The sequence below is a fragment of the Oncorhynchus kisutch genome, linkage group LG12 (assembly GCF_002021735.2).
Source record: "Oncorhynchus kisutch isolate 150728-3 linkage group LG12, Okis_V2, whole genome shotgun sequence".
Taxonomy (NCBI): domain Eukaryota; kingdom Metazoa; phylum Chordata; class Actinopteri; order Salmoniformes; family Salmonidae; genus Oncorhynchus; species Oncorhynchus kisutch.
Genome location: NC_034185.2, coordinates 3,410,316 through 3,539,683, shown reverse-complemented (window position 1 = coordinate 3,539,683; position 129,368 = coordinate 3,410,316). Strand labels below are relative to the sequence as shown.

The 129,368-nt window shown below is 43.7% G+C and overlaps 2 protein-coding genes across 7 annotated transcripts in view; one reads left to right on the top strand and one right to left on the bottom strand.

Moving 5' to 3' along the window:
- Positions 1 to 9,445: 9,445 nt before the first annotated feature.
- Positions 9,446 to 86,249, bottom strand: LOC109883966 (HBS1-like protein). Of its 3 annotated transcripts, XM_031836734.1 has the most exons (18): positions 85,927 to 86,249; positions 82,295 to 82,360; positions 79,921 to 80,055; positions 79,212 to 79,475; positions 52,830 to 52,938; positions 44,064 to 44,320; positions 42,038 to 42,203; positions 41,750 to 41,867; positions 33,633 to 33,779; positions 33,371 to 33,445; positions 29,462 to 29,579; positions 26,546 to 26,614; positions 17,973 to 18,077; positions 17,026 to 17,116; positions 14,754 to 14,862; positions 14,561 to 14,661; positions 10,431 to 10,575; positions 9,446 to 9,713 (listed from the first exon to the last, which is right to left on the bottom strand). In XM_031836734.1, exons 1-18 carry the CDS (start codon positions 85,967 to 85,969, stop codon positions 9,702 to 9,704), a joined length of 2,130 nt encoding a protein of 709 aa, XP_031692594.1. In that variant the 5' UTR covers positions 85,970 to 86,249; the 3' UTR covers positions 9,446 to 9,701. The 3 variants fall into 3 exon arrangements, with proteins under 3 accessions (XP_031692594.1, XP_031692596.1, XP_031692595.1); XM_031836736.1 differs by lacking the exons at positions 79,921 to 80,055; positions 82,295 to 82,360; positions 85,927 to 86,249 and adding an exon at positions 79,866 to 79,874 and having other exon boundaries at positions 9,449 to 9,713; XM_031836735.1 differs by lacking the exons at positions 79,921 to 80,055; positions 82,295 to 82,360; positions 85,927 to 86,249 and adding an exon at positions 79,564 to 79,598 and having other exon boundaries at positions 9,449 to 9,713.
- A 37,523-nt stretch (positions 86,250 to 123,772) lies between these two features.
- myb (v-myb avian myeloblastosis viral oncogene homolog) overlaps positions 123,773 to 129,368 on the top strand; it is a 69,220-nt gene continuing 63,624 nt past the window's right edge. For 3 of the 4 annotated variants that reach the window (XM_031836733.1, XM_031836730.1, XM_031836732.1), the window contains exon 1: positions 126,377 to 126,534. In XM_031836733.1, coding sequence (XP_031692593.1) covers positions 126,392 to 126,534 — 143 coding nt within the window. In that variant the 5' untranslated portion in view covers positions 126,377 to 126,391. Of the gene's footprint in view, positions 123,946 to 126,376; positions 126,535 to 129,368 lie in introns of those variants that run through there. The other variant, XM_031836731.1, reaches the window with a different exon arrangement.

Sequence of the window (129,368 nt, the reverse complement as noted above, 5' to 3'; positions counted from 1 at the left end):
GTGTTACGGTACAGAGTCAATGTGGAGGCTATATACAGGGTATTACGGTACAGAGTCAATGTGGAGGCTATATACAGGGTGTTACGGTACAGAGTCAATGTGGAGGCTATATACAGGGTGTTACGGTACAGAGTCAATGTGGAGGCTATATACAGGGTGTTACGGTACAGAGTCAATGTGGAGGCTATATACAGGGTGTTACGGTACAGAGTCAATGTGGAGGCTATATACAGGGTATTACGGTACAGAGTCAATGTGGAGGCTATATACAGGGTATTACGGTACAGAGTCAATGTGGAGGCTATATACAGGGGGTACCGGTACAGAGTCAATGTGGAGGCTATATACAGGGTGTTACGGTACAGAGTCAATGTGGAGGCTATATACAGGGTATTACGGTACAGAGTCAATGTGGAGGCTATATACAGGGTGTTACGGTACAGAGTCAATGTGGAGGCTATATACATGGTGTTACGGTACAGAGTCAATGTGGAGGCTATATACAGGGTGTTACGGTACAGAGTCAATGTGGAGGCTATATACAGGGCGTTACGGTACAGAGTCAATGTGGAGGCTATATACAGGGTGTTACGGTACAGAGTCAATGTGGAGGCTATATACAGGGTGTTACGGTACAGAGTCAATGTGGAGGCTATATACAGGGTGTTACGGTACAGAGTCAATGTGGAGGCTATACACAGGGTGTTACGGTACAGAGTCAATGTGGAGGCTATATACAGGGAGTACCGATACAGAGTCAATGTGGAGGCTATATACAGGGGGTACCGGTACAGAGTCAATGTGGAGACTATATACAGGGTGTTACGGTACAGAGTCAATGTGGAGGCTATATACAGGGTGTTACGGTACAGAGTCAATGTGGAGGCTATATACAGGGTGTTACGGTACAGAGTCAATGTGGAGGCTATACACAGGGTGTTACGGTACAGAGTCAATGTGGAGGCTATATACAGGGAGTACCGATACAGAGTCAATGTGGAGGCTATATACAGGGTGTTACGGTACAGAGTCAATGTGGAGGCTATACACAGGGTGTTACGGTACAGAGTCAATGTGGAGGCTATATACAGGGTGTTACGGTACAGAGTCAATGTGGAGGCTATATACAGGGTGTTACGGTACAGAGTCAATGTGGAGGCTATATACAGGGTGTTACGGTACAGAGTCAATGTGGAGGCTATATACAGGGTGTTACGGTACAGAGTCAATGTGGAGGCTATATACAGGGTGTTACGGTACAGAGTTAATGTGGAGGCTATATACAGGGTATTACGGTACAGAGTCAATGTGGAGGCTATATACAGGGTGTTACGGTACAGAGTCAATGTGGAGGCTATATACAGGGTGTTACGGTACAGAGTCAATGTGGAGGCTATATACAGGGTGTTACGGTACAGAGTCAATGTGGAGGCTATATACAGGGTATTACGGTACAGAGTCAATGTGGAGGCTATATACAGGGTGTTACGGTACAGAGTTAATGTGGAGGCTATATACAGGGTATTACGGTACAGAGTCAATGTGGAGGCTATATACAGGGTGTTACGGTACAGAGTCAATGTGGAGGCTATATACAGGGTGTTACGGTACAGAGTCAATGTGGAGGCTATATACAGGGTATTACGGTACAGAGTCAATGTGGAGGCTATATACAGGGTGTTACGGTACAGAGTCAATGTGGAGGCTATATACAGGGTGTTACGGTACAGAGTCAATGTGGAGGCTATATACAGGGTGTTACGGTACAGAGTCAATGTGGAGGCTATATACATGGTGTTACGGTACAGAGTCAATGTGGAGGCTATATACAGGGTATTACGGTACAGAGTCAATGTGGAGGCTATATACAGGGTATTACGGTACAGAGTCAATGTGGAGGCTATATACAGGGTGTTACGGTACAGAGTCAATGTGGAGGCTATATACAGGGTATTACGGTACAGAGTCAATGTGGAGGCTATATACAGGGTATTACGGTACAGAGTCAATGTGGAGGCTATATACAGGGTATTACGGTACAGAGTCAGTGTGGAGGCTATATACAGGGGGTACCGGTACAGAGTCAATGTGGAGGCTATATACAGGGTATTACGGTACAGAGTCAATGTGGAGGCTATATACAGGGGGTACTGGTACAGAGTCAATGTGGAGGCTATATACAGGGGGTACCGGTACAGAGTCAATGTGGAGGCTATATACAGGGGGTACTGGTACAGAGTCAATGTGGAGGCTATATACAGGGGGTACCGGTACAGAGTCAATGTGGAGGCTATATGCAGGGGGTACCGGTACAGAGTCAATGTGGAGGCTATATGCAGGGGGTACCGGTACAGAGTCAATGTGGAGGCTATATACAGGGGGTACCGGTACAGAGTCAATGTGGAGGCTATATAGAGGGGGTACCGGTACAGAGTCAATGTGGAGGCTATATGCAGGGGGTACCGGTGTCTAGATAATCGAGGTAATATGTACATGTAGGTAGAGTTATTAAAGTGACTATGCACAGATAATAACAGAGTAGCAGCAGTGTAAGGGGGGGGCTGTTGAAATAGTCTGGGTAGCCATTTGATTAGATGTTCAGGAGTCAGGAGTATAGAAACCTCTTGAACCTAGATTTGGCGGAGAGGAGAGGGAGAGGAGACAGGTGACGACAGGGGGTAGGTGAGAGGTGAGGAGAGAGGACAGGTGAGAGGTGAGGAGAGAGGACAGGTGCGAGGTGAGGAGAGAGGACAGGTGAGAGGTGAGGAGAGAGGACAGGTGAGGTCAACATTGTGAACAGAGTGCCCCGTGGTGGTGGTGGGGTTATGGTATGGGCAGGCATAAACTATGGACAACGAACACAATTGCATTTTATCGATGGCAATTTGAATGCACAGAAATGCCGTGATGAGATCCTGAGGCCCGTTGTCGTGCCATTCATCCTCCGCCACCTCATGGTTCAGCATGATAATGCACAGCTCCAAGTCGCAAGGATCTGAACACAATTCCTGGAAGCTGAAAATGTCCCAGTTCTTCCCTGGCCTACATACTCACCAGACATGCCAACCATTGAGCATGTTTGGGATGCTCTGGATCGACATGTACGACAGCGTGTTCCAGTTCCCGCCAATATCCAGCAACTTCTCACAGCCATTGAAGAGGAGTGGGACAACATTCCACAGGCCACCATCAACAGCCTGATCAACTCCAGGTGAAGGAGATGTGTCGCGCTGCACGAGGCAAATGTTGTTGACACCAGATACTGACTGCCATGTACCTACTTCTACCTACTGCAATGTACCTACTTCTACCTACTGCCATGTACCTACTTCCACCTACTGCCATGTACCTACTTCTACCTACTGCCATGTACCTACTTCTACCTACTGCCATGTACCTACTTCTACCTACTGCCATGTACCTACTTCTACCTACTGCCATGTACCTACTTCTACCTACTGCCATGTACCTACTTCTACCTACTTCCATGTACCTACTTCTACCATGTACCTACTTCTACCTATTGCCATGTACCCACTTCTACCTACTGCCATGTACCTACTTCTACCTACTGCCATGTACCTACTTCTACCTACTGCCATGTACCTACTTCCATGTACCTACTTCTACCTACTGCCATGTACCTACTTCTACCTACTGCCATGTACCTACTTCTACCTACTGCCATGTACCTACTGTCATGTACCTAGTTCTACCTACTGCCATGTACCTACTGCCATGCACCTACTTCTACCATGTACCTAATTGTACGTACTGCCATGTACCTAGTTCTACCTACTGCCATGTACCTAATTGTACCTACTGCCATGTGCACATTGCTGCGCTAATGTGACAAAATAACCTAATAGTTTATCAACATTTAAGCTAAAAGTTCTGATCTGTTGCATCAGCCTCATTGCTTTTAAAATGTGTTTTGATGCTAGTGGTTGTATATATTTGGGATCTATCACATCCCACCATTGTCCCAGACTATGTTTGGAATATTTATTTATCGCACAGAATAGGTCAACTTTTGTAGTAGATTGACATAGGCTAGTGTTTTTGCTGTTCATTAGGCCTACTCATCTTGTTGGCTGATGAAAAGTATGTGTTATTCCAACATATTCAATATGCACCTCGGAATTGGATAAGGATGTGGGCAGTGGCGTCCCCGATGTGTCCGTCTTCACTTGTAGCCTTTGAGAAGGAAACAATCACGTGACGGGCATTGGCTAATAAGAATTGAGATATCTGAGAGAACAATGTGAGTGAGAGGTGCTTCGGAGCACGGCAGCCCAAGAGAAAGGAATTATAATTATTATATTCAGCCCAAGGGCACAACGACCACTGGCTGCAAAACACATGGATTATTACCGCCACACAAAGGGGATTCCGCCGGGAAATTAAGAGGCATTATCAACCGCTTGTCAAATTGTGAATGAGAGACTGATGAAGTGTGTTCAGACTGAGCAACAAAACAAAGCAGAGCTCAGGCCTTTCAAGCGACTTTTTTCAAATCATCATTAGAGTCTCATCATTCAGCCTTACAATGTATTAAACACCAAAACATACAGGCCAACGTTTGTAGAACAACTAAAGTTACATTAATAATTAATAATAGGAGTACCGATGTCTTTGTTAACCGCTCAACACAGAATATCTGCATGTGCAACACTTCCTCCAATCGTTTGGAGAAAATGTCCTCTCTATTTCATTCAGATTTGTTCAATTATATTGTAAAATAATAATTAAATAATTCCATGGAATTCTAAGCAAATCTTGTCTGCTAAATTAACTAGTGTAGCCCACAGCCATTTGCCATATGGTATAGCCAGATCAGGGCCTAACATCAGGACAACTCAGTGGATGCTATTCTGTTCTTCTGAAATAGACTACATTTTCTTCATATCATGTTTCTTTAGACCTGTCTAAAATAAAAAATGATTTATTGTGATGGTGTAGGCTATATTACATGGATTTATTGTGATGGTGTAGGTAGACTATATTACATGGATTTATTGGGATGGTGTAGGTAGACTATATTACATGGATTTATTGTGATGGTGTAGGTTGACTATATTACATGGATTTATTGTGATGGTGTCAACTATATTACATGGATTTATTGTGATGGTGTAGGTAGACTATATTACATGGATTTATTGTGATGGTGTAGGTAGACTATATTACATGGATTTATAGTGATGGTGTAGGTAGACTATATTACATGGATTTATTGTGATGGTGTAGGTAGACTATATTACATGGATTTATTGTGATGGTGTAGGCTATATTACATGGATTTATTGTGATGGTGTAGGCTATATTACATGGATTTATTGTGATGGTGTAGACTATATTACATGGATTTATTGTGAAGGTGTAGGTAGACTATATTACATTGATTTATTGTGATGGTGTAGACTATATTACATGGATTTATTGTGATGGTGTAGGTAGACTATATTACATGGATTTATTGTGATGGTGTAGGTAGACTATATTACATGGATTTATTGTGAGGGTGTAGGTAGACTATATTACATGGATTTATTGTGAAGGTGTAGGTAGACTATAGTACATGGATTTATTGTGATGGTGTAGACTATATTACATGGATTTATTGTGACGGTGTAGGTAGACTATATTACATGGATTTATTGTGATGGTGTAGACTATATTACATGGATTTATTGTGATGGTGTAGGTAGACTATATTACATGGATTTATAGTGATGGTGTAGGTAGACTATATTACATGAATTTATTGTGATGGTGTAGGTAGACTATATTACATGGATTTATTGTGATGGTGTAGGCTATATTACATGGATTTATTGTAATGGTGTAGGCTATATTACATGGATTTATTGTGATGGTGTAGACTATATTACATGGATTTATTGTGAAGGTGTAGGTAGACTATATTACATTGATTTATTGTGATGGTGTAGACTATATTACATGGATTTATTGTGATGGTGTAGGTAGACTATATTACATGGATTTATTGTGATGGTGTAGGTAGACTATATTACATGGATTTATTGTGAGGGTGTAGGTAGACTATATTACATGGATTTATTGTGAAGGTGTAGGTAGACTATATTACATGGATTTATTGTGATGGTGTAGACTATATTACATGGATTTATTGTGAAGGTGTAGGTAGACTATAGTACATGGATTTATTGTGATGGTGTAGACTATATTACATGGATTTATTGTGACGGTGTAGGTAGACTATATTACAATGATTTATTGTGATGGTGTAGACTATATTACATGGATTTATTGTGATGGTGTAAACTATATTACATGGATTTATTGTGATGGTGTGTCACGCCTTGGTCTTAGTGTTTTGTGTTTTCGTTATATATTTGGTCAGGCCAGGGTGTGACAGGGGTTTATGTTATTGTATTTCGTATTGGGGTTTGTAGTATTTGGGATCGCGGCTGATTAGGGGTGTTGTATAGGCTTGGCTGCCTGAGGCAGTTCTCAATCATCAGTCAGGTGATTCTCATTGCCTCTGATTGGGAACCGTATTTAGGTAGCCTGAGTTTCGCTTTGTATTTCGTGGGTGATTGTTCCTGTCTCTGTGTTGTGTCACCAGATAGGCTGTAATAAGTTTCACGTTCCGTTTGTTGTTTTTGTATTTATTCGTTATTTCATGTACCGTCACTTTTTTCATTAAAAACATGAGTAACCACCACGCTGCATTTCGGTCTGACTCTCTTTCAACGAACGAAGAACGCCGTTACATGGTGTAGGTAGACTATATTACAATGATTTATTGTGATGGTGTAAACTATATTACATGGATTTATTGTGATGGTGTAGGTAGACTATATTACATGGATTTATTGTGATGGTGTAGGTAGGCAATATTACATGGATTTATTGTGATGGTGTAGGTAGACTATATTACATGGATTTATTGTGATGGTGTAGACTATATTACATGGATTTATTGTGATGGTGTAAACTATATTACATGGATTTATTGTGATGGTGTAGGTAGACTATATTACATGGATTTATTGTGATGGTGTAGACTATATTACATGGATTTATTGTGATGGTGTAGGTAGACTATATTACATGGATTTATTGTGATGGTGTAGACTATATTACATGGATTTATTGTGATGGTGTAGACTATATTACATGGATTTATTGTGATGGTGTAGGTAGACTATATTACATGGATTTATTGTGATGGTGTAGGTAGACTATATTACATGGATTTATTGTGATGGTGTAAACTATATTACATGGATTTATTGTGATGGTGTAGGTAGACTATATTACATGGATTTATTGTGATGGTGTAGGTAGACTATATTACATGGATTTATTGTGATGGTGTAAGTAGACTATATTACATGGATTTATTGTGATGGTGTAAGTAGACTATATTACATGGATTTATTGTGATGGTGTAGGTAGACTATATTACATGGATTTATTGTGATGGTGTAAGTAGACTATATTACATGGATTTATTGTGATGGTGTAAGTAGACTATATTACATGGATTTATTGTGATGGTGTAGGTAGACTATATTACATGGATTTATTGTGATGGTGTAAGTAGACTATATTACATGGATTTATTGTGATGGTGTAGGTAGACTATATTACATGGATTTATTGTGATGGTGTAGACTATATTACATGGATTTATTGTGATGGTGTAGACTATATTACATGGATTTATTGTGATGGTGTAAACTATATTACATGGATTTATTGTGATGGTGTAGGTAGACTATATTACATGGATTTATTGTGATGGTGTAGACTATATTACATGGATTTATTGTGATGGTGTAAGTAGACTATATTACATGGATTTATTGTGATGGTGTAGACTATATTACATGGATTTATTGTGATGGTGTAGACTATATTACATGGATTTATTGTGATGGTGTAGGTAGACTATATTACATGGATTTATTGTGATGGTGTAGGTAGACTATATTACATGGATTTATTGTGATGGTGTAAACTATATTACATGGATTTATTGTGATGGTGTAGGTAGACTATATTACATGGATTTATTGTGATGGTGTAGGTAGACTATATTACATGGATTTATTGTGATGGTGTAAGTAGACTATATTACATGGATTTATTGTGATGGTGTAAGTAGACTATATTACATGGATTTATTGTGATGGTGTAGGTAGACTATATTACATGGATTTATTGTGATGGTGTAGGTAGACTATATTACATGGATTTATTGTGATGGTGTAGGTAGACTATATTACATGGATTTATTGTGATGGTGTAGGTAGACTATATTACATGGATTTATTGTGATGGTGTAAACTATATTACATGGATTTATTGTGATGGTGTAGGTAGACTATATTACATGGATTTATTGTGAGGGTGTAGGTAGACTATATTACATGGATTTATTGTGATGGTGTAAGTAGACTATATTACATGGATTTATTGTGATGGTGTAGGTAGACTATATTACATGGATTTATTGTGATGGTGTAGGTAGACTATATTACATGGATTTATTGTGATGGTGTAGACTATATTACATGGATGTATTGTGATGGTGTAGACTATATTACATGGATTTATTGTGATGGTGTAGACTATATTACATCGATTTATTAGACTTTTTAAAATGTAGATGTACCAAAGGTCTGCATCAGTGGCTTGTAGGCTGTGTGTGGAAGCCAGGTGATGCTAAATGTGTTTATGTTAATTAACGGTCAATTACCGTGAGACCGACAGTTATTTACTGGTCAATAACCGACAACATTTCATGACCATCACAGCCCTAGGCCCAATGCAGTCAAAAACACGATTTTCCTGTGTTTAATATATACAGTATTTATCTATATATATATATATATATATATATATACACAACGCTCTAACCAATAGGCTACCCTGCCTCCCCAGGTTAGAGCGTTGGACTAGTAAACGGAAGGTTGCAAGTTCTAATCCCCGAGCTGACAAGGTACAAATCTGTCGTTCTGCCCCTGAACAGGCAGTTAAACCCACTGTTCCTAGGCTGTCATTGAAAATAAGAATTTGTTCTTAACTGACTTGCCTGGTTAAATAAAGGTTAAAAAAATGCAATAATAATAATATCATGAGGTTAGATGAAAAGAGCAGTTTCAAAAGACTGCCTGAAAATTCTGACCATTTTGGTAGGACAGAGTTCTGGGTAAATTAGTTAATAGACCAATAAGAAAGAGTTCCAAACCTCTCTGCCAATAACAGCTATTTTTCAGTTTCCCCCTCCGCACTCAGACGACTTCCAGACAGTTCTTGCTTGAGAAATTACTATTTGCTATGAAGCAAATTTTAGTTTTTGTTGTTGTTGACCATTTTAATTGAAAAACAATCCAAGTAAGATACTTAATTGTTACCCAGAAATGATTTGATATCGAGATGAAAAAAATTGCTGGAATTGACCTTTTATTGGTTCATCGTTTACTTCATCTTGTTCGGTAACTTCTGCACTGGATGGATGGATAGATAGAGGGATGGATAGATAGATAGAGGGATGGATGTGAACACTCAGTCTGTGAATGACACTTCTGTCAATCTCTGAAGGAATTGCACATTGTCTGTCTGTCTGTCAGTCTGCAGCTAGCCGCCTGTCATGCAGTCTCTGGGTCCAGTTCTGACTTGATCCAGCTGGATCAGACTGCTCGTCATTCTTTGATCTGCAGAGAAAATACACAAAACCAAGACTAGGTTAAAATCTTGATCTCTAAAGTTTACGGAAACCATATCCTTCACAACAGGCAGGTGAACTGCCTAACTCCAGCAGGTTTGGTCTGTTCTGTCTGCTCAGATAGAACATTAGGGTTCTATCCCAAATGGGGCCCTATTCCCTATATAGTGCACTACTTCAGACCAGAGCCCTATTCCCTATATAGTGCACTACTTTAGATCAGAGCCCTATTCCCTATGTAGTGCACTACTTTAGACCAGAGCCCTATTCCCTATATAGTGCACTACTTTAGACCAGAGCCCTATTCCCTATATAGTACACTACTATAAACCAGAGCCCTATTCCCTATATAGTGCACTACTTTAGACCAGAGCCCTATTCCCTATATAGTACACTACTATAGACCAGAGCCCTATTCCCTATATAGTACACTACTTTAGACCAGAGCCCTATTCCCTATATAGTACACTACTATAGACCAGAGCCCTATTCCCTATATAGTACACTACTATAGACCAGAGCCCTATTCCCTATATAGTACACTACTTTAGACCAGGGCCCTATTCCCTATATAGTACACTACTATAGACCAGGGCCCATAGGTCTCTGACACTATATAGGGAATAGGTTGCCGTTTGGGACAAAAGCCTACAATGTAGATATATTTTCCTCAGGTAGGAAGAGGAGAAGGCCGGAGCCTGGTTACCTCGGTGACGACCCCGGCAGCGATGGTTGACCCTACGTATCTCAGCATGAAGCGTCCCAGCTCCTTGAAGTCCTTATAGAGCTCCAACGCCACGGGCCTCTGGGTCTGGATCTCCACCATCGCATTCATACCCTTACCCAGACACCTACACAACATTAAACAAACATTTATACAACATTCACATTCTTACCAAACACTAAGGGTGTGACGGTTCACCAAACCCATGATTCGGTACGTAGTGACGTTTTGGGGGTCACGGATCGGCTTTGGTACATCGGGAAAATGAAATGTTCCTGCTCTATTGTCTGTGACAGTTAAGTTGAGTTTCCACTCGGATGCTGCGTTCGTGAACCATGTGGGAATTTACCCGTTTTGAAGTCGTAAATACCAGCATTCATGTGATTTGAACTCTTTGAGAAACGCAGGTTGACTAACGGCCAACCGTAAACTAAAAGTACGGCGATCGTAAACAAATTATTACGTAAAAAAAAAGAGGATTGCTTTTTATAAATGTTTTCAACTGCTGTTATAGAGGTCATTACCTTAGTAGGTGACAGAGGTCACCATGTAGAAGAAGTGGGAGCTCAAGGATGATGGGAGCTCATGTTTTCCCCACTAGTACTACCAGTTAGAGGGCCATTGAAATAGATTGAATTCATCTCTCAGTGTCTGTTGGAAAGCAGACTGAACCAGGTTTTCCTCTAGGATTTTGCCTGTGCTTAGCGCCATTCTGTTTATTTTTTATCCTGAAAAACTCCCGTCCTTAACAATCACACACATACCCATAACATGATGCAGCCATCACTATGCTTGAAGATATGAAGATATGAAGAGTTGTACTCAGTAATGTGTTCTATTGAATTTGTCCCAAACATACTTTGTATTCCGGACAAAAAGTGAATTGCTTTGCCACATTTTTTTCAGTATTAATTTAGTGTTTCCTGTTGCAAACAGGATGCATGTTTTGGAATATTTTTTTATTCTGTACAGGCTTCCTCCTTTTCACTCTTTCACCAATAGCTGCCCTGCTTTGTGAGGCACTGGAAAACCTCCCTGGTCTTTGAGGTTGAATTTGTGTTTGAAATCCACTGCTCAACTGAGGGACCTTAGTATGTGTGGTGTACAGAGACGAGGTAGTCATTCAGAAATCATGTTAATTAAACACTATTATTGTGTCCATGCAACTTATGTGACTTGATAAGCATCATTCTTAGATGCTGAACTTATTTAGGCTTGTCATAACAAAGGGGTTGAATACTTATTGACTCAGCTTTTCATTTAAATTCATTTGGAAAAACAACATTTCACTGATATTATAGGGTATTGTGTGTAGAGGCCAGTGACACAAACCATCTCCATTTTAAATACAGTAACACAACAACATGTAGAAGAGGTCAAGGGGACTACTTTCTGAAGGAACAGTAAGGGCAACACAGGGTGGCTAACTCATTGTGGGTGGCTAACTCATTGTGGGTGGCTAACTCATTGTGGGTGGCTAACTCTTTGTGGGTGGCTAACTCTTTGTGGGTGGCTAACTCTTTGTGGGTGGCTAACTCTTTGTGGGTGGCTAACTCTTTGTGGGTGGCTAACTCTTTGTGGGTGGCTAACTCTTTGTGGGTGGCTAACTCTTTGTGGGTGGCTAACTCTTTGTGGGTGGCTAACTCATTGAATACCTAGGCTTTGGATACTGTGCATTCAGAAAGTATTCAGACCCCTTGACTTTTTACAAATTGTTTTAAGGTACAGCCTTTTCTGAAATGGATTCCATTAATTTTTTTCTTCATTAACTGTTTTTTTTATACATTTTTGCAAATGTACACAAAAAAAACAAATGAAATATCACATTTAAATAAGTATTCAGACCCTTTACTCAGTACTTTGTTGAAGCACCTTTGGCAACGATTACAGCCTCGAGTCTTCTTGGGTATGACGTTACAAGCTTGGCACACCTGTATTTGGGGAGTTTCTACCATTCTTCTCTGCAGATCCTCTCAAGCTCTGTCAGATTCGATGGGGAGCGTCGCTGCACAGCTATTTTCAGGTCTCTCCAGAGTTGTAAGATCGGGTTCAAGCCCGGGCTCTGGCTGAGCCACTCAAGGACATTCAGAGACTTGTCCTGAAGCCACTCCTGCGTTGTCTTGGCTGTGTGCTTAGGGTCGTTGTCCTTTTGGAAGGTGAACCTTCACCCCAGTCTGAGGTCCTGAGTGCTCTGGAGCAGGTTTTCATCAAGGATCTCTCTGTACTTTGTTCTGTTCATCTTTCTCTCGATCATGACTAGTCTCCCAGTCCCTGAAAAACATCCCCACAGCATGATGCTGCCACCACCATGCTTCACCGTAGGGATGGTGCCAGGTTTCTTCCAGACATGACACTTGGCATTCAGGCCAAATAGTTAAATCTTGGTTTCATCAGAAAAGATAATCTTGTTTCTCATGGTCTGAGAGTCCTTTAGGTGCCTTTTGGCAAACTCCAAGAGGGCTGTCGTGTGCCTTTTACTGAGGAGTGGCTTCTTTTTGGCCACTCTACCATAAAGGCCTGATTGGTGGAGTGCTGCAGAGATGGTTGTCCATCTGGAAGGTTCTCCCAGCTCCAATGAGGAACTCCGGAGCTCTGTCAGAGTGACCATCGGTCACCTCCCTGACAAAGGCCCTTCTCCCCCGATTGTTCAGTTTGGCTCTCGGAAGAGTCTTTGTGGTTCCAAACTTCTTCCATTTAATAATGATGGAGGCCACTGTGTTCTTTGGGACCTTCAATGATAAAAGACATTTTTTGGTACCCTTCCCCAGATATGTGCCTCCACACAATCATGTCTTGGAGCTCTACAGACAATTCCTTTGACATCATAGCTTGGTTTTTGCTCTGACATGCACTGTCAACTGTGGGACCTTATAGTGACAGATGTGTGCTTTTCAAAATCATATCCAATCAATTGAATTTACCTCAGGTGGACTCCAATCAAGTTGTAGAAACATCTCAAGGATGATCAACGGAAACAGGATGCGCCTGAGTTAAATTTTGAGTCTCATAGCAAAGGGTCTGAATACTAAGCTTCTGATTTTTATTTTTTATAAATTTGCTAAATTTGGTAAAAACCTGTTTTTGATTAATCATTATGAGGCATTGTGTGTAGATTGATGAGAGGAAAAAATAATTTAACCCATTTTAGATTTGTGCAACAAAATGTGTTAAATGGGAAGGGGTCTGAATACTTTCCGAATGCACTGATCGGGTACTACCCGTTTACTGAAATGGGTTCAAGAGTTCGCAACGTGGCTCGAGAAATTGGACGAGGTGCTGAAACCTAAACTATTCTCAACCACTGAGAATGGGAGCAGCTATAAACAAGACAGTAAAAAATAAAAAACAAAGCCTCTCTCCTTCTTTGGTCAGAATCAGCTGCCAAGGGACGGTTGTGTTGTTTCGGTGTGTTTCCGTCGACTGGGGTGATGAAGTGATGGCAGCTGCTATTCTCGTTGAGCGTGGCGACGACATTACCGCTCACGTCTTATCCACCACTCTTGTCCATCTCTACTGTGAACCCAACATGTTCCCAAACTACAGATTATAACGATGGATCCTCAGATTCTGGTTTAATCGACCCCACCATTGTACAGAACTAGTTCCTGCCTGTACCTCACAAAAGGACAGTTTGAAATGTGCCAATTAAGATTAGAATCTCTATAACGTGTACGTAGGCTCTGGTTGTAGAACAGAACAGTCTGAAACATCTTCAGCTCAGTATGTAGCTTCGGCTGTAGCCTGTAGGCATTGTGTTTTCATTTGATAAATATCTATTTAAGGAATTCATTCGGGTTCCACATTGAGGACAGAACCGAGGTCCCTGTGCCGAACAGTTTGGTACGAATACATGTTCCCGTTTACAACCCAACCAAAACACAATGTTAATGCAATGTTTACTGCATCACAACATTGAAGACATATTTCGGGAGAGTTGATCCTTGATCCTGAGACTACAGAACTGCATTGACATAAAAAGGTAGAATCAGACGTAGGGCCGACTTCCTCAGCAACAAAACCGCGTGATAAGCGAGGCCAAAACTTCTCTTCTTCTATGGTCCCTCAGCATGAAGCAGCTTCATCATCTATGAAGACTTCACCTTGATACTCACTTGGGTTTCTTCTTGAGCACCTCCCCGCTGCTCTTGTGCAGAACGCTGACCAGCTTCCTAATGGTGGCCGGTTCACTGATCGTCTGGTAGTGCAACACAACCTACGCACAGAACACACACTTAGAACCACACAGACAATATTCTTAAATCTACTTAGAACCCCGGAACACAGATGGTTTGTGTGTGTACTCACGGGGAAGCCCTGTGTGATGGGGACCTCTATGTTGAAGAGCAGGACTCTGGCCCTGAAGCGGGAACACGCTCTGATTGGCTCCTTAATATCACAGAACACACAGCCCACACTGGAGGAGAGATTATAGACAGAGTGGACAAAACATTAAGAACAGCTGCTCTTTCCATGACATTACCAGACCAGGTGAATCCAGGTGAAAGATATGATCCCTTATTGATGTCACTTGTTAAATCCACTTCAATCAGTGTAGATGAAGGGGAGGAGACAGGTTAAATCATTATTTTTAAGCCTTGAGACATGGATTGTGTCTGTGCCATTCAGAGGGTGAATGGACAAGACTAAATATTTAAGTGTCTTTGAACTGGGTATGGTAGTAGGTGCCAGGCACACAGGTTTGTGTCAAGAACTGCAACGCTGCAGGGTTTTTCACACTCAACAGTTTCTCTGTGTGTATCAATAATGATCCATCACCCAAAGGACATTCAGCCAACTTGACACAACTGTGGGAAGCATTAGAGTCAACATGGGCCAGTATCCCTGTGAAACACTTTCAACACCTTGTAGAGTTCATACAGCCACGCAGATCAAACATTACAGGGATAGAAACACACAGTAAAGAATTACACACTCACCTGATCTGATTTGAGGTCAGGGGTTAGAGGTTAGGGCTGTATACTCACTTGATCTTGATGATGATCAGTGGGGCAGGGTTAGAGGTTAAGGTTAGGGTTTAGGTTCTATACCTAATCTAGATGCTGCCCATGCCAGTGGGTTTGGGTTAGAGGTCACGTGTTAAGAATAGAGGTCACGTGTTAAGAATAGAGGGCACGTGTTAAGGTTAGAGGTCACGTGTTAAGGTTAGAGGTCAGAGCATGGAGGCGCTACCAGGAGACAGGCCAGTACATCAGGAAACGTGGAGGAGGCCGTAGGAGGGAAACAACCCAGCAGCAGGACCGCTACCTCCGCCTTTGTGCAAGGAGGAGCAGGAGGAACACTGCCAGAGCCCTGTAAAATGACCTCCAGCAGGCCACAAATGTGCATGTGTCTGCTCAAACGGTCAGAAACAGACTCCATGAGGGTGGTATGAGGGCCCGACGTCCACAGGTGGGGGTTGTGCTTACAGCCCAACACCGTGCAGGACGTTTGGCATTTGCCAGAGAACACCAAGATTGGCAAATTCGCCACTGGTGCCCTGTGCTCTTCACAGATGAAAGCAGGTTCACACTGGCCACATGTGACAGACGTGACAGTCTGGAAACACCGTGGAGAACATTCTGCTGCCTGCAACATCCTCCAGCATGACTGGTTTGGCGGTGGGTCAGTCATGGTGTGGGGTGGCATTTCTTTGGGGGGCCGCACAGCCCTCCATGTGCTCGCCAGAGGTAGCCTGACTGCCATTAGGTACCGAGATGAGATCCTCAGACCCCTTGTGAGACCATATGCTGGTGCGGTTGGTCCTGGGTTCCTCCCAATGCTAGACCTCATGTGGCTGGAGTGTGTCAGCAGTTCCTGCAAGAGGGAGGCATTGATGCTATGGACTGGCCCGCCCGTTCCCCAGACCTGAATCCAATTGAGCACATCTGGGACATCATGTCTCGCTCCATCCACCAACGCCACGTTGCACCACAGACTGTCCAGGAGTTGGCGGATGCTTTAGTTCCGGTCTGGGAGGAGATCCCTCAGGAGACCATCCGCCACCTCATCAGGAGCATGCCCAGGCGTTGTAGGGAGGTCATACAGGCACGTGGAGGCCACACACACTACTGAGCCTCATTTCGACTTGTTTTAAGGACATTACATCAAAGTTGGATCAGCCTGTAGTGTGGTTTTCCACTTTAATTTTGAGTGTGACTCCAAATCCAGACCTCCATGGGTTGATACATTTGATTTCCATTGATAATTTGTGTGATTTTGTTGTCAGCACATTCAACTATGTAAAGAAAAAAGTATTTAATAAGAATATTTCATTCATTTAGATCTAGGATGTGTTATTTTAGTGTTCCCTTTATTATTTTGAGCAGTGTATATATATATATATATGTTAGGGGTTATATACTAACTTAATCTAGATGCTGCCCATGCCAGTGGCTTTGGGCTTTGGGTTAGGGGTTAGAGGTTAGGGGTTAGGTTATATACTAACTTAATCTAGATGTTGTCCATGCCAGTGGGTTTGGGTTAGAGGTTAGATTATATACTAACTTAATCTAGATGCTGTCCATGCCAGTGGGTTTGGGTTAGAGGTTAGGGGTTAGAGGTTAGGTTATATACTAACTTAATCTTGATGATGTCCATGCCAGTGACGGTCAGACTAACATGATCTCCTGCTGCTGCCCAGTCCAGAGGATCATCGTGGAGAGAGATACCTACACAGAGACAATACAGAGACAGACAGATAGGGAGAGAGACAGAGAGAGACACATAGAGCGAGAGACACACAGAGAGGGGGAGAGAGAGAGACACAGAGAGGGAGAAAGAGAGCCAGAGACACATAGAGCGAGAGAGGGAGAGAGAGACACATAGAGGGAGAAAGAGAGCCAGAGACACAGAGAGAGCGAGAGATAGAGGGAGAGAGAGGGGGAGAAAGAGAGCCAGAGACACAGAGAGAGAGAGAGAGAGAGAGAGCGAGAGAGAGAGACACAAAGAGAGAGAGAGAGACAGAGACACAGAGCGAGAGAGAGAGAGACAGAGCGAGAGAGAAAAACACACAGAGAAAGAGACGAGAGAGACACACAGAGAGAGAGAGCGACACACAGAGAGAAAGAGACGAGACAGACACACAGAGAGAGACAGAGTGAGAGAGACAGAGATGTGTTGTATGTCCACAAGGTGGCACTGGTGTATTAGACATTGAGAAACACACACACAGAGAGAGAGAGCGACACACAGAGAGACACAGACACAGAGAGACAGAGACACAGAGAAACAAAGACACAGAGAGACAGAGACATAGAGCGACAGATACATAGAGAGACAGAGAGACAGAGAGACAGACACAGAGAGACATAGACACAGAGACATAGAAAGACAGAGAGACATAGACACAGAGTAGAGACAGAGACACAGAGAGACATAGACACAGAGACATAGAGAGACAGAGACATAGAGAGACAGAGACATAGAGAGACATAGACACAGAGTAGAGACACAGAGAGACATAGACACAAAGAGACACAGAGAGATACAGACACAGAGAGACAGACACACAGAAACAGACAGTACCTTTAACAGTGCATGTCTCATTGGGGGGCATGGCCAGTACTCGGTCTCCTGTCTGAATGTAGCCCGCCTCGATCTTCCCTGTTACACAGAACCCTGAGCCCTGATCTAGAACCACAGAGAAGAGGGTTAGAACACAGAACCATGAGCCCTGACCTAGAACCACAGAGAACAGGGTTAGAAAACATATCTTTAAAAAGAATATCAACAGCTGATCGAACACATAAAGCGTATTTCTCTCCAATGTTGTGCCCAAATGTGTTTACATCCCTGTTAGTGAGCATTTCTCCTTTACCAAGGTAATCCACCTGCCACCTGACAGGTGTAGCATATCATGAAGCTGATTAAGTTTTTCCTAGCCACCGTGCTTCTACACCTGCATTGCTTGATGTTTGGGGTTTTAGGCTGGGTTTCTGTACAGCACTTTGAGATATCAGCTGATGTACGAAGGGCTATATAAATTTTGAATTTGTTTTAATTTATGAATTTGTTTTAATTAAACAGCATGCTTATTACACAGGTGCACCTTCAGCTGGGGACAAAAAAAACTCTGTTGCCAGAGAATGTAATGTTCAGTTCTCTACCATAAGCCACCTTCAATATCATTTTAGAGAATTTGACAGTACGTCCAACCAGCCTCCCAACCGCAGACCCACGTGTAACCACGCCAGCTTCTTCACCTGCGGGATCGTCTGAGGGGAACCCTTTTGTGAGGAAAAACTCATTCTGATTGGCTGGGCCTGGCTCCCAAGTAGGTGGGCCTATGCCCTCCCAGGCCCACCCATGGCTGTGCCCCTGCTCAGTCATCTAAAATCCATAGATTATGGCCTAATTAAATTATTTCAATTGACTGATTTCCTTATATGAACTGTAACTCAGTAAAATCGTTGAAATTGTTGCCTTGATATTTTTACATTGATTTATTTAATATTTTAGTTCAGTATAGATAAATGGCAGGTAGCCTAGTGGTTAGAGTGGAGGGGCGGCAGGTAGCCTAGTGGTTAGAGTGGAGGGGCGGCAGGTAGCCTAGTGGTTAGAGTGGAGGGGCGGCAGGGTAGCCTAGTGGTTAGAGTGGAGGGGCGGCAGGTAGCCTAGTGGTTAGAGTGGAGGGGCGGCAGGTAGCCTAGTGGTTAGAGTGGAGGGGCGGCAGGTAGCCTAGTGGTTAGAGTGGAGGGGCGGCAGGGTAGCCTAGTGGTTAGAGTGGAGGGGCGGCAGGTAGCCTAGTGGTTAGAGTGGAGGGGCGGCAGGTAGCCTAGTGGTTAGAGTGGAGGGGCGGCAGGTAGCCTAGTGGTTAGAGTGGAGGGGCGGCAGGTAGCCTAGTGGTTAGAGTGGAGGGGCGGCAGGTAGCCTAGTGGTTAGAGTGGAGGGGCGGCAGGTAGCCTAGTGGTTAGAGTGGAGGGGCGGCAGGGTAGCCTAGTGGTTAGAGTGGAGGGGCGGCAGGTAGCCTAGTGGTTAGAGTGGAGGGGCGGCAGGGTAGCCTAGTGGTTAGAGTGGAGGGGCGGCAGGTAGCCTAGTGGTTAGAGTGGAGGGGCGGCAGGTAGCCTAGTGGTTAGAGTGGAGGGGCGGCAGGTAGCCTAGTGGTTAGAGTGGAGGGGCGGCAGGGTAGCCTAGTGGTTAGAGTGGAGGGGCGGCAGGTAGCCTAGTGGTTAGAGTGGAGGGGCGGCAGGTAGCCTAGTGGTTAGAGTGGAGGGGCGGCAGGGTAGCCTAGTGGTTAGAGTGGAGGGGCGGCAGGTAGCCTAGTGGTTAGAGTGGAGGGGCGGCAGGTAGCCTAGTGGTTAGAGTGGAGGGGCGGCAGGTAGCCTAGTGGTTAGAGTGGAGGGGCGGCAGGTAGCCTAGTGGTTAGAGTGGAGGGGCGGCAGGTAGCCTAGTGGTTAGAGTGGAGGGGCGGCAGGTAGCCTAGTGGTTAGAGTGGAGGGGCGGCAGGTAGCCTAGTGGTTAGAGTGGAGGGGCGGCAGGTAGCCTAGTGGTTAGAGTGGAGGGGCGGCAGGTAGCCTAGTGGTTAGAGTGGAGGGGCGGCAGGTAGCCTAGTGGTTAGAGTGGAGGGGCGGCGGTAGCCTAGTGGTTAGAGTGGAGGGGCGGCAGGTAGCCTAGTGGTTAGAGTGGAGGGGCGGCAGGTAGCCTAGTGGTTAGAGTGGAGGGGCGGCAGGTAGCCTAGTGGTTAGAGTGGAGGGGCGGCAGGTAGCCTAGTGGTTAGAGTGTAGGGGCGGCAGGGTAGCCTAGTGGTTAGAGTGGAGGGGCGGCAGGTAGCCTAGTGGTTAGAGTGGAGGGGCGGCAGGTAGCCTAGTGGTTAGAGTGGAGGGGCGGCAGGTAGCCTAGTGGTTAGAGTGGAGGGGCGGCAGGTAGCCTAGTGGTTAGAGTGGAGGGGCGGCAGGTAGCCTAGTGGTTAGAGTGGAGGGGCGGCAGGTAGCCTAGTGGTTAGAGTGGAGGGGCGGCAGGGTAGCCTAGTGGTTAGAGTGGAGGGGCGGCAGGTTAGCCTAGTGGTTAGAGTGGAGGGGCGGCAGGGTAGCCTAGTGGTTAGAGTGGAGGGGCGGCAGGTAGCCTAGTGGTTAGAGTGGAGGGGCGGCAGGTAGCCTAGTGGTTAGAGTGGAGGGGCGGCAGGTAGCCTAGTGGTTAGAGTGGAGGGGCGGCAGGTAGCCTAGTGGTTAGAGTGGAGGGGCGGCAGGTAGCCTAGTGGTTAGAGTGGAGGGGCGGCAGGTAGCCTAGTGGTTAGAGTGGAGGGGCGGCAGGTAGCCTAGTGGTTAGAGTGGAGGGGCGGCAGGTAGCCTAGTGGTTAGAGTGGAGGGGCGGCAGGTAGCCTAGTGGTTAGAGTGGAGGGGCGGCAGGTAGCCTAGTGGTTAGAGTGGAGGGGCGGCAGGTAGCCTAGTGGTTAGAGTGGAGGGGCGGCAGGTAGCCTAGTGGTTAGAGTGGAGGGGCGGCAGGTAGCCTAGTGGTTAGAGTGGAGGGGCGGCAGGTAGCCTAGTGGTTAGAGTGGAGGGGCGGCAGGTAGCCTAGTGGTTAGAGTGGAGGGGCGGCAGGTAGCCTAGTGGTTAGAGTGGAGGGGCGGCAGGTAGCCTAGTGGTTAGAGTGGAGGGGCGGCAGGTAGCCTAGTGGTTAGAGTGGAGGGGCGGCAGGTAGCCTAGTGGTTAGAGTGGAGGGCGGCAGGTAGCCTAGTGGTTAGAGTGGAGGGGCGGCAGGTAGCCTAGTGGTTTAGAGCGTTGGACTAGTAACCGAAAGGTTGCTAGATTGAATCCCCGAGCTGACAAGGTACAAAATCTGTCGTTCTGCCCCTGAACAAGGCAGTTAACCCCACTGTTCCTAGACCAGTTAACCCACTGTTCCTAGACCAGTTAACCCACTGTTCCTAGGCCGTCACTGTAAATAAGAATTTGTTCTTAACGGACTTGACTAGTTAAATAAAGGATAAATAAAATAAAAATAATAAAATAAAGGTTCAATTTAAAAAAGAAAATATACATGTAAAAATGGGTGACCAACATGTCGATGTGCCCTTGAGCAAGGCACTTAATCCTAATTGCTCCTGTAAATCGCTCTGGATAAAACATATGCTAAATGACTAAAGTGTAAATGAGATATTTCAGTATTTAATTTCCAATAGATTATTATTTTAATTTTTTTATTATTTCATTTTTTATTTTAATTTGTCCTTATGGATTATTTTATATATTTGTGTGTAGATGGTTGAGAGTTAAATCAATGCCATCCATGTTGAAATCAGGCTGTAACACATAAAATCAAGGGGTATGAATACTTTCTGAAAGCCCTGTATGTTCTCAATTTAAAATGATACCTGCAGACAATGTATACGAGGCAAACCATACACCACATTCTGTACATACATGCCTTTTTTTAAGAATGACATTTAACAAAGATTCGTACAAATCCAACCCTTGTAATTTGGGTCCAGTATGAAAATAAGGAAGTGATAATTAGGCGATTTACATTACAGGTTCGATATATCATTTTGTACATTTGACTTCAGTTCATTCATTTTTGTAGCAATGTCACTTCAAAAGTAATTGCGGTTGTTCCCATAGCAACCATGTAACGTCTATGGATAAGCTAGCGACCTGTTAGATCAATAATATGCTATTTTTTTTTATAAACAAAAAATTGTTGGCTTTATAATCGTGAGAGAAATGTAACTAGCTAGGTAGCTTACAAGGTCGGCTGACTTTTCTCAAAATAAATCTCACTGTGGCTAGCTACTTCCTGTCCCTCATGCTAGCCTTTACAGCCAAATATCACTTTAGAAACGTATAAATAAAAAATATTGATAGGGCCAACATTGTAGAACATGTCTCCTATCTAACGGCAGCTTTAGTTCATATGGAAATAGCAAAGAAATGCTCAAAAGCAGCATGCTGTAATAGAATGAAAATGTTTAGCCAACAGTTTAGTTAACATCTTCAGTCTGTAGCTCCGACAACACTAAGACGGTGACCACCCATGGAGCTCTGACCAAGCAAGACATTTCATTGGTTTGACGTGATGTGAGGAGTCACAGACTGACAACCGGTTCTGACCCTCTTTAGGGGATTAATGCAATGAAACTTCCCCAAGCGCCCATTATAGGGAATCCCTTGTTCAGCACAAGGCTAGTTTCTATGTAATGTATCTATATCTATGTAATGTATCTATATCTATGTAATGTATCTGTATCTATGTAATGTATCTATATCTATGTAATGTATCTATGTAATGTATCTATGTATCTATATCTATGTAATGTATCTATGTATCTATATCTATGTAATGTATCTATGTAATGTATCTATGTATTATATCTATGTAATGTATCTATATCTATGTAATGTATCTATGTATCTATATCTATGTAATGTATCTATGTAATGTATCTATGGATCTATATCTATGTAATGTATCTATGTAATGTATCTATATCTATGTAATGTATCTATATCTATGTAATGTATCTGTATCTATGTAATGTATCTATGTAATGTATCTATATCTATGTAATGTATATATCTATGTAATGTATCTATATCTATGGAATGTATCTATATCTATGTAATGTATCTATGTAATGTATCTATATCTATGTAATGTATCTGTATCTATGTAATGTATCTATGTAATGTATCTGTATCTATGTAATGTATCTATATCTATGTAATGTATCTATATCTATGTAATGTATCTGTATCTATGTATCTATATCTATGTAATGTATCTGTATCTATGTAATGTATCTATGTAATGTATCTATGTAATGTATCTATATCTATGTAATGTATCTGTATCTATGTAATGTATCTATATCTATGGAATGTATCTATATCTATGTAATGTATCTGTATCTATGTAATGTATCTATATCTATGGAATGTATCTATATCTATGTAATGTATCTGTATCTATGTAATGTATCTGTATCTATGGAATGTATCTATATCTATGTAATGTATCTATGTAATGTATCTATATCTATGGAATGTATCTATGTAATGTATCTATGTATCTATATCTATGTAATGTATCTATATCTATGTAATGTATCTATGTATCTATATCTATGTGATGTATCTATGTATATATATCTATGTAATGTATCTATATCTATGTAATGTATCTATATCTATGTAATGTATCTATGTAATGTATCTATGTATCTATATCTATGTAATGTATCTATATCTATGTAATGTATCTATGTATCTATATCTATGTAATGTATCTATATCTATGCAATGTATCTATGTATCTATATCTATGTAATGTATCTATATCTATGTAATGTATCTATGTATCTATATCTATGTAATGTATCTATATCTATGCAATGTATCTATGTATCTATATCTATGTAATGTATCTATGTAATGTATCTATGTATCTATATCTATGTAATGTATCTATATCTATGTAATGTATCTATATAATGTATCTGTATCTATGTAATGTATCTGTATCTATGTAATGTATCTATCTATGTAATGTATCTATATCTATGTAATGTATCTATGTATCTATGTAATGTATCTGTATCTATGTAATGTATCTATGTATCTATATCTATGTAATGTATCTATGTAATGTATCTATGTAATGTATCTATGTAATGTATCTATATCTATGTAATGTATCTATATCTATGTAATGTATCTATATCTATGTAATGTATCTATGTAATGTATCTATATCTATGTAATGTATCTATGTAATGTATCTGTATCTATGCAATGTATCTATATCTATGTAATGTATCTATATCTATGTAATGTATCTATATCTATGTAATGTATCTATGTATCTATGTAATGTATATGTATCTATGTAATGTATCTATATCTATGTAATGTATCTATGTAATGTATCTATATCTATGCAATGTATCTATGTAATGTATCTATGTAATGTATCTATGTATCTATATCTATGTAATGTATCTATATCTATGTAATGTATCTATGTATCTATATCTATGTATCTATATCTATATCTATGTAATGTATCTATGTATCTATATCTATGTAATGTATCTATATCTATGTAATGTATCTATGTATCTATATCTATGTAATGTATCTATGTAATGTATCTATGTATCTATATCTATGTAATGTATCTATATCTATGTAATGTATCTATGTATCTATATCTATGTAATGTATCTATGTAATGTATCTATGTAAGGTATCTATATCTATGTAATGTATCTATGTAATGTATCTATATCTATGTAATGTATCTATATCTATGTAATATATCTATATCTATGTAATGTATCTATGTAATGTATCTATATCTATGTAATGTATCTATATCTATGTAATGTATCTGTATCTATGTATCTATATCTATGTAATGTATCTGTATCTATGTAATGTATCTATGTAATGTATCTATGTAATGTATCTATATCTATCTATATCTATGTAATGTATCTGTATCTATGTAATGTATCTATATCTATGTAATGTATCTATATCTATGTAATTATCTGTATCTATGTAATGTATCTATATCTATGGAATGTATCTATATCTATGTAATGTATCTGTATCTATGTAATGTATCTGTATCTATGGAATGTATCTATATCTATGTAATGTATCTATGTAATGTATCTATATCTATGGAATGTATCTATGTAATGTATCTATGTATCTATATCTATGTAATGTATCTATATCTATGTAATGTATCTATGTATCTATATCTATGTGATGTATCTATGTATCTATATCTATGTAATGTATCTATATCTATGTAATGTATCTATATCTATGTAATGTATCTATGTAATGTATCTATGTATCTATATCTATGTAATGTATCTATATCTATGTAATGTATCTATGTATCTATATCTATGTAATGTATCTATATCTATGCAATGTATCTATGTATCTATATCTATGTAATGTATCTATATCTATGTAATGTATCTATGTATCTATATCTATGTAATGTATCTATATCTATGCAATGTATCTATGTATCTATATCTATGTAATGTATCTATGTAATGTATCTATGTATCTATATCTATGTAATGTATCTATGTAATGTATCTGTATCTATGTATCTGTATCTATATCTATGTAATGTATCTATATCTATGTAATGTATCTATGTAATGTATCTATGTAATGTATCTGTATCTATGTAATGTACCTATATCTATGTAATGTATCTATATCTATGTAATGTATCTATGTAATGTATCTGTATCTATGTATCTGTATCTATATCTATGTAATGTATCTATATCTATGTAATGTATCTATGTAATGTATCTATGTAATGTATCTGTATCTATGTAATGTATCTATATCTATGTAATGTATCTGTATCTATGTAATGTATCTATATCTATGTAATGTATCTGTATCTATGTAATGTATCTATGTAATGTATCTGTATCTATGTAATGTATCTATGTAATGTATCTGTATCTGTATCTATATCTATGTAATGTATCTGTATCTATGTAATGTATCTGTATCTATGTAATGTATCTGTATCTATGTAATGTATCTGTATCTATGTAATGTATCTATGTAATGTATCTATATCTATGTAATGTATCTGTATCTATGTAATGTATCTATATCTATGTAATGTATCTATATCTATGTAATGTATCTATGTAATGTATCTATGTAATGTATCTATGTAATGTATCTATGTAATGTATCTATGTAATGTATCTATATCTATGTATGTATCTGTATCTATGTAATGTATCTATATCTATGTAATGTATCTATATCTATGTAATGTATCTATATCTATGTAATGTATCTATGTAATGTATCTGTATCTATGTAATGTATCTATATCTATGTAATGTATCTGTATCTATGTAATGTATCTATGTAATGTATCTGTATCTATGTAATGTATCTATATCTATGTAATGTATCTGTATCTATGTATCTATATCTATGTAATGTATCTATATCTATGTAATGTATCTATATCTATGTAATGTATCTGTATCTATGTAATGTATCTATGTAATGTATCTATGTAGACCCACACAGAACATGGTTAGAACACACAGAACTCTGATCTAGAACCACAGATAAAACAAGGTGTGATGTCACCTTTGAAGACGTCCGAGACACACAGTCGGAAGGGCTTTTCTATCGACCTCTGGGGTGGTTTGAAATAATCTATGGAGAGGAGGGGGAGAGAGGAGGAGGGGGGAGAGAGAGGAGGAGGGAGAGGAGGTGGGAGAGAGAGAGGGGGAGAGAGGAGGAGAGAGAGATAGAGGGGAGGAGGGGGAGAGGGATAGAGAGAGGGGGGAGGAGAGAGGAGGAGGGGGGAGAGAGAGGAGGAGGGAGAGGAGGAGGGAGAGAGAGAGGGGGAGAGAGGAGGAGGGGTGAGAGAGAGGAGGAGGGAGAGGAGGAGGGGGGAGAGAGAGGGGGAGAGAGAGGAGGAGGGAGAGAGAGGAGGAGGGAGAGAGAGGAGGAGGGAGAGATAGAGGGGGAGAGAGGAGGAGGAGGGGGAGAGAGAGGGGGAGAGAGGAGGAGGGGGAGAGAGAGGAGGAGGGAGAGATAGAGCGGGAGAGAGGGGGAGAGAGGAGGGGGAGAGATAGAGGGGGAGAGAGGAAGAGAGGGGGAGAGGAGGAGGAGAGAGGAGGAGGGAGAGGAGGAGGGAGAGAGAGAGGGGGAGAGAGGAGGAGGGTGAGAGAGAGGGGGAGAGAGGAGGAGGGTGAGAGAGAGGAGGAGGGAGAGATAGAGGGGGAGAGAGAGGAGGAGGGAGAGATAGAGGGGGAGAGAGGAGGAGGGGGAGAGAGAGGAGGGAGAGATAGAGGGGAAGAGAGAGGAGGGAGAGATAGAGGGGAAGAGAGGAGGAGGGGGAGAGAGGGGAGGAGGGAGAGAGAGGGGGAGAGGAGGGAGAGAGAGAGGGGGAGAGAGGAGGAGGGGGGAGAGAGAGGAGGAGGGAGAGGAGGAGGGAGAGAGAGGGGAGAGAGAGGAGGAGGGGGAGATAGAGGAAGGAGAGAGAGGGGAGAGAGAGGAGGAGGGGGAGATAGAGGGGGAGAGAGAGAGAGAGCAGAGAGAATAGATATGGAGGGAGAGAGCAGAGAGAATAGATATGGAGGGAGAGAGAGAGCGGAGAGAGCAGAGAGAATAGATATGGAGGGAGAGAGAGAGCGGAGAGAGCAGAGAGAATAGATATGGAGGGAGAGAGAGAGCAGAGAGAATAGATATGGAGGGAGAGAGCAGAGATAATAGATATGGAGGGAGAGAGAGAGCAGAGAGAATAGATATGGAGGGAGAGAGAGAGCAGAGAGAATAGATATGGAGGGAGAGAGAGAGCAGAGAGAATAGATATGGAGGGAGAGAGAGAGCAGAGAGAATAGATATGGAGGGAGAGAGAGAGCAGAGAGAATAGATATGGAGGGAGAGAGAGAGCAGAGAGAATAGATATGGAGGGAGAGAGAGAGCAGAGAGAATAGATATGGAGGGAGAGAGAGAGCAGAGAGAATAGATATGGAGGGAGAGAGAGAGCAGAGAGAATAGATATGGAGGGAGAGAGAGAGCAGAGAGAATAGATATGGAGGGAGAGAGAGAGCAGAGAGAATAGATATGGAGGGAGAGAGAGAGCAGAGAGAATAGATATGGAGGGAGAGAGAGAGCAGAGAGAATAGATATGGAGGGGAGAGAGAGAGCAGAGAGAATAGATATGGAGGGAGAGAGAGAGCAGAGAGAATAGATATGGAGGGAGAGAGAGAGCAGAGAGAATAGATATGGAGGGAGAGAGAGAGAGCAGAGAGAGAATAGATATGGAGGGAGAGAGAGAGAGCAGAGAGAATAGATATGGAGGGAGAGAGAGAGCAGAGAGAATAGATATGGAGGGAGAGAGAGAGCAGAGAGAATAGATATGGAGGGAGAGAGAGAGAGCAGAGAGAATAGATATGGAGGGAGAGAGAGAGCAGAGAGAATAGATATGGAGGGAGAGAGAGAGCAGAGAGAATAGATAGGAGGAGAGAGAGAGCAGAGAGAATAGATATGGAGGAGAGAGAGAGCAGAGAGAATAGATATGGAGGGAGAGAGCAGAGAGAATAGATATGGAGGAGGAGCAGAGAGAATAGATATGAGGAGCAGAGAGAATAGATATGGAGGGAGAGAGCAGAGAGAATAGATATGGAGGGAGAGAGCAGAGAGAATAGATTTGGAGGGAGAGAGAGAGAGAATAGATTTGGAGGGAGAGAGAGAGAGAGAGCAGAGAGAATAGATTTGGAGGGAGAGAGAGAGAGAGAGCAGAGAGAATAGATATGGAGGGAGAGAGCAGAGAGAGCAGAGAGAATAGATATGGAGGGAGAGAGCAGAGAGAATAGATATGGAGGGAGAGAGCAGATAGAATAGATATGGAGGGAGAGAGCAGAGAGAATAGATATGGAGGGAGAGAGCAGATAGAATAGATATGGAGGAGAGAGCAGAGAGAATAGATATGGAGGGAGAGAGCAGAGAGAATAGATATGGAGGGAGAGAGCAGAGAGAATAGATATGGAGGGAGAGAGAGAGAGAGCAGAGAGAATAGATATGGAGGGAGAGAGCAGAGAGAGGAGGAGAGAGAGAGAGAGCAGAGAGAATAGATATGGAGGGAGAGAGCAGAGAGAATAGATATGGAGGGAGGGAGGGAGAAAAAAAGCATGAGGAAAATAGTGAGATGTTATCTTCAAATTAGACTGTTGACTGATACCACCGAGTTACTCTGTTACCATGCTGACTAATACCATAGCAACATCACAATGACTTCCACTTTTACTATTGTCACAGTCATAACACTACTTAGACACAAACACACTTTCAGATCATTAAAGAAGATAGGCTTAAATAAAAGAGTCAATATGTGTCAGCTACTCTGCTCTCTCTGAGATCATTCTTTCTTCGTTAAATATACTTGTCCAACAGCCATGTACATAATGGGTGTTTTAATGTTAACATTGTTGAGTTGTCACATGTTATTTTATAAACCTTTGTGGACTTGAATAAGAGTGTGTGTGTGTGTACCGATCTGTTCCAGCAGACAGGGTCCAGAGTACCAGGATGTTAGCGCCAGAGCAGAACTCCTAGTGGTCAGGTTCTCTCCTGATAGACCACTGGTCGGCACGTAGAACACATCAGAGTCCTGGGAGAGAACACAGAACACATCAGAGTCCTGGGAGAGAACACACCCTACCCAGAACTACCTGCTCTTACCTCTCAGAATGACATCACCCTACCCAGAACCACCTGCTCTCACCTCTCAGAATGACATCACCCTACCCAGAACCACCTGCTCTCACCTCTCAGAATGACATCACCCTACCCAGAACCACCTGCTCTCACCTCTCAGAATGACATCACCCTACCCAGAACCACCTGCTCTCACCTCTCAGAATGACATCACCCTACCCAGAACCACCTGCTCTCACCTCTCAGAATGACATCACCCTACCCAGAACCACCGGCTCTCACCTCTCTCAGAATGACATCCCCCTACCCAGAACCACCTGCTCTCACCTCTCTCTCAGAATGACATCCCCCTACCCAGAACCACCTGCTCTCACCTCTCTCAGCATGACATCACCCTACCCAGAACCACCTGCTCTCACCTCTCTCTCAGAATGACATCCCCCTACCCAGAACCACCTGCTCTCACCTCTATCTCAGAATGACATCCCCCTACCCAGAACCACCTGCTCTCACCTCTCTCATCATGACATCACCCTACCCAGAACCACCTGCTCTCACCTCTCTCAGAATGACATCACCCTACCCAGAACCACCTGCTCTCACCTCTCTCTCAGAATGACATCCCCTACCCAGAACCACCTGCTCTCACCTCTCTCAGAATGACATCCCCCTACCCAGAACCACCTGCTCTCACCTTTATCTCAGAATGACATCACCCTACCCAGAACCACCTGCTCTCACCTCTCTCAGAATGACATCCCCCTACCCAGAACCACCTGCTCTCACCTTTATCTCAGAATGACATCACCCCCTACCCAGAACCACCAGCTCTCACCTCTATCTCAGAATGACATCCCCCTACCCAGAACCACCTGCTCTCACCTCAATCTCCAGTGCCTGCACTGCTCTCCGTCACATCTCAAATCGCACAATTTTGTTCCTGTCCGTCTCCCTTTCAATATTTAGATAATTAAGCATATTCTTTTTCTATTGGCATAACAATAGAGGATTGGTTGATTTCAGGTTTCAAGTATATGTGTATATATAATATAATATATATGTGTATATATAATATAATATATATGTGTATATATAATATAATATATATGTGTATATATAATATAATATATATGTATATATATAATATAATATATATGTGTTTTGGTTCCAACAGTACTCCAAGAAGAGTTACGGTCTACCACCCCCAGACTCAGGAAGGTCAAAACCACCCCCAGACTCAGGAAGGTCAAAACCACCCCCAGACTGTTGGGGAATAATCAGAATTAGTTGGTAACATATGTAGGATGTTTTATATTCATTATATGTGTGTAAGTTACTTCTCATCAGGATGTTTATTTTTGTATAATACTGTGGCAGGGTTGCAGTCATCTGTTCTCTGTCAGGACTAAGTTACTTGGGCCGCAGAGAGGGGAGAGGTCACCGACAACGACGAGACAGCCTATAGGGAGGAGGTCAGAGACCTGGCCGGGTGATGCCAGGACAACAACTTCCTCCTCAACGTGATCAAGACAAAGGAGATGATGGTGGACAACAGGAAAAGGAGGACCGAGCACGCCCCCATTCTCATCGACGGGGCTGTAATGGAGCAGGTTGAGGGCTTCAAGTTCCTTGGTGTCCACATCACCAACAAACTAACATGGTCCAAACACACCAAGACAGTCGTGAAGAGGACACCACAAAGCCTATTCCCCCTCAGGAGTCTGAATATATTTGGCATGGGTCCTCAGATCCTCAAAATGTTTTACAGCTGCACCATCGAGAGCATCCTGCCTGACTGGTTGCATCACAGCCTGGTATGGCCACTGCTCGGCTTCCGACCGCAAAAAACTACAGAGGGTAGTGCGTACGGCCCAGTACATCACTGGGGCCAAGCTTCCTACCATCCAGGACCTCTATACTAGGCGGAGTCAGAGGAAAGCCCTAAATATTGTCATAGACTCCAGTCACCCTAGTCATAGACTGTTCTATCTGCTACCACACGGCAAGCGGTACCGGAGCGCCAAGTCTAGGTCCAAGAGGCTTCTAAACAGCTTCTACCCACAAGCCATCAGACTCCTGAACACATAATCAAATAGCTACCCAGACTATTTGTATTGCCCCCCCCCCCTCCCCCCCTTCCACGCCGCTGAAGTTCTCTGTTTATTATCTATGAATAATCACTTTAATAACTCTACCAACATGTAGATATTACCTCAATTACCTCCACTAACTGGTGCCTCCGCACATTGACTCTATATAGTCTCGCTATTGTTATTATATTACTTGTTATTTTTATTTCTTTAGGAATTTGACTTAAAACTGAATTGTTGGTTCAGAGCTTGTAAGTAAGCATTTCACAAGGTGTTGTATTCGGCGCATGTGACAAATAAAATCTGATTTGAACTCAACTCTCCTAATCTGTCCACTGCATAACCCTGTTATAGAAGTCTAAGTGGTCAGGTTCTCTCCTGACAGCCTACGGGTCGGGACAGACAACACACTTATAACATAACACTGCAATAACTAATGTAGAACAGAGTCCTGGGAACAACCATAGAATTAGGCTATAAATTAGATATAGGATCTCTATAAACATAACACTGCTATAACTAATGTAGAACCGAGTCCTGGGAACAACCATTATTAGGCTATAAATTAGATATAGGATCTCTATAAACATAACACTGCTATAACTAATGTAGAACAGAGTCCTGGGAACAACCATTATTAGGCTATAAATTAGATATAGGATCTCTATAAACATAACACTGCAATAACTAATGTAGAACAGAGTCCTGGGAACAACCATTATTAGGCTATAAATTAGATATAGGATCTCTATAAACATAACACTGCTATAACTAATGTAGAACAGAGTCCTGGGAACAACCATTATTAGGCTATAAATTAGATATAGGATCTCTATAAACATAACACTGCTATAACTAATGTAGAACAGAGTCCTGGGAACAACCATTATTAGGCTATAAATTAAATATAGGATCTCTATAAACATAACACTGCTATAACTAATGTAGAACAGAGTCCTGGGAACAACCATTATTAGGCTATAAATTAGATATAGGATCTCTATAAACATAACACTGCTATAACTAATGTAGAACAGAGTCCTGGGAACAACCATTATTAGGCTATAAATTTGATATAGGATCTCTATAAACATAACACTGCTATAACTAATGTAGAACAGAGTCCTGGGAACAACCATTATTAGGCTATAAATTAGATATAGGATCTCTATAAACATAACACTGCTATAACTAATGTAGAACAGAGTCCTGGGAACAACCATTATTAGGCTATAAATTAGATATAGGATCTCTATAAACATAACACTGCTATAACTAATGTAGAACAGAGTCCTGGGAACAACCATTATTAGGCTATAAATTAGATATAGGATCTCTATAAACATAACACTGCTATAAAAGCATTAGAAATATAACACTATTAGAAACACAATGAATCTGTAGTTTAGCTTGATTGTCTTTATTCAGTGTCCACTAACCCTAGCTCCAGGTCAAAGGTCCTAACCCTAGCTCCAGGTCAAAGGTCCTAACCCTAGCTCCAGGTCAAAGGTCCTAACCCTAGCTCCAGGTCAAAGGTCCTAACCCTAGCTCCAGGTCAAAGGTCCTAACCCTAGCTCCAGGTCAAAGGTCCTAACCCTAGCTCCAGGTCAAAGGTCCTAACCCTAGCTCCAGGGTCCTAAACCTAGCCACCCACCTTAAATCCAGCCTGTTTCAGGAAATGTCCAAGTTTGGAGATGATCTCTTTGAATCGCTCCTGTTGCCAGTTTACCTGTTACACACACACACACACACACACACACACACACACACACACACACACACACACACACACACACACTTCCTTTTTAAACATTGCCATATCTGTTACAATACGCTTGTATCATAAATTACACTGTTGTCAGAGTAACAGGCGTTGACGTGGCTACATCTAGTAGTAGTGGGAACGTTGTTCTCACCTGGTCCATCTTGTTGACGGCAACCGCGAGCTGCGTGACGCCCAACGAACGGACCAGAAGGCCGTGCTCTCGCGTCTGACCACCTGCCTCGAACCCTGCCTCAAACTCACCTCTGCTGGCATCTACCACTAACACCGCCACGTCCGCCTGTGAGGAGACACACAGGTTACAAACACCTGTTGAATTACAGACCACCATGAGGACATTCTGATTTGTATTAAAGACCCTAATGAGGACATTCTGATCTGTATTACAGGCCATAATGAGGACATTCTGATCTGTATTACAGACCCTAATGAGGACATTCTGATCTGTATTACAGGCCATAATGAGGACATTCTGATCTGTATTACAGACCCTAATGAGGACATTCTGATCTGTATTACAGGCCATAATGAGGACATTCTGATCTGTATTACAGACCCTAATGAGGACATTCTGATCTGTATTACAGGCCATAATGAGGACATTCTGATCTGTATTAAAGACCCTAATGAGGACATTCTGATCTGTATTACAGACCCTAATGAGGACATTCTGATCCGTATTACAGGCCACAATGAGGACATTCTGATCCGTATTACAGGCCACAATGAGGACATTCTGATCCGTATTACAGGCCATCATGAGGACATTCTGATCTGTATTAAAGACCCGAATGAGGACATTCTGATCTGTATTACAGGCCATGATGAGGACATTCTGATCTGTATTAAAGACCCTAATGAGGACATTCTGATCTGTATTACAGGCCATAATGAGGACATTCTGATCTGTATTACAGACCCTAATGAGGACATTCTGATCTGTATTACAGGCCACCATGAGGACATTCTGATCCGTATTACAGGCCACAATAAGGACATTCTGATCCGTATTACAGGCCATCATGAAGACATTCTGATCTGTATTACAGGCCATCATGAGGACATTCTGATCTGTATTACAGACCATAATGAGGACATTCTGATCTGTATTAAAGACCCGGTACCGGTACAGAGTCAATGTGGAGGCTATATACAGGGGGTACCGGTACAGAGTCAATGTGGAGACTATATACAGCGGGTACCGGTACAGAGTCAATGTGGAGGCTATATACAGGGGGTACCGGTACAGAGTCAATGTGGAGGCTATATACAGGGGGTACCGGTACAGAGTCAATGTGGAGGCTATATACAGGGGGTACCGGTACAGAGTCAATGTGGAGGCTATATACAGGGGGTACCGGTACAGAGTCAATGTGGAGGCTATAGACAGGGGGTACTGGTACAGAGTCAATGTGGAGGCTATATACAGGGTATTACGGTACAGAGTCAATGTGGAAGCTATAGACAGGGAGTACCGGTACAGAGTCAATGTGGAGGTTATATACAGGGGGGTACCGGTACAGAGTCAATGTGGAGGTTATATACAGGGTATTACGGTACAGAGTCAATGTGGAGGCTATATACAGGGGGTACCAGTACAGAGTCAATGTGGAAGCTATAGACAGGGAGTACCGGTACAGAGTCAATGTGGAGGTTATATACAGGGGGTACCTGTACAGAGTCAGTGTGGAGGCTATATACAGGGAGTACCGGTACAGAGTCAATGTGGAGGCTATATACAGGGGGTACCGGTACAGAGTCAATGTGGGGGCTATAGACAGGGAGTACCGGTACAGAGTTAATGTGGAGGCTATAGACAGGGGGTACCGGTACAGAGTCAATGTGGGGGCTATAGACAGGGAGTACCGGTACAGAGTTAATGTGGAGGCTATAGACAGGGAGTACCGGTACAGAGTCAATGTGGAGGTTATATACAGGGGGGTACCAGTACAGAGTCAATGTGGAGGCTATATACAGGGGGTACCGGTACAGAGTCAATGTGGAGGCTATAGACAGGGGGTACTGGTACAGAGTCAATGTGGAGGCTATATACAGGGTATTACGGTACAGAGTCAATGTGGAGGCTATAGACAGGGGGTACCGGTACAGAGTCAATGTGGAGGCTATATACAGGGGGTAACGGTACAGAGTCAATGTGGAGGCTATATACAGGGGGTACCGGTACAGAGTCAGTGTGGAGGCTATATACAGGGGGTAACGGTACAGAGTCAATGTGGAGGCTATATACAGGGGGTACCGGTACAGAGTTAATGTGGAGGCTATAGACAGGGAGTACCGGTACAGAGTCAATGTGGAGGCTATATACAGGGGGTACCGGTACAGAGTCAATGTGGGGTCTATAGACAGGGAGTACCGGTACAGAGTTAATGTGGAGGCTATAGACAGGGGGTACCGGTACAGAGTCAATGTGGGGGCTATAGACAGGGAGTACCGGTACAGAGTCAATGTGGAGGTTATATACAGGGGGTACCAGTACAGAGTCAATGTGGAGGCTATATACAGGGGGTACCGGTACAGAGTCAATGTGGAGGCTATAGACAGGGGGTACTGGTACAGAGTCAATGTGGAGGCTATATACAGGGTATTACGGTACAGAGTCAATGTGGAGGCTATAGACAGGGGGTACCGGTACAGAGTCAATGTGGAGGCTATATACAGGGGGTACCGGTACAGAGTCAATGTGGGGGCTATAGACAGGGAGTACCGGTACAGAGTTAATGTGGAGGCTATAGACAGGGAGTACCGGTACAGAGTCAATGTGGAGGTTATATACAGGGGGTACCAGTACAGAGTCAATGTGGAGGCTATATACAGGGGGTACCGGTACAGAGTCAATGTGGAGGCTATATACAGGGGGTACCGGTACAGAGTCAATGTGGAGGCTATATACAGGAGGTACTGGTACAGAGTCAATGTGGAGGCTATATACAGGGTGTTACGGTACAAAGTCAATGTGGAGGCAATATACAGGGGGTACCGGTACAGAGTCAATGTGGAGGCTATATACAGGGGGTACCGGTACAGAGTCAATGTGGAGGCTATATACAGGGAGTACCAGTACAGAGTCAATGTGGAGGCTATATACAGGGGGTACCGGTCAAGGTCATTTGTATATGTAGGTAAAGTGACTGTGCATAGATAATAAACAGCGAGTAGCAGCAGTCAAATGTAAGTAGTCCAGATGGCCATCTGATTAATTGTTCAGCAGTCTGATGGCTTGGGGGTAGAAGCTGTTCAGCAGTCTGATGGCTTGGGGGTAGAAGCTGTTCAGCAGTCTGATGGCTTGGGGGGTAGAAGCTGTTCAGCAGTCTTATGGCTTGGGGGTAGAAGCTGTTCAGCAGTCTTATGGCTTGGGGGTAGAAGCTGTTCAGCAGTCTGATGGCTTGGGGGTAGAAACTGTTCAGCAGTCTGATGGCTTGGGGGTAGAAGCTGTTCAGCAGTCTGATGGCTTGGGGGTAGAAGCTGTTCAGCAGTCTGATGGCTTGGGGGTAGAAGCTGTTCAGCAGTCTGATGGCTTGGGGGTAGAAGCTGTTCAGCAGTCTGATGGCTTGGGGGTAGAAGCTGTTCAGCAGTCTGATGGCTTGGGGGTAGAAGCTGTTCAGCAGTCTGATGGCTTGGGGGTAGAAGCTGTTCAGCAGTCTGATGGCTTGGGGGTAGAAGCTGTTCAGCAGTCTGATGGCTTGGGGGTAGAAGCTGTTCAGCAGTCTGATGGCTTGGGGGTAGAAGCTGTTCAGCAGTCTGATGGCTTGGGGGTAGAAGCTGTTCAGCAGTCTGATGGCTTGGGGTAGAAGCTGTTCAGCAGTCTGATGGCTTGGGGGTAGAAGCTGTTAAGGAGCCTTGGGGGTAAGCTGTTAAGGAGCCTTTTGGACCTAGACTTGGCGCTCCGATACCGCTCGTTGTGCCAATGACTGATGTGGGTTACTCCTCAATGCCATCGGATGAGTCCCGGAACATATTCCAGTCTGTGCTAGCTAAACAGTCCTGTAGCGTAGCATCCACGTCATCTGACCAAATCCGTATTGAGCGAGTCACTGGTACTTCCTGCTTTAGTTTTTGCTTGTAAGCAGGAATCCGGAGGATATAATTATGGTCAGATTTGCCAAATGGAGGACGAGGAAGACCTTTGTACTCGTCTCTGTGTGTGGAGTTAAGGTGGTATAAAGTTTGTTTCCCTCTGGTTGCACATGTGACATGCTGGTAGAAATGAGGTAAAACTGATTTCAGTTTGTCTACATTAAAGTCCCCGGCCACTAGGAGCTCTGCTTCTGGATCAGCATTTTCTTGTTTGCTTGTGACCTTATACAACTGGTTGAGTGTGTCTTATTGCCAGCGTAGGTTTGTGGTGGTCAATAGACGGCTATGAATAATATAGATGAGAACTCTCTTGGTAGATAGTGTGGTCTACAGCTTATCATGGGGCGGCAGGGTAGCCTAGTGGTTAGAGCGTTGGACTAGTAACCGGAAGGTTGCAAGTTCAAACCCCCGAGCTGACAAGGTACAAATCTGTTGTTCTGCCCCTGAACAGGCAGTTAACCCACTGTTCCCAGGCCGTCATTGAAAATAAGAATTTGTTCTTAACTGACTTGCCTAGTTAAAGAAAGGTAAAATAAAATAAAAAAATCATGAGGTATTCTACCTCAGGCAAGCAATACCTGGAGACTTCTTGAATATTAGACATCGCGCACCAGCTGTTATTGACAAATAGTCTTAACAGGCATAGCTTCTCTGTTCTGCCGATGTATGGAAAATCCCGGAAGCTCTATATTATCCGTGTTGTTCAGCCACAACTCAGTGAAACATAAGTATTGTATGACAAAACTGCAGATTTTAAAGTGGCCTTTTATTGTCTCCAGCACAAGGTGCACCTGTGTAATGATCATACTGTTCACCTTCTCTGATCACCTTCTTGATATGCCTGTCAGGGGGGTGGATTATCTTGGCAAATGAGAAATACTCACTAACAGGGATGTAAACCCTGTTTGAACATTTCTAGGATCTTATATTTATGTAAATGCTATATTTATGTTTTCACTGTCATTACGGAGTAATCTATTTAATCCATTTTGAATTCAAACTAACAACAACATGTGGAATAAATCAAGAGGTATGAATACTTTATGAAAGCATGTTTTTGGGGAACTGAAATCGGGATCTGAACTTACTGTTGAGAGTTAGAATAGTACAATACACAATGTGCAATTTAGACATAGTACCAGTAGCACCAGTAGTACCAGTAGCACCAGTAGCACCAGTAGCACCAGTAGTACCAGTAGCACCAGTAGCACAAGTAGTACCAGTAGCACCAGTAGCACCAGTAGCACCAGTAGTACCAGTAGCACCAGTAGCACCAGTAGTACCAGTAGTACCAGTAGCACCAGTAGCACCAGTAGTACCAGTAGCACCAGTAGTACCAGAAGCACCAGTAGTACCAGAAGCACCAGTAGTACCAGTAGCACCAGTAGTACCAGAAGCACCAGTAGTACCAGTAGCAATACACAATGTGCAATTTAGACATAGCACCAGTAGTACCAGTAGCACCAGTAGTACCAGTAGCACCAGTAGTACCAGTAGCAATACACAATGTGCAATTTAGACATAGCACCAGTAGTACCAGTAGCACCAGAAGTACCAGTAGTACGAGTAGCACCAGTAGTACCAGTAGCAATACACAATACACAATGTGCAATTTAGAAGTAGCACCAGTAGTACCAGTAGCACCAGTAGTACCAGTAGTACCAGTAGCAATACACAATGTGCAATTTAGAAGTAGCACCAGTAGTACCAGTAGCAATACACAATACACAATGTGCAATTTAGAAGTAGCACCAGTAGCACCAGTAGTACCACAATACACAATGTGCAATTTAGAAGTAGCACCAGTAGTACCAGTAGCACCAGTAGTTCCAGTAGTACCAGAAGCACCAGTAGTACCAGTAGCACCAGTAGTACCAGTAGCACCAGTAGCACCAGTAGTACCAGTAGTACCAGTAGCACCAGTAGTACCAGTAGCACCAGTAGTACCAGTAGTACCAGAAGCACCAGTAGCACCAGTAGCACCAGTAGTACCAGAAGCACCAGTAGTACCAGTAGCACCAGTAGTACCAGTAGCAATACACAATGTGCAATTTAGACATAGCACCAGTAGTACCAGTAGCACCAGTAGCAATACATAATGTGCAATTTAGACATAGCACCAGTAGTACCAGTAGCACCAGAAGTACCAGTAGTACGAGTAGCACCAGTGGTACCAGTAGCAATACACAATACACAATGTGCAATTTAGAAGTAGCACCAGTAGTACCAGTAGCACCAGTAGTACCAGTAGTACCAGTAGTACCAGTAGCAATACACAATGTGCAATTTAGAAGTAGCACCAGTAGTACCAGTAGCACCAGTAGTACCAGTAGCAATACACAATACACAATGTGCAATTTAGAAGTAGCACCAGTAGTACCACAATACACAATGTGCAATTTAGAAGTAGCACCAGTAGTACCAGTAGCACCAGTAGTACCAGTAGTACAAGAAGCACCAGTAGTACCAGTAGCACCAGTAGTACCAGAAGCACCAGTAGTACCAGTAGTACCAGTAGTACCAGTAGCACCAGTAGTACCAGAAGCACCAGTAGTACCAGTAGCACCAGTAGTACCAGTAGCAATACACAATGTGCAATTTAGACATAGCACCAGTAGTACCAGTAGCAATACACAATGTGCAATTTAGACATAGCACCAGTAGTACCAGTAGCACCAGAAGTACCAGTAGTACGAGTAGCACCAGTAGTAGCAGTAGCAATACACAATGTGCAATTTAGAAGTAGCACCAGTAGTACCAGTAGCAATACACAATGTGCAATTTAGAAGTAGCACCAGTAGTACCAGTAGCACCAGTAGTACCAGTAGCAATACACAATACACAATGTGCAATTTAGAAGTAGCACCAGTAGCACCAGTAGTACCACAATACACAATGTGCAATTTAGAAGTAGCACCAGTAGTACCAGTAGGACCAGTATTACCAGTATTACCAGTAGCACCAGTAGTACCAGTAGTACCAGTAGCAATACACAATACACAATGTGCAATTTAGAAGTAGCACCAGTAGTACCAGTAGCACCAGTAGTACCAGTAGCACCAGTAGCACCAGTAGTACCAGTAGCAATACACAATGTGCAATTTAGAAGTAGCACCAGTAGCACCAGTAGTACCACAATACACAATGTGCAATTTAGAAGTAGCACCAGTAGTACCAGTAGCACCAGTAGTACCAGTAGCACCAGTAGAACCAGTAGCACCAGTATTACCAGTAGCACCAGTAGTACCAGTAGCACCAGTAGTACCAGTAGCAATACACAATACACAATGTGCAATGTGCAATTTAGACATAGCACCAGTATTACCAGTAGCACCAGTAGTACCAGTAGCACCAGTAGTACCAGTAGCACCAGAAGTACCAGTAGTACGAGTAGCACCAGTAGTACCAGTAGCAATACACAATGTGCAATTTAGAAGTAGCACCAGTAGTACCAGTAGCACCAGTAGTACCAGTAGTACCAGTAGCAATACACAATGTGCAATTTAGAAGTAGCACCAGTAGTACCAGTAGCACCAGTAGTAATACACAATACACAATGTGCAATTTAGAAGTAGCACCAGTAGCACCAGTAGTACCACAATACAATGTGCAATTTAGAAGTAGCACCAGTAGTACCAGTAGCACCAGTAGTACCAGTAGCACCAGTAGCAATACACAATACACAATGTGCAATTTAGAAGTAGCACCAGTAGTACCAGTAGCACCAGTAGCACCAGTAGTACCAGTAGCAATACACAATGTGCAATTTAGAAGTAGCACCAGTAGCACCAGTAGTACCACAATACACAATGTGCAATTTAGAAGTAGCACCAGTAGTACCAGTAGCACCAGTAGTACCAGTAGCACCAGTAGAACCAGTAGCACCAGTAGTACCAGTAGCAATACACAATACAATGTGCAATGTGCAATTTAGACATAGCACCAGTATTACCAGTAGCACCAGTAGTACCAGTAGTACCAGTAGTACCAGTAGCACCAGTAGCAATACACAATGTGCAATTTAGACATAGCACCAGTAGTACCAGTAGCACCAGTAGTACCAGTAGCAATACACAATACGCAATTTAGACATAGCACCAGTAGTACCAGTAGCACCAGTAGTACCAGTAGTACCAGTATGAGGTCTGGACGTACCTGGGCCGCTCCAGTGATCATGTTAGGGATGAAGTCTTTGTGTCCAGGAGCGTCCATCAGAGTCACCACCTTAGAGGCCGTCTCAAACTTAGTCATCCCCACGTCCATGGTTACACCCCTGGAAAACACACACACACACACACACACACACACACACACACACACACACACACACACACACACACACACACACACACACACACACACACACACACACACACACACGGATTCAGTGGGTGTTTTGCAGAGTAGGTAGGTATGTGTGTGTGTGGAACCGTCTCTCTGTACCTGTTCCTCTCCTCCCCGGTCTCATCCAGGACCCATGCGTAGGCGAACGAGGCCTTGCCAGCCTTTTTGGACTCCTGTTCGTACTTGTGCATGGTGCGTTTATTGACGTTTCCCAACAGGTACAGCAGGTGACCCATCAGAGTGCTCTTCCCAGCATCCACATGACCTGGAGAGGAGGGGGGGTGAAGAGAAAACAGGAATCGTACTGAACATGTTCTGATCGATCTCTGTGACCGCTCAGACTACGGCCTCTGTGACGTACGGCCTCTGTGACCGCTCAGAGTACGGCCTCTGTGACGTACGGCCTCTGTGACGTACGGCCTCTGTGACGTACGGCCTCTGTGACGTACGGCCTCTGTGACGTACGGCCTCTGTGACGTACGGCCTCTGTGACGTACGGCCTCTGTGACGTACGGCCTCTGTGACGTACGGCCTCTGTGACGTACGGCCTCTGTGACGTACGGCCTCTGTGACGTACGGCCTCTGTGACGTACGGCCTCTGTTCTGTGACGTACGGCCTCTGTGACGTACGGCCTCTGTGACGTACGGCCTCTGTGACGTACGGCCTCTGTGACCGCTCAGAGTACGGCCTCTGTGACCGCTCAGAGTACAGGGCTCTGTGACCGCTCAGAGTACAGGGCTCTGTGACCGCTCAGACTACGGCCTCTGTGACGTACGGCCTCTGTGACCGCTCAGACTACGGCCTCTGTGACGTACGGCCTCTGTGACCGCTCAGAGTACAGGGCTCTGTGACTGCTCAGAGTACAGGGCTCTGTGACCGCTCAGACTACGGTCTCTGTGACGTACGGCCTCTGTGACGTACGGCCTCTGTGACGTACGGCCTCTGTGACCGCTCAGACTACGGCCTCTGTGACGTACGGCCTCAGTGACCGCTCAGAGTACAGGGCTCTGTGACCGCTCAGAGTACAGGGCTCTGTGACCGCTCAGACTACGGCCTCTGTGACGTACGGCCTCTGTGACCGCTCAGAGTACGGCCTCTGTGACCGCTCAGAGTACGGCCTCTGTGACGTACGGCCTCTGTGACCGCTCAGAGTACGGCCTCTGTGACGTACGGCCTCTGGGACCGCTCAGAGTACAGGGCTCTGTGACCGCTCAGAGTACAGGGCTCTGTGACCGCTCAGACTACGGCCTCTGTGACGTACGGCCTCTGTGACCGCTCAGAGTACGGCCTCTGTGACCGCTCAGAGTACGGCCTCTGTGACGTACGGCCTCTGTGACCGCTCAGAGTACGGCCTCTGTGACGTACGGCCTCTGGGACCGCTCAGAGTACGGCCTCTGTGACGTACGGCCTCTGGGACCGCTCAGAGTACGGCCTCTGTGACGTACGGCCTCTGTGACCTCTCAGAGTACGGCCTCTGTGACGTACGGCCTCTGTGACCTCTCAGAGTACGGCCTCTGTGACGTACGGCCTCTGTGACCTCTCAGAGTACGGCCTCTGTGACGTACGGCCTCTGGGACCGCTCAGACTACGGCCTCTGGGACCGCTCAGACTACGGCCTCTGGGACCGCTCAGACTACGGCCTCTGGGACCGCTCAGACTACGGCCTCTGGGACCGCTCAGACTACGGCCTCTGTAACCACGCCGACAGTGCAGCCTCTGTAACCACGCCGACAGTGCAGCCTCTGTAACCACGCCGACAGTGCAGCCTCTGTAACCACGCCGACAGTGCAGCCTCTGTAACCACGCCGACAGTGCAGCCTCTGTAACCACGCCGACAGTGCAGCCTCTGTAACCACGCCGACAGTGCAGCCTCTGTAACCACGCCGACAGTGCAGCCTCTGTAACCACGCCGACAGTGCAGCCTCTGTAACCACGCCGACAGTGCAGCCTCTGTAACCACGCCGACAGTGCAGCCTCTGTAACCACGCCGACAGTGCAGCCTCTGTAACCACGCCGACAGTGCAGCCTCTGTAACCACGCCGACAGTGTAGTTTATGTGATTCAGTCCATGCATGAGTGTGTGAGAGGAATGTGGCGTTCCAGGAGACACGTGCGTTTATGTACCTATAACCACCAGGTTGAGTAGAGACTTGCCCCCTTGTCTCTTCTCCAGCTCGGCCCTGACATTCAGCTGTTGCTTGGCCTTCCCCGGGGTACGTCCTGGGGTGGGGACGGAAGGAGGCTCCTCTGCCCCCCCGAACCCTTTAGAGGGTGTCTCCGGACGCTTGGAGGGGGTTTCGGGGCTGGTTTTCATGGTCATGTCATCAGGGCTACCCCCACGATGGACGGAGGGGCTGGGGACAACCCCGTTCTCCTCTGTACTGGATGGACAGGACCACAAGAAGAGAAGAATCATTTATTTAACTTCTTCAGTATAACCCTGGTAAGACATGCTATAATCACATTAGTTTGTTTTGATAGGACAGGGAAGAGGGGACCGGGAAGCGTGGACCGGGAAGAGGGGACCGGGAAGAGGGGACCGGGAAGAGGGGACCGGGAAGAGGGGACCGGGAAGAGGGGACAGGGAAGAGGGGACAGGGAAGAGGGGACAGGGAAGAGGGGCCCGGGAAGAGGGGCCCGGGAAGAGGGGACCGGGAAGAGGGGACAGGGAAGAGGGGACCGGGAAGAGGGGACCGGGAAGAGGGGACAGGGAAGAGGGGACAGGGAAGAGGGGACCGGGAAGAGGGGGACAGGGAAGAGGGGACCGGGAAGAGGGGACAGGGAAGAGGGGACAGGGAAGAGGGGACAGGGAAGAGGGGACTGAGAAGAGGACAACAAGTGTCACAGAACTCACCTGAAGGTAACCAATACAAAAGAAAGGAAACATGAAGGTAGTTTTGTGCCCCAAAAAAATTAGGGGTTAAAATGTGTCCAAAAATGATATATATACACAGTACCAGTCAAATGTTTTAGAACACCTACTCATTCAGGGGTTTGTCTTTATTTTTACTATTTTCTACATTGTGTGAAACATCAAACAAAAAAAGGCTTAAACAAAATCAAAACACAGTTGAAGTTGGAATTGTAAAACTCCTTCGTTTACATACCCCTTAACCAATCGTTTAGGAGTTTAAATATATTTGGTTAAGGGGTATGTAAATGAAGGAGTTTAAATGTATTTGGCTAAGGGGTATGTAAACGAAGGAGTTTAAATGTATTTGGCTAAGGGGTATGTAAACGAAGGAGTTTAAATGTATTTGGCTAAGGGGTATGTAAACGAAGGAGTTTAAATGTATTTGGCTAAGGGGTATGTAAACTAAGGAGTTTAAATATATTTGGTTAAGGGGTATGTAAACGAAGGAGTTTAAATGTATTTGGCTAAATACATTTAAACTCCGTTTTTCACAATTCTTGACATTTAATCAGAATAAAAATTCCCTGTCTTGGGTCAGTTAGGATCACCACTTTATTTTAAGAATGTGAAATGTCAGAATAATAGTAGAGAGAATGATTTATTTCAGCTTTTATTTCTTTCATCACATTCCCAGTGGGTCAGAAGTTTACATACACTCAATTAGTATTTGGTAGCATTGCCATTCAATTGTTTAACTTGGGTCAAACGTTTCAGGTAGCCTTCCACAAGCTTCCCACAATAAATTGGGTGAGTCTATTTTTGTTCCATCAGACCAGAGGACATTTCTCCAAAAAGTACAATCTTTGTCCCCATGTGCAGTTGCAAACCGTAGTCTGGCTTTTTCATGGCGGTTTTGGAGCAGTGGCTTCTTCCTTGCTGAGCAGCCTTTCAGGTTATGTCGATATAGGACTTGTTTTTACTGTGGATATACATACTTTTGTACCTGTTTCCTCCAGCATCTTCACACGGTCCTTTGTTGTTGTTCTGGGATTGATTTGCACTTTGTTGATTCTGGGACGTTTGACCCAAGTTTCTGGGATTGATTTGCACTTTTTGCACTAAAGTACATTCATCTCTAGGAGACAGAACGCGTCTCCTTCCTGAGCGGTATGACGGCTGCGTGGTCCCATGGTGTTTATACTGCGTACTATTGTTTGTACAGATAAACGTGGTACCTTCAGCCGTTTTGAAACTGCTCCCAAGGATGAACCAGAGGTCTTCAATCTTTTTTTCTGAGGTCTTGGCTGATGTCAAGCAAAGAGGCACTGAGTTTGAAGGTAAGCCTTGAAGTACATCCACAGTAGAGGTCGACCGATTTTTCAACGCCGATACCGATACTGATTATTGGAGGAACAAAAGACCCGATAAAAAAACATCCAATTAATTAATTTATTTGTTTATTTGTAATAATGACAATTACAACAATACTGAATGAACACTTATTTTAACTTAATATAATACATTAATACATTTATTAATTTAGCCTCAAATAAATAATGGTTTAATAATTTGGTTTAAATAATGCAAAAACAAAGTGTTGGAGAAGAAAGTAAAAGTGCAATATGTGCCATGTAAGAAAGCTAACGTTTCAGTTCCTCGCTCAGAACATGAGAACATATGAAAGCTGGTGGTTCCTTTTAACATGAGTCTTCAATATTCCCAGGTAAGAAGTTTTAGGTTGTAGTTATTATAGGAATTATAGGACTCTCTCTCTATACCATTTGTATATCATTAACCTTTGACTATTGGATGTTCTTATAGGCACTTTAGTATTGCCAGTGTAACAGTATAGCTTCCGTCTCTCTCCTCGCTCCTCCCTGGGCTCGAACCAGCAACACAACGACAACAGCCACCATCGAAGCAGCGTTACCCGGCCTTACGTTACATGCAGAGCAAGGGGAACAACTACTAGAAGGCTCAGAGCGAGTGACGTTTGAAACGCTATTAGAGCGCGCTAACTAGCTAGCCATTTCACTTCGGTTACACCAGCCTCATCTCGGGAGTTGAACATAAACAGCGCAATGCTTGACGCACAACGAAGAGCTGCTGGCAAAACGCACGAAAGTGCTGTTTGAATTAATGTTTACGCGCCTGCTTCTGCCTACCACCGCTCAGTCAGATACTTAGATACTTGTATGCTCAGTCAGATTATATGCAATGCAGGACACGCTAGATAATATCTAGTAATATCATCAACCATGTGTAGTTAACTAGTGATTATGGTTGATTGTTTTTTATAAGATAAGTTTAATGCTAGCTAGCAACTTACCTTGGCTTACTGCATTCGCGTAACAGGCAGTCTCCTTGTGGAGTGCAACGAGAGAGAGGCAGGTCGTTAATGCCGTTGGACTAGTTAACTGTAAAGGTTGCGAGATTGGATCCCCCGAGCTGACAAGGTGAATATCTGTCGTTCTGCCCCTGAACGAGGAACCCACCGTTCCTGTAGGCCGTCATTGAAAATAAGAATTTGTTCTTAACCTCTTACTTCGACCCGAGACGCAACTGTCTCATCTAGCCATCAGCAAATGCAAATGCGCTACGCCAAATGCTAATAGCACTCGTTAAAACTCAAACGTTCATTAAAACACACATGCAGGGTACTGAATTAAAGCTACACTCGTTGTGAATCTAGCCAACAAGTCAGATTATTAAAATGCTTTTCGGGAAAGCATGAGAAGCTATTATCTGATGTAACACCCCGAAATACCTGAATGCTACGTAAACAAAAGATTTCGCGTAGCCGGCGCTACACAAATAGCAGAAATAAAATATAAAACTTTCATTACCTTTGAAGATCTTCTTATGTCCCATAAACATCACTATTGTGTATTTTTTTCGATTAAATCGATCCATATATACCCAAAATAGCCATCTATGGAAACTGTGTGATTCAGAAAAAAAAACAGTTTGAAAACGCTACGTAATTTTTTTTAAATTAAAAAAGTTGACGATAAACTTTCACAAAACACTTCAAAATACTTTTGTAATCCAACTTTAGGTATCAGTAAACGTTAATAATCTATCAAATTGATCACGGGGCGATGTGTATTCAATAGCTCCACGATTTCAAATCATCTTCCAAAATCTGTCTTCCAAACCTTCCTGTCAGAGACCGGATGGAAAGTGATCTCTCTCGTATGTTTGACCAAGAAACAAAAGCACCGGAAATGACGAGACTGGCGACATCGTGCGGAAGCTGTAGGAATTGCAATCTCGGCCGCATGTAATTTAGTTTCCATTCAACAATACATGCAAGTGGCGCATTGATACTTTTTCCAGTTTTCAGTGATCAGTTTTTCTTGCGCTTTTCAATGAAACACACGCTCTGTTATAGTCACAGCCGTGATTTAACCAGTTTTAGAAACGTCAGAGTGTTTTCTATCCACACATACTAATCATATGCATATACTATATTCCTGGCATGAGTAGCAGGACGCCGAAATGTTGCGCGATTTTTAACAGAATGTTCGAAAAAGTAGGGGGTCGACTTAAGAGGTTCTGACTTGCCTAGTTAAATAAAGGTATAAAAAAATAAAAAAATAAATCAGAGCACAAAAAAAAACTGATTTCCGATTGTTATGAAAACTTGAAATTGGCCCTGATTAATCGACCTCTAATCCACAGGTACACCTCCAATTGACTCAAATGGTGTCAATTTAAAAAAAAAAATATTTAACCAGTAATATTTAACCAGGTAGGCTAGTTGAGAACAAGTTCTCATTTGCAACTGCGACCTGGCCAAGATAAAGCATAGCAGTGTAAGCATACAACAAAGAGTTACACATGGAGTAAACAATTAACAAGTCAATAACACAGTAGAAAACAAAGGGGGGGTCTATATACAATGTGTGCAAAAGGCATGAGGAGGTAGGCAAATAATTACAATTTTGCAGATTAACACTGGAGTGATAATTGATCAGATGGTCATGTACAGGTAGAGATATTGGTGTGCAGAAGAGCAGAAAAGTAAATAAATAAAAACAGTATGGGGATGAGGTAAGTGAAAAGGGTGGGCTATTTACCAATAGACTATGTACAGCTGCAGCGATCGGTTAGCTGCTCAGATAGCTGATGTTTGAAGTTGGTGAGGGAGATAAGAGTCTCCAACTTCAGCGGTTTTTGCAATTCGTTCCAGTCACAGGCAGCAGAGTACTGGAACGAAAGGTGGCCAAATGAGGTGTTGGCTTTAGGGATGATCAGTGAGATACACCTGCTGGAGCGCGTGCTACGGATGGGTGTTGCCATCGTGACCAGTGAGCTGAGATAAGGCGGAGCTTTACCTAGCATGGACTTGTAGATGACCTGGAGCCAGTGGGTCTGGCGACGAATATGTAGCGAGGGCCAGCCGACTAGAGCATACAAGTCGCAGTGGTGGGTGGTATAAGGTGCTTTAGTGACAAAACGGATGGCACTGTGATAGACTGCATCCAGTTTGCTGAGTAGAGTGTTGGAAGCCATTTTGTAGATGACATCGCCGAAGTCGAGGATCTGTAGGATAGTCAGTTTTACTAGGGTAAGCTTGGCAGCGTGAATGAAGGAGGCTTTGTTGCAGAATAGAAAGCCGACTCTTGATTTGATTTTCGATTGGAGATGTTTGATATGAGTCTGGAAGGAGAGTTTGCAGTCTAGCCAGACACCTAGGTACTTATAGACGTCCACATATTCTAGGTCGGAACCATCCAGGGTGGTGATGCTAGTCGGGCATGCGGGTGCAGGCAGCGACCGGTTGAAAAGCATGCATTTGGTTTTACTAGCGTTTAAGAGCAGTTGGAGGCCACGGAAGGAGTGTTGTATGGCATTGAAGCTTGTTTGGAGGTTAGATAGCACAGTGTCCAAAGACGGGCCGAAAGTATATAGAATGGTGTCGTCTGCGTAGAGGTGGATCAGGGAATCGCACACAGCAAGAGCAACATCATTGATATACACAGAGAAAAGAGTCGGTCCGAGAATTGAACCCTGTGGCACCCCCATAGAGACTTAGCCTATCAGAAGCTTCTAAAGCCATAACATAATTTTCTGGAATTTTCCAAGCTCTTTAAAGTCACAGTCAACTTACAGTCAACTTAGTGTATGTAAACTTCTGACCCACTGGAATTGTGATACAGTGAAATAATCTGTCTGAAAACAATTGTTGGAAAAATGACTTGTGTCATGCACACAGTAGATGTCCTAACCAACTTGCCAAAACTATAGTTTGTTAACAAGAAATGTGTGGAGTGGTTGAAAAACGAGTTTTAATGACTCCAACCTAAGTGTATGTGAACTTCCGACTTGAACTGTAAACATAGAAAACATATATATTGAAGAGGTTGGGGCTTAAGCAGCATCCCTGTCTCACCCCACGGCCCTGTGGAAAGAAATGTGTATTTTTTGCCAATTTTAACCACACACTTGTTTGTGTACATGGATTTTATAATGTTGTATGTTTTTCCCCCAACACCACTTTCCATCAATTTGTAAAGCAGACGCAAATTGAGTCAAAAGCTTTTTTGGAAATCAACAAAGCATGAGAAGACTTTGCCTTTGTTTTGGTTTGTTTGTTTGTCAATTAGAATTGTGCAGGGTGATTAAGGTGTCTGTCGTACGGTAATTTGGTAAAAAGCCAATTTGACATTTTCTCTGTACATTGTTTTCATTGAGGAAATGTATGAGTCTGCTGTTAATGATTTAACTTCAACTGTATATTTTACATTTGAAATTCTTCAAAAGTAGCCACCCTTTGCCTTGATGACAGCTTTGCACACTCTTGGCATTCTCTCAACCAGTGTCATGATGAATGCTTTTCCAACAGTCTTGAAGGAGTTCCCACATATGCTGAGCACTTGTTGGCTGCTTTTCCTTCACTCTGCGGTCCAACTCATCCCAAACCATCCCTATTGGGTTGAGGTCGGGTGATTGTGGAGGCCAGGTCATCTGATGCAGCACTCCATCACTCTCCTTCTTGGTCAAATAGCCTTTCCACAGCCTGAAGGTGTATTTGGGGTCATTGTCCTGTTGAAAAACAAATGACAGTGGGACTAAGCCCAAACCAGATGGGATGTCGTATCGTTGCAGAATGATGTGGTAGCCATGCTGGTTAAGTGTGCCTTGAATTCTAAATAAAATCACTGACAGTGCCACCAGTAAAGCACCTCCACACAATAACACATCCTCCTCCTCCTCCATGCTTTATGGTGGGAAAAAGACACATATCACGTCTCACAAAGACAGGGTGGTTGGAACAAAAAAACTCACATTTGGACTCATCAGATCAAAGGACAAATTTCCTCTGGTCTAATGTTCATTGCTCATGTTTCTTGGCCCAAGCAAGTCTCTTCTTCTTATTGGTGTCCTTTAGTAGTCGTTTCTTTGCAGCAACTTGACCATGAAGGTCTGATTCACACAGTCTCCTCTGAACAGTTGATGTTGAGATGTGCCTGTTACTTGAACTCTGAGAAGCATTTATCTGGGTTGCATTTTCTGAGGCTGGTAACTCCAATGAACTTATCCTCTGCAGCAGAGGTAACTCTGGGTCTTCCTTTCCTGTGGCGGTCCTCATGAGAGACAGTTAACTCTAATGAACTTATCCTCTGCAGCAGAGGTACCTCTGGGTCTTCCTTTCCTGTGGCGGTCCTCATGAGAGCCAGTTTCATCATAGCGCTGAATGGTTTTTGCGACGGCACTTGAAGACACTAAAATGTATTGAAATTTTCCAGATGGACTGTCATTTCTCTTTGCTTATTTGAACTGTTCTTTAAATAATATGGACCTGGTCTTGACATAATCTTCTGTAAACCTACCATGTCAAAACACAACTGATGGGCTCAAATGCATAAAGATGGAAAGAAATTCCACAAATGACCTTTTAAGAAGGCACACCTGTTAATTGAAATGCATTCCAGGTGACATACTCATGAAGTTGGTTGAGAGAATGCCAAGAATGCCAAATGTTGAAAGCTGTCATCAAGGTGGCTATTTGAAGAACCAAAAATATAGAATATATTTTTGTTTGTTGAATACTTTTTTGGTTACTACTTGATTCCATTTGTGTTAATTCATAGGTTTAACGTCTTCAATACTATTCTACAATGTAGAAAATAGTAAAAATAAAGAAAACCCCTTGAATGAGTCGGTCTATAGTAGTAAAGACAAAATGTAATATTTGATCAAATCATTATTTTTGTTATTTTTGGGGGGGGGATACCAAAAGGGGTCCTAAAATTCCAAATCAAAGAGCTAAATGATCTTAAAACAATTCTGTTAGCTTGGTACTAACCCCAACTGCTTAAACCTTTAGAGGTTTTAAAGGTTTTAGATGCACAGTAGTGGCAAAGGAAGGAGATCAGGGTGTGTTGTCTGTCCCTGTCCCCTAATGTCTCTGTTCCTGTCTCAAACTGACCCTGTCCCCAAAATCCTGTCCCAAAATGTCCCTGTCCCCTAATATCCCTGTCCCCTAATGTCTCTGTCCCTGTCCCCAACTGTCCCTGTCCCCTAATGTCTCTGTCCCCTAATGTCTCTGTCCCCTAATGTCTCTGTCCCTGTCCCCTAATGTCCCTGTCCCCTAATGTCCCTGTCCCCTAATGTCCCTGTCCCCTAATGTCTCTGTGCCCTATTGGCCCTGTCCCCTAATGCCCCTGTCCCCTATTGTCCCTGTCCCCTAATGTCTCTGCCCCTGTCCCCTAATGCCCCTGTCCCCTAATGTCCCTGTCCCCTAATGTCTCTGTGCCCAACTGTCCCTGCTCCTGTGGTGGTTTGTGTTTTGTCATTCCTCTCTGGGAATGAACCCTTTACCCAACTGTTCCCTTCCCCAACTGTTCCTGTTCCCTTCCCCAACTGTTCCTGTTCCCTTCCCCAACTGTTCCTGTTCCCTTCCCCAACTGTTCCTGTTCACATCCCCAACTGTTCCCGTCCCCAACTACTATAGTCGTTATCTCTCCAGTCTGCCCCAGAGAAAAGCTGATGAACATAGTGTGTGTGTGTGTGTGTGTGTGTTATACCTCGGCACGTCAAAGCCCATGGTCTGTTTCTTCCCTGAGACGGTCATGCGGGCCACTTTAGGCAGAACTTCTGAGTCCAGTTGACACTGCCCCGCCTCACGGTCCTTAGCTGGGGGAGAGAGAGACACACACTCAGTAATACACACAAACACACACTCAGTAATACACACACTCAGTAATACACATAAACACACACTCAGTAATACACACACTCAGTAATACACACACTCAGTAATACACACACTCAGTAATACACACAAACACACTTCATGCAACTCCAAACAAACACACAATAATATTCTCTCACACACAGGAATACAACAAAACACAGTATACACAGTTTCATTATGCAATTGTTATGCATTACTTCCCAAATTAATTTGAGTGAACTAGTAAAGCACTACATGTGCAGAACCATCAGCAAATATACAAGGTGTGTGTCAGATGGATTTGAATACCCAACAGATACAGCTGGCTTCATCAACAGATACAGCTAGCTTCATCAACAGATACAACTAGCTTCATCAACAGATACAGGTAGCTTCATCAACAGATACAGCTAGCTTCATCAACAGATACAGGTAGCGTCATCAACAGATACAGGTAGCTTCATCAACTGATACAGGTAGCTTCATCAACTGATACAACTAGCTTCATCAACAGATACAGGTAGCTTCATCAACTGATACAACTAGCTTCATCAACTGATACAACTAGCTTCATCAACAGATACAGCTAGCTTCATCAACAGATACAACTAGCTTCATCAACAGATACAGGTAGCTTCATCAACTGATACAACTAGCATCATCAACAGATACAGCTAGCTTCATCAACAGATACAGCTAGCTTCATCAACTGATACAACTAGCATCAACAGATACAGCTAGCTTCATCAACTGATACAACTAGCATCATCAACAGATACAACTAGCATCATCAACAGATACAGCTAGCATCATCAACTGATACAACTAGCATCATCAACAGATACAACTAGCATCAACAACAGATACAACTAGCATCAACAGATACAGCTAGCTTCATCAACTGATACAACTAGCATCATCAACAGATACAACTAGCTTCATCAACAGATACAGCTTGCTTCATCAACAGATACAGCTAGCTTCATCAACTGATACAACAGATGCTACAGGGCCTGGGTCTAGCTAGATGAGTCTGCTACAGGGCCTGGGTCTAGCTAGATGAGTCTGCTACAGGGCCTGGGTCTAGCTAGATGAGTCTGCTACAGGGCCTGGGTCTAGCTAGATGAGTCTGCTACAGGGCCTGGGTCTAGCTAGACGAGTCTGCTACACGGCCTGGGTCTAGCTAGATGAGTCTGCTACAGGGCCTGGGTCTAGCTAGATGAGTCAGGGATGTGCTGGTATGACTGGTGTTTGACGGGGAACAGGTAGCCGGGTCGGTAAAGGGTTAATTTCAGAACTGGCAGTTACTATGGAAATAGAGCAGTGATATATTTCGCAGAATGATTCTTGGGGCGCCAACTAAACAAACGCAAGACCCTGTCATGAACACAAATGTACACACACCACACGGTCTCACACACACAAACAACAATGTCTCTCTCTCACACACACACACACACACACACACACAACACGGTCTCACACACACAAACACAACAATGTTTCTCTCTCTCACACACACACACACACTGTCTCTCTCACACACACAAACAACAATGTCTCTCTCTCACACACAACACGGTCTCACACACACAAACAACAATGTCTCTCTCTCACACACACACACAACACGGTCTCACACACACACACAAACAACAATGTCTCTCTCTCACACACACACACACACACACACACACGGTCTCACACACACACACACAAACAACAATGTCTCTCTCACACACACTGTCTCTCTCACACACACAAACAACAATGTCTCTCTCTCTCTCTCACACACACACACACACACACACACACACACACACACACACACACACACACACACACACACACAACACGGTCTCACACACACAGGGAGAGATGTTTCAGAGAGAGGAGAGATGGTATGATCCAGATATTTGTCACACCTAGTCCACAGACTGCTGTCACACCTAGTCCACAGACTGCTGTCACACCTAGTCCACAGACTGCTGTTACACCTAGTCCACAGACTGCTGTCACACCTAGTCCACAGACTGCTGTCACACCTAGTCCACAGACGGCTGTCACACCTAGTCCACAGACGGCTGTCACACCTAGTCCACAGACGGCTGTCACACCTAGTCCACAGACGGCTGTCACACCTAGTCCACAGACTGCTGTCACACCTAGTCCACAGACTGCTGTTACACCTAGTCCACAGACTGCTGTCACACCTAGTCCACAGACTGCTGTCACACCTAGTCCACAGACTGCTGTTACACCTAGTCCACAGACTGCTGTCACACCTAGTCCACAGACTGCTGTCACACCTAGTCCACAGACGGCTGTCACACCTAGTCCACAGACGGCTGTCACACCTAGTCCACAGACAACAACAATTCTTGACAACAACTCTGCCCCACTCTGCGAAGTGCAAGAAGTATAAATGTCCTGACTACTGCAGAGACAGTATCAGTGTAAATGCTGCAAGGCCACTACAGAGAGCAGGATGACCATGCAGAGCACTGAAGGAAAACAATGTGTCATTTTGGCATTTGGCTGAGCTTTCTCTTTCAGGATCACTTTGTTAGTCCATACGAGGGGAAATGTATCTTCGTTTTTTACCCGACCACACACAGCTGACTTTGTGGGGACACAGATCATTTTATAACCGAGGTTTCTCTGAATGAGTCTTTCTGGAGGACAGGAAAAACCCTCCGATGCAAGAAGACTGATTCACAAAAAACACCTAGTAGCCACCTCTGTGTGTGTGTGTGTGTGTGTGTGTGTGTGTGTGTGTGTGTGTGTGTGTGTGTGTGTGTGTGTGTGTGTGTAATAAATACAAAAATACATGTATTTTTTGGACCAACTGGGGAAATTATGTTGGTCCCCCATGAGGTCAAATGCTATTTCTAGAGTTAGGAGCTAGGGTTAGGAGGAGCTAGGGCTAGGAGCTAGGGTTAGGAGCTAGGGTTAGGAGCTAGGGCTAGGAGCTAGGGCTAGGAGCTAGGGCTAGGAGCTAGGGTTAGGGGCTAGAGTTAGGAGCTAGAGTTAGGAGCTAGGGTTAGGAGCTAGGGTTAGGAGCTAGGGTTAGGGGCTAGAGTTAGGAGCTAGAGTTAGGAGCTAGGGTTAGGAGCTAGGGTTAGGAGCTAGGGTTAGGAGCTAGAGCTAGGAGCTAGAGCTAGGAGCTAGGGCTAGGAGCTAGGGTTAGGAGCTAGGGTTAGGAGCTAGGGTTAGGAGCTAGGGTTAGGGGATAGGGTTAAGGGATAGAATTAGAACCCTGATCGCTGAAGCTGGAGACTTATTTCCCTCACTAACTTTAAACATCTGCTATCTAAGCAGCTAACTGATCCCTGCAGCTGTACATAGCCCATCTGTAAATAGCCCACCCAATCTACCTACCTCATCCCCATTATTTACATTGCAGTATCACTACTTACACACCATCATCTGCTCATCTATCACTCCAGTGTTAATCTGCTAAATTATAATTACTCTGCTACTATGGTCTATTTATTGCCTTACCTCCTCACGCCATTTGCAAACACTGTATATAGACTTTATTTTTTCTATTGTGTTATTGACTGCGCTTGTTTATTCCATGTGTAACTCTGTGTTGTTGTTTCTGTCGAACTGCTTTGCTTTATCTTGGCCAGGTCGCAGTTGTAAATGAGAACTTGTTCTCAACTGGCCTCCCTGGTTAAATAAAGGGTTATATATATAAATACCTGGTTAAATAAAGGGTTATATATATAAATACCTGGTTAAATAAAGGGTTATATATATAAATACCTGGTTAAATAAAGGGTTATATATATAAATACCTGGTTAAATAAAGGGTTAGGGTTATATATATAAATACCTGGTTAAATAAAGGGTTAGGGTTATATATATAAATACCTGGTTAAATAAAGGGTATATATATAAATACCTGGTTAAATAAAGGGTTATATATATAAATACCTGGTTAAATAAAGGGTTAGGGTTATATATATAAATACCTGGTTAAATAAAGGGTTATATATATAAATACCTGGTTAAATAAAGGGTTATATATATAAATACCTGGTTAAATAAAGGGTTATATATATAAATACCTGGTTAAATAAAGGGTTATATATATAAATACCTGGTTAAATAAAGGGTTATATATATAAATACCTGGTTAAATAAAGGGTTATATATATAAATACCTGGTTAAATAAAGGGTTATATATATAAATACCTGGTTAAATAAAGGGTTATATATATAAATACCTGGTTAAATAAAGGGTTATATATATAATACCTGGTTAAATAAAGGGTTATATATATAAATACCTGGTTAAATAAAGGGTTATATATATAAATACCTGGTTAAATAAAGGGTTATATATATAAATACCTGGTTAAATAAAGGGTTATATATATAAATACCTGGTTAAATAAAGGGTTATATATATAAATACCTGGTTAAATAAAGGGTTATATATATAATACCTGGTTAAATAAAGGGTTATATATATAAATACCTGGTTAAATAAAGGGTTATATATATAAATACCTGGTTAAATAAAGGGTTATATATATAAATACCTGGTTAAATAAAGGGTTATATATATAAATACCTGGTTAAATAAAGGGGTTATATATATAAATACCTGGTTAAATAAAGGGTTATATATATAAATACCTGGTTAAATAAAGGGTTATATATATAAATACCTGGTTAAATAAAGGGTTATATATATAAATACCTGGTTAAATACAGGGTTTATATATATAAATACCTGGTTAAATAAAGGGTTATAATATAAATACCTGGTTAAATAAAGGGTTATATATATAAATACCTGGTTAAATAAAGGGTTAGTATATATAAATACCTGGTTAAATACAGGGTTAGGGGTTATATATATAAATACCTGGTTAAATAAGGGGTTAAGGTTTAGGGGTTAGGTTTAGGGGTTAAGGTTTAGGGGTTAAGGTTTAGGGGTTAAGGTTTAGGGGTTAAGGTTTAGGGGTTAAGGTTTAGGGGTTAAGGTTTAGGGGTTAAGGTTTAGGGGTTAAGGTTTAGGGGTTAAGGTGTAGGGTTAAGGTTTAGGGTTAAGGTTTAGGGTTAAGGTTTAGGGTTAAGGTTTAGGGGGTTAAGGTTTAGGGGTTAAGGTTTAGGGGTTAAGGTTTAGGGGTTAAGGTTTAGGGGTTAAGGTTTAGGGGTTAAGGTTTAGGGGTTAAGGTTTAGGGGTTAAGGTTTAGGGGTTAAGGTTTAGGGGTTAAGGTTTAGGGGTTAAGGTTAGGGGTTAAGGTTTAGGGTTAAGGTTTAGGGGTTAAGGGTTTAGGGGTTAAGGTTTAGGGTTAAGGTTTAGGGGTTAGGTTTAGGGTTAAGGTTTAGGGGTTAAGGTTTAGGGGTTAAGGTTAGGGGTAAGGTTTAGGGTTAAGGTTAGGGGTAAGGTGTAGGGGTTAGGGTTAGGGGTTAAGGTTAGGGGGTTAAGGTTTAGGGTTAAGGTTTAGGGGTTAAGGTTTAGGGGTTAAGGTTAGGGGTAAGGTTTAGGGGTTAAGGTTTAGGGGTTAAGGTTTAGGGGTTAAGGTTTAGGGGTTAAGGTTTAGGGGTTAAGGTTTAGGGGTTAAGGTTTAGGGGTTAAGGTTTAGGGTTAAGGTTTAGGGGTTAAGGTTTAGGGGTTAAGGTTTAGGGGTTAAGGTTTAGGGGTTAAGGTTTAGGGGTTAAGGTTTAGGGGTTAAGGTTTAGGGGTTAAGGTTAGGGTTAAGGTTTAGGGGTTAAGGTTTAGGGGTTAAGGTTTAGGGGTTAAGGTTTAGGGGTTAAGGTTTAGGGGTTAAGGTTTAGGGGTTAAGGTTTAGGGTTAAGGTTTAGGGTTAAGGTTTAGGGGTAAGGTTTAGGGGTTAAGGTTAGGGGGTTAAGGTTTAGGGGTTAAGGTTTAGGGGTTAAGGTTTAGGGTTAAGGTTAGGGGTTAAGGTTTAGGGGTTAAGGTTTAGGGGTTAAGGGGTTAAGGGTTAAGGTTTAGGGTTAAGGTTTAGGGTTAAGGTTTAGGGTTTAAGGTTTAGGGTTAAGGTTTAGGGGTTAAGGTTTAGGGTTAAGGGGTTAAGGTTTAGGGGTTAAAGTTTAGGGGTTAAGCGTCTCCTGTTTAGGGTCTCCTGTTGTCATTCAGCTAAATCCTGAAGAATACAGTGTTACTACTGTAGAGAGCAGGGAGGGAGAGAGCAGGGAGGGAGGGAGGGAGAGAGCAGGGAGGGAGGGAGAGAGGGAGAGAGCAGGGAGGGAGGGAGAGAGCAGGGAGGGAGAGAGAGAGGGAGAGAGCAGGGAGGGAGAGAGAGAGCAGGGAGGGAGGGAGGGAGCAGGGAGGGAGGGAGAGAGCAGGGAGGGAGGGAGAGAGCAGGGAGGGAGGGAGAGAGCAGGGAGGGAGGGAGAGAGCAGGGAGGGAGGGAGAGAGCAGGGAGGGAGGGAGAGAGCAGGGAGGGAGGGAGAGAGCAGTGAGGGAGGGAGGGAGCAGTGAGGGAGGGAGAGAGAGAGAGAGCAGGGAGGGAGAGAGAGAGCAGGCAGGGAGAGAGAGAGCAGGGAGGGAGAGAGAGAGCAGGCAGGGAGAGAGAGAGCAGGGAGGGAGGGAGCAGGGAGGGAGGGAGGGAGAGAGCAGGGAGGGAGGGAGAGAGCAGGGAGGGAGGGAGAGAGCAGGGAGGGAGGGAGAGAGCAGGGAGGGAGGGAGAGAGCAGGGAGGGAGGAGGGAGCAGGGAGGGAGAGAGAGAGCGAGCAGTGAGGGAGGGAGGGAGCAGTGAGGGAGGGAGGGAGAGAGAGAGAGCAGGGAGGGAGGGAGGGAGAGAGAGAGAGAGCAGGGAGGGAGAGAGAGAGAGAGAGAGCAGAGAGGGAGAGAGAGAGCAGGGAGGGAGGAGGGAGGGAGGGAGCAGGGAGGGAGGGAGGGAGAGAGAGAGAGAGCGGGGAGGGAGGGAGGAAGGGAGAGAGAGAGAGAGCAGGGAGGAAGAGAGCAGGGAGGGAGGGAGGGAGGGAGGGAGGGAGGGAGGGAGGGAGGGAGGGAGGGAGGGAGGGAGGGAGGGAGGGAGCAGCAGGGTATGCAAACCCTCTCCTTCTAGGATTACAGAAAGCCCCATCTGATCAGGATGGTAGTCGCAGGCTTCATCTACCCTCCTACCACACCTGTTCTGTCCTCCGTTTGACAACACACACACACACGGCCTGGAGGAAGGTTTTGGACAAACGGATGCCAGAAGTTGCCAGTTTTTATTCAGAACCCTTTAACATGTTCCAACCCTGAGGGTTATAGTTAATGACCAGACTCCATCAGTCAGTCAGCTGTGTTTTCTAACACACTGAGCAAATAACAGGAAGTCAAGCATGTACCGTTCTGGGCATTGAAAATGTAACCTAATACTAGAACATATTTACTGTACCGAGGGAATGACTGAAATATGGAGAATGGAGAGGTATGAGAGAGAGAGACAGAGGAGAGAGAGAGAGAGGAGACAGAGAGGAGAGACAGAGAGGAGAGAGAGAGGAGAGACAGAGAGAGGAGAGAGGGAGAGAGAGACAGAGAGGAGAGACAGAGAGGAGAGACAGAGAGGAGAGAGAGAGGAGAGACAGAGGAGAGAGAGAGGAGAGACAGAGAGGAGAGACAGAGAGGAGAGACAGAGAGGAGAGACAGAGAGGAGAGACAGAGAGGAGAGACAGAGAGGAGAGACAGAGAGGAGAGACAGAAACAGAGAGGAGAAACAGAAACAGAGAGGAGAGACAGAGAGGAGAGACAGAAACAGAAAGGAGAGACAGAGAGGAGAGACAGAGAGGAGAGACAGAACATGTTTATCTATAATAATCCTGACTGTAATCTCCCTCCCTGCCACTAGGGTGCAGTAGAGGCTGTGGCAGAGTAAGGTATAGTAATTAACTGCTGCAACACTAACAAACCCATCATGTCATCAACAACAGCCCTCGTAGTAATTTAGTATATGCTTATCTATTTGAATACAACATTTACATGTGTTGAATGCAGGGAAGAAGTGGGTTGGGGAGTTCAGGAGGCTACCATCTGTTCAATCACAAATGAGAATACCCTGCACCCTGGGCCCTGCACCCTGGGCCCTGCACCCTGGGACCTGCACCCTGGGACCTGCACCCTGGGACCTGCACCCTGGGACCTGCACCCTGGGACCTGCACCCTGGGACCTGCACCCTGGGACCTGCACCCTGCACCCTGGGACCTGCACGCTGGGCCCTGCACCCTGGGCCCTGCACCCTGGGACCTGCACGCTGGGACCTGCACGCTGGGCCCTGCACCCTGGGCCCTGCACCCTGGGACCTGCACCCTGGGACCTGCACCCTGGGACCTGCACCCTAGGCCCCTCTATATTTCAGTAGGGACACAGCGTAAAAGGCCAGAAACAGACCCTATTAGACACTATTTTACAAAATATTCAGACCCCTTTTTATTTTTATTTTTATTTTACCTTTATGAACAGCAATGACGGCCTGGGAACAGTGGGTTAACTGGTCTAGGAACAGTGGAACAGTGGGTTAACTGGTCTAGGAACAGTGGGTTAACTGGTCTAGGGACAGAGGGTTAACTGGTCTAGGAACAGTGGAACAGTGGGTTAACTGGTCTAGGAACAGTGGGTTAACTGGCCTAGGAACAGTGGGTTAACTGGTCTAAGAACAGTGGGTTAACTGGTCTAGGAACAGTGGAACAGTGGGTTAACTGGTCTAGGAACAGTGGGTTAACTGGTCTAGGAACAGTGGAACAGTGGGTTAACTGGTCTAGGAACAGTGGGTTAACTGGTCTAGGAACAGTGGAACAGTGGGTTAACTGGTCTAGGAACAGTGGGTTAACTGGTCTAGGAACAGTGGGTTAACTGGTCTAGGAACAGTGGGGTTAACTGGTCTAGGAACAGTGGGTTAACTGGTCTAGGAACAGTGGGTTAACTGGTCTAGGAACAGTGGGTTAACTGGTCTAGGAACAGTGGAACAGTGGGTTAACTGGTCTAGGAACAGTGGGTTAACTGGTCTAGGAACAGTGGGTTAACTGGTCTAGGAACAGTGGAACAGTGGGTTAACTGGTCTAGGAACAGTGGGTTAACTGGTCTAGGAACGGTGGAACAGTGGGTTAACTGGTCTAGGAACAGTGGGTTAACTGGTCTAGGAACAGTGGAACAGTGGGTTAACTGGTCTAGGAACGGTGGGTTAACTGGTCTAGGAACAGTGGGTTAACTGGTCTAGGAACAGTGGGTTAACTGGTCTAGGAACAGTGGGTTAACTGGTCTAGGAACAATGGGTTAACTGGTCTAGGAACAGTGGGTTAACTGGTCTAGGAACAGTGGGTGAACTGCCTGTTCAGGGGCAGAACGACAGATTTGTACCTTGTCAGCTCGGGGGTTTGAACTTGCAACCTTTCAGTTACTAGTCCACCGCTCTAACCACTAGGCTACCCTGCCGCCCCCTTGACTTGTGGGGATATTTTTCAGGGACTGTGAGACTAGTCGGGATGAAGGGAAAGATGAACGGAGTAAAGTAGAGAGAGAACGTACATATGCTCCAGAACGTACACATAGAACTTACGCATAGAACGTACATATGTAAACGTAGAACATAGAACGTAGAACATTTACATAGAACGTACATATGTAAACGTAGAACATAGAACGTAGAACATTTACATAGAACGTACATATCTAAACGTGATATTTCTTTATTTCTTATTTTTTGGACGGGACATTTCTTTAAACCTGTTTTTGCTTTGTCATTACGTTGGTATTGTGATGTAGTTTAATGAGAAAAAGAAGAGAAACAACAATTGAATCCATTTTAGAAGAAGTCTGTAACGTAACAACATGTGGAAAAAGAGTCAAGGGGTCTGAATACACTTTAGATGAGAAGGGATTTTTAAGCTGTAAATATTTCACTCTGCTACTAGCGAGGGGGATCTGTCTGACTGACACATATAACCTCTCCTAGGATGAGTCACACACAGAGGCAATGCTATAGACATCACAATACGCTTTCAGTACTTATTATAGGACCTGAATGTAAAAGACATCGCCAGACAGTCAAAGCCCCGTAGTCACAGGGTGAACGGAGAGAATATTAAAGAACGGCTTTTCTCCAAGCTGCATATCCTTTAACTCATAATCAAATTAGGATTTGGGGGCTCTGGTCTATAGTAGTGCACTATATAGGGAATAGGGTCTATAGTAGTGCACTATATAGGGAATAGGGCCCTGGTCTATAGTAGTGCACTATATAGGGAATAGGGCTCTGGTCTATAGTAGTGCACTATATAGGGAATAGGGCTCTGGTCTATAGTAGTGTACTATATAGGGAATAGGGCTCTGGTCTATAGTAGTGCACTATATAGGGAATAGGGCTCTGGTCTATAGTAGTGCACTATATAGGGAATAGGGCTCTGGTCTATAGTAGTGCACTATATAGGGAATAGGGCTCTGGTCTATAGTAGTGCACTATATAGGGAATAGGGCTCTGGTCTATAGTAGTGCACTATATAGGGAATAGGGCTCTGGTCTATAGTAGTGCACTATATAGGGAATAGGGTCTATAGTAGTGCACTATATAGGGAATAGGGTCTATAGTAGTGCACTATATAGGGAATAGGGTCTATAGTAGTGCACTATATAGGGAATAGGGCCCTGGTCTATAGTAGTGCACTATATAGGGAATAGGGTCTATAGTAGTGTACTATATAGGGAATAGGGTCTATAGTAGTGCACTATATAGGGCCCTGGTCTATAGTAGTGTACTATATAGGGAATAGGGTCTATAGTAGTGCACTATATAGGGCCCTGGTCTATAGTAGTGCACTATATAGGGAATAGGGTCTATAGTAGTGCACTATATAGGGAATAGGGCTCTGGTCTATAGTAGTGCACTATATAGGGAATAGGGTCTATAGTAGTGCACTATATAGGACTCTGGTCTATAGTAGTGCACTATATAGGGAATAGGGCTCTGGTCTATAGTAGTGCACTATATAGGGAATAGGGTCTATAGTAGTGCACTATATAGGACTCTGGTCTATAGTAGTGCACTATATAGGGAATAGGGCTCTGGTCTATAGTAGTGCACTATATAGGGAATAGGGCTCTGGTCTATAGTAGTGTACTATATAGGGAATAGGGCCATGGTCTATAGTAGTGTACTATATAGGGAATAGGGCTCTGGTCTATAGTAGTGTACTATATAGGGAATAGGGCTCTGGTCTATAGTAGTGCACTATATAGGGAATAGGGCTCTGGTCTATAGTAGTGCACTATATAGGGAATAGGGCTCTGGTCTATAGTAGTGCACTATATAGGGAATAGGGCTCTGGTCTATAGTAGTGCACTATATAGGGAATAGGGCTCTGGTCTATAGTAGTGCACTATATAGGGAATAGGGCTCTGGTCTATAGTAGTGCACTATATAGGGAATAGGGCCATGGTCTATAGTAGTGTACTATATAGGGAATAGGGCTCTGGTCTATAGTAGTGCACTATATAGGGAATAGGGCCCTGGTCTATAGTAGTGTACTATATAGGGAATAGGGCCCTGGTCTATAGTAGTGCACTATATAGGGAATAGGGCTCTGGTCTATAGTAGTGCACTATATAGGGAATAGGGCTCTGGTCTATAGTAGTGCACTATATAGGGAATAGGGCTCTGGTCTATAGTAGTGCACTATATAGGGAATAGGGCTCTGGTCTATAGTAGTGCACTATATAGGGAATAGGGCCCTGGTCTATAGTAGTGCACTATATAGGAATAGGGCTCTGGTCTATAGTAGTGCACTATATAGGGAATAGGGCCCTGGTCTATAGTAGTGCACTATATAGGGAATAGGGCCATGGTCTATCGTAGTGTACTATATAGGGAATAGTGCTCTGGTCTATAGTAGTGCACTATATAGGGAATAGGGCCCTGGTCTATAGTAGTGCACTATATAGGGAATAGGGCCCTGGTCTATAGTAGTGCACTATATAGGGAATAGGGCTCTGGTCTATAGTAGTGTACTATATAGGGAATAGGGCCCTGGTCTATAGTAGTGTACTATATAGGGAATAGGGCTCTGGTCTATAGTAGTGTACTATATAGGGAATAGGGCCCTGGTCTATAGTAGTGTACTATATAGGGAATAGGGCCCTGGTCTATAGTAGTGCACTATATAGGGAATAGGGCCCTGGTCTATAGTAGTGCACTATATAGGGAATAGGGCCCTGGTCTATAGTAGTGCACTATATAGGGAATAGGGCCCTGGTCTATAGTAGTGTACTATATAGGGAATAGGGCTCTGGTCTAAAGTAGTGCACTATATAGGGAATAGGGCTCTGGTCTATAGTAGTGCACTATATAGGGAATAGTGCTCTGGTCTAAAGTAGTGTACTATATAGGGAATAGGGCCCTGGTCTATAGTAGTGCACTATATAGGGAATAGGGCTCTGGTCTATAGTAGTGCACTATATAGGGAATAGGGCCCTGGTCTATAGTAGTGCACTATATAGGGAATAGGGCTCTGGTCTATAGTAGTGCACTATATAGGGAATAGGGCCCTGGTCTATAGTAGTGCACTATATAGGGAATAGGGCTCTGGTCTATAGTAGTGCACTATATAGGGAATAGGGCCATGGTCTATAGTAGTGTACTATATAGGGAATAGGGCTCTGGTCTATAGTAGTGCACTATATAGGGAATAGGGCCCTGGTCTATAGTAGTGTACTATATAGGGAATAGGGCCCTGGTCTATAGTAGTGCACTATATAGGGAATAGGGCCCTGGTCTATAGTAGTGTACTATATAGGGAATAGGGCCCTGGTCTATAGTAGTGCACTATATAGGGAATAGGGCCCTGGTCTATAGTAGTGTACTATATAGGGAATAGGGCCCTGGTCTATAGTAGTGTACTATATAGGGAATAGGGCTCTGGTCTATAGTAGTGTACTATATAGGGAATAGGGCCCTGGTCTATAGTAGTGTACTATATAGGGAATAGGGCTCTGGTCTATAGTAGTGCACTATATAGGGAATAGGGCCCTGGTCTATAGTAGTGCACTATATAGGGAATAGGGCCCTGGTCTATAGTAGTGTACTATATAGGGAATAGGGCTCTGGTCTATAGTAGTGCACTATATAGGGAATAGGGCCCTGGTCTATAGTAGTGTACTATATAGGGAATAGGGCCCTGGTCTATAGTAGTGCACTATATAGGGAATAGGGCCCTGGTCTATAGTAGTGTACTATATAGGGAATAGGGCCCTGGTCTATAGTAGTGCACTATATAGGGAATAGGGCCCTGGTCTATAGTAGTGTACTATATAGGGAATAGGGCCCTGGTCTATAGTAGTGTACTATATAGGGAATAGGGCTCTGGTCTATAGTAGTGTACTATATAGGGAATAGGGCCCTGGTCTATAGTAGTGCACTATATAGGGAATAGGGCCCTGGTCTATAGTAGTGCACTATATAGGGAATAGTGCTCTGGTCTAAAGTAGTGTACTATATAGGGAATAGGGCCCTGGTCTAAAGTAGTGCACTATATAGGGAATAGGGCTCTGGTCTAAAGTAGTGCACTATATAGGGAATAGGGCTCTGGTCTAAAGTAGTGCACTATATAGGGAATAGGGCTCTGGTCTAAAGTAGTGCACTATATAGGGAATAGGGCTCTGGTCTAAAGTAGTGCACTATATAGGGAATAGGGCTCTGGTCTAAAGTAGTGCACTATATAGGGAATAGGGCTCTGGTCTAAAGTAGTGCACTATATAGGGAATAGGGCTCTGGTCTAAAGTAGTGCACTATATAGGGAATAGGGTTCCATAGGGCTCTGGTCTAAAGTAGTGCACTATATAGGGAATAGGGCATATATAGTGCACTACTTTAGACCAGAGCCCTATGGCACCCTATTTGAGATTTGAGATTCAGACTGATGCGTCTTCCAATCTCCTGACCTCCTGACCTCTAGCTGGAGTGATGCTACTTTTCCTACCCATCTGCAGGAATGCAACACCAGCATCTTTCTGCAAAACCAAGACTGCAGAACAGAGACCAATGAGGATGCCTTGATCTTCATCGACGCACAATCACTTTTTCCTACGTAGGTGGTGAAGAGAGAAAAGAGAGAGGGGGAGCAAAGTGATCAGGAATTGTATGTGTGTGTGTGTGTGTGTGTGTGTGTGTGCTGTGACATTTGCATTCCTGCAGCAGCCCACGCTAGCACTGTCTGAAGAGCACAGACTACATCTGGACATAGACTACAGATAGACAGCTGGACAGAGACTACAGATAGACATCTGGACATAGACTACAGATAGACATCTGGACATAGACTACAGATAGACAGCTGGACAGAGACTACAGATAGACAGCTGGACATAGACATCTGGACATAGACTACAGATAGACAGCTGGACATAGACTGCAGATAGACAGCTGGACATAGACTGCAGATAGACAGCTGGACATAGACTGCAGATAGACATCTGGACATAGACTGCAGAGACAGCTGGACAGAGACTACAGACAGCTGGACAGAGACTACAGATAGACAGCTGGACAGACTACAGCTGGACAGAGACTACAGAGACAGCTGGACAGACTACAGCTGGACAGAGACTACAGAGACAGCTGGACATAGACTACAGATAGACAGCTGGACAGACTACAGCTGGACAGAGACTACAGAGACAGCTGGACAGACTACATCTGGACATAGACTACAGATAGACATCTGGACAGACTACAGATAGACATCTGGACATAGACAGAAAACAGATAGACAGCTGGACATAAGACTACAGATAGACATCTGGACAGACTACAGATAGACATCTGGACATAGACAGAAAACAGATAGACAGCTGGACATAAGACTACAACACACACACACTTGAATGCAGATATCGTCGCCCTCGCACACAAAACTTCCACAGAATAGTCAGGTTCTTCACCTGGTAGTCAGGTTCTTCACCTGGTAGTCAGGTTCTCCACCTGGTAGTCAGGTTCTCCACCTGGTAGTCAGGTTCTCCACCTGGTAGTCAGGTTCTTCACCTGGTAGTCAGGTTCTCCACCTGGTAGTCAGGTTCTCCACCTGGTAGTCAGGTTCTCCACCTGGTAGTCTGGTTCTTCACCTGGTAGTCTGGTTCTTCACCTGGTAGTCAGGTTCTTCACCTGGTAGTCAGGTTCTCCACCTGGTAGTCAGGTTCTCCACCTGGTAGTCAGGTTCTCCACCTGGTAGTCAGGTTCTTCACCTGGTAGTCAGGTTCTCCACCATTCACCTGGTAGTCAGGTTCTTCACCTGGTAGCATGTAGGTTTAAGCTGGTTTTAGTGGTGAATAATGTAGAGTGAATTAAAGGATGTAAACCATGGTTGCACAGCTGTCACACCTTGTTGTGGTCCATTAGAAAACATCACCGTCGAGACACAAACACAGTAGGGATCGACATTCTTTAACCAAAGATGTTTCTTTTTTTCTAAATACTGTAAAACTATTTGGTGGAATGTTCTTTGCGGCTGAACGGTGAAATGTTGTGCCTAAATGTTCTGTTGTCTTGACGACAAATGTTATTTTGCTATGACTCTAGCGCTTCATTTGTAGACGTGCATTTGCAGGGCAAAAAACGAATGAAGAAGCCAAAGCACAACAGTTGTTCTTCCTAAATTCCCACTCGCTCGATCGCGTTCGGACGGCTCCCGTAAGCCTACAGACATAAACACCTATAAAAACGTATCTGATGTGAGACACACAAGCTACAAAATGTGTTTAACTTCGCCCAATTGAGACCTGTTTCAAAATGTTCACTCCGATAATAACTCTGAATAAGATGTGTTATCTGTCATGGTTATGATAAATGAGGTTGGCATATAGATCATACGTGTTGAAAAACTCATTCCAGTGTGGGGCTTTGTGTTCTAAAAATATATATTTGTTCCATTCCAGTACTGTAGTAGTCTGGAAATAAATGATGTGAGTTCTTAAACAGTGAAAACATTTCAAATACACACACACACAACCCAGAGAGAAAGAGAGAGGACTGATCACAAAGAGAGAGAGAGGCCTGATCACAAAGAGAGAGAGAGAGGCCTGATCACAAAGAGAGAGAGAGAGGCCTGATCACAAAGAGAGAGAGAGAGAGGCCTGATCACAAAGAGAGAGAGAGGCCTGATCACAAAGAGAGAGAGAGGCCTGATCACAAAGAGAGAGAGAGGACTGATCACAAAGAGAGAGAGAGAGGCCTGATCACAAAGAGAGAGAGAGGCCTGATCACAAAGAGAGAGAGAGAGGACTGATCACAAAGAGAGAGAGAGGACTGATCACAAAGAGAGAGAGAGAGGCCTGATCACAAAGAGAGAGAGAGAGGCCTGATCACAAAGAGAGAGAGAGGCCTGATCACAAAGAGAGAGAGAGGACTGATCACAAAGAGAGAGAGAGGCCTGATCACAAAGAGAGAGAGGCCTGATCACAAAGAGAGAGAGATCATGCAAACCATTAAAGCGGTTCAAGTGTGTGTGTGTGTGTGTGTGTGTGTGTGTGTGTGTGTGTGTGTGTGTGTGTGTGTGTGTGTGTGTGTGTGTGTGTGTGTGTGACTCATACTTGAGTAAAAGTAAAGATAAAAGTAAAGATGCCTTAATAGAAAATGACTCGAGAAAAAGTGAAAGTCACCCAGTAAAATACTACTTGAGTAAAGTCTAAAAGTTGGTTGGTTTTAAATATACTGAAGTATCAAAAGTAAATGTAAAAATAGAAAATCACTTCAAATGACTTATATTACGCAAACCAGACATTATCCAGATCAGAGGCAGTAGGGAGGACCAGAGATGTTCTCTGTTTAGTGAGTCCTCCAGATCAGAGGCAGTAGGGATGACCAGGGATGTTCTCTGTTTAGTGAGTCCACCAGATCAGAGGCAGTAGGGATGACCAGGGATGTTCTCTGTTTAGTGAGTCCTCCAGATCAGAGGCAGTAGGGATGACCAGGGATGTTCTCTGTTTAGTGAGTCCTCCAGATCAGAGGCAGTAGGGAGGACCAGGGATGTTCTCTATTTAGTGAGTCCTCCAGATCAGAGGCAGTAGGGATGACCAGGGATGTTCTCTGTTTAGTGAGTCCTCCAGATCAGAGACAGTAGGGATGACCAGGGATGTTCTCTGTTTAGTGAGTCCTCCAGATCAGAGGCAGTAGGGAGGACCAGGGATGTTCTCTGTTTAGTGAGTCCTCCAGATCAGAGGCAGTAGGGATGACCAGGGATGTTCTCTGTTTAGTGAGTCCTCCAGATCAGAGGCAGTAGGGATGACCAGGGATGTTCTCTTTAAATGCGTGAATTGGACCATTTTCCTGTGCTGTTAATTATTCACAATGTAACAAATACTTTTGGGTGTCAGGGAAAAATGTACGGAGTAAAAAGTACATTCTTTTCTTTAGGAATGTATAGTGAAGTAAAAGTAAAAGTTGTCAAAAAATATACAAAGTAAAGATACCTCAAAAAACTAATAAAATAGTAAATAGTACTTTAAAGTATTTTTAAACCACTAATGAGTTTATAACTATATAGTTTATATTAGTAGGGAACTATATAGTATATATTAGTAGAGACCGGAAGTAGAATATATATCATAGTACTAGAATAGTAAATTAACAAACAACTGGGGATGTTGTTAGTCCCCACAAGGTCAAATCCTATTTCAAGGTGGTTTTGGGGTTAAGGTTAGAATCAGTGTTAAAATTAGGTTTAGAATTAGTATCAGAGTTAGAATTAGGTTATGGTTAGGGAGAATAGGACTTTGAATGGCTATAAATTGTGTGTCCCGACAAGGTTCGTGAAACAATTTTGAAACAAAAAGTAAATGGGGAAAAACTCCAGGTGTCCTCTAAACGCAAACGTCTCCCCACCCTACAAACACACACACACACACACACAGGTGCTGAGCCAGAACAATGGTTAACTGACACATATTTCCAATAGCAGCTGCACAACCCCCTCAAGTCTATATCATTATTCTTTCCGTCTAAACATGAAGGGATTTATCTTATATTTCTTGAAGAGCTACTGTAAAAAAAAAAATTGATTCACACTCAAAAAAGATGATAAGAATATACAAAATCCAACAAAAATCAAATGTTTCTGATTTACAAAAAATTTTACTCCAATCTTTTTTTTCTCTCTCAATAAAATTCTCAGAATACTTTCAAAAAGCAGTTTTGGGAAATCGACTCCAGATCTAGGATCAGCTTCCCCTCCCTCAAGCCTAACCTTAACCATTAGTGGGGAACATGCACAACTGACCCGAGATCAGCATGTAGGGGTCTTTACCCTACTCTCTAGAACATGTGAGGTAGCCCAGCAACAGGCAGTCCACTTCCTTAACCTCCAGGGTGAAGTTCCCCGTCCAGATCTAGGATCAGCTTCCCCTCCCTCAAGCCTAACCTTAACCATTAGTGGGGAACATGCACAACTGACCCGAGATCAGCATGTAGGGGTCTTTACCCTACTCTCTAGAACATGTGAGGTAGCCCAGCAACAGGCAGTCCACTTCCTTAGCAACCTATACTCGGGGTGAAGGCCTTCTTCTCATTGGCTCGTACGATGTCGTAAGGGGAGGGGTAAGGAATATCCTACCACCTGTCAGGCAGCACCACAGGAGCTCCAGGGCCTAGTTTGAAGAGAGGAATATCCTACCAAATCAAATTTTATTGGTCACATATACACATGTTTAGCAGATGTTATGGCAGGTGTTTCTTGCTCCAACAGTGCAGTAATATCGAACAATTTCACAACTACGCACAATATCCACAAATATAAAGTAAAGGAATTAAGAATACATCAATATATGGCCGAGCAATGTCAGAGCCGCATAGACTACGATACAATAGAATACAGTATATACATATGAAATGAGTAAAGCAGTATGTAAACATTATTAAAGTGACCAGTGATTCCGTTATTAAAGTGACCAGTGACATCTATGTATACAGGACAGCAGCCTCTAAGTTGCAGGGTTGAGTAACTTGGTGGTAGCTGGCTAGTGAACAGTCTGATGGCCTTGAGATAGAAGCTGTTGTTCAGTCTCTCGGTCCCAGCTTTGGTGCACCTGTACTGACCTTGCCTTCTGGATGATAGCAGGGTGAACAGGCAGTGGCTCGGGTGGTTGTTGTCCTTGATTATCTTTTTGGCCTTCCTGTGACATTGAGTGTTGTAGGTGTCCTGGAGGGCAGGTAGTTTGAAACCGGTGATGTGTTGGAGAGCCCTGCGGTTGCAGGAAGTACAGTTGCCGTACCAGGTGGGGATGCAGCCCGACAAGATGCTCTCAATTGTGAATTTGTAAAGGTTTGTGAGGGTTTTATGAGCCAAGGCAAATTTCTTCAGCCTCCTGAAATTTCTTCACCACACGATCTGTGTGGTTGGACCATTTCAGTGGTGTGTACGCAAAGGTCCCGTCAATGTGGATAAGGGGGTACTCTGCTATTTCCTGAAGTCCACGATCAGCTCCAGGTTATTTTCCTGGCACCACACTCCCAGGGCCCTCACCTCCTCCCTGTAGGCTGTCACGTCATTGTTGGTAATCAGGCCTACTACTGTTATGTCGTCTGCAAATTTGATGTTTGAGTTGGAGGTGCATGTGGACATCCAGTCATGGGTTAACAGGGAGTACAGGAGGGGGCTGAGAACGCACCCTTGTGGGGCCCCAGTGTTGAGGATCAGCGGAGTGGAGGTGTTGTTTCCTACCTTCACCATCTGGGGGCGATGGCGTTTCAGTGCGATGGCGTTTGCATCGTCTGTGGATCTATTTGTGCGGTAAGCAAATTGGAGTGGGTCTAGTGTGTCAGGTAGGGTGGAGGTGATATGATCCTTGATTAGCCTCTCAAAGCACTTCATGATGACAGAAGTGAGTGCTACGGGACGATAGTAATTTAGTTCAGTTACCTTTGCTTTCTTGGGTACAATGGTGGACATCTTGAAGCAAGTGGGGACAGTAGACTGGGATAGAGATTGAATATGTCCGTAAACACTCCAGCCAGCTGATCTGCGCATGTTCTGAGGATGCGACTGGGGATGCCGTCTGGGCCGGCAGCCTTGCGAGGGTTAACACACTTAAATGTCGTACTCACATCGCCCACGGAGAAGGAGAGTCCACAATTCTTGGTAGCTGGCTGCGTCGATGACACTGTGTTATCCTCAAAGCGGGCGAAGAAGGTGTTTAGCTTGTCCGGGAGCAAGACGTTGGTGTCCGTGACGTGGCTGGTTTTCCCTTTATAATCCGTGATCGTCTATAGACCCTGCCACATGTCTGAGTCAGTGAATTGAGACTCAACTTCGTCTCTGTACTGACGGTTTGTCTGTTTGATTGCCTTACGGAGGGAAGAACTGCACTGTTGGTATTCGGCCATGTTCCCAGTCACCTTGCTGTGGTTAAATAGGGTGGTTTTGAACGAATGCTGCCATCTTTCCACGTTGTCTGCTTTGTCACTTCTCAGACAGCACCAAAGTGGCTCCTCACTGGACTGAAGCCTGCTTTTATAAGCCCAGTCAGTACGCAACAAATGACAATTCTAAATGTAATCCCGTGTTTAAAAAAAATTGGTGGCTACGATTTAAAATAAATGTATTTCTCTTATCTCAACTCGAAAAGTGCGCCTCCCATTCAGATGCAAAGGCAAAAGCCTCCCTACCGTCACCCTCAAGTTTACAATGTGAGCTGGAGGCAGTATAACGGAACATGAGCTAGAGGCAGTATAATGGAATGTGAACTAGAGGCAGTATAATGTCATGTGAACTAGAGGCAGTATAATGTCATGTGAACTAGAGGCAGTATAATGTCATGTGAACTAGAGGCAGTATAATGTCATGTGAACTAGAGGCAGTATAATGTCATGTGAACTAGAGGCAGTATAATGTCATGTGAACTAGAGGCAGTATAATGTCATGTGAACTAGAGGCAGTATAATGTCATGTGGACTAGAGGCAGTATAATGTCATGTGAACTAGAGGCAGTATAATGTCATGTGAACTAGAGGCAGTATAATGTATAATGAGAGGAAGATACAAAGCGAGAGGTTTCACTCTCTCCAAAATAAGTCCAAAGTGTTTCTATGGGTTTATTTTGGGCCTAAGCCCCATTGTTAGGGCTGAAACACAAGCATCTCCTCATTATGTACAGATCTCTGATAGTATTTTCTGTTGGTCATCTTACTGTTTGAATTTATTTTGTTATCGTTTACTGAACGGTTAATGAGGGTCAGTTAGTCGGAACCAAATTTGACCGAAATTGGCATCCCTGGTTTCTTTAACAAGCACTTTTAATTTCAAACTGAACCTCTCTGCTGCTTCTGAACCAGACCTTTGAATACTATTTCAAATCATTTCAAATACTTTATCTGAGCTTGATTGAGCTTGCCTGGTGCAATGGAACCAATAAAGCTGTCAAAAAACCGAACCATTGGCATGAAAACGAAATAGGCAGAGTTGAGTCATAGCCTCCACGGCTACAGAGACAAATAAGTCTGAATTCATATCTCAATCTCAAACATGAACAACAACACACATACAAGCACCAGTCAAAAGTTGACACCTAGTCATTCCAGGATTTGTCTTTATTTGTACTGTTCTACATTGTAAGAATAATAATGAAGACATCAAAACTATGAAATAACACAATATGGAATCATGTAGTAACCAGAAAAGTGTTAAACACATCAAAATATATTTTTATATTTGAGATTCTTCAAAAGTAGCCACCCTTTGCCTTGATGACACCTTTGCACACTCTTGGCCTTCTCTTTCCTAGTTTTGATGTCTTCACTATTATTCTACAACCCTTGAATGAGTAGGTGTGTCCAAACATTTGACGGGTAAGTCAAATAACATTCTACTGGTAGCAAGAATTTTGTAAACAAAACGAGGTTTTGAGTCCAGCGTCGTTTCGTGTATCAGTTGTGGAAAATCTCTTCCCTCCTATTTTGCAATCCATATGTCACAGCTGTACATTTTTTTTTTACCTTAAATGAAACTTTTCTACTTATCACAGATGTCTTTAACCAATGATGGTCTTTGCTGCAGGGCCGACCAACAAGATCCTTACTTTGTCCCCTTTCTACTTTCCTGCTCCATTTTAGTTGTGATGCTGCAAGTCGTTGGTTGTAATTTTGGGTAAGAGCAGACATTTCCATATATATGTTTGTTAGCTGCATGTGTAACATAACTATACCAGTCCCTGTTATGATATAATTTACAAAGATTACATTTTTTATTATCAATTAGTATATTTGAGTTGAACCATATTATTTGTTCTGTCTTCTCTGGTGGACTAAAATGAAATTGCAACTAACTTTCTATGGCTTGTTTTAAAAAAAAGGTGATATTTTGGAGATGATTTCATTTTCAAATAAACCAAAAGTGAGAGGTTGTAATCTGGTTGTAATCTGGTTGTAATCTGAAAAAAGGGAACAAGGCCATTCTTACTAACCTGCGAGAGAACCAGTTCTGATTTAAGTCTAACTTCTGTATGACGAAGCCTTTAGTGTAGGTCATAATGGTCGAGTGCTTTAGTATATAAAATGTCTGGCCTCACAATTCATACTCATGATACAAATAATAAGAAGTAGTCCTGTTTAAATTGTTTCTGGTTCCCTTCCCTGTTTCTTCTGTTCCTCAACACAATCCTGTCTCGGCGATCTATGGACAATTATTATTAGTGTTATTGGGGACCTTTAATGATGCAGAATTGTTTTGGTTCCCTTCACCAGATCTGTGCCTCGACACAATCCTGTCACGGAGCTCCACAGACACTTCCTTCGACCTCATGACTTGGTTTTTGCTCTGACATGGACTGTTAACTGTGGGACCTTATATAGACAGGGGTGTGCCTTTCCAAATCATGTCCAATCAATTGAATTTACCGCAGGAAATCTATCAAGTTGTAGAAACATCTCAAGGATAATCAATGGAAACAGGATGAACCTGAGTTCAATTTCAAGTCTCATAGCAAAGGGTCTGAATACTGATGTAAATGAGGGATTTCCGTTTTTTATTTGTAATACATTTGCAACAAAAACTGTTTTCACTTTGTCTATTGTAATGTCATTACGGGGTATTGTGATGTCATTATGAGGTATTGTGATGTCATTACGGGGTATTGTGACGTCATTACGGGGTATTGTGATGTCATTACGGGGTATTGTGATGTCATTATGGGGTATTGTAATGTCATTACGGGGTATTGTAATGTCATTACGGGGTATTGTGATGTCATTATGGGGTATTGTAATGTCATTACGGGGTATTGTGATGTCATTATGGGGTATTGTAATGTCATTACGGGGTATTGTGATGTCATTATGGGGTATTGTAATGTCATTACGGGGTATTGTGATGTCATTACGGGGTATTGTGATGTCATTACGGGGTAGTATTGTGATGTCGTTACGGGGTAGTATCGTGGTGTCATTACGGGGTAGTATCGTGATGTCATTACGGGGTAGTATCGTGATGTCATTACGGGGTAGTATTGTGGTGTCATTACGGGGTAGTATTGTGATGTCATTACGGGGTAGTATTGTGATGTCATTACGGGGTAGTATTGTGATGTCATTACGGGGTAGTATTGTGATGTCGTTACGGGGTAGTATTGTGATGTCGTTACGGGGTAGTATTGTGATGTCATTACGGGGTAGTATTGTGATGTCATTACGGGGTAGTATTGTGATGTCATTACGGGGTAGTATTGTGATGTCATTACGGGGTATCGTGGTGTCATTACGGGGTAGTATCGTGATGTCATTACGGGGTAGTATCGTGATGTCATTACGGGGTAGTATCGTGGTGTCATTACGGGGTAGTATCGTGGCGTCATTACGGGGTATTATCGTGGCGTCATTACGGGGTATTATCGTGATGTCATTACGGGGTAGTATTGTGGTGTCATTACGGGGTAGTATTGTGATGTCATTACGGGGTAGTATCGTGATGTCATTACGGGGTAGTATCGTGGTGTCATTACGGGGTAGTATTGTGGTGTCATTACGGGGTATTATTGTGGTGTCATTACGGGGTAGTATTGTGATGTCATTACGGGGTAGTATTGTGATGTCATTACGGGGTAGTATTGTGATGTCATTACGGGGTAGTATTGTGATGTCATTACGGGGTATCGTGGTGTCATTACGGGGTAGTATCGTGATGTCATTACGGGGTAGTATCGTGATGTCATTACGGGGTAGTATCGTGGTGTCATTACGGGGTAGTATCGTGGTGTCATTACGGGGTATTATCATGGCGTCATTACGGAGTATTATCGTGATGTCATTACGGGGTAGTATTGTGGTGTCATTACGGGGTAGTATTGTGATGTCATTATGGGGTAGTATCGTGATGTCATTACGGGGTAGTATCGTGGTGTCATTACGGGGTAGTATTGTGGTGTCATTACGGGGTAGTATTGTGGTGTCATTACGGGGTAGTATTGTGGTGTCATTACGGGGTAGTATTGTGGTGTCATTACGGGGTAGTATCGTGATGTCATTACGGGGTAGTATCGTGATGTCATTACGGGGTAGTATTGTGGTGTCATTACGGGGTAGTATTGTGATGTCATTACGGGGTAGTATTGTGGTGTCATTACGGGGTAGTATTGTGGTGTCATTACGGGGTATTATTGTGGTGTCATTACGGGGTAGTATTGTGATGTCATTACGGGGTAGTATTGTGATGTGTGTAGATTGGAGCAGATTTGTATTTATTTAATCCATGTTAGAATAACTAAAAAGTGGAAAAAGTCAAGAGGTCTGAAAACTTTCTGAAGGCAACGTACTAAAAACATGTTGCATATATTAATTTATTTCTACAATGAACAAAATAATATGAGTGTTAATGTTGGCAGTTCATACGAAGGACCGTCACCGTTAACCAGGATCGGCATTACGAAAATTACATTTTAGAAAACAATTGTGATTCATCCTATTTTGTCCGTAACATCATTACCCCTTAGCAACAGATGTGGGATACACACACACACACTCTCTCTCTCTCCACAAACAACCACAAGCTCAGATGTTTAACACTTGGTCCATCCCAGAGCCCAACTCAAGACAAGACTTGATGTGTGAATGCATATAGAGTTGTAGCTGTTTGAGACGGCATGCAACATGGAGCACGAATGGAGAGATTTAATTAACCAATGTCAAGTCCTTCCCCTCAACACACACACACGCTGGTCCCCCGTTGTCAACCCATCTCCCCAAACACCTCTGTGCAGTCAGACCTTTGATTATTACTGTGCCACCAGGGCCACAATAATATGCCCCCCTCTCTGATTGTCCTAGTGTGACCCCCCCCGCCTCTCTGATAGTCCTAGTGTGACCCCCCCCCCCCCTCTGATTGTCCTAGTGTGACCCCCCCCTCTCTGATTGTCCTAGTGTGACCCCCCCCCTCTCTGATTGTCCTAGTATGACCCCCCCCTCTCTGATTGTCCTAGTGTGACCCCCCCCTCTCTGATTGTCCTAGTGTGACCCCCCCCCTCTCTGATTGTCCTAGTGAACCCCCCCCCCCCCTCTCTGATTGTCCTAGTGTGACCCCCCCTATCGGTTTGTCCTAGTGTGACCCCCCCCTCTGATTGTCCTAGTATCACCCCCCCCTCTGATTGTCCTAGTGTAACCCCCCCTCTCTGATTGTCCTAGTGTGACCCTCCCCTCTCTGATTGTCCTAGTGTGATCCCCCCCTCTCAGATTGCACTAGTGTGACCCCCCTCTCAGATTGTCCTAGTGTGACCACTCCCCTCTCTGATTGTCCTTGTGTGACCCCCCCCCCCTCTCAGATTGTCCTAGTGTGACCCCCCCCCTCTCTGATTGTCCTAGTGTGACCCCCCCCCCTCTCCAAGCGTTACTGCAGCTAGTGTTGCCAGCACTACCTGGGTGGGGGTCTATTTCAACCCAACTGATATACTTGTGATATTGCTACTTGTAGGCTAGTGTCTAATTGGTCTCAATACATTTCATGATGTGTAGCCTAACGTGAGCAGCCATGTGTCCAATCTGTCATTATTACTGGGTAAGCGTTAGAATAAGCCTAATCAATATTTGCAGCTGTAGGTGGTATTAATATCTCTAGGAGCTGATCACACAGTGAAAGATTTTTAAAGATTTTTAAAAAGTTAATTAAGGAAAGATTTGAACTGAGAAAGCTGATCTTCGGCCGTTGTTGAAAATATGCATCGTTAAAATTCCCTGTAAGTCTAAATTGGCCATCTGGAAACCAGGCCCTGGTCCGATGTGGTCCCTGCTCTAGTCCAGGCATACCTTTCTCTGGTCGCGGTGCAGCTGAGGCTTCCTGATTGGCTCTTGGTACAACTGCTGTCTCCTTATTTGCTCTCTGCGGCAGCGGTGTGTCATTATTGGTCCTGGCGTCCAGGGGAGGCAGCCCGGCGCTCTCGACTGAGAGAACGGCGTCCAAGGCTCTCTGAGGGTCGAAGGCGCACCGCAAGGCAGCCTGGGTAAGGACCGACTCTGGCATGGCATCACCCAGCACCGCTCGCATCAGGTCCAGACACGAGTACAACTTGCCTGTGGAGACACACACACACAGTTTATTCAGGGGTTCCAATAAGAGTTGAATCATGTTACAAGTGGGGGGGGGGGGGGTTAAGGGTACCTTGGTCCAGGGGGTTGAGGTTGTGTGTGAGGGGGTGGAGGGGGGTTAAGGGTACCTTGGTCCAGGGGGTTGAGGTTGTGTGTGTGGGGGTGGAGGGGGGTTAAGGGTGTGAGGGGGTGGAGGGGGGTTAAGGGTACCTTGGTCCAGGGGGTTGAGGTTGTGTGTGAGGGGGTGGAGGGGGGTTAAGGGTACCTTGGTCCAGGGGGTTGAGGTTGTGTGTGTGGGGGTGGAGGGGGGTTAAGGGTACCTTGGTCCAGGGGGTTGAGGTAGTGTGTGAGGGGGTGGAGGGGGGTTAAGGGTACCTTGGTCCAGGGGGTTGAGGTAGTGTGTGAGGGGGTGGAGGGGGGTTAAGGGTACCTTGGTCCAGGGGGTTGAGGTTGTGTGTGAGGGTGGGAGAGGTGTGTATGGCCTCATCTTCCTCCATCTCCTCCTCCTCTAGGGGTGGCTCAACGTTGGGTCTCTCCTGCCTGCTGGAGTAGATGAACTGGGCTGCTGTGGATACCACAGAACACACACACACACAACGGATAACTCAACAGCCAATCACAGTGCTTGGCAATGTCAACCATGTGTCACATCCAGTGTTCTGAGTTCTGATGCGGTGGCCTTTTAGAGATAACCAGGAGGGACGATGTTACTGAAAGATGCAGTAAGTCAACAGGTGCAAAGTACAGCAAAATGTCATCACGTTTCGAAGTCAACTTTCCTCTCTTTGTCTAACAACACTTTACTGAATCTAGCAAAGAAGTTGTGGGTCAGAGTGCAGTATTAATTTAGCTTCATAGCACACACGTTTTGGTTAGCACGTTTCTCACACCGGCTGCTGCCAAGGAGGGAGCAGGCCTGCCAAGGAGGGAGCAGGCCTACCAAGGAGGGAGCAGGCCTACCAAGGAGGGAGCAGGCCTACCAAGGAGGGAGCAGGCCTACCAAGGAGGGAGCAGGCCTGCCAAGGAGGGAGCAGGCCTACCAAGGAGGGAGCAGGCCTGCCAAGGAGGGAGCAGGCCTACCAAGGAGGGAGAAGGCCTACCAAGGAGGGAGCAGGCCTACCAAGGCAACAGCAGGAGGGTCTTCTAGCAACACGTGCCACGGAGGGAGCAGGCCTGCCAAGGCAACAGCAGGAGGGTCTCCTAGCAACACGTGCCACGGAGGGAGCAGGCCTGCCAAGGCAACACCAGGAGGGTCTCCTAGCAACACGTGCCACGCAGGGAGCAGGCCTGCCAAGGCAACACCAGGAGGGTCTCCTAGCAACACGTGCCACGGAGGGAGACGCAACAATAGTTAGGAAACATCTACTCATTCCAGGGTTTTTATTTCTTTTTTACGTTGTAGAGTAATAGTGAAGTCACATCAAAACTATGAAATAACACCATATGGAATCATGTAGTAACCAAAAAGAAGTAGCCGCCCGTTGCCTTGTTGTTTGCATCCTGTTTGCAACAAGGCAGTTTAATAACAAAAACATATGGCAAAGTAAGTCACTGTTTGTCCTGAGTGAGGGGTGAGGGTTGAATCTAAATTAGACCTTATTTGGTCAGAAGCACTGGGCGATGTCGGGAATGAGATGCCATTTCAGACACACAGTCTAAGGCAGGGCTCCCAACTAGCGACCTGGGGATGATTTATTTGGCCCTTAAATCCTGAGCAATATAATATATATATATAATATCCATACAGCTCTTTTTTCCCCTTAATTTTCCACCATAATTTGCAAATAAATTCATTAAAAATCCTACAATGTGATTTTCTGGATTTTTTTCCCTCATTTTGTCTGTCATAGTTGAAGTGTACCTATGATGAAAATTACAGGCCTCATCTTTTTGAGTGGGAGAACTTGCACAATTGGTGGCTGACTAAATACTTTTTTGCCCCACTGTATATATAAATATATATAATATCCATACAGCTCTTTTTTCCTCTTAATTTATTTTTCTTACTAGGGTAGTGTAACAGACCTGTAGCAGGGGAGATAGACTATAAAGAACATGTGTACTGTACTGGGGTAATGTAACAGACCTGTAGCAGGGGAGATAGACTATAAAGAACATGTGTACTGTACTGGGGTAGTGTAACAGACCTGTAGCAGGGGAGATAGACTATAAAGAACATGTGTACTGTACTGGGGTAGTGTAACAGACCTGTAGCAGGGGAGATAGACTATAAAGAACATGTGTACTGTACTGGGGTAGTGTAACAGACCTGTAGCAGGGGAGATAGACTATAAAGAACATGTGTACTGTACTGGGGTAGTGTAACAGACCTGTAGCAGGGGAGATAGACTATAAAGAACATGTGTACTGTACTGGGGTAGTGTGACAGACAGGGGAGATAGACTATAAAGAACATGTGTACTGTACTGGGGTAGTGTGACAGACAGGGGAGATACACTATAAATAACATGTGTACTGTACTGGGGTAGTGTGACAGACCTGTAGCAGGGGAGATAGACTATAAAGAACATGTGTACTGTACTGGGGTAGTGTAACAGACCTGTAGCAGGGGAGATACACTATAAAGAACATGTGTACTGTACTGGGGTAGTGTAACAGACCTGTAGCAGGGGAGATAGACTATAAAGAACATGTGTACTGTACTGGGGTAGTGTGACAGACCTGTAGCAGGGGAGATAGACTATAAAGAACATGTGTACTGTACTGGGGTAGTGTGACAGACCTGTAGCAGGGGAGATAGACTATAAAGAACATGTGTACTGTACTGGGGTAGTGTGACAGACCTGTAGCAGGGGAGATGCAGTAGTCATCGTCAACAGACTGTCCATACAGATCGTCATCGTCAAGGTCTGCAGAAACACCAGGCAAAGTGACACAGTTAACAGAGGCAGCTAGCTAGCTAGGTTACACACAAACATCGTAATCACTCTCTCACACACACACTGGCTGCCTATCATTTGGCCTAGTCAGCAACTCTGCCTGGCTGGCTGGCAGCTTGTATGAGGCCTTTACTGGTGGACTGGATACACACCAGTATCTTTTAATAGTGAGACAATTACCTTACATTGAATAACGAGTATACTATAAAAATTTAACTAAAAAATTGCCTGTCCCTTTTAATAGCCGGGCAACAGCACATATTTCAGCAAATAAACGCCCATTTCTAAATCAATTCTTTACCAGGTTACCGTGAATTACCGTGAATTTGTTTACGAGGTTCAATGTTTGATTTGTTACATTTAAGTAATGACTGGGGAAAAATGCCAATCATCCATTTTTAAACCGCCATTAAGAAACTGCGAGTCATTGGCTGCTAGCGGCTGAGAAGTGATAACTAACTGTACAACTTTGGGAGAGCAGATCTCTTTGACTAAGCAGTTCAAGAGGAGAATAATTATTCTGTCAACAAAAAAATAAACATATAGAAAACATTTATTTATTATTATACTAAAGACAAAAGCAACGTGGCAGTGTAAATGATAACACATTTGTGCAAGAAATTAAGACATTTATTAAAATGCTGGAATTGAATGCTGCAAATAAACAATTAACTAAAGTGCATTTAGACGGTCTTCAGACCCCTGGACGTTTTCCTCATTTTGTTACGTTACAGCCTTATTCTAAACAGGATTCAATTGTAGTATTTCCTCATCAATCGACACACAATACCCCATAATGACATCACAATACCCCATAATGACATCACAATACCCCATAATGACATCACAATACCCCATAATGATGGAAGCAAACAGAGGTTTTTAGACATTTTAGAAATGTATTGAAATTAAAACTGAAATGTTACATTTAAATAAGTATTCAGACCCTTTACTCAATACTTTGTTGAAGCACCTTTGGCAGCGATTACAGCCTCGAGTCTTCTTGGGTAGGAAGCTACAAGCTTGGCACACCTGTATTTGGGGAGTTTCTCCCATTCTTCTCGGCAGTTCCTCTCAAGCTCTGTTAGGTTGGATGGGGAGAGTTGCTGCACAGATATTTTCAGGTCTCTCCAGAGATGTTTGATCGGGTTCAAGTCCAGGCTCTGGCTGGGCCACTCAAGGACATTCAGAGACTTGTCCAGAAGCCACTCCTACTTTGTCTTGTTGGCAGGTGAACCTTCGGCCCAGTCGGAGGTCCTGAGTGCTCTGGAGCAGGTTTTCATCAAGGTTCTCTCTGTACTTTGCCCCGTTCATCTTTGCCACAATCCTGACTAGTCTCCCAGGCCCTGCCACTGGAAAACACCCCCACCGCATGATGCTGTCACCACCATGCTTCACCATAGGGATGGTGCCAGGTTTCCTCCGGACATGATGCTGTCACCACCATGCTTCACCGTAGGGATGGTGCCAGGTTTCCTCCGGACATGATGCTGTTACCACCATGCTTCACCGTAGGGATGGTGCCAGGTTTCCTCCGGACATGATGCTGTTACCACCATGCATCACCGTAGGGATGGTGCCAGGTTTCCTCCGGACATGCTGCTGCCACCACCATGCTTCACCATAGGGATGGTGCCAGGTTTCCTCCGGACATGATGCTGTTACCACCATGCTTCACCGTAGGGATGGTGCCAGGTTTCCTCCGGACATGACGCTTAGCATTCAGTCTAAAGAGTTCATCAGACCAGAGAAGATTGTTTGTCATGGTCAGAGCTCTTTAGGTGCCTTTTTGCAAACTCCAAGCGGGCTGTCATGTGCATTTTACTGAGGAGTGGTTTCCGTCTGACCACTCTACCATAAAGGCCTGATTGGTGGAGTGCTGCAAAGATGGGTTGTCCTTCTGGAAGGTTCTCCATAGAGGAACTCTGGAGCTCTGTCAGGGTGACCATTGGGTTCTTTGTCTCCTCCCTGACCAAGGCCCTTCTCCCCCGATTTCTCAGTTTGGCCGGGCGGCCAGCTCTAGGTGGTTCCAAACTTCTTCCATTAAAGAATAGTGTAATTGGGGACCTTTAATGATGCAGATATGTATTGGTACCCTTCCCCAGATCTGTGCCGACACAATCTTGTCACGGAGCTCCACAGACACTTCCTTCGGCCTCATGGCGTGGTTTTTGCTCTGAGATGCACTGTCAACTGTGGGATCTTATATAGACAGGTGTGTGCCTTTCCAAACCATGTCCAATCAATTGAATTTACCACAGGTGGACTCCAATCAAGTTGTAGAGACATCTCAAGGATAATCAATGGAAACAGGATGCACCTGAGTTCAATTTCGAGTCTCGTAGCAAAGGGTCTGAATACTTATGTAAATAAGGTATTGTTTTATTACTTATAATACATGTTCTAAAAACCTGTTTTCAAATCGAATTTCAAATCAACATTTTATTTGTCACATGAGCCCGAATACAACAGGTGTCGACCGTGAAATGCTTACTGACAAGCCCTTATCCAACAGCACAAGAAAGAGTTTCTTAATAAACTAAAGTAAAACAAATGTAATTAAATCAAAAGGTAACAAGAAAATTACACAACAATGACAAGGCTATATACAGAGGATACCTGTACCGAGTCAATGTGTGTGGGTACAGGTTAGTCAAGGTCCCTTTGTCATCATGAGGTATTGTATTGATGAGGAATAATAATAATAATTTTATCCATTTTAGAAGAAGGCTGTAACGTGTCAAATTGTGGAGGAAAGGAAGGGGTCTGAATACTTCCCGAATGCACTGTATATAAAACTAATATTTTGGGCAATTCAACCAAATTCTCATAGAAATGTGAGTTATAGATCTGTCATTCTCAATTAAAGCCAGTCTAAGAAAAGGTAAATATGTTCTATGTATGCTATTTCTATGCTTCCTGTTCTTAAGTTAAGTTTTTTTGCTTATTTAATTGAAGTTTTATACACCAGCTCTAAACAGCTGAAAATACTATACTTTTGGTTATGGAAAATAGATGTCTCAGCGGTTTAGATGGTTGAATGATACTCTACATTATACTTGCTTGTTTTGTCACATTAACTGAAATAAGGCAAACTATTAGAATGTTTAGCAACCAAGAAATGGTGTTGCTATTTTTGCATAGTGCAGCTTTAAATACGGTTCATGGTTCGTTTCCTTGCCACGATACTAATGAGTATCGCGATACTTGTATCCTACTGGCCAGCTTCAGTGAGTAGAACTTGAAAAGCTAACTAGCTAGCAAGCAAGCAAGCAAGCTAACTAAGCAATAATATTGACACATATCGGCCGATAGAGTTGACTTAGTTCATTAAATGAACTAAATAGTTAAACTCAGTTCTCTGAAATATATTCCTTTGTATTAATTTTAAGGCACCAATTGCAATTGACAGCCCAAATAGGACACGACAGCAAAAAATGGACCCTTATCAAGCTAATCGGCTAACGTTAGCTTGCTAGATAACACGTTGGTTTGTTCGGGCATCGGAGGGTCCAAGCACTTTCACAGCATCTAACCTTCATCATAGTTGTAGCCACGGACATTTCTGTGCCGGGACATGTTGCCTTTATACTTCTCCTTTCGGCCGTGTTGAGGCGGTTTTTTGGCTCACAGCGTTTGTTGTAACATGTCATGCGTCCATAGGCGAAGCGAGAGGTTCTACTCCACCACATAAAAAAATCTGTCCACGAAGTGGAATAGTTTGTATGGAGGTCAATGAAAGAATGTTGAATTTGGTCAACAACAACAACAAAATATATATATATAATTACTTATTTGCTACGTGAGATTATTTTTGATCGAATAGAATTATCGTTAATGACTAGATTGTTACGAATGCACAGATATGAGTGGACGAGTTTATTTTAGATTTCCCCTTGTCATAGAGATAGATAGATGACTCCTAATGAATATCGCCAGTTTTAGCATGGGCATTGTCATTGAGGGCTTCCACTATCTTAAAGTATTCAACTGGGTGAGGATTCCTAGAAGTTGGGAGCAATCAGCCAGTGAAGAAGAATCACATTAACTATTTTAAAATGCCCATGTTGTCATAGACCCTGTGATGATACGGAGAAAAAGATGAGTCAACTATCTATCTCTATGGCCTGTTGTTCACGCGCTTATCTTCCCTCTCATTGGCTAGAATGGTCCCACCTGATCTCGCCTTCCTTCCATCTTTTCGGACATGTAATTCCACTGTTAGAGCGGTGACTCGAATATCTTTAATGTAATAGACCATCTTTGATGCGTCTCTCTTTCCGAGAGTCATTATTAACCCCTTTATATATATATATATGTAACCCTACCCGAGTTCAAATAAAACCGAACAATGTTTTCCCTTATCTTTAAGGTCCCCCATATGTGAAATTGACGGTTGTGCAAACATATTTTGCTGCAAAAGTGTTTACATTCATAGATATATTACCACTTTAACTAAAACGGTGCAGAATAAAGCCTGGTTTGAGGTGGGTGGAATTCCACCAATCCAAAGAGAGGAAAAGCCTTTGCGCTTTGTGGACAACGAATCCCATCATTAGGACAGAAAACCAGGCGTCTCGTCATTGGCCGTGTTAGAGAGCATACAATCCATGAAGCATTGTGGGTAAATGGTGACTGATTGACTGATGATACAAATAATAATGAGTAGTTATTTATGATGCAAGTTGATTTGTAGATCAGTCAGTCGGCAATCTGCGGCACTGTCTGGCTAAATACACACCTCTGCACAGACTGTAGAGTAGAGCGCTCTCCTGTTGAGCGGTTCAAAACAACAGAGAGGTTAGAGTGAGACGTTGACGTTACCATTTGTGATTTAACTATTTGCACATCGTTACAACACAGTATATAGACCTAATAGGACATTTTAAATGTCTTTATTCTTTTGGAACTTTTGTCAGTGTACTGTTTACTGTTAATTTATTTATTGTTTATTTCACTTTTGTATATTATCTATTTTAATTTCTTTGGCAATGTAAACATATTTATCCCATGCCAATAAAGTCTCTTTAAATTAAAATGATAATTTAAGTTACTTCTAAACGCAGAGCTAGGGTCTGTCACACTGCTCCAATCCTAACTGAAATCCTGGCAAAGAGAAAGATAAAAACCGATCTGATGTCAGAGCAACGTTAAAATACAGTAGGGCGGAACCTCTTCAGCAGCATTACGGCGACGCTATAATGCATCTAGTCTACCAACAATACGAACATTTACTTTACCTTTAATCATAAAAAAAATGAAAAAAATATTCTAGCATCAAAGCTGTTCCAAAGACAATTATATTCCCTCATCAATCACTTTGAAAAAACAGCTCAATTTTATTTTTTATTTTTTCCATTTCTGAAAAACAAGAAAACCCCACATTACTGTGCAGGTTGTTTTCTGTCGGCTTTTCCAAGGAAACGTCACCTTCTGAGCTAAAGCAGCTTCAGCCTGTGTTTCTGGAAACCACCCATTTGACGGTTGTGACTAGAACAAGTTCAGCTATGGACCAAAAGTTGCCTGTTTGAGTCGTGGCAGGGACACATGTAGAACTTTAGCTAAAGCTAACCCTTTTCCTAACCTTAACCTAATTCTCCTAACCAGCTCCTTTAGTTATCCTAACCAGCCAAAACCTCTTTAGAAACTGAGTGTGTCTGCCAATCTGGTGCTAACACCCACCCACGGCCCTGGCTGAATGGTATGTAAGGTGGTGATGATGATGATGATGATGGTGGTGGTGATGATGGTGATGGTGATGGTGATGATGGTGATGATGATGGTGGTGATGATGATGGTGATGGAGATGGTGGTGATGATGATGGTGGTGATGGCCTACATAGTCGTACAGAGGCCCATTATCAGCAACCATCACTCCTGTGTTCTAATGGTACGTTGTGTTCGCTAATCCAAGTTTATAATTTTAAAAGGCTAATTGATCATTAGAAAATGTTATGTTAACACAGCTGAAAACTGTAGTCCTGATTAAAGAAGCAATAAAACTGGCCTTCTTTAGACTAGTTGAGTATCTGGAGCATCAGTATTTGTGGGTTCAATTACAGGCTCAAAATGGCCAGAAACAAAGACCTTTCTTCTGAAACTCATCAGTCTATTCTTGTTCTGAGAAATGAAGGCTATTCCATGTGAGAAATTGCCAAGAAACTGAAGATCTCGTACAACGCTGTGGCCTACTCCCTTCACAGAACAGAGCAAACTGTCTCTAACCAGAATAGAAAGAGGAGTGGGAGGCCCCGATGCACAACTCAACAAGAGGATAAGTACATTAGAGTGTCTAGTTTGAGAAACAGACACCTCACAAGTCCTCAACTGGCAGCTTCATTAAATAGTCCCTGCAAAACACCAGTCTCAACGTCAACAGTGAAGAGGCGACTCCGGGATGCTGACCTTCTAGGCAGAGTTGCCCTGTCCAGTCTCAACGTCAACAGTGAAGAGACGACTCCGGGATGCTGGCCTTCTAGGCAGAGTTGCCCTGTCCAGTCTCAACATCAACAGTGAAGAGGCGACTCCGGGATGCTGGCCTTCTAGGCAGAGTTCCTCTGTCCAGTCTCAACGTCAACAGTGAAGAGGAGACTCTGAGATGCTGGCCTTCTAGGCAGAGTTCCTCTGTCCAGTCTCAACGTCAACAGTGAAGAGGTGACTCTGGGATGCTGGCCTTCTAGGCAGAGTTCCTCTGTCCAGTCTCAACGTCAACAGTGAAGAGGTGACTCTGGGATGCTGGCCTTCTAGGCAGAGTTCCTCTGTCCAGTCTCAACGTCAACAGTGAAGAGGAGACTCTGAGATGCTGGCCTTCTAGGCAGAGTTGCAAAGACAAAGCCATATCTCAGACTGGCCAATAAAAAGAACAGATTAAGATGGTCAAAAGAACACAGACACTGGACAGAGGAACTCTGCCTAGAAGGCCAGCATCCCAGAGTCACCTCTTCACTGTTGACGTTGAGACTGGACAGAGGAACTCTGCGATAATGTACTTTTAGTGTTAGAGCTGTTTGAAAAGACCGCGTGAAATTTCAGCTTGACATCACCAGGTAGTATTAGTTGTTAGACCAATAAGAAAGAGAGTTTATCCCTCCTCTCTGCCAATCACAGATAGTTTTCAGGTTACCCATCTCTCCCATTAGGCCGACAGTTTCTTGCAAAATTTCTTGCTTGAGAAATTTAATTTAGCTAAGAAGCTATTTTTTGTTTGTTTATTTTTGACATAAAAAAAAAAAAAAAATAGTATCACACTAAGATTCTTCTTCTTTATTTTTTTTTAACCCAGAAATGATTTGATATCGAGATAAAGAATGCATTGGATCTTTAATCACTTCTATTTAATGAAAATATAAATAGTAATAGTAATAATATATATTTCTGCCAAAACCAGCTACATGTAATGGATAAGAATGAAGAGTCTAGTGGTTGCTTTTTTTTGTTGCCTTCAATATTGAGACAGGTTTTAAAAGTCAGGCTTAGGAACAATGACTCAAGCAATGAGATCTGGTGTAACGGGGTCGCAAGCTGTGCATGGAAACACACACACACACACACACATGCACAAACAAAGCCTCCAACCCAGACGCACCTGTGTTCTAGAAGTGTGTGTGCAGCCACACACACACACACACACACACCCTTCAAAGGTCAACCCAGTCGTGTGAGCCCATCCTGACCACAACACACACATACACAACACTCAGACAGAGACAGCGTTTCAGACGGACCCAGTGACATCACTTTTTTTCCATCACCACTGGCTGAACAAGTTGGGGGGTTGAGTTGAGGGAGTGAACACGTCTGATTTCAGAATGGCACCCTATAGCCTACACAAGGGCACCATCCGAGGCTCTGGTCTATAGTAGTGCACTATGTAGGGAATAGGGCCCTGGTCTATAGTAGTGCACTATGTAGGGAATAGGGCTCTGGTCTAAAGTAGTGCACTATTTAGGGAGTAGGGCCCTGGTCTATAGTAGTGCACTATGTAGGGAATAGGGCTCTGGTCTAAAGTAGTGTACTATGTAGGGAATAGGGCTCTGCTCTAAAGTAGTGCACTATTTAGGGAGTAGTGCCCTGGTCTATAGTAGTGCACTATGTAGGGAATAGGGCTCTGGTCTAAAGTAGTGTACTATATAGGGAATAGGGGTGGCAGTGTAGCCTAGTGGTTAGAGCATTGGACTAGTAACCGAAAGGTTGCAAGTTCAAATCCCCGAGCTGACAAGGTACAAAATCTGTCGTTCTGCCCTTGAACAGGCAGTTAACCCATTGTTCCCAGGCCGTCATTGAAAATAAGAATGTGTTCTTAACTGACTTGCCTGGTTAAATAAAGGTAAAAAAAAAAATCAAAAAAAAAAAAAAGAGAATAGGGCTCTGGTCTAAAGTTGTGTACTACATAGGGAATAGGCTGTCATTTGGGATACACTCTTCTCTATCTAGGCCACTTTCTGACAAACTGTCACCTGGAACAGAGGCCTGTTCATTGTAAAGGTCTCCAGCGTTTACCAGCTGTCTTCTCTTTATTGAACAGGGTAGATTATCAGACTGTCAGTGTATCTGATAGGACCATACAGGGTGGATTATCAGACTGTCAGTGTATCTGATAGGAACATACAGGGTGGATTATCAGACTGTCAGTGTATCTGATAGGACCATACAGGGTAGATTCTGACTGTCAGTGTATCTGATAGGACCATACAGGGTAGATTATCAGACTGTCAGTGTATCTGATAGGACCATACAGGGTAGATTATCAGACTGTCAGTGTATCTGATAGGACCATACAGGGTAGATTCTGACTGTCAGTGTATCTGATAGGACCATACAGGGTAGATTATCAGACTGTCAGTGTATCTGATAGGACCATACAGGGTAGATTCTGACTGTCAGTGTATCTGATAGGACCATACAGGGTAGATTCTGACTGTCAGTGTATCTGATAGGACCATACAGGGTAGATTCTGACTGTCAGTGTATCTGATAGGACCATACAGGGTAGATTCTGACTTTCAGTGTATCTGATAGGACCATACAGGGTAGATTATCAGACTGTCAGTGTATCTGATAGGACCATACAGGGTAGATTATCAGACTGTCAGTGTATCTGATAGGACCATACAGGGTAGATTCTGACTGTCAGTGTATCTGATAGGACCATACAGGGTAGATTATCAGACTGTCAGTGTATCTGATAGGACCATACAGGGTAGATTCTGACTGTCAGTGTATCTGATAGGACCATACAGGGTAGATTCTGACTGTCAGTGTATCTGATAGGACCATACAGGGTAGATTATCAGACTGTCAGTGTATCTGATAGGACCATACAGGATAGATTCTGACTGTCAGTGTATCTGATAGGACCATACAGGGTAGATTATCAGCCTGTCAGTGTATCTGATAGGACCATACAGGGTAGATTCTGACTGTCAGTGTATCTGATAGGACCATACAGGGTAGATTATCAGACTGTCCGTGTATCTGATAGGACCATACAGGGTAGATTCTGACTGTCTGTGTATCTGATAGGACCATACAGGGTAGATTATCAGACTGTCAGTGTATCTGATAGGACCATACAGGGTAGATTATCAGACTGTCAGTGTATCTGATAGGACCATACAGGTTAGGGTCTGATTGTCAGTGTATCTGATAGGACCATACACGGTAGATTCTGACTGTCGGTGTATCTGATAGGACCATACGGGGTAGATTCTGACTGTCAGTGTATCTGATGACCATACAGGGTAGATTCTGACTGTCAGTGTATCTGATAGGACCATACAGGGTAGATTCTGACTGTCAGTGTATCTGATAGGACCGTACAGGGTAGATTCTGACTGTCAGTGTATCTGATAGGACCATACAGGGTAGATTCTGACTGTCAGTGTATCTGATAGGACCATACAGGGTAGATTATCAGACTGTCAGTGTATCTGATAGGACCATACAGGGTAGATTCTGACTGTCAGTGTATCTGATAGGACCATACAGGGTAGATTATCAGACTGTCAGTGTATCTGATAGGACCATACAGGGTAGATTCTGACTGTCAGTGTATCTGATAGGACCATACAGGGTAGATATCAGACTGTCAGTGTATCTGATAGGACCATACAGGGTAGATTATCAGACTGTCAGTGTATCTGATAGGACCATACAGGGTAGATTATCAGACTGTCAGTGTATCTGATAGGACCATACAGGGTAGATTATCAGACTGTCAGTGTATCTGATAGGACCATACAGGGTAGATTCTGACTGTCAGTGTATCTGATAGGACCATACAGGGTAGATTCTGACTGTCAGTGTATCTGATAGGACCATACAGGGTAGATTCTGACTGTCAGTGTATCTGATAGGACCATACAGGGTAGATTCTGACTTTCAGTGTATCTGATAGGACCATACAGGGTAGATTATCAGACTGTCAGTGTATCTGATAGGACCATACAGGGTAGATTATCAGACTGTCAGTGTATCTGATAGGACCATACAGGGTAGATTCTGACTGTCAGTGTATCTGATAGGACCATACAGGGTAGATATCAGACTGTCAGTGTATCTGATAGGACCATACAGGGTAGATTCTGACTGTCAGTGTATCTGATAGGACCATACAGGGTAGATTCTGACTGTCAGTGTATCTGATAGGACCATACAGGGTAGATTATCAGACTGTCAGTGTATCTGATAGGACCATACAGGGATAGATTCTGACTGTCAGTGTATCTGATAGGACCATACAGGGTAGATTATCAGCCTGTCAGTGTATCTGATAGGACCATACAGGGTAGATTTCTGACTGTCAGTGTATCTGATAGGACCATACAGGGTAGATTATCAGACTGTCCGTGTATCTGATAGGACCATACAGGGTAGATTCTGACTGTCGTGTATCTGATAGGACCATACAGGGTAGATTATCAGACTGTCAGTGTATCTGATAGGACCATACAGGGTAGATTATCAGACTGTCAGTGTATCTGATAGGACCATACAGGTTAGGGTCTGATTGTCAGTGTATCTGATAGGACCATACACGGTAATTCTGACTGTCGGTGTATCTGATAGGACCATACGGGGTAGATTCTGACTGTCAGTGTATCTGATAGGACCATACAGGGTAGATTCTGACTGTCAGTGTATCTGATAGACATACAGGTATTCGGACGTCAGTGTATCTGATAGGCCTACAGGGTAGATTATCCGACTGTCAGTGTATCTGATAGGACCATACAGGGTAGATTTGACTGTCAGTGTATCTGATAGGACCATACAGGGTAGATTCTGACTGTCAGTGTATCTGATAGGACCATACCTGTCTCTTATACACATCTAGATGTGTATAAGAGACAGGGGTAGATTCTGACTGTCAGTGTATCTGATAGGACCATACAGGGTAGATATCAGACTGTCGTGTTCTGATAGGACCATACAGGGTAGATTCTGAACCTGTCAGTGTATCTGATAGGACCATACAGGGTAGATTATCAGACTGTCAGTGTATCTGATAGGACCATACAGGGTAGATTCTGACTGTCAGTGTATCTGATAGGACCATACAGGGTAGATATCAGACTGTCAGTGTATCTGATAGGACCATACAGGGTAGATTATCAGACTGTCATGTATCTGATAGGACCATACAGGGTAAGGGGTTTTTTTTAGGACTGATCAGACTGTCGTGTATCTGATAGGACCATACAGGGTAGATTTCTGACTGTCAGTGTATCTGATAGGACCATACAGGGTAGATTATCAGACTGTCAGTGTACTTGATAGGCCATACAGGGTAGATTTCAGACTTCAGTGTATCTGATAGGACCATACAGGGTAGATATCAGACTTGTCAGTGTATCTGATAGGACCATACAGGGTAGATTCTGACTGTCAGTGTATCTGATAGGACCATACAGGGGTAGATTCTGACTGTCAGTGTATCTGATAGGACCATACAGGGTAGATTCTGACTGTCAGTGGTATCTGATAGGACCATACAGGCGTAGATTCTGACTGTCAGTGTATCTGATAGGACCATACAGGGTAGATTCTGACTGTCAGTGTATCTGATAGGACCATACAGGGTAGATTATCAGACTGTCAGTGTATCTGATAGGACCATACAGGGTAGATTATCAGACTGTCAGTGTATCTGATAGGACCATACAGGGTAGATATCCTGACTGTCAGTGTATCTGATAGGACCATACAGGGTAGATTCTGACTGTCAGTGTATCTGATAGGACCATACAGGTAGATTATCAGACTGTCAGTGTATCTGATAGGACCATACAGGGTAGATTATTCAGACTGTCAGTGTATCTGATAGGACCATACAGGTAGATTCTGACTGTCAGTGTATCTGATAGGACCATACAGGGTAGATTATCAGACTGTCAGTGTATCTGATAGGACCATACAGGGTAGATTCTGACTGTCAGTGTATCTGATAGGACCATACAGGGTAGATTATCAGACTGTCAGTGTATCTGATAGGACCATACAGGGTAGATTCTGACTGTCAGTGTATCTGATAGGACCATACAGGGTAGATTATCAGACTGTCAGTGTATCTGATAGGACCATACAGGGTAGATTCTGACTGTCAGTGTATCTGATAGGACCATACAGGGTAGATATCAGACTGTCAGTGTATCTGATAGGACCATACAGGGTAGATTATCAGACTGTCAGTGTATCTGATAGGACCATACAGGGTAGATTCTGACTGTCAGTGTATCTGATAGGACCATACAGGGTAGATTCTGACTGTCAGTGTATCTGATAGGACCATACAGGGTAGATTTCTGACTGTCAGTGTATCTGATAGGACCATACAGGGTAGATTATCAGACTGTCAGTGTATCTGATAGGACCATACAGGGTAGATTCTGACTGTCAGTGTATCTGATAGGACCATACAGGGTAGATTATCAACTGTCAGTGTATCTGATAGGACCATACAGGGTAGATTCTGACTGTCAGTGTATCTGATAGGACCATACAGGGTAGATTATCAGACTGTCAGTGTATCTGATAGGACCATACAGGGTAGATTCTGATCAGACTGTCAGTGTATCTGATAGGACCATACAGGGTAGATTATCAGACTGTCAGTGTATCTGATAGGACCATACAGGGTAGATTCTGACTGTCAGTGTATCTGATAGGACCATACAGGGTAGGATTCTGACTGTCAGTGTATCTGATAGGACCATACAGGGTAGATTATCTGACTGTCAGTGTATCTGATAGGACCATACAGGGTAGATTATCAGACTGTCAGTGTATCTGATAGGACCATACAGAGATTATCAGGACTGTCAGTGTATCTGATAGGACCATACAGGGTAGATTATCAGACTGTCAGTGTATCTGATAGGACCCATACAGGGTAGATTCTGACTGTCAGTGTATCTGATAAGGACCATACAGGGTAGATTATCAGACTGTCAGTGTATCTGATAGGACCATACAGGGTAGATTCTGACTGTCAGTGTATCTGATAGGACCATACAGGGTTAGATTATCGACTGTCAGTGTATCTGATAGGACCATACAGGGTAGATTCTGACTGTCAGTGTATCTGATAGGACCATACAGGGTAGATTCTGACTGTCAGTGTATCTGATAGGACCATACAGGGTAGATTCAGACTGTCAGTGTATCTGATAGGACCATACAGGGTAGATTCTGACTGTCAGTGTATCTGATAGGACCATACAGGGTAGATTATCAGACTGTCAGTGTATCTGATAGGACCATACAGGGTAGATATCAGACTGTCAGTGTATCTGATAGGACCATACAGGGTAGATTCTGACTGTCAGTGTATCTGATAGGACCATACAGGGTAGATTATCAGACTGTCAGTGTATCTGATAGGACCATACAGGGTAGATTCTGACTGTCAGTGTATCTGATAGGACCATACAGGGTAGATTCTAGACTGTCAGTGTATCTGATAGGACCATACAGGGTAGATTCTGACTGTCAGTGTATCTGATAGGACCATACAGGGTAGATTATCAGACTGTCAGTGTATCTGATAGGACCATACAGGGTAGATTCTGACTGTCAGTGTATCTGATAGGACCATACAGGGTAGATTCTGACTGTCAGTGTATCTGATAGGACCATACAGGGTAGATTCGACTGTCAGTGTATCTGATAGGACCATACAGGGTAGATTATAGACTGTCAGTGTATCTGATAGGACCATACCGGGTAGATTCTGACTGTCAGTGTATCTGATAGGACCATACAGGGTAGATTCTGACTGTCAGTGTATCTGATAGGACCATACAGGGTAGATTATCAGACTGTCAGTGTATCTGATAGGACCATACAGGGTAGATTCTGACTGTCAGTGTATCTGATAGGACCATACAGGGTAGATTCAGACTGTCAGTGTATCTGATAGGACCATACAGGGTAGATTCTGACTGTCAGTGTATCTGATAGGACCATACAGGGTAGATTATCAGACTGTCAGTGTATCTGATAGGACCATACAGGGTAGATTCTGACTGTCAGTGTATCTGATAGGACCATACAGGGTAGATTCTGACTGTCAGTGTATCTGATAGGACCATACAGGGTAGATTCTGACTGTCAGTGTATCTGATAGGACCATACAGGGTAGATTATCAGACTGTCAGTGTATCTGATAGGACCATACAGGGTAGATTCAGACTGTCAGTGTATCTGATAGGACCATACAGGGTAGATTCAGACTGTCAGTGTATCTGATAGGACCATACAGGGTAGATTATCAGACTGTCAGTGTATCTGATAGGACCATACAGGGTAGATTCTGACTGTCAGTGTATCTGATAGGACCATACAGGGTAGATTATCAGACTGTCAGTGTATCTGATAGGACCATACAGGGTAGATTCTGACTGTCAGTGTATCTGATAGGACCATACAGGGTAGATTCTGACTGTCAGTGTATCTGATAGGACCATACAGGGTAGATTCTGACTGTCAGTGTATCTGATAGGACCATACAGGGTAGATTATCAGACTGTCAGTGTATCTGATAGGACCATACAGGGTAGATTATCAGACTGTCAGTGTATCTGATAGGACCATACAGGGTAGATTATCAGACTGTCAGTGTATCTGATAGGACCATACAGGGTAGATTATCAGACTGTCAGTGTATCTGATAGGACCATACAGGGTAGATTCTGACTGTCAGTGTATCTGATAGGACCATACAGGGTAGATTCTGACTGTCAGTGTATCTGATAGGACCATACAGGGTAGATTATCAGACTGTCAGTGTATCTGATAGGACCATACAGGGTAGATTCTGACTGTCAGTGTATCTGATAGGACCATACAGGGTAGATTCTGACTGTCAGTGTATCTGATAGGACCATACAGGGTAGATTCTGACTGTCAGTGTATCTGATAGGACCATACAGGGTAGATTCTGACTGTCAGTGTATCTGATAGGACCATACAGGGTAGATTCTGACTGTCAGTGTATCTGATAGGACCATACAGGGTAGATTATCAGACTGTCAGTGTATCTGATAGGACCATACAGGGTAGATTCTGACTGTCAGTGTATCTGATAGGACCATACAGGGTAGATTCTGACTGTCAGTGTATCTGATAGGACCATACAGGGTAGATTATCAGACTGTCAGTGTATCTGATAGGACCATACAGGGTAGATTCTGACTGTCAGTGTATCTGATAGGACCATACAGGGTAGATTATCAGACTGTCAGTGTATCTGATAGGACCATACAGGGTAGATTATCAGACTGTCAGTGTATCTGATAGGACCATACAGGGTAGATTCTGACTGTCAGTGTATCTGATAGGACCATACAGGGTAGATTATCAGACTGTCAGTGTATCTGATAGGACCATACAGGGTAGATTCTGACTGTCAGTGTATCTGATAGGACCATACAGGGTAGATTATCAGACTGTCAGTGTATCTGATAGGACCATACAGGGTAGATTCTGACTGTCAGTGTATCTGATAGGACCATACAGGGTAGATTCTGACTGTCAGTGTATCTGATAGGACCATACAGGGTAGATTCTGACTGTCAGTGTATCTGATAGGACCATACAGGGTAGATTCTGACTGTCAGTGTATCTGATAGGACCATACAGGGTAGATTCTGACTGTCAGTGTATCTGATAGGACCATACAGGGTAGATTCTGACTGTCAGTGTATCTGATAGGACCATACAGGGTAGATTCTGACTGTCAGTGTATCTGATAGGACCATACAGGGTAGATTATCAGACTGTCAGTGTATCTGATAGGACCATACAGGGTAGATTATCAGACTGTCAGTGTATCTGATAGGACCATACAGGGTAGATTCTGACTGTCAGTGTATCTGATAGGACCATACAGGGTAGATTATCAGACTGTCAGTGTATCTGATAGGACCATACAGGGTAGATTCTGACTGTCAGTGTATCTGATAGGACCATACAGGGTAGATTATCAGACTGTCAGTGTATCTGATAGGACCATACAGGGTAGATTATCAGACTGTCAGTGTATCTGATAGGACCATACAGGGTAGATTCAGACTGTCAGTGTATCTGATAGGACCATACAGGGTAGATTATCAGACTGTCAGTGTATCTGATAGGACCATACAGGGTAGATTCTGACTGTCAGTGTATCTGATAGGACCATACAGGGTAGATTATCAGACTGTCAGTGTATCTGATAGGACCATACAGGGTAGATTCTGACTGTCAGTGTATCTGATAGGACCATACAGGGTAGATTATCAGACTGTCAGTGTATCTGATAGGACCATACAGGGTAGATTATCAGACTGTCAGTGTATCTGATAGGACCATACAGGGTAGATTCTGACTGTCAGTGTATCTGATAGGACCATACACGGTAGATTCTGACTGTCAGTGTATCTGATAGGACCATACAGGGTAGATTCTGACTGTCAGTGTATCTGATAGGACCATACAGGGTAGATTATCAGACTGTCAGTGTATCTGATAGGACCATACAGGGTGGATTATCAGACTGTCAGTGTATCTGATAGGACCATACAGGGTAGATTATCAGACTGTCAGTGTATCTGATAGGACCATACAGGGTAGATTATCAGACTGTCAGTGTATCTGATAGGACCATACAGGGTAGATTCTAGACTGTCAGTGTATCTGATAGGACCATACAGGGTAGATTCAGACTGTCAGTGTATCTGATAGGACCATACGGGTAGATTATCAGACTGTCAGTGTATCTGATAGGACCATACAGGGTAGATTCCTGTCTGTCATACACATCTAGATGTGTATCTGATAGGACCATACAGGGTAGATTCTGACTGTCAGTGTATCTGATAGGACCATACAGGGTAGATTCTGACTGTCAGTGTATCTGATAGGACCATACAGGGTAGATTATCAGACTGTCAGTGTATCTGATAGGACCATACAGGGTAGATTATCAGACTGTCAGTGTATCTGATAGGACCATACAGGGTAGATTCAGACTGTCAGTGTATCTGATAGGACCATACAGGGTAGATTATCAGACTGTCAGTGTATCTGATAGGACCATACAGGGTAGATTCAGACTGTCAGTGTATCTGATAGGACCATACAGGGTAGATTCTGACTGTCAGTGTATCTGATAGGACCATACAGGGTAGATTATCAGACTGTCAGTGTATCTGATAGGACCATACAGGGTAGATTCCTGACTGTCAGTGTATCTGATAGGACCATACAGGGTAGATTATCAGACTGTCAGTGTATCTGATAGGACCATACAGGGTAGATTATCAGACTGTCAGTGTATCTGATAGGACCATACAGGGTAGATTCTGACTGTCAGTGTATCTGATAGGACCATACAGGGTAGATTCTGACTGTCAGTGTATCTGATAGGACCATACAGGGTGAGATTCTGACTGTCAGTGATCTGATGACCATACAGGGTAGTTCTGACTGTCAGTGTATCTGATAGGACCATACAGGGTAGATTCTGACTGTCAGTGTATCTGATAGGACCATACAGGGTAGATTCTGACTGTCAGTGTATCTGATAGGACCATACAGGGTAGATTCTGACTGTCAGTGTATCTGATAGGACCATACAGGGTAGATTCTGACTGTCAGTGTATCTGATAGGACCATACAGGGTAGATTCTGACTGTCAGTGTATCTGATAGGACCATACAGGGTAGATTCGGACTGTCAGTGTATCTGATAGGACCATACAGGGTAGATTATCAGACTGTCAGTGTATCTGATAGGACCATACAGGGTAGATTCAGACTTTCAGTGTATCTGATAGGACCATACAGGGTAGATATCAGACTGTCAGTGTATCTGATAGGACCATACAGGGTAGATTCTGACTGTCAGTGTATCTGATAGGACCATACAGGGTAGATTCTGACTGTCAGTGTATCTGATAGGACCATACAGGGTAGATTCTGACTGTCAGTGTATCTGATAGGACCATACAGGGTAGATTATCAGACTGTCAGTGTATCTGATAGGACCATACAGGGTAGATTATCAGACTGTCAGTGTATCTGATAGGACCATACAGGGTAGATTATCAGACTGTCAGTGTATCTGATAGGACCATACAGGGTAGATTATCAGACTGTCAGTGTATCTGATAGGACCATACAGGGTAGATTCTGACTGTCAGTGTATCTGATAGGACCATACAGGGTAGATTATCAGACTGTCAGTGTATCTGATAGGACCATACAGGGTAGATTATCAGACTGTCAGTGTATCTGATAGGACCATACAGGGTAGATTATCAGACTGTCAGTGTATCTGATAGGACCATACAGGGTAGATTCAGACTGTCAGTGTATCTGATAGGACCATACAGGGTAGATTATCAGACTGTCTGATAGGACCATACAGGGTAGATTCTGCTGTCAGTGTATCTGAATAGGACCATACAGGGTAGATTCTGACTGTCAGTGTATCTGATAGGACCATACAGGGTAGATTCTGACTGTCCGTGTATCTGATAGGACCATACAGGGTAGATTCTGACTGTCAGTGTATCTGATAGGACCATACAGGGTAGATTATCAGACTGTCAGTGTATCTGATAGGACCATACAGGGTAGATTATCAGACTGTCAGTGTATCTGATAGGACCATACAGGGTAGATTCTGACTGTCAGTGTATCTGATAGGACCATACAGGGTAGATTCTGACTGTCAGTGTATCTGATAGGACCATACAGGTAGATTATCAGACTGTCAGTGTATCTGATAGGACCATACAGGGTAGATTCTGACTGTCAGTGTATCTGATAGGACCATACAGGGTAGATTATCAGACTGTCAGTGTATCTGATAGGAACGTACAGGGTAAATTATCAGCACTGTCATTTGTGTATCTGATAGGAACCTACAGGGTAAGATTCTGACTGTCAAGTGTATCTGATAGGACCATACAGGGTGATTCAGACCTGTCAGTGTATCTGATAGGACCAACAGGGGTAGATTCTGACTGTCAGTGTATCTGATAGGACCATACAGGTAGATTCAGACTGTCATGTATCTGATAGACATACACAGGGTAGATTTCTGACTGTCAGCTGTATCTGATAGGACCATACAGGGTTACATATCAGACTGTTCAGTGTATCTGAATAGGACCATACATGGGTAATTATCCCATTATCTAACCATAGGGTATTCCTGTCAGTGTTATCTGATAGGACCATCCAGGGTAGATTATCAGACTGTCAGTGTATCTGATAGGACCATACAGGGTAGATTCTGACTGTCAGTGTATCTGATAGGACCATACAGGGGTAGATTCTGACTGTCAGTGTATCTGATAGGACCATACAGGGTAGATTCAGACTGTCAGTGTATCTGATAGGACCATACAGGGTTAGATTCTGACTGTCAGTGTATCTGATAGGACCATACAGGGTAGATTCAGACTGTCAGTGTATCTGATAGGACCATACAGGGTAGGATTTCTGACTCGTCAGTGTATCTGATTAGGACCATACAGGGTAGATTTCAGACTGTCAGTGTATCTGATAGGACCATACAGGGTAGATTATCAGACTGTCAGTGTATCTGATAGGACCATACAGGGTAGATTCTGACTGTCAGTGTATCTGATAGGACCATACAGGGTAGATTATCAGACTGTCAGTGTATCTGATAGGACCATACAGGGTAGATTCTGACTGTCAGTGTATCTGATAGGACCATACAGGGTAGATTATCAGACTGTCAGTGTATCTGATAGGACCATACAGGGTAGATATCAGACTGTCAGTGTATCTGATAGGACGCATACAGGGTAGATTCTGACTGTCAGTGTATCTTGATAGGACCATACAACGGGTAGATTCTGACCTGTCAGTGTATCTGATAGGACCATACAGGGTAGATTCTGACTGTCAGTGTATCTGATAGGACCATACAGGGTAGATTACTAGCCTGTCAGTGTATCTGATAGGACCATACAGGGTAGATTCTGACTGTCAGTGTATCTGATAGGACCATACAGGGTAGATTCTGACTGTCAGTGTATCTGATAGGACCATACAGGGTAGATTATCAGACTGTCAGTGTAATCTGATAGGACCATACAGGGTAGATTCTGACTGTCAGTGTATCTGATAGGACCATACAGGGTAGATTCTGACTGTCAGTGTATCTGATAGGACCATACAGGGTAGATTATCAGACTGTCAGTGTATCTGATAGGACCATACAGGGTAGATTCTGACTGTCATTGTATCTGATAGGGACCATACAGGGTCGATTCTGACTGTCAGTGTATCTGATAGGACCATACAGGGTTAGATTCTGACTGTCAGTAGGACCAAGGGATCGGACTCATGATCTAAGGACGCAATACAGGGTAGATTATCAGACTGCCAGTGTAATCTGATCAGGACCATACAGGGTAGATTCAGCCTGTCAGTGTATCTGATAGGACCATACAGGGTAGATTCTGACAGTCCAGTTGTACCCTGATAGGACCATACAGGCGTAAATTATCAGACTGTCAGTGTATCTGATAGGAACCATACCAGGGTAGCATTCAGACTGTCAGTGTATCTGAATAGGACCATACAGGGTTAGATATCTGAACTGTCATTTGTATCCTGAGAGGACCATACCGGGTAGAATTCTAGACTGTCAGTGTTATCTGATAGGACCATACAGGGTAGATTCTGACTGTCAGTGTATCTGATAGGACCATACAGGGTAGATTCTGACTGTCAGTGTATCTGATAGGACCATACAGGGTAGATTCTGACTGTCAGTGTATCTGATAGGACCATACAGGGTAGATTCTGACTGTCAGTGTATCTGATAGGACCATACAGGGTAGATTCTCAGACTGTCAGTGTATCTGATAGGACCATACAGGGTAGATTATCAGACTGTCAGTGTATCTGATAGGACCATACAGGGTAGATTCTGACTGTCAGTGTATCTGATAGGACCATACAGGGTAGATTCTGACTGTCAGTGTATCTGATAGGACCATACAGGGTAGATTCTGACTGTCAGTGTATCTGATAGGACCATACAGGGTAGATCAGACTGTCAGTGTATCTGATAGGACCATACAGGGTAGATTCTGACTGTCAGTGTATCTGATAGGACCATACAGGGTAGATTATCAGACTGTCAGTGTATCTGATAGGACCATACAGGGTAGATTCTGACTGTCAGTGTATCTGATAGGACCATACAGGGTAGATTCTGACTGTCAGTGTATTGATAGGACCTACGGGTAGATTATCAGACTGTCAGTGTATCTGATAGGCACCATACAGGGTAGATTCTGACTGTCAGTGTATCAGTGATAGTCTGAATGGACCATACAGGGTAGATTCAGACTGTCAGTGTATCTGATAGGACCATACAGGGTAGATTCTGACTGGTCAGTGTATCTGATAGGACCATACAGGGTAGATTCTGAACTGTCAGTGTATCTGATAGGACCATACAGGGTAGATTTCTGAACTGTCAGTGTATCTGATAGGACCATACAGGGTAGATTATCAGACTGTCAGTGTACTGATAGGACCATACAGGGTAGATTATCAGACTGTCAGTGTATCTGATAGGACCATACAGGGTAGATTATCAGACTGTCAGTGTATCTGATAGGACCATACAGGGTAGATTATCAGACTGTCAGTGTATCTGATAGGACCATACAGGGTAGATTCTGACTGTCAGTGTATCTGATAGGACCATACAGGGTAGATATCTGACTGTCAGTGTATCTGATAGGACCATACAGGTAGATTCTGACTGTCAGTGTATCTGATAGGACCATACAGGGTAGATTCTGACTGTCAGTGTATCTGATAGGACCATACAGGGTAGATTCTGACTGTCAGTGTATCTGATGACCATACAGGGTAGATTCTGACTGTCAGTGTATCTGATAGGACCGTACAGGGTAGATTTCTGACTGTCAGTGTATCTGATAGGACCATACAGGGTAGATTCTGACTGTCAGTGTATCTGATAGGACCATACAGGGTAGATTATCAGACTGTCAGTGTATCTGATAGGACCATACAGGGTAGATTCTGACTGTCAGTGTATCTGATAGGACCATACAGGGTAGATTATCAGACTGTCAGTGTATCTGATAGGACCATACAGGGTAGATTATCAGACTGTCAGTGTATCTGATAGGACCATACAGGGTAGATTATCAGACTGTCAGTGTATCTGATAGGACCATACAGGGTAGATTCAGACTGTCAGTGTATCTGATAGGAGCCATACAGGGTAGATTCTGACTGTCAGTGTACTGATAGGACCATACAGGGTAGATTCTGACTGTCAGTGTATCTGATAGGACCATACAGGGTAGATTTCTGACTGTCAGTGTATCTGATAGGACCATACAGGGTAGATTCTGACTGTCAGTGTATCTGATAGGACCATACAGGGTAGATTCTGACTGTCAGTGTATCTGATAGGACCATACAGGGTAGATTCTGACTGTCAGTGTTCTGATAGGACCATACAGGGTAGATTCAGACTGTCAGTGTATCTGATAGGACCATACAGGGTAGATTATCAGACTGTCAGTGTATCTGATAGGACCATACAGGGTAGATTATCAGACTGTCAGTGTATCTGATAGGACCATACAGGGTAGATTCTGACTGTCAGTGTATCTGATAGGACCATACAGGGTAGATTCTGACTGTCAGTGTATCTGATAGGACCATACAGGGTAGATTCCAGCCTGTCAGTGTATCTGATAGGACCATACAGGGTAGATTCTGACTGTCAGTGTATCTGATAGGACCATACAGGGTAGATTATCAGACTGTCAGGTATCTGATAGGACCATACAGGGTAGATTATCAGACTGTCAGTGTACTGATAGGACCATACAGGGTAGATCTGACTGTCAGTGTATCTGATAGGACCATACAGGTAGATTCTGACTGTCAGTGTATCTGATAGGACATACAGGGTAGATTATCAGACTGTCAGTGTATCTGATAGGACCATACAGGGTAGATTCTGACTGTCAGTGTATCTGATAGGACCATACAGGGTAGATTCTGACTGTCAGTGTATCTGATAGGACCATACAGGGGAGATTATCAGACTGTCAGTGTATCTGATAGGACCATACAGGGTAGATTCTGACTGTCAGTGTATCTGATAGGACCATACAGGGTAGATTATCAGACTGTCAGTGTATCTGATAGGACCATACAGGGTAGATTCTGACTGTCAGTGTATCTGATAGGACCATACAGGGTAGATTATGCAGCCTGTTCAGTGTATCCTGATAGGACCATACAGGGTAGATTCTTGACTGTCAGTGTATCTGATAGGACCATACAGGGTAGATTAATCAGACTGTCAGTGTATCTGATAGGACCATACAGGGTCAGATTCTGACTGTCAGTGGATCTGAATAGGACCAAACAGGGTAGATCTTGAACTGTCAAGTGTATCTGATAGGCACCCATACAGGGTAGATTACAGAACTGTCAGTGTATCTGATAGGAACCATACAGGGTAAGATTATCAGACTGTCAGTGTATCTGATAGGACCAATACAAGGGGTAGCATTCTGACTGTCAGTGTAATCTGATAGGACCATCGACAGGGTAGATTTATCAGACTGTCAGTGTATCTGATAGGACCATACAGGGTAGATTCTGACTGTCAGTGTATCTGATAGGACCATACAGGGTAGATTATCAGCCTGTCAGTGTATTCTGATAGGACCATACAGGTAGATTCTGGACTGTCAGTGTATTCTGATAGGACCATACAGGGTCAGAATTATCACACTGTCCAGTGTATCAAGGGGGGGGGGGGGGATAGGACCAACAGGGTAGATTCTGACTGTCAGTGTATCTGATAAGGACCATACAGGGTAGATTATTCAGACTGTCAGTGTATCTGATATGGGTGACGAGGGGAGGAAGGGAAACGGGACCATACAGGGTAGATTCAGGACTGTCCAGTGTAACTGAATAGGACCATACAGGGTAGATTATCAGCTGTCAGTGGTTAACTGATAGGACCAATACACGGTAGATTATCTAGACTGTCAGTGGTACTCTGATAGGACCATACAGGGTCGATTCTGACTGTCCGTGTATCTGATAGGACCATACAGGGTAGAATTCTGGACTTGTCAGTGTATCCTGATAGGACCATCAGGGTGATTCTGACTGTCAGTGTATCTGATAGGACCATACAGGGTAGATTCAGACGGTCAGTGTATCTGATAGGACCATACAGGGTAGATTATCAGACTGTCAGTGTATCTGATAGGACCATACAGGGGTAGATTCTGACTGTCAGTGTATCTGATAGGACCATACAGGGTAGATTCTGACTGTAGTGTATCTGATAGGACCATACAGGGTAGATTCTGACTGTCCAGTGGTAATCTGATAGGACCATACAGGGTAGATTATCAGACTGTCAGTGTATCTGATAGGACCATACAGGGGTTAATTATCAGACTGTCAGTGTATCTGATAGGACCATACAGGGTAGATTATCAGACTGTCAGTGTACCTGATAGACCATACAGGGTAGATTATCAGACTGTCAGTGTATCTGATAGGACCATACAGGGTAGATTCTGACTGTCAGTGTATCTGATAGGACCATACAGGGTAGATTATCAGACTGTCAGTGTATCTGATAGGACCATACAGGGTAGATTTCTGACTGTCAGTGTATCTGATAGGACCTACAGGGTAGATTCTGACTGTCAGTGTATCTGATAGGACCATACAGGGTAGATTATCAGACTGTCAGTGTATCTGATAGGACATACAGGGTAGATTCTGACTGTCAGTGTATCTGATAGGACCATACAGGGTAGATTATCAGACTGTCAGTGTATCTGATAGGACCATACAGGGTAGATTCTGACTGTCAGTGTATCTGATAGGACCATACAGGGTAGATTCTGACTGTCAGTGTATCTGATAGGACCATACAGGGGTAGATTATCAGACTGTCAGTGTATCTGATAGGACCATACAGGTAGATTCTGACTGTCAGTGGTATCTGATAGACCATACAGTGGTAGATTATCAGACTGTCAGTGTATCTGATAGGACCATACAGGGGTAGATCTGACTGTCAGTGTATCTGATAGGACCATACAGGGTAGATTTCTGGACTGTCAGTGTATCTGATAGGACCATACAGGGTAGATTTCGGACTGTCAGTGTATCTGATAGGACCATACAGGGTAGATTCTGACTGTCAGTGTATCTGATAGGACCATACAGGGTAGATTCTGACTGTCAGTACTGATAAGGACCAACAGGCGTAGATTATCAGACTGTCAGTGTATCTGATAGGACCATACAGGTAGATTCTGACTTTCAGTGTATCTGATAGGACCATACAGGGTAGATTATCAGACTGTCAGTGTATCTGATAGGACCATACAGGGTAGATTTCTGACTGTCAGTGTATCTGATAGGACCATACAGGGTAGATTCTGACTGTCAGTGTATCTGATAGGACCATACAGGGTAGATTCTGACTGTCAGTGTATCTGATAGGACCATACAGGGTAGATTATCAGACTGTCAGTGTATCTGATAGGACCATACAGGGTAGATTATCAGACTGGTCAGTGTATCTGATAGGACCATAACAGGGTAGATTATCAGACTGTCAGTGTATCTGATAGGACCATACAGGGTAGATTTCTGACTGTCAGTGTATCTGATAGGACCATTACAGCGGTAGATTCTGACTGTCAGTGTATCTGATAGGACCATACAGGGTAGATTCTGACTGTCAGTGTATCTGATAGGACCATACAGGGTAGATTCTGACTGTCAGTGTATCTGATAGGACCATACAGGGTAGATTATCAGACTGTCAGTGTATCTGATAGGACCATACAGGGTAGATTATCAGACTGTCAGTGTATCTGATAGGACCATACAGGGTAGATTCTGACGTGTCAGTGTATCTGATAGGACCATACAGGGTAGATTATCAGACTGTCAGTGTATCTGATAGGACCATACAGGGTAGATTCTGACTGTCAGTGTATCCTGATAGGACCAATACAGGGTAGGTTCCTGATGTCAGTGTACTGATAGGACCATCAGGTAGTTCTGACTGTCAGTGTATCTGATAGGACCATACAGGGTAGATATCAGACTGTCAGTGTATCTGATAGGACCATACAGGGTAGATTATCAGACTGTCAGTGTATCTGATAGGACCATACAGGGTAGATTCTGACTGTCAGTGTATCTGATAGGACCATACAGGGTAGATTCTGACTGTCAGTGTATCTGATAGGACCATACAGGGTAGATTATCAGACTGTCCGTGTATCTGATAGGCCATACAGGGTAGATTCTGACTGTCAGTGTATCTGATAGGACCATACAGGGTAGATTTCAGACTGTCAGTGTATCTGATAGGACCATACAGGGTAGATTTCAGACTGTCAGTGTATCTGATAGGACCATACAGGGTAGATTCTGACTGTCAGTGTATCTGATAGGACCATACAGGGTAGATTATCAGACTGTCAGTGTATCTGATAGGACCATACAGGGTAGATTCTGACTGTCAGTGTATCTGATAGGACCATACAGGGTAGATATCAGACTGTCAGTGTATCTGATAGGACCATACAGGGTAGATTCTGACTGTCAGTGTATCTGATAGGACCATACAGGGTAGATTCAGACTGTCAGTGTATCTGATAGGACCATACAGGGTAGATTCAGACTGTCAGTGTATCTGATAGGACCATACAGGGTAGATTCTGACTGTCAGTGTATCTGATAGGACCATACAGGGTAGATTCTGACTGTCAGTGTATCTGATAGGACCATACAGGGTAGATTCTGACTGTCAGTGTATCTGATAGGACCATACAGGGTAGATTCTGACTGTCAGTGTATCTGATAGGACCATACAGGTAGATTCTGACTGCAGTGTATCTGATAGACCATACAGGGTAGATTCAAGACTGTCAGTGTATCTGATAGGACCCATCACAGGGTAGATTCTGACTGTCAGTGTATCTGATAGGACCATACAGTGTAGATTCTGACTGTCAGTGTATCTGATAGGACCATACAGGGTAGATTATCAGACTGTCAGTGTATCTGATAGGACCATACAGGGTAGATTCAGACTTTCAGTGTATCTGATAGGACCATACAGGGTAGATTATCAGACTGTCAGTGTATCTGATAGGACCATACAGGGTAGATTCTGACTGTCAGTGTATCTGATAGGACCATACAGGGTAGATTTCTGACTGTCAGTGTATCTGATAGGACCATACAGGGTAGATTCTGACTGTCAGGTGTATTCTGATAGGACCATACAGGGTAGATTATCGACTGTCAGTGTATCTGATAGGACCATACAGGGTAGATTCAGACTGTCAGTGTATCTGATAGGACCATACAGGGTAGATATCAGACTGTCAGTGTATCTGATAGGACCATACAGGGTAGATTCTGACTGTCAGTGTATCTGATAGGACCATACAGGGTAGATTATCAGACTGTCAGTGTATCTGATAGGACCATACAGGGTAGATTCTGACTGTCAGTGTATCTGATAGGACCATACAGGGTAGATTATCAGACTGTCAGTGTATCTGATAGGACCATACAGGGTAGATTATCAGACTGTCAGTGTATCTGATAGGACCATACAGGGTAGATTTCAGACTTGTCAGTGTATCTGATAGGACCATACAGGGTAGATTCTGACTGTCAGTGTATCTGATAGGACCATACAGGGTAGATTTCTGACTGTCAGTGTATCTGATAGGACCATACAGGGTAGATTATCAGACTGTCAGTGTATCTGATAGGACCATACAGGGTAGATTATCAGACTGTCAGTGTATCTGATAGGACCATACAGGGTAGATTATCAGACTGTCAGTGATCTGATAGACCATACAGGGTAGATTTCAGACTGTCATGATCATGATAGGACCATACGGGTCAAGATTATCAGACTGTCAGTGTACTGATAGGACCATACAGGGTAGATTCTTGACTGTCAGTGTATCTGATAGACCATACAGGTGTAGATTCTGACTGTCAGTGTATCTGATAGGACCATACAGGGTAGATTTCAGACTGTCAGTGTATCTAGTAGGACCATACAGGGTAGATTCTGACTGTCAGTGTATCTGATAGGACCATACAGGGTAGATTCAGACTGTCAGTGTATCTGATAGGACCATACAGGGTAGATTATCAGACTGTCAGTGTATCTGAAGGACATACACGGGTAGATTCGGACTGTCAGTGTATCTGATAGGACCATACAGGGATATTATTCAGACTGTCAGTTATCTGATAGGACCATACAGGTAGATTCTGACTGTCAGGTATCTGATAGACCATACAGGGTAGATTCTGACTGTCAGTGTATCTGATAGGACCATACAGGGTAGATTATCAGACTGTCAGTGTATCTGATAGGACCATACAGGGTAGATTCAGACTGTCAGTGTATCTGATAGGACCATACAGGGTAGATTCTGACTGTCAGTGTATCTGATAGGACCATACAGGGTAGATTATCAGACTGTCAGTGTATCTGATAGGACCATACAGGGTAGATTATCAGACTGTCAGTGTATCTGATAGGACCATACAGGGTAGATATCAGACTGTCAGTGTATCTGATAGGACCATACAGGGTAGATTATCAGACTGTCAGTGTATCTGATAGGACCATACAGGGTAGATTCTGACTGTCAGTGTATCTGATAGGACCATACAGGGTAGATTCTGACTGTCAGTGTATCTGATAGGACCATACAGGGTAGATTCTGACTGTCAGTGTATCTGATAGGACCATACAGGGTAGATTCTGACTGTCAGTGTATCTGATAGGACCATACAGGGTAGATTCTGACTGTCAGTGTATCTGATAGGACCATACAGGGTAGATTCTGACTGTCAGTGTATCTGATAGGACCATACAGGGTAGATTATCAGATGTCAGTGTATCTGATAGACCATACAGGGTGTATCTGATAGGACCATACGGGTAGATTATCAGACTGTCAGTGTATCTGATAGGACCATACAGGGTAGATTCTGACTGTCAGTGTATCTGATAGGACCATACAGGGTAGATTCTGATGTCAGTGTATCTGATAGGACCATACAGGTAGATTCGACTGTCAGTGTATCTGATAGGACCATACAGGGTAGATTCTGACTGTCAGTGTATTTCGATAGGACCATACAGGGTAGATTCGACTGTCAGTGTTATCTGATAGGGACCATACAGGGTTAGATTATCAGACTGTCAGTGTATCTGATAGGACCATACAGGGTAGATTCTGACTGTCAGTGTATCGATAGGACCATACAGGGTAGATTATCAGACTGTCAGTGTATCTGATAGGACCATACAGGAGTAATTCTGACTGTCAGTGTATCTGATAGGACCATACAGGGGTAGATTCTGAGTGTCAGTGTATCTGATAGGACCATACAGGGGTAGATTCTGACTGTCAGTGTACTGATAGGACCATACAGGGTAGATTACAGACTGTCAGTGTATCTGATAGGACCATACAGGGTAGATTATCAGACTGTCAGTGTATCTGATAGGACCATACAGGGTAGATTATCAGACTGTCAGTGTATCTGATAGGACCATACAGGGTAGATTATCAGACTGTCAGTGTATCTGATAGGACCATACAGGGTAGATTCTGACTGTCAGTGTATCTGATAGGACCATACAGGGTAGATTCTGACTGTCAGTGTATCTGATAGGACCATACAGGGTAGATTCTGACTGTCAGTGTATCTGATAGGACCATACAGGGTAGATTCTGACTGTCAGTGTATCTGATAGGACCATACAGGGTAGATTATCAGACTGTCAGTGTATCTGATAGGACCATACAGGGTAGATTCTGACTGTCAGTGTATCTGATAGGACCATACAGGGTAGATTCTGACTGTCAGTGTATCTGATAGGACCATACAGGGTAGATTCTGACTGTCAGTGTATCTGATAGGACCATACAGGGTAGATTCTGACTGTCAGTGTATCTGATAGGACCATACAGGGTAGATTCTGACTGTCAGTGTATCTGATAGGACCATACAGGGTAGATTATCAGACTGTCAGTGTATCTGATAGGACCATACAGGGTAGATTCAGACTGTCAGTGTATCTGATAGGACCATACAGGGTAGATTCTGACTGTCAGTGTATCTGATAGGACCATACAGGGTAGATTCTGACTGTCAGTGTATCTGATAGGACCATACAGGGTAGATTATCAGACTGTCAGTGTATCTGATAGGACCATACAGGGTAGATTCTGACTGTCAGTGTATCTGATAGGACCATACAGGGTAGATTATCAGACTGTCAGTGTATCTGATAGGACCATACAGGGTAGATTCTGACTGTCAGTGTATCTGATAGGACCATACAGGGTAGATTATCAGACTGTCAGTGTATCTGATAGGACCATACAGGGTAGATTCTGACTGTCAGTGTATCTGATAGGACCATACAGGGTAGATTCTGACTGTCAGTGTATCTGATAGGACCCATACAGGGTAGATTATCAGGACTGTCAGTGTATCTGATAGGACCATACAGGGTAGATTATCAGACTGTCAGTGTTATTCTGATAGGACCATACAGGGTAGATTCTGACTGTCAGTGTATCTGATAGGACCATACAGGTAGATTCTGACTGTCAGTGTATCTGATAGGACCTACAGGGTAGATTATCAGACTGTCGTGTATCTGATAGGACCATACAGGGTAGATTCTGACTGTCAGTGTATCTGATAGGACCATACAGGGTAGATTATCAGACTGTCAGTGTATCTGATAGGACCATACAGGGTAGATTCTGACTGTCAGTGTATCTGATAGACCATACAGGGTTAGATTATCAGACTGTCAGTGTATCTGATAGGACCATACAGGGTAGATTTCATACTGTCAGTGTATCTGATAGACCATACAGGGTAGATTATCAGACTGTCAGTGTATCTGATAGGACCATACAGGGTAGATTCTGACTGTCAGTGTATCTGATAGGACCATACAGGGTAGATTCTGACTGTCAGTGTATCTGATAGGACCATACAGGGTAGATTTCTGACTGTCAGTGTATCTGATAGGACCATACAGGGTGATTATCAGACTGTCAGTGTATCTGATAGGACCGATACAGGGTAGATCTGACTTGTCAGTGTATCTGATAGGACCATACAGGGTAGATTATCAGACTGTCAGTGTATCTGATAGGACCATACAGGGTAGATTCTGACTGTCAGTGTATCTGATAGGACCATACAGGGTAGATTCTGACTGTCAGTGTATCTGATACACATCTGGACCATACAGGGTAGATTATCAGACTGTCAGTGTATCTGATAGGACCATACAGGGTAGATTCAGACTTTCAGTGTATCTGATAGGACATACAGGGTAGATTATCAGACTGTCAGTGTATCTGATAGGACCATACAGGGTAGATTCTGACTGTCAGTGTATCTGATAGGACCATACAGGGTAGATATCAGACTGTCAGTGTATCTGATAGGACCATACAGGGTAGATTCTGACTGTCAGTGTATCTGATAGGACCATACAGGGTAGATTATCAGACTGTCAGTGTATCTGATAGGACCATACAGGGTAGATTATCAGACTGTCAGTGTATCTGATAGGACCATACAGGGTAGATTATCAGACTGTCAGTGTATCTGATAGGACCATACAGGGTAGATTATCAGACTGTCAGTGTATCTGATAGGACCATACAGGGTAGATTATCAGACTGTCAGTGTATCTGATAGGACCATACAGGGTAGATTATCAGACTGTCAGTGTATCTGATAGGACCATACAGGGTAGATTATCAGACTGTCAGTGTATCTGATAGGACCATACAGGGTAGATTATCAGACTGTCAGTGTATCTGATAGGACCATACAGGGTAGATTCTGACTGTCAGTGTATCTGATGGACATACAGGGTAGATTATCAGACTGTCAGTGTATCTGATAGGACCATACAGGGTAGATTCTGACTGTCAGTGTATCTGATAGGACCATACCTGTCAGTGTATCTGATAGGACCATACAGGGTAGATTCTGACTGTCAGTGTATCTGATAGGACCATACAGGGTAGATTCTGACTGTCAGTGTATCTGATGACCATACAGGGTAGATTCTGACTGTCAGTGTATCTGATAGGACCATACAGGTAGATATCAGACTGTCAGTGTATCTGATAGGACCATACAGGGTAGATTCTGACTGTCAAGTGTATCTGATAGGACCATACAGGGTAGATTATCAGACTGTCAGTGTATCTGATAGGACCATACAGGGTAGATTCTGACTGTCAGTGTATCTGATAGGACCATACAGGGTAGATTTATCAGGACTGTCAGTTGTATCTGATAGGACCATACAGGGTAGATTCTGACTGTCAGTGTATCTGATAGGACCATACAGGGTAGATTATCAGACTGTCAGTGTATCTGATAGGACCATACAGGGTAGATTCTGACTGTCAGTGTATCTGATAGGACCATACAGGGTAGATTCTGACTGTTCAGTGTATCTGATAGGACCATACAGGGTAGATTCGGACTGTCAGTGTATCTGATAGGACCATACAGGGTGGATTATCAGACTGTCAGTGTATCTGATAGGACCATACAGGGTAGATTCAGACTTCAGTGTATCTGATAGGACCATTACAGGGTAGATTATCAGACTGTCAGTGTATCTGATAGGACCATACAGGGTAGATTATCAGACTGTCAGTGTACCTGATAGGACCATACAGGGTAGATTATCAGACTGTCAGTGTATCTGATAGGACCATACAGGGTAGATTCTGACTGTCAGTGTATCTGATAGGACCATACAGGGTAGATTATCAGACTGTCAGTGTATCTGATAGGACCATACAGGGTAGATTCTGACTGTCAGTGTATCTGATAGGACCATACAGGGTAGATTCTGACTGTCAGTGTATCTGATAGGACCATACAGGGTAGATTATCAGACTGTCAGTGTATCTGATAGGACCATACAGGGTAGATTCTGACTGTCAGTGTATCTGATAGGACCATACAGGGTAGATTATCAGACTGTCAGTGTATCTGATAGGACCATACAGGGGTGGATTATCAGACTGTCAGTGTATCTGATAGGACCATACAGGGTAGATTATCAGACTGTCAGTGTATCTGATAGGCCCATACAGGGTAGATTATCAGACTGTCAGTGTATCTGATAGGACCATACAGGGTAGAGTCTGATTGTCAGTGTATCTGATAGGACCATACACGGTAGATTCTGACTGTCAGTGTATCTGATAGGACCATACAGGGTAGATTCTGACTGTCAGTGTATCTGATGACCATACAGGGTAGATCTGACTGTCAGTGTATCTGATAGGACCGTACAGGGTAGATTCTGACTGTCAGTGTATCTGATAGGACCATACAGGGTAGATTCTGACTGTCAGTGTATCTGATAGGACCATACAGGGTAGATTATCAGACTGTCAGTGTATCTGATAGGACCATACAGGGTAGATTCTGACTGTCAATGTATCTGATAGGACCATACAGGGTAGATTATCAGACTGTCAGTGTATCTGATAGGACCATACAGGGTAGATTCTGACTGTCAGTGTATCTGATAGGACCATACAGGGTAGATTATCAGACTGTCAGTGTATCTGATAGGACCATACAGGGTAGATTCTGACTGTCAGTGTATCTGATAGGACCATACAGGGTAGATTCTGACTGTCAGTGTATCTGATAGGACCATACAGGGTAGATTATCAGACTGCCAGTGTATCTGATAGGACCATACAGGGTAGAGTCTGACTGTCAGTGTATCTGATAGGACCATACAGGGTAGATTATCAGACTGTCAGTGTATCTGATAGGACCATACAGGGTGGATTATCAGACTGTCAGTGTATCTGATAGGACCATACAGGGTAGATTATCAGACTGTCAGTGTATCTGATAGGACCATACAGGGTAGAGTTCTGATTGTCAGTGTATCTGATAGGACCATACACGGTAGATTCTGACTGTCAGTGTATCTGATAGGACCATACAGGGTAGATTCTGACTGTCAGTGTATCTGATGACCATACAGGGTAGATTCTGACTGTCAGTGTATCTGATAGGACCGTACAGGGTAGATTCTGACTGTCAGTGTATCTGATAGGACCATACAGGGTAGATTCTGACTGTCAGTGTATCTGATAGGACCATACAGGGTAGATTATCAGACTGTCAGTGTATCTGATAGGACCATACAGGGTAGATTCTGACTGTCAATGTATCTGATAGGACCATACAGGGTAGATTATCAGACTGTCAGTGTATCTGATAGGACCATACAGGGTAGATTCTGACTGTCAGTGTATCTGATGACCATACAGGGTAGATTCTGACTGTCAGTGTATCTGATAGGACCGTACAGGGTAGATTCTGACTGTCAGTGTATCTGATAGGACCATACAGGGTAGATTCTGACTGTCAGTGTATCTGATAGGACCATACAGGGTAGATTATCAGACTGTCAGTGTATCTGATAGGACCATACAGGGTAGATTCTGACTGTCAATGTATCTGATAGGACCATACAGGGTAGATTATCAGACTGTCAGTGTATCTGATAGGACCATACAGGGTAGATTCTGACTGTCAGTGTATCTGATAGGACCATACAGGGTAGATTATCAGACTGTCAGTGTATCTGATAGGACCATACAGGGTAGATTCTGACTGTCAGTGTATCTGATAGGACCATACAGGGTAGATTATCAGACTTGTCAGTGTATCTGATAGGACCATACAGGGTAGATTCTGACTGTCAGTGTATCTGATAGGACCATACAGGGTAGATTCGGACTGTCAGTGTATCTGATAGGACCATACAGGGTAGATTATCAGACTGTCAGTGTATCTGATAGGACCATACAGGGTAGATTCAGACTTTCAGTGTATCTGATAGGACCATACAGGGTAGATTATCAGACTGTCAGTGTATCTGATAGGACCATACAGGGTAGATTCTGACTGTCAGTGTATCTGATAGGACCATACAGGGTAGATTCTGACTGTCAGTGTATCTGATAGGACCATACAGGGTAGATTCTGACTGTCAGTGTATCTGATAGGACCATACAGGGTAGATTATCAGACTGTCAGTGTATCTGATAGGACCATACAGGGTAGATTATCAGACTGTCAGTGTATCTGATAGGACCATACAGGGTAGATTATCAGACTGTCAGTGTACCTGATAGGACCATACAGGGTAGATTATCAGACTGTCAGTGTATCTGATAGGACCATACAGGGTAGATTCTGACTGTCAGTGTATCTGATAGGACCATACAGGGTAGATTATCAGACTGTCAGTGTATCTGATAGGACCATACAGGGTAGATTCTGACTGTCAGTGTATCTGATAGGACCATACAGGGTAGATTCTGACTGTCAGTGTATCTGATAGGACCATACAGGGTAGATTATCAGACTGTCAGTGTATCTGATAGGACCATGCAGGGTAGATTCTGACTGTCAGTGTATCTGATAGGACCATACAGGGTAGATTATCAGACTGTCAGTGTATCTGATAGGACCATACAGGGTAGATTCTGACTGTCAGTGTATCTGATAGGACCATACAGGGTAGATTATCAGACCGTCAGTGTATCTGATAGGACCATACAGGGTAGATTCTGACTGTCAGTGTATCTGATAGGACCATACAGGGTAGATTCTGACTGTCAGTGTATCTGATAGGACCATACAGGGTAGATTCGGACTGTCAGTGTATCTGATAGGACCATACAGGGTGGATTATCAGACTGTCAGTGTATCTGATAAGACCATACAGGGTAGATTATCAGACTCAGGTTTTATATACACTACACATGTGCTGCTCACCGTATCTTGGCAGGACTGCACCAGATTAATCTAGGATTTACTCTCAAATGGCACCCTATTCCCTAAATAGTGCACAACTTGCTTTAAGTTAGTGCAATCTATAAGGAATATGGTGGCATTTGGGAGAGCAGAGAGATGGTGTGGGAGAGGAGTAGGGGGGCATTTGGGAGAGCAGAGAGATGGTGTGGGAGAGGACTAGGGGGCATTTGGGACAGCAGAGAGATGGTGTGGCAGAGGACTAGGGGGGCATTTGGGACAGCAGAGAGATGGTGTGGCAGAGGACTAGGGGGGCATTTGGGACAGCAGAGAGATGGTGTGGCAGAGGAGTAGGGGGCATTTGGGAGAGCAGAGAGATGGTGTGGGAGAGGAGTAGGGGGGCATTTTGGAGAGCAGAGAGATGGTGTGGGAGAGGACTAGGGGGGCATTTGGGACAGCAGAGAGATGGTGTGGCAGAGGACTAGGGGGCATTTGGGACAGCAGAGAGATGGTGTGGCAGAGGACTAGGGGGGCATTTGGGACAGCAGAGAGATGGTGTGGCAGAGGACTAGGGGGGCATTTGGGACAGCAGAGAGATGGTGTGGCAGAGGAGTAGGGGGTCATTTGGGACAGCAGAGAGATGGTGTGGCAGAGGAGTAGGGGGCATTTGGGACAGCAGAGAGATTGTGTGGCAGAGGAGTAGAATGACAGAGTCAACAGAGAAAGGAGAGATCTGATCTGAACAGGTAAACAGTCGGGTGCTCCGGGCTCACCTCGGTTGGGGGGGGGGGGGGAGTTTAGTTAAACAGAATTATAAACTGAATTACAGACTGAATTATAAACTGAATTATAGAGTGAATTATAAAATGAATTACAGACTGAATTATAGACTGAATTTGAAACTGAATTATAGACTGAATTATTAACTAAATTAGAGACTGAATTAAAGACTCCTCTCCTCACCTCACCTCACCTCACCTCACCTCACCTCACCTCACCTCTCCTCTCCTCTCCTCTCCTCTCCTCCTCTCCACCTCCTCTCCTCTCACCTCCTCTTCTCTCCTCTCCTCTCCTCCCCTCCTCTCCTCTCACCTCCTCTTCTCTCCTCTCCTCTCCCTGCCTCTCCTCCTACCTCCTCTCCCATCTCATCTACTCCACTCTCCTCCCCCTCTCCTATCCCTATCCCCTCTCTTCCCTCCTCTCCTCTCTTCTCCTCTCCTCTCCACCTCTCCTCACCTCTCTCCCCACTTCTCTTCCCCCATCTCTCCTCCCTACCTCCTCCCCTCCCCTCCTCTCCCCTCCTCTCCTCACCTCTCTCCCCTCCTCTCCCCTCTTCGCCTCCCCATCTTCTCTCCCCTCCACTTCTCCTCTACCCTCTCCTCCCCCTTCTTTCCTCCCCATCTCCTCTCATCTCCTCACCCCTCTCCTCCACTCTCCTCTCTCCTCTCCCCTCCCTTTTTCCTTCCTTCCCCTCCCATCCCCTCCTCACCCCCAACCTATGACAAGTCTCACAGTAGCTTTGAAAGCCAGACTATAGCTAAAAATCTCAGGGCTAAGAAGTATTCAAATGACCCTACCTGAACACACAATGCTTTGCAAAGAGGGCTGCCTTGACAATGGCAGCACTAACCTTTCCAATCGCGCTCATGCAAATGACCTCATCCTACTGGCCAGGAGACAGACAGGCTCTGAGCATGCCAAGGCAAACGTTGTGGAACATTCCCATAGAATGCCTCCCCAATGGCACCCTATTCCCTATTATAGTGCACTACTTTAGACCAGAGCCCAATGGTACCCTATTCCCTAGTATAGTGCACTTTAGACTAGAGCCCTATGGCACCCTATTCCCTATATAGTGCACTACTTTAGACCAGAGCCCTATGGCACCCTATTCCCTATATAGTGCACTACTTTAGACCAGAGCCCTATGACACCCTATTCCCTATATAGTGCACTACTTTAGACCAGAGCCCTATGACACCCTATTCCCTATATAGCGCACTACTTTTGTCCAGGGCCCATGGGGTGCGATTTGGGACACAGTCATAGAACTATACCACATAGAATAAACATGCCAACCTAACATGTAAAATAAGGAATTTGGTCAGTTCTAGTCATAACATTTCTATTTGCAGAGGTCCTAATGTGGTAGATTTAACACCAGGTCTGTGACCCGCTGGAGCTGAGGGAGTTACCTTGGAAGTGTGTGTGTCTGTCTGTCTGTCTGCCTGTCTGTCTGTCTGTCTGTCTGTCTGTCTGTCTGTCTGTCTGTCTGTCTGTCTGTCTGTCTGTCTGTCTGTCTGTCTGTCTGTCTGCCTGTCTGTCTGTTTGCCTGTTTGTCTGTCTGTCTGCCTGTCTGTCTGTCTATCTATCTATCTATCTATCTATCTATCTGTCTGTCTGTCTGTCTGTCTGTCTGTCTGTCTGTCTGTTTGCCTGTTTGTCTGCCTGTCTATCTGTCTGTCTGCCTGTCTGTCTGTCTCTGTGTGTGTGTGTGTGTGTGTGTGTGTGTGTGTGTGTGTGTGTGTGTGTGTGTGTGTGTGTGTGTGTGTGTGTGTGTCTGTGTGTGTGTGTGTGTGTCTGTGTGTGTGTGTGTGTTAGTCAGGACTTTATCAAGATGAAGTTTTTAATACTGCCCTCTAGGGAGAAGAAAAACACCAGACTTTAACTTTGGCCAATAGAAAGCCATGCCTGAGTGTCTCACAGCAGGTGGCACTCAGGTGTGTGTGCTGCAGGGAAATGCATCCAGGTAACAGGTACCTTAAGATGAACTAACTAGCGAACTGTAAGTCTGGATCAGCATCTGCTTGATGACTCAAATGTTAATGTATTGTAGGCACAGTATGAGTCATACACTATGAAACATTTTTAAAATGTTTTACTCATTTACATAATTCGGATGAGTTTTGTTTAATTATTAACATGACCAGAACAACACTTTTTATGCTGGAATCTAAGCAAAATAAAAGGTAATCGTGTTTAATTTGATTTGTTTAAAAAAAAAGTTTGCTTGTGTCAAACAATCTAACCCTAACCATAATAGTGTTTTATAGACGTTATATAGATGTTAGCTCCCTGAGTAATTTCAGGACTAATGAATACCTGCCTATAACCTCTACTATAAAACGATTGAACGTTTCACTACGTGCGCGGTCTCCACGCCGCGTGCAAAGTTCTGTTCAGTGTGTTGACCCCATCACGCGAGGATGAGTGACCGGGGACAATAGTGTGTTTTTAGGGGTGACGGTAATTGTAAGTGACCGAGACAATACGATAGCGTATCGGGAAGAACAATAAACTATGCGAACACACATTCATGCAAGTAAGTGTGACCATCGGACTCCTCTCCTCGAGGCCATACTGAAGAGACGGGCCTGAGATTAGATCATGGTTATGTGGGTTTACAAACAAAAAAAACTGGAGTTCTAGTTTTGTGTTTATGAGGAAAAAACCGGTTGTCCCAGACTGGCTTGTTTTTAATGGACCTGTAAAAACACACATTTAGATCAAAGTAATATCCACAATGTGACATGAACTTAACCCAAACACGTTGCCCGAGTGATAATGAGAATATGGTGCTATCTGAAGGTAGTGAACAGAGCATGTCATTTCACCTCAAAGTGAAAGTGAACGATCTATGGTGACTAATATCTCATCATTAGGCTACAACAGCACTCTCCCTACTGACATAAAGTCACACACATAATTTACCACTACTTTTCAAAAACTCCCTCATTTTGATCAATATGAACTGGCTACAATAGCCTAGTTATAAATAGGTAACTACGATCTAATTATACAAAATTATAAACTTGAATGAATCACATTTCATTAATAGAGCACTTTTCCCCATTCACATTAGACACAAAGAATCGACTACTGCTGTTGACAAACTCACTCATTTATTTGAGGCCTTAGCCTATCAATACGCGATATGAAATAGGTTACAGTAGCCTAGGAATAGACTACGATCATAAAGTGACATGAATGACTCATCTCACGATACAAGAGCAACTTTACCCTTCATTTAGGACACAAATGTTTTGTGCCACTGCCGTTCAGAAAACGCACAGGCTTAATCATTTAGGCGCTATCAACACGACGCAAGATCGATATGAATAGAGGTGGAGAGAGAGAGAGAGAGAGAGAGAGAGAGAGAGAGAGAGAGAGAGAGAGAGGAGAGAGAGAGAGAGAGAGAGAGAGAGAGAGAGAGAGAGAGAGAGAGAGAGAGAGAGAGAGAGAGAGACAGAGACAGAGACAGAGAGAGAGAGAGAGAGAGAGAGAGAGGAGAGAGAGAGAGAGAGAGAGAGAGAGAGAGAGAGAGAGAGAGAGAGAGAGAGAGAGAGAGAGAGAAGAGAGAGAGAGAGAGAGAGAGAGAGGAGAGAGAGAGAGGAGAGAGAGAGAGAGAGAGAGCGAGAGAGAGAGAGAGAGAGAGAGACAGAGAGAGAGAGAGAGAGAGAGAGAGAGAGAGAGAGAGAGAGAGAGAGAGAGAGAGAGAGAGAGAGAGAGAGACAGAGGGAGAGCCTACTTCGGTAACACGATAAAATAACCAAACTGCAGCAGCCCAGCAACAGGCAGAGAGAGGAGAAAAATAAACCATCATGCCACCTTGCTTCACCTCGCGGTCCCACTCAACTCCATGCCAAACATTAAGTCCACAATTGTTTACATTGTCGTCAGATACAATAACCCCGTTCCCTGTCCACAATTTACAAATTTTTTTCTCCCAAGAAAACTAGAATGAACCTCTTGAAAAGTTGCGACAGAGTTTTAAGCGCGGAAAGGGTAAGGAATACGCGCCTATGTCAGGGCGCCAAACGGAGCGAGTTGCAGGAGGAGGAAGGAGGGTGAGGAGGTAGGGGGAGGAGGGGCTATAGCGGGACTCGTGGCTTTCCGCTCTGTTTACAAGCCTGCGTGATCCTTCACTATTTTAATGTCAACCTGCTCCTTCTTCCTCGGCAGACAGGAGAGACAGTCAGAAGAGAACGGCACCGCAGCGCTCATAGAGGACACGGACATCGAGTTGCTCTCTACAGAAACTACCCTTCGCATGGCCAGGCGGCCAAGACACAGTAGAATAACTGCAAATACTACACTACAGAAGCTGCTGTCTGGGCTTTTAGATGGACTATAATTTAATTTATATTTGTCTCTCAACAACTGCGTTAAAATTGCAATGCAACTGCATTGTTGCGGTTGGAGTTAGAAGTTGTTTAAAAACGTTATTTTGTGCTGCTAACAGAGAGAGAGATTTTATTTTTGAGAGGATATGTAGTTTTGTTCTGTCTTGCTCAGATAACAGGTGCTGGTAGTCATCGGGCATGTGTTCGCCTCACGCTCCTTCGCTGCGCTAGTGACACACTCTCTTCTCTCTCTCTCTCTGCCCCTCTCTCTCGCTCTCTACCTCTGCCTCTCTCCTTCTCTTTCTGCCTCTCTCTCTATCCCTCTCTCTCTCTCCTCTCTCTCTCTCTCTCTGCCTCTCTGTCTCTCACTCTCTCTGCCCCTCTCTCTCGCTCTCTACCTCTGCCTCTCTCTCCCTCTTTCTGCCTCTCTCTCTATCCCTCTCTCTCTCTCTCTCTGCCTCTCTCTCTAATGCCTCTCTTGCCTCTCTCTCTCTCCTCCCCTCTCACTCTCTCTGCTCTCTCTCTCTCCCCCTCTCACTCTCTCTGCCTCTCTCTCCTCTCCCCCTCTCAACTCTCTCTGCCTCTCTCTCTCTCCCCCCATCTCTCTCTCTCTCTGCCTCTCACTCTCTCTGCCTCTCTCTCTCTCCCCCTCTCACTCTCTCTGCCTCTCTCTCTCTCCCCTCTCTCTCTCTCTCTGCCTCTCTCTCTCTCCCCCTCTCACTCTCTCTGGCCTCTCTCTCTCTCCCCCCTCTCTCTCTCTCTCTGCCTCTCACTCTCTCTGCCTCTCTCTCTCTCCCCCTCTCACTCTCTCTGCCTCTCTCTCTCTCCCCCCTCTCACTCTCTCTGCCTCTCTCTCTCTCCCCCTCTCTCTCTCTCTCTGCTCTCTCTCTCTCTGCGGTGCTGCAGCATCCCTGAAAAAAGCAGATAAAAAACGAAAATAAAAAAGACAATATTTTCCATACCACGTCACTATTCTGTAGAATATAGTGAAGACATCAAACAATCAATAATGTACATGTAACAAATCAAATATATTTTTATATTTGAGATTTCTCAAAGTAGCCACCCTTTGCCTTGATTCAGTTTTTGCCATTCTCTCAACCAGCTTCATGAGGAATGCTTTCCTAGAGTCTTGAAGGAGTTTCCCACATATGCTGAGCACTTGTTGGCTGCTTTTCCTTCAGCAGCAAAGCATTCCTACTCCATCACACCTTCTCCTCCATGCTTCACAGTGCGATCCACAACTGCAGAGATCATGCCGTTCACCTACTCTGCGTCTCACAAAGACACTGCAGTTGGATTCAAAAATCTCACATTTGGACTCATCAGACCAAAGGACAAATTTCCTCTGGTCTAATGTCCATTGCTCGTGTTTCTTGGCCAAGCAAGTCTCTCTTCTTTATTGGTGTCCTTTAGTAGTGGTTTCTTTGCAGCAATTGACCCTGAGGTCAGATTCACGCAGTCTCCCTGAACAGTTTGATGTTGAAATGTGTTTGTTACTTGAACTCTGTGAAGCATTTATTTGGGCTGCAATTTCTGAGGCTGATAACTCTAATGACTTATCCTCTGCAGCAGAGGTAACTCTGGGTTTCCTTTCCTGTGGCGGTCCTCATGAGAGCCAGTTTCATCATAGTGCTTGATGGTTTTTGCGACTGCACTTGAAGAAAAGTTCAAAGTTCTTGACATATTCCGGATTGACGACCTTCATGTCTTAAAGTAATGATGGACTGTTGTTTCTCTTTAATTATTTGAGCTGTTCTGCCATAATATGGACCTGGTTTTACCAAATAGGGCTATCTTCTGTATACCACCCTACCTTGTCACCAACTGATTGGCTTCAAAAATAAATTCCACAAATTAACTTTAACAAGGCACACCTGTTAAATAAAATGCATTCCAGGTGACTACCTCATGAAGCTGGTTGAGAGAATTCCCAAGAGTGTTTGAAAGAGAGAGAGAGAGAGACAGAGGGAGAGCCTACTTCGTAACACGATAAAATAAACCAAACTGCAGCAAAGCCCAGCAAACAGGCAGAGAGAGGAGAAAAATAAACCATCATGCCACCTTGCTTCACCTCGCGGTCCACTCAACTCCATGCCAAAACATTAAGTCCACCAATTGTTTACATTGTCGTCAGATACAATAACCCCCGTTCCCTGTCCACAATTTACAAATTTTTTTTCTCCAAGAAAAAACTAGAATGAACCTCTTGAAAAGTTGCGACAGAGTTTAAGCGCGGAAAGGGTAAGGAATACGCGCCTATGTCAGGGCGCCCAAACGGAGCGAGTTGCAGGAGGAGGAGGAGGGTGAGGAGGTAGGGGGGAGGAGGGGCTATAGCGGGACTCGTGGCTTTCCGCTCTGTTTACAAGCCTGCGTGATCCTTCACTATTTTAATGTCAACCTGCTCCTTCTTCCTCGGCAGACAGGAGAGACAGTCAGAAGAGAACGGCACCGCAGCGCTCATAGAGGACACGGACATCGAGGTGCTCTCTACAGAAAACTACCCTTCGCCATGGCCAGCGCGGCCAAGACACAGGTAGAATAACTGCAAATACTACACTACAGAAGCTGCTGTCTGGGCTTTTAGATGGACTATAATTTAATTTATATTTGTCTCTCCAACAACTGCGTTTAAAATTGCAATGCAACTGCATTGTTGCGGTTGGAGTTAGAAGTTGTTTTAAAAACGTTATTTTGTGCTGCTAACAGAGAGAGAGATTTTATTTTTGAGAGGATATGTAGTTTTGTTCTGTCTTGCTCAGATAACAGGTGCTGGTAGTCATCGGGCATGTGTTCGCCTCACGCTCCTTCGCTGCGCTAGTGACACACTCTCTCTCTCTCTCTCTCTCTGCCCCTCTCTCTCGCTCTCTACCTCTGCCTCTCTCTCTCTCTTTCTGCCTCTCTCTCTATCCCTCTCTCTCTCTCTCTCTCTCTCTCTCTCTCTGCCTCTCTGTCTCTCACTCTCTCTGCCCCTCTCTCTCGCTCTCTACCTCTGCCTCTCTCTCCCTTCTTCTGACCTCTCTCTCTACCCTCTCTCTCTCTCTATCTGACTCTCTCTCTATGCCTCTCTCTGCCTCTCTCTCTCTCCCCCTTCTCCAACTCTCTATTTATGCCTCTCTCTCTCTCCCCCTCTCATCTCTCTCTGCCTCTCTCTCTCTCCCCCTCATCACTCTTTCTCTTGCCTCTCTCTCTCTCCCCCCCTCTCTCTCTCTCTCTGCCTCTCACTCTCCTTGGCCTCTCTCTCTCTCTCTGCTCTCACTCTCTCTGCCTCTCTCTCTCTCCCCCCCTCTCCACTCCATCTCTGCCTCCCTACTCTCTCCCCTCTCTCTTCTCTCGCCTCTCCTCTCTGCCTCCTCTCTCATCTCCCCCTCCCTCACTCTCTTGTGCCTCATCTCTCTCCCCCTCCTCCTCTCTCTGCCTCTCTCTCTCTCCCCCTATCACTCTCTCTGCCTCTCTCTCTCTCCCCCTCTCACTCTCTCTGCCTCTCTCTCTTCCGCTTTACCTTCCTCTCTCTGCCTCTCTCTCTCTCCTCCCCTCTCTCTCTCTCTCTGCCTCTCTCTCTCTCTGCGGTTGCTGCAGCATCCCTGAAAAAGCAGAATAAAAAAAACGAAATAAAAAAGACAATATTTCCATACCACGTCACTATTCTGTAGAATATAGTGAAGACATCAAAACAATCAAATATGTAATCATGTAACAAATCAAAATATATTTATATTTGAGATTCTTCAAAGTAGCCACCCTTTGCCTTGATTACAGTTTTTGCCATTCTCTCAACCAGCTTCATGAGGAATGCTTTCCTAGAGTCTTGAAGGAGTTCCCACATATGCTGAGCACTTGTTGGCTGCTTTTCCTTCAGCAGCAAAGCATTCCTACTCCATCACACCTTCTCCTCCATGCTTCACAGTGCGATCCACACATGCAGAGATCATCCGTTCACCTACTCTGCGTCTCACAAAGACACTGCAGTTGGATTCAAAAATCTCACATTTGGACTCATCAGACCAAAGGACAAATTTCCTCTGGTCTAATGTCCATTGCTCGTGTTTCTTGGCCCAAGCAAGTCTCTTCTTCTTATTGGTGTCCTTTAGTAGTGGTTTCTTTGCAGCAAATTGACCCTGAAGGTCAGATTCACGCAGTCTCCTCTGAACAGTTGATGTTGAAATGTGTTTGTTACTTGAACTCTGTGAAGCATTTATTTGGGCTGCAATTTCTGAGGCTGATAACTCTAATGAACTTATCCTCTGCAGCAGAGGTAACTCTGGGTCTTCCTTTCCTGTGGCGGTCCTCATGAGAGCCAGTTTCATCATAGTGCTTGATGGTTTTTGCGACTGCACTTGAAGAAAAGTTCAAAGTTCTTGACATATTCCGGATTGACTGACCTTCATGTCTTAAAGTAATGATGGACTGTTGTTTCTCTTTAATTATTTGAGCTGTTCTTGCCATAATATGGACCTGGTCTTTTACCAAATAGGGCTATCTTCTGTATACCACCCCTACCTTGTCACAACTGATTGGCTCAAAAATAAATTCCACAAATTACTTTTAACAAGGCACACCTGTTAAATAAAATGCATTCCAGGTGACTACCTCATGAAGCTGGTTGAGAGAATTCCCAAGAGTGTTGAAAGCTGTCATCAAGGCAAAGGGTGGCTACTTTGAAGAATCTCAATTTTAAAATATATTTGGTTTTGTTTAACACTTTTTTGGTTACTAAATGACTCCATATATGTTATTACATAGTTATGATGTAATCATCCCGTAGTCGTCTCTTCACTGTTGACGTTGAGACTGGTGTTTTGACTATTTAAAGAAGCTGCCAGTTGAGGACTTTCGAAGGCGTCGAGGTATTCAGTTTCTTGGCGATTTCTCACATGGAATAGCCTTCATTTGTCAGAACAAGAATAGACTGATGAGTTTCAGAAGAAAGGTCTTTGTTTCTGGCCATTTTGAGCCTGTAATCGAACCCACAAATGCTGATGCTCCAGATACTCAACTAGTCTAAAGAAGGCCAGTTTTATTGCTTCTTTAATCAGGACAACAGTTTTCAGCTGTGATAACATAATTACAAAAGGGTTTTCTAAAGATCAATTAGCCTTTTAAAATGATTAACTTGGTTTAGCTAACACAACGTGCCATTGGAACACAGGAGTGATGGTTGCTGATAATGGGCCTCGGTACGCCTATGTAGATATTCCATAAAAAATCAGCCGTTTCCAGCTATAATAGTCATTTACAACACTAACAATGTCTACACTGTATTTCTGATCAATTTGATGTTATTTTAATGGACAAAAAACACCATGGGTTACTGTTCTCCTTTATACTGTAGTTAACACACACTGTGGGTTACTGTTCTCCTTTATACTG

Coding starts and splice junctions, on each gene's coding strand:
- LOC109883966 (XM_031836734.1), bottom strand. CDS start 85,969: ATGTCCCGGCACAGAAATGTCCGTGGCTACAACTATGATGAAG. Junction 41,868..42,037: donor ACCGGGGAGGAGAGGAACAG/GTACAGAGAGAC, acceptor TGTGTTTTCCAG/GGGTGTAACCATGGACGTGG. Junction 14,863..17,025: donor ATGGACATCATCAAGATTAA/GTTAGTATATAA, acceptor TCTCTCCTCCAG/TGTGGGCTGTGTGTTCTGTG.